The sequence below is a fragment of the Trichomycterus rosablanca genome, chromosome 24, assembly GCF_030014385.1.
Source record: "Trichomycterus rosablanca isolate fTriRos1 chromosome 24, fTriRos1.hap1, whole genome shotgun sequence".
Lineage (NCBI taxonomy): Eukaryota > Metazoa > Chordata > Actinopteri > Siluriformes > Trichomycteridae > Trichomycterus > Trichomycterus rosablanca.
In genome coordinates, this window is record NC_086011.1 from 4,547,972 (window position 1) to 4,691,276 (window position 143,305).

Below are 143,305 nucleotides of genomic sequence, written 5' to 3' on the forward strand. Positions count from 1 at the left end.
GGGACAATATTGGGTGCCAAAGTGGATTTAAATGATTAGTCCAATAAACGGAATTACTCTTTCCACTACCAGCATAATGTATGTGCTGACATTGACCCCACACATTGACACTGACGCAGTCAAGTGACCTCTTCAGTCTAAAACTAAACTAAAATTAAAAGCAGGCCTGATTTTCAAACAATTATTCTTCAAAATGGATTAATTCCAAGTCTGTTTAAAATGTTTGCATTTCCAGTGCCACTGTCATGACAACCCCAATTTTCACAAATGATCAACTCCAATGAAATTATAAAGTCATTACTGTATAAAAGTTCCTACAATAAACGTTGTCCTTATCACACAACATAAAGTAATTACCATTTATAATATCTTGAATACTATAAAACAACACAGCTGGTAGTTGAGCCTGAGCAATATAGTAACACAGGTCAGTTAGTCTAAAGTCGTATTTCATACGCATACAAAACCTCCACAAATAAGACCAGACTAGATTTAACCAGATCCCTCGGCTGCCTTCTCATTTGACAGGCCCTCGTCAAGGGCAAAAAGTTGCAATGACAAAACAGGAAGCAGAACAGGTCTTGTACCTATCAACATGTGTGATTCATGCGTTTGGCACAAGCTGTCCTGTAACACTGATCTGGCCTTAACGCCTCTATCTGAAATCAGACCCTGATCAGTACATCAAAAAACTTTAGATCAGTGGTTTGGCAACACCGTAGTCCATCTTCCTCCTGGCTGGAACGCTGCCAGTAGTAATGAGGCAAAACATGAGCGCGTGGGTGATAAAACAGGCAAAACAGCAACATCTTTGTGTTCCAGAAAGATAGTCCATGTTTCACAGAGAGAAATAAATCGGATTAATACATCAGGACATCAGATTTATAAATAAGTCTGTTTATTTTTTCCTTTAGAGGCTAAACTACACATAGTACTATTCAGTGTAGCTAGGACTGTGTTAAATACTTTTACACATAACAATATACTGCTCTCTCAGTGCATTTTGCTTGTTCTATACCACAGCAGAGAACATCTAATATTTCTTCTTGAACTTGCCTTCATTTTTAGATAGGACACAGAAAACAGGTCAAAGATTAAATAGTACAATGTAAACATTTCTGATAAATGTAAAATAAAATAATAAAAAAAACAAGAACAATACAATATGAAAACAAAGTGGCATCACTTCCCTGTGTGATCTACAAAACTTTGATGACATACTGACTCCAGAGTTTTATGATTTTCAGGCCAACCATGATGCACTTGCTACATTTATTGTGTAATCACAATGGTGTATAACATCTTATATATTATATAACAATAAAACTTTTCATTTACTCGCCCAGCAGCCAAAGTTTCTGAGGCCCACACCCACAGCAATCTTGTCTGATAGGTATACATGTACAAGGAACAGGAAAGTCTGTGTTTTAGGTCAACCAATTGTACTAGATGTGAACGTGGCTAGATATACAGGTTTAAATAAACTTTGTGGGAGGTTAAATGTTAGAATTACTGTAACTAGCTAAACAGAATAAAAACAATGAACAATCATTGCAATCAAAATGAAAGAATAATTAGAGTGAATGTTATTTTTGGCCAATGGTAAGAAAATGGCTTCAGATAAAAATGCTTTGTCTACTTATTCGTTATCATTCGTGATAATAGAATATTACAAAAAGGAATGATTTTTTAATTCCTTAAGGGAGGTAGTACTGGGGACTGCCCTATTCACAACAGCATATTAGCAGTTAATCAAAGACTAATGCACTTTAACAGGCTTTAAAATAGCCGTTTTTATTATTACAATTTTTCGCAATGCAGAACTGTGAGGGCTGCACTTCAAAAAGCAATGACAAACACAAAGCATTTGCCATGTTTATTTCATTCATGGGCAATAAGGGGCATCCTAAACAGAAAAGTTCCATGTTATAACCTTATTTATTACTTTACAATCAATACAGTTATCTAACTTTATAGGTCTTATTCAGTTCAATAGGTCAGTAAAAATATCAGCCACCCACAAAGTCTCAGAATTCATGTTAGAGGTAGTCAAACACAAGGAAGGAGTCCCTGTTTATCCAAGCCAAGTTAGTATGTTATCGCTGCTGGCTTGTGTCCGTAAGGAAAGATCGAATCAAATAGTGTTTGCTTAAAATGCTTGAGCAAAAACAGGCGTGTGTTATGGGTGCATTTCCAGAATAGAACGCTTTTACATTGCAGATATTGTCCACACACAATAATGAACACAAATGCTACATTCAGGCCATTCCTATGTAACATGCACATTGTGAGCAGAACTGACTGCCATTTTTACAATCATAATCAGATGAATACAATAAGACAGGACACACACACGCACACACACTAGGGCTAGCATGGTTTTGATTTTAATTACCACGTAGAAATTAAATGTATGAATTACTGGATTTTTTAAATTAAATTGCATTGCATTGTTGGCATTTTTCCCACCAGTGTTTTAACAAATCCAACATTATGCGCTGGAAGTTGCTTGAAGTTTTTATTACAAATAGTCCGTATCAGCAGAGCAACGTAAACCAGCCAATTTTTTATTGCACCCATATTCATCCTAAATATTTATCTTTTCTTATTGGTTTATGAAATAGTTTAACATTTGCAGGTGTTTTTAATCTTATTGTTCTTTATGTTCTGCCTTGTGTATATATAATTGTGTATGTATGTATGTGTGTATGCAGGACATTACAGCAGAGCCATGCATGACTATCTGAAGACTACAGTAGAACACGTTTGTTAAAACAATCAAAGCAATTGCATCATATTAATTTATTCAATCATATTAGGTAACTTCTTTATCCTAAACTGGGTGAAATCAGGGAACCCACACATACACCTAGAACATCTAAATTCCTCACAAACAGTGACTGGAAACAGGGACTGACCCCTGGTTCCCAGGATCCTGATGCTGTGCAGCACTCGCACTACCAGTTGTACCACCATGCCACCAAGTGCATCAAATGCTCAAGTCAGAATACAGATTCAACTTGTCTTGTATACATCCATGCTGTCATTTATTTTATGAACAGTCCCCCAAGGGCTACCATTCACACACCCGTTGTCCCCATATTTACTGCACACAAAGGCAAACATGGCAGATTCTTGTGCAAACCCCTTCCAACTACTGTTACAGTAATAAAGAGGGAACAAAAAGATGGACACCAAGTTAGGTAAAAAATTAAATCTTTCAGTGGCTTCTCTACTCATAAGCACTACAAAAATTTTACTCATTGCAGCTTTTAAAGTCATTTTACATTGTGTTTGAAATGGCTGTGAGTTTGTAATCAGTGTTAACAAATTCCTAGTTCAGTTATAGCAAATTATATGTTACTGCAGTAATGATTCTTTGTTTGATAAAAACTAATAAAATCAAGTAAAATAAATAAAAACTGACCATTATTATAGTGTTTCAGAAACTTTGGAGTTACCATGACAGCCCTAACACACACACACACACACACACACACACACACACACACAATTTGCAGACAACATTTAAGAGCATTAGTAATCCAGGAGGCTAAACAGCATAAATTTTCAACTTCATGCCTATTTATTCACAATGGAATAGTCAGATTTCAATGGAATATCCTTCACTAACAATAAGGCTAAAACACTTGGCCTTGTCATACTTCATATTTCATGTTCAACACAACACAAATGCTCTACTGACTCACTGTCCCAATAACTTTACCCAAAAGCTCTGCAGCATGCTATTGGCACAGAAGCAGGTCACAGAAGCAGCTTTAAAGCCATACCTGACTTAAAACACAGTTTGTATAAAAAAAAACACTGAATAAAACGAGGTATCAGACCAGCTCATACCAATTAACTGCACCATAGCATCACTTAAAACACTTTCACAAAACAAGAAACTAAAAATAAAACATTATTTCTAAGACTTTACTGTCCAGAGGAACCAGTGCCTTCAAAGCAGCACTTTCACTCCAGAATTGTGCTTTCATTTTGAGAACAAAACACATACAAATATCAGTAACTGACTTATGTAACTTACCCTACTTAAAAAAAAAACTAGGGTAAAACTAAAATAACTGCTTAAAAACAGCAGAAAGGTCTTTTAGGTTTCCAGGCAGTAACTGCGGGGATAATGGTTCTCTTGTTAAATGAAGCACTGTCTATGTCCTTTACACTTCACCTTATACAAGATCTAAGTGCGTTTTCTTCTTGCTGTCATCTGACCAGTCTAGGCTAGAGCTGGAAGCCTCAGTCTTTCGACTGGTTTCACTGTCCACAAACTCTGGATAAATGGTCTTTGTGGGCCGCTGTGGAAGCAGGAAGTAATGAGTTGTGCTTGCCTTTTTACCATTTTCCATTATAGGTAAAATGCAAGGTGAGCCTTCACTGTTCTGCCTCTGTAGACTCCGTCTTACGTATTTGGGGTCTGGGGCAAAACTCTGAGTGGGTGGCATAATCCCGTTGAGGTAAATAGGTAAGGTTTTTTGACTAGGAGCTTGAGATATACTGCTGCACAAAGGTTCTCTTGGAGGTACTTTTGGAGGTCTGTCATCGTCACTACCAGTTCTTGCTGAAACCTCAGCTGACCAGCGGCGGTAATCACCAGTCTTAGCTGGCCTCGGGGGAATGGGGGCTCGGGGAGGGATTTCAGGTTTATCCTGGTCATGTGTTTCCCGCTGGTGACAGGATAGGCGAAGTAAGGCAGAGTGTTTGTTGTAGGAGCCTGCGGGGCCTGAATGTGAGCGGCGAAGCTTGCGCTGGGCACGGTCCTGCTGCTGTTGACACGCCAATCTCTGCTGCTGCTGCTGCTGTTCTTGTAGTTCCTGCTCCCTCTGCTCCTGAAGAAGGTTTTCTTGAGACTCGTGTTCCTGCTTTTTCTTTGACTGCTGCAGTTGCTTCTTCTGAGGGGGCACTGGTCCTTCAAAATAGGCATAATTGATCTGTCCACAATCCCGAAGACTCTTTCGGCTGTGCATACCATAGCGAAAGGGGGAAGGTTTTGGACAAGAATCAGAAACCAAACAACGACTATCATCTCCATTATAAAACTCAACATCGCTGTCAACAGTCTGGTCAGAAGATAGCTCTGCAGAGGAAGGGAGTGGGGGAAGAGGCTTAGCTGCCCGGCCTGGTGTCTGAGGTGGGTCTGATACAGAGAGACGATGGAAGCCAGGGGCAATCTGGTCATCTTTAACAGTGCTAGTGGCGTGAGGGTCAAGTTTGGAGGATAAAGTGAGCAGTGTGGGTCGAGACTTTTCAGGCAGTAATGGCTGGGCTGCAGGACTGTGGATGGGATGGGAATGGAGTTTCTGTTCTGTACAAAAAAAGATAGAACAGTAGGTAAGAGCAGAATGTATACCATATTGGTTCTAGTTTAAAGTACCTCTTTAGCATTTTACATCTTTTTTTACATTTTCATTTAGTACAATCTGCACTAAAATGTTTTATTACCAAAGACACTTGAAGTGCATAAGAATGAGGGTTTGGCTTACTGTTTGCTGAGAAAAATGAAGGCAGCGGTTGGCGGGATTGGACATTGCAATTCACAGAAGGTTCAAGGGTGAAGTAGAAGCTAAAAACAAAAAAAACAAAAGAACGTTTTACATTTGTGCTTGTAGACAGGGTTTATGAAGTGTTTCAGTTAACCACCCCTATTTGTCTGAGATTACTATGCAAACTTCAGAGTCACACAACACCGATCCATCTTCAAATCTCACCTCACAATAACATGTCAACAGGCCATTGTATCAGTTCTGAAGCACTCACTTGTCAAGATCATGGTCGCATTTCCAGGAGGGCTTGGCTCTGGACATGCTATGACATTGGCTGCTACGCAGGAAAAGGCTTTGTGGGGGTAAACAAATCTCCTGGGCAGACAAGCCTGCTATGGACATGCTCCAGCTGCAATCGAGTCGCATTCACGCCAGAAAACGCTCACTTAACTAGCAGTTGTTGTGCTGTACCTGAAACACAGTCAAGGGGAAAGAGCATGACTTATTTTTCATTTGTAAATAAATAGGCCACTAACAGAATTAAACTTTCATTTGGACAAAGCACAAGGTGATGCATCTTTTTCCCTTTCCTTTTTTTAAGAGTTTTTGAAAAATCATTCCAACATTTTTGTGCAGATATTCCCTTCAAAAAAGAAACCTAGCCTGATCTCTCAGCTAAATGTTTAATTATTGAAGCAGGACAATCAGTGAGAAAAGCAAAGTAGCCCTGCTGCTTTTCTTTTTCTTTTTTTCATTGTACTGCTTCCAGCCTTATCTGTCACTAATTAAAGCACTGTTGTTGCCTTGTGCAGCAGGCCCTCTACTCGAGGTCTTTCTGAAAAAAAAAAGAAGCACATTGAGCAACCACCAGCTCAGGAATGACAAGCACTCAGTCGTACTAGACTTGAAGATACTTGATGAAAGGCATCCAAATGAACACTCTTGTAGTTGACACCAAAGAAACAGACGATTTAGGAGTCTCGTTTTATCTCTTTCTGAGGGTGGAGTTTTTTCTGCACCACCAAATGTGAAATTTAGTGTTTTAAACACAATACTTCAATAAAAACAGTTTCAGTTAAAACCTAATTATTGTCTCTTGATTTGCTTCTACATTAACCTGATAAGGAGATTAGCATTTCAGAGGTATTTTCACCCTTGGCCCAAAAACTTGTGTCTGTACCCAGGATTAATTATGGGTTTGTTTGAGGTAGACGTCATCACTGCAGGCTTGTCTTTATATAGTCAAGTACCTTTCTAACTGGGCTTGTGCAATTTTTACTTTGTTTTTACATTTTAGTCATTTGGCAAAAATCTTTGCCTTAGTTAAAAGTCCCTATTGGTAGAGTCCAATACAAGCAGTTTAGAATTAATGTTTACGTGGCAGCTTGGCAATAAAGGGGATTGAACCTCAATTGATAGTCCAGTAAGTTAACCACTAAGCCATGTACATGCAACAGATACACCCCTTTATTGATCTTGTTAATGATTATTTAATTCATGCATCATTTGTTTACTTGTTACTAATGTTAATGATTTTTAAAGCTACTTGCTTTTAGTAAACCACATATGATGGCCTTATTCTGTTTAAAGGTTGAAAACACATTGAATTTTATCTGCAGGTCACCCACATGTGTACCTTAAGTAACCATTTTCAGGGCTTTCAGATAATTATGCAAAATAGTTACATTTGCTTTGCACAATAGTATTTATTTGGTTATTTTAATATCTTTATCCAGGTCGGAGTTGCCTAGAAACAATTTCAGGTAACACATTCAGATTTTGGCATGTAGAAGGAAACCAGAGAACCAAAAGGAAACCTTGTCTGCATGAGCTGTGTGGTACCAACACTACCTGCTGTTCCACTGTGCTGCATTCACACATAGTTTGTTATGTTAAAGTATCAACTTCACACTCCAAGGCAACCTATAGGGTGGCCTTATATAATACACCTTCTGTTATATAACAAACCAGGTTTCAACTCACAAGGCATCAATTGAGCGTTTAGGCAGTTCTACCTGGGTTTTTTAACAAGCCTTTTTTTATTCCTGCAAATTATCTGGACTTCTTATGCACAGTTCTCAGCAAACATGTTACACACATGCTTTTACACTGCATAAACTATTAAGCTTCTGAGAAAACACTGAACCCAAGTGATTTTAGCAGGTTTAGCAGGTGATTTTAGTGATTAAGATATACAAAGAAGTGAAAGCATGAGAAACAAAACCCCTCATTTTATCCTGCACGCTGTTAACCTTGCACACAGTCACTCCACATAGAGCAACCTGATCCATGATAATGAACCCCACGGAGTGAGTGCTTCCTCTCAGAACAGGTGCAAGGCGTACCAAGCGTGCAGTGGTCAGTAGAGACATTCACACTGGTGTATTTATGGGCAGCGGAAGCCAGTGAAAATATGTTCTTCTGTTATTATGAAACAATGATATGGTGTGATGCAACACAGACTTGGCACAAGCTAAGGACAAGGCTGGAGGTTCCATGTGGGACGCAAAGAGCAAAGATGCAGTTACGAACTGCAGTTAGCTTATAAAGAAATTCTTAAGATGAGGATTGTAGACAATTAGTTATTGTTTATTACATACATTTGTAATGCATACAGGTGGAATTTTAAAGGAAAGCACAAAACAAAGACTGATAATTCTTAATTCTGTTAAAGTCCAGGACTGACAAGTGAATTTAGTAAAGTGACTAAACTTTAAACTGTGTTAAAATGAATGAACAGTTATACTTTTCCCAGTCTCTTAAATTTAGGAGTGATTCCAAAAATGTTACAGGTAGTCACTTCAAATATCGTGTACTAGATTTAGCGCTCTGAACTAGAGTCTAAAAAATATCATAGTTAGCTACTGTATAAACATAGCAAAAATATTTTAGTAAGGTGTTGGGTCACCCCAGAATGCCAGAACAGCTCGGCTGGCACAGCCTAGCACATCTTCTACAATACACTGGAACTGTATTGGATTAATGAAACACCATTCTTTTAACAGACGTTCCTTCAGTTGGTGAAAGAGACCACTGTTGGTTTTAAATCTCCCATGTACGATTGACTGGGTTCAGTTCTGGTGGCTAGAAAGGACATAGAATACAACTTACATCCAGCTATTTGTGACCTCTTGTTCCAAGACATTGATTAGGTTAAAAATTAGTTTTGCTTTGATTTGTTTTGCAGTAACCATTTACAGTACGAGGACAAGTATGATTTGTGCTAAAACTAAGAATTAAGCGAGGCTCTTATTATCATTATATGCTTCACCATTATACTGACATATGTTCATGATTTCAGCTCTTTATTTACTGTACTGGACTGTAGTAACAATTAGCTGATACAAAAAATACAACGTTATTACCAGTTACTTAATTTTATAGTAAGACCGTGGCACAACAAATAGTGTTTATGCTGCACAGTTCCAGGGACCTAGGTTTGGTTTTTGCTTGCTGTTACTGTTTCCTTTTATGTCCCAAAAACATACCCACAGTTTGACTGGCTACTCTAAATCACCCTTAAATTGTAAGCAAATGGGTTAATATGTGGTGCTGGACAGGCACTCTGTCTATCTTTTAAACAAATACTTGCTCCAGGTTCATTTAATTATAATCAAGTTAAAGCAACCACATATATTTAATAATTCATTTTTCATTTATCTCTGTTTTTTCTTACCTAATACATTACATTGACGTTCCATTGTACGACTGTTTACTGTAACATAGTACAATGAAACCTGAGCAAATAAGTTAAATTATAATATTAGCTAGTGTGCAGTAGGGCCACCATTTTCCTGCAGAACAACTTTAACCCTTGGAATGCTGTCATTCAAGTCTTGGGTGGTTTGTGGTGGGATGTTGAAGTGTTCTTTAAGAATCTTCCAGTTCTATTAAGGATAAAGGAGATGGACATCTACAGTCTGCTTCCAGAACTTCCTACTGTGCTTTATTGGTGTTTTAATTTGGTTACATGCTTAACTTAATTGTAGTATTATCAGAAGGACTGCACCACAAAGTTACACTTGGTCCTGTTCAATTGCTTTATGCAATGGCTGTAATATGAACATGCAGAGTAATCACTAGACTTAATTATTTTTTTACAAGATGGCTACAAAACCATTATCTTCCCACCAACTGTGCTGAACAGTTGGCAGAAGAATGGTCAGTTATCATGACAGATGACTTTTCAGAACCTATTACCTTTTGTCTATTGGTTGGGTTCTTGGTTTTATCTTTCTGATACCAGGTTTTGCCTTTTTTGCATTAGCCTTTCTGAATAGTGACCCTGTCATGGATTTCAGCTTTATTAAACTCACAAGGTAAAGTCTGTGTTTAGACTGGCTCATGGCTATTGTTGTGGCTGATAATTTGATTGATAGTTTCACTGATGCTGTTAATCTATGTTTGACATATCGCTGTCATGACTTTTGGGACTGCTCGACTTTAAATAATAAATTGGTTTGTAACCTGCAGTAAATATAAGGTGACAGTTTATATAGTTTATATATAGTTATACTATATTTTATATATAGTCAAATACTAGCCAAAAACCTGTATTATTTGCATAAAAGTTGTTTTTTAATAAATGTATTGTGAGTTTTCTGAAAACCACAATAAATAGTATGATTGGTAACTATAGCTAGTAACTTCTCTGTGCCAGTATAAATAGGGCTGTGTTCTACTGTTAACCAACCATCAAGAACTAATGTAGATAGCATGACCAGAGCTAGTGTTTATAATGTACATTTGTTTGTTTGTTTCATTTGTAGCTGACAACGTTGTTATTTAACACAGCTGCTGGTTGAATAAAATCGAGAGCAAAGCTTTAAATATCACAAATGGACTCTTTTGACCATCCGTCCATAATAACTAATTAAGTAATTCATATTAATTCATCAGTTAATCATCCCTAGCCAGAAGTAATCCAAGAACAACCAAAAGCAGGTCTGCCATTAATATTAAGCTGCTAGAACACACACATCACTATCTCTAGTCAAGTGAACTTTGTATCACCATGAGCTTAAAGGATGCTGTGCAAAAAAAAAACTGCTTCAGAAATGGTACCTTAGAGCCCAGCTGAAGTTTACTGCTAATCACATGGCCCAAAACAAACCAGGAGCAGGCAGGGACCCACTGATGGGGGCCTATCAAGCCCATGGCAATGTAAAGCTTGGTTGACTGTGAACAACGTCATTTGTTTCAGCAGCTTCTTATTCATGATAGTTTTTGGCTGAACTATCCGAACAAATTTGAGCAGTGAACTAGTCCTTTGTTTATGGACACTGGTTGTAGTTATTTATGATTACTAAAGAAAAGATTATAAGGCCAAGTTAAACTCAAACTCAAAAGAAGCTTTATTGGCATGAAAAATAAGGACATTCGTATTGCCAAAGCAAGTTAGAGAGAAATAATAAAAATAACAATAAAAAAGTACAAATATATACAAAACAGTTACATGTGCAAAAAATATAAAATAGAATAAAATATTAATAAAAACAGTGCAAAATAATAACAATAAAAATGATAATATTTACAGTAATGTGGTAACACACACACACACACACACACACACACACACTTTCTCTCTTTACAACTCGCGGTTTCCGAGCAACCAGACCCGCTCTACTCGCGCGGCAGGGCGGCAGCAGCGTGCCCGCGTGAAAGCTTCCGCAACGGCCTGGTGACTCATCTGCGGGTGCGCGCGCCTGTCATTGCAACCAGACCGGGTCCTAATTAACTGTGTAACCCGTATGTAGTGCACTATAGTGCGTTCATGGGCCATACGCTTTAATATTGAGTAGGACACCTATGTAGTGGTGAAGAAGGTATTTGGAATTTGCTTGCTGTTAAAGGCACGATGATCGTGAAGTGGGTGCGTTTCTACAGCTTGAAATAGTTTGAAATGGCACAATGCTTATAGTAAAATATTGTTATTTATTAATAATTTTGATTTGTATAAATGTATTAATAAATATATAAATTGAATTAATCACGTTTAAGTGCCCTGAATAAGAATAAACACGCTATAATAATGTATACATACTTGGTTGGCAAGTGTAGTTCTCATTATTCATATTGTATAAGCATTATATAAGGATTTAAAAGTTAAAAGACGTGTAATGCAACAGACGTATGTGAATTTGCAGATGAAATGTAACCTTATAACCCTACAAATCTAGTTTTTAAACTGAAATGTGTAGGCATACACATATACTAGGTAATATTTAAAATGTACATTCATTTAAAGTATAGACAATGTATTGCTTGGACAAAAGTGATATGAATCTCATCTTGCAATCTAGTCATTAAATCGAAACGAAAATAATAACATACTAATCTTTTAGGAGAATAAGCTAAACAAATGTAATGCAGCAGGTTTATGTTAGTTTATACAAAACGAAAACTTGTGGCCTCCACACAGTGCAAACTTATGTTCTAATATTTATATAAAATTTAAAGTTATAAAAATGTGTAGACATTCAAGTAAAATAATTATAGAATTTAAAATGCAGACTTGAATAAAGTGCATGAAATTTATGTTTTGACCAAAAACGTCATGCTTTTGACAAATATGGGTCCTCAAAACATGCCTTATCATACAATCTGATAAAGCCCTTGCTGTCGTCACCAGCATACCATAGAATTAAATTTAGCAAAATAACACAAGATAACATAAGAGATGTGATCAAACTCACCTATAGGCTGCACTCCTCTCCCTATTCCCAAATCACGTCCACACATGTAAATGCATGTTGCTGGTAAATATCCCGTGGTGTGAATCAGTGAGCTTGAGTTAGTTGTGGTACATGAGTGATATAGTGAATGGATTCAGTATTCAGTAGCTTGTCTTACACAGGACTCAGTACAAGGCTTCCTCTGTGCACTGCTCTTTATCTCTCAGTACTGAAGCCACTTCAGCTCCACCCACAGCTGCCTCTTAAAGAGAAAGTGCACACCACACAGCGAGCATTTACATAGTTTAAAGCATTATAGTTATTGAGTTACTCCCTGACTAGGGTCGCAGTGTGTCCAGCGCCATTTGGATTTACAGTGACATTTGAAGACACGGAGTGAGAAGGGCCTTCCCCAAACTATTTTCACTCTTTTCACAAAATTGAAAGCAAATCATTCATTTGATATAATTGATTTTATACACCTGTAAGCAATCAGTGTTGCCGAAACACCTACATTTAATAATTGTGAAGGGTGTCCGTAAACTTTTGCCACATAATGCAGATTATTTTTGTTTTTGCAGTAACCTATAGAGTCTACCTTTGTCTTTTACAGCTGACTTTGTTGTTTGTTGTTCTGGGGGTATCAGTTATTTGGGACATGTTAGGTGTCCATTCTTATAATGGACATTCTTAAAATGTTGCCTTTTGTTTTCCCTTGACATGTCCAGAGAGAGGTGTCTCTTTTTGTGAGTAATTAGCTTAAAAACAAGCATTTATATTTATATATATATATACAGGTATAGGTAAAGGCTATATTCACTGTATTCACTATATTCACAAAGTATTCTGATTCTGATTCTGTACTGTTATGTTTACTGAAGCTGGGCTATTAATATTTTGCTGTTTTAAAGTGGAACTAATTCTGTCTCTCTTTATGGGTTTGTGCTTTGCCACTAAAGGTAATCTTCTATGTCCCATGAGGTTTTTCAAATAAAAAGAAATTTTTGTTAAAACTGAGTGGTTCATAGCGTGAGGAAAAGCTGTAGGGACAATGGGAGTGGGAAGCAGACATGTAGATGGCTCCAGGACTGATAAGTGAGTTTACCCAGCAAACATACACAGGCGCACTATCAGTACTCTGTTTGTTATATAAAACCCACAGCATCTGCTTACGTTTTCGTCAGATCTGCGTACGTGATGTGACCCTAACAGGGCGTTTGTAAGAGAGGCTCAGATGTTGCATAAAACATGTTTGCAGCTTGGAGTTTGATCAAATCTTCTCGGAACATATAAAAAGATTGTAGAGAGATAAAAAGCAAGTCCAAACAGCAGTATATACATGAACACAAATTTCAAAATTTTGACTTATGTTGGAGACAATATCATGGCCCAAATCCATAGTTTTTATTAATAAAATTATTAAATAAATACAACAATTTTCATCCCAAGTCTGACCAGATATTATGGTGCAGTTTGGAACAAGAAAGAATCTCAAAATGATTGAAATTCACTTTAACATTCTAACAGGGAGGGAAACAAATAAAAGTATGAGACATACATTTAGCTGGCATTCATTTATTTATTTTTACTAACCACTTCATCCTGGTGAAAGGAATGGCATGAATGATATGAAGCAAGGCAGGAAAACAGCCTGGACAGGGTGCCAATCAATCACAGGGCATCACACACATAATTTACTGGAGAGTAGCCAGTCCTCATTCGGCTTACTTTTGGAAGGTGGGAGGAAACTGGAGGGCCTGAAGGATCAAGCTCAGTTCCCCAGGACCATATTGCTATATAGCACAGACAGCAGTGCAGCTGGTAATGTTGGGAATAATGTAATGAAGTGGAAATGAAAAGGTTATGGTCCTCTGCTGTCATCATTCATGTCATCACTATTCCATCATTACACCCAGTGTCTGTGTGGGTTTCCTCTGGGAGCTTTGGTTTCCTCCCACAGACCAAAGACATGCAAGTGAGGTGAATTGGAGATAGAAAATTGGCCGTGACGTTGTTTGATAATTAGGATTTTAACGTCATGTTTTAGACAGGACAGGTAGTTACAAATTACACATGATTCATCAGTTCAAGTTCAATGTCAAACAGTTGTCATTATTACAAAAAAAGAGATTTAACTAAATGCATTTGCATGACGCGATGGAAAGATTAAGTATGATCTTCTCAAGGACTGACATTTTCTCTCCATGTCCATGTGAGTTTCCTCCCACCTCTGCTTGAAGGTACAACATTTAACAATCAAGCCAAAATTCTAATGAAAATATTCTACCAAAAGAATAATTTTTCACATTCTTGACATTAATGCTTACAAAATCATTAGCTTTTCCTAAAAACAATCTGAACTTCCTGTAACCAGGCTGTACGAGAGTTAACAAGTTACAGAGTCCCACAAAATCAAATGAACCAGAGACATGAGGGGAGCGCTGAACAAGCACGCAGCCACAATGGCCCACATAAAAGCCATAAGACAAAAAGCTAAAGCAAACATAGGCTATGAAAGGAATGACTATAGTACATTTTGTTCTCTCTGTGTTACAAATGTGAATGCTCTGCCTTGTCCTAAAATCTGACAGGACTATGGATTGTAAGATATTTGGCTGCAGATAGGTTAGACTTCTAAATAACTTTTATCATTTTCAGCAGATTTTTAGCCTTACATTAGGCCAGCAGTGTCCAGGACAATAAAGGCGTGTGGATTTCTGGCTGTTAGCTGTAAGAAGTATATGTGTGTATTTAATTGTTTACTTAAAATATAGGGCATTTATGGGGCAAGTTTTGTAGAGAATGAATGCACGTGCGTGCATAAGGTCCAGCATGAGCATGTGTGTTTTTGTACATATTTTCGCGTGCACTTCACATGCCATGTTTGCAGAAGGATGATAAGGTCCATAAACATAAGGGACAAAATAAAAATCAATATGCAATAAACACTCGGTCACAGTTTGTGTTCTTTAATTCTACGTTACACATTGAACGAAAATACGAGCGGGCTGATGCAAGCACAGATTGGCTTGTGTTGAAAGAAGCCCAGTCATGAACTTTTCTCTTGTGTTAAATCCCTCCCTTTTTCTCTCAGGGCTCCTGCCTCATACACTCTCCACGACTGATGTGATGTCAGCGCACACACACACACACACACACACACACACACACACTAAAGGAAGTGCCTTATAAAGTCAGACAGGCAGCTTATACAAAATTAAGAGGGAAGCATGAAGGCACCAGACCTGAGGAAATCCTTGCTAGGAACAATTAAACAGTACACCAGAGTAAAACCTTCCATTTAGCACTGATGGTCAACCAATATAATGGACTGATGTATTATTTTTGTTTATTATTTGTTTATTATATATTTTTATTCGCATTGCAGAGACGTTGATGACAAGACCCTTCAAGACAACTTAAAACTAAAATTTGGACTTCCACAACATTAAACAATTTTGAGTAAACCAACATTGTGCAGGAGTACCAGAAATCGGGTGTGTGTTGCTAGGAGCTGAGAGCTGATTGACCAACCAGCAACACCATTAGTGTCTGTCCAATAAGTCATGCAATGCTGGCCAATTCCAGTCGCCTGTGAGATCAAGTGATAAGAAGTGGCCAGCAAGTTCCATAATCAGAGCATGTTGACCTGTTGGCTGTGAATCTCATTGCTAATACATGATCTCTGGTGCAAGTACAGTATTTACATCTATGCCATAAATGTACAATGAAAGCAAATAGAGGCTAAGGGCCTTGCTAAGGGGCCCAACAGTGGCAACCTGGCAGTGGTGGGACCTTTCAAAACCAGCAACCTTCACTAGTTCAGCACCTTAACCACTTGGCTACCAATTTCATTAGCACTCCAGCTCAAAGGCAAGCTCCGGTTAAAGCAGATATAACATATAACATCCATATCTAGTACTTACTAATCATGTAAGTAACTTTGAAATGTAGAATAAAGTTAAATAAAATAAAAAAAATGTGTGCAATTTATTTTTTGTTTGTTTGGACATTTTGCAACTTTTAGCGATATGTATAATTGACAGTGGAGTATAATGTGTGTCTTTTAAGTTTTAAAATCTTCTTATTTCAGTTATCTGCCTTACTGCTCTCTATAAAATGTTTGACCTTTACTACTAGTTGTTTGTGTTTGTGGCTCATGTCACCCAAGCAATTATGTTTTTTTAATTGTGGTTTTACTAATAAGCATGAAAAGTATCAGATATTGTAAATAATCACAACACAATTACAACTGAGATACACTTGGTTTCAAAAAGAAAAAAAAAAGTTTCAACCAATCTTTTACTAAATGTAAACACACACACTGCAGCACATAATTGAGTTGACCCTTCCACTATTTAAGAGTGTGACTGTTTCTTAGAGTCTCAACCCGAGATGAATTCCTGTACATGAGGTGCGCTTGAAAAAAAATGCTTCACAATAAGTGCGACACCTTGGCATAACATGGCAAGTCTCCAGGAGAGAGGGTGTGTCCATGCTGAGGAAATAGTGTGAATTACCACTTGCAAAGGTCACCAGGTTGCACACCTCCACCTGCTGATGTAATCTCACTCGAGCCAGTCCTAACAGTGGGTACAAAGTTCTAAAATTGAAATAACACCATTCAGATTCAGTTATTTCCTGGTCCAAAGAGGCTGAAAACGTTGTTAACTATCAGTCAAGGAAGAGGAAGTTTCAATTTACAATGAGATGAAATAAAAAGATGAAATATCCAAATGGGTGACAAATTCAGAAAGCATAATGCTTTTAGATGCTGTTAGACATCTCTGTTCCACTTGTTCACTTAGAAGGAAGGTCCATTGTGAATCATTATTCACTGTATTGGAGAAAAATGTCATCTTATTTTTTTATTATATACTGCATACAGATAACAACGTTATGCCTAGAAAAAAAGTTTTAAAATGTTTGGAGCCATTTGTGGCTGAGTAAAAGAGGACAACATGTGTCCCATGTTCGCATTGTGGCACTAACAAAACTTTGTGTCTTTTTTGTCTTTGGTCGCAAGAGCACTGAATCATCTGTCGGAGACATGCCACATTGTGTAATCCAAGACCACAAGTTCTTACTTCATCTAAAGAAAATCTTTTCTGTTGAGTGATCAGTGACAGCAAAATCAGGCCAATTATTACTATTGTTTTTTTGTTTTTTTTTATAGCGATACATTTTATGGGGAAAGCATCTTATAATGCAATATATTTCTTGCTATGCAGTATGCTTTGTGCTGAATTGTACCTAGATACAATTTCTGGCTCTGAGAACAATAATTAGTCATTTTTAGCTGGACTATCACATATTTAGGTACCGGTAGTGCTAATATTAAAAATAAAACTGGTAGTGCTAAATACATTTGCAAATAATATCAGCATTTTAACATGAATTTTCTGAATTATTTTATACTACATTTGAGTTTTTAAAAGAATCTGGAGAACATTTTAAACAGTGCTGAGAATTTTATTATTTCAATTTAACCTCATGGAAATGTCATGAAAACGTAATAATTCTACATTCTATGTAGATCTTAACAGCATTAAAAGGCTTGTATGAATTTGAATCAGTATCTATTCTTGGTATGCATAGACTGCATCCTCAAGTATGATTACATTCGTCTCTCCAGCGGTTTAGTCTGGTGTTCTGCATGTGGCCAGTACTAACAGCTGTGGTAAGAATGATGACGAATCAGTTCAATAAACCAGGCGGCTCATATTCCTGTGTTTAGTCAATACTGCGGGGGAATGAAAATGTCTCAGAATCAGCCAGATGGTTTAAAGCGCCACACAGACACACACACAGTCAAACATGTCCACACACATTTTGTTTCTCTGTCTCAGCCAAACAGACATGAGACAAATTAAAAAACCACAGCCTGTCATCTCTCACTGAAATGTAAATATTACCATATTACAACATTGGAAATCATTAAACAAACTTACTCAGCTTCTTGTTATTATTAATCATTTCCTCATTTGCTATAACCGGGTTGATTTCCTGGAAATTATTGGAAATTCAATGCTACCTGTATGTGGATTAGTCAGCAGAGACTGAGTGGGGGGATGAAGAGTACGGGAGGCATCAGTGCTCCTTCAAGTGTTAACATGAAGGAAAGGGAATTCATAACTGACCTGTGATAGCTTAAACCCAGAACAATGAGAGTGGGTTATACTCAGCACTTTGTCTGCACAATTTATAACAATTGATCTTCAGACTATACTAAATTTATCATGACCCTGATAAGCATGATAATATGTAATACAAATTATTCAATAACAAATTTCAGTATATTCGCACTGAAGAGGCAAACGTCTGAAATATGCTAGCCTTTTACTCTGAAGACCCAGGTTTGAGTCTTGGCAGTGCCACCAGCCTGGTTGACTGCTGTACAGACACACTAAAGGAAAGGAAATGCCAGATTTACATTTTCGACATTCAACAGACGATATCCAGAGAGATATCCTTCTTTTCTCTACCATAAACTCATATGTTCAAAAAACAGCCTTAAGGGTTCGAGTTCCATCTAAGGGAATGCAGGGAGTGTGATGACTAATTTTGTAATTTAGTTTTGTTGTTAATTAATGTCACACAAGACAAGTTAACCAATTAATATTCATATTTCTATAAAACGTATTAGTAAATAATAAATATATTGAAAAGTTTTTAAAAAAAGGAAAACTTCTGAGTTTATGAGTTTACAGCAAATAAACTGAAGTAAATAAAAGTAATCTGAAAACAGATACTAGCCATTTATTGCCTGCATGTAGTTGGTACTGAAACAGTTAATGTCAAGCATCCTTGCATGCCTTAGATTACTATCCCAGGTTTTTTGTTGTTTTCAAGCATAGCTTTCTAAATGCAAGGTCAATGTTTTCTCAATGTGGCAATCAATTTGTCAAAACTGTGAACTGATAGCTGGGGGACTAGCTTCTCTCCTGGTTTCCTGTTGCAGGAATTGCTCAGGGACTGACTACCGAAGCGTTCAGACTCAGACTCCCTATATATTTAGCTAATAAACATTTCAGCTGCTTCCAACCAGAACTGATTTGTGTAGCAGTGGCAGCATACTTATCCGAGCTAACTTCAACTATAAGCACTTTTTTTTAAATGAGTTTTGAATAAATTGGAGCTTGATCACTGAACTGTGCTGTTTTTCTAGCATTAGGTTCCTATGCCTTTAGGTATTTTAATAAACTGCTGTTCTTGTACTGCACTTCCATTTAATGGACCATACATTAACCAAAGAGGTTACAACCTGTAGACTTGAATCACTGCAGGACAGTTTAATTAATTCTTAACATCGCTCTCCACACTGTAGGACTTAATGCTCCCCAGCAACAGGCATGCCAAATTTAGTTTTTCCGTCGTTTAAGTGTAGAGTCCATGTGGACGCATTTATCCAAGATTAAACGACATGCTACTAAGTACTTTATATAAGTGGGTGTGAATGCATGGTCTTGATCTGAACCTTATCCTGAGGATATGCTGACCGGAAAGCCAGGGTTGAATGCATCACCAAAAAACTGACAACCACAGTGGCTTTTGTCAACACACTGTTTTAAAAGAGACTCTAGACAAAAGCTATTAAGCATTGTGAAGTAAACATCATGGTTTGGGGCTGCTTTCCTGCCCCAGGACCTGACAAGCTGGCAGTCAATAAGGGAACAATTAATTTAAAATTCTATTGAGATATGTTACATATTTAATATTTTGCTGGTACATTGACCACATCATTAAGAATGTGTTTCCTCTGCTCCAGATTCTATTGGTATTGTCACAAGCTTTATAAATTGGATTTCAAAGGCTAAACTGTTACACTCTATCTTAGGTTTGGAGTGGTGTAAAGCACAAACAGCTGTTGTACTGAAGTTAAACAGTAAAGGTTAAAACTAAGGACAGACAATTTTTCTTTGCTATTCATTTGCTGTTTCCTTTGCAGGGCTTCATATTTGTAACAGGTAACTACTGGTTGTAAATGTTTTAGCTTAAACAAGCTTCAGATGAGTATAGATCAAGTTCAGCTAAGTGTATGAGCATGAGCTTTAATGGAAAGGATAAGACTCTTTAGTACTTAAGTAAACTTGCTCTATAGACAAAATGTTTTTAAAACATATATATGACTTTACATACATCAAAAGTGAAACAAACACATATCCAAACTGGATATAAAACTAACACAGACTGTGTTTTGTTCTCTAAATTAGAAATGAAAAGCTTTAGCTGCAATTCTCTGCATTGTAATGTTATGTAACACTGTCCTTAATTGGAGCTGTTATAAAACCTGCCCTACAACACAACTAGGCACATTCAGTACTTTGTGAATGAATGCTAAGCAACACAGACCTCATAAAATCTCAGCTTTTATGATCATTGGTCCTGCAGTGAGTTAAACTTGTTTATAAATAAAAGCATGCGTAAATTAGCTATCAGATTCTGGTGTTGTGGCACTGCACATTCTTTAACCATAATACAGCATTAACAGACATGTAGGTGTGAACAAGAGACATCTGTTTTTTCACTGAAGGTAAACTGAAGGTGATTCTCAGTGGACAAGAGTTTTTAAAAAAAATGATGCGAGTTAAGGGACTCATAAATATAACCGACACAAAGTTTATTTAAGCTAGCCTTATGGGCCTCCCTAAAGCCGAGGATGTATTAAACATCCAAGCGCCCAGTAGTCTCCAGGAGGATGTACAGTCAGGGGAGGGCGCGCCCAGATTTCGAGTCTTTAATGTAAACACACGCTGTGGTTGGTTGAAGGTGTGGGCATGTGGGAGGTTTAAGTGCACTGTGGATAGAGCTCACTAACCCTGAGATTAAAGCTTAAAAGGCAAACAGAAATGGAGAAGGAAAAGGTAAAAACTTGTCATTCTGCAAAGGTGTAGCCATGAGCCATCTTTTTGCGCGCTTGATCATATTAATGTTTGTAAAATACCCCAATGGTAAATACCTCTGTGGTTCCTGAAGCAGAAATCATTACCACATCATCACTGAACCAATTCCTTGCTTGACTGTGGGGGGAGTATTTTTCTGGTCATAACCCTCACCTTTTTGGTGCCAGATAAACTGCTGATCAATTTGGCCAAAAAGTTCCATTTTTTTATTCAGAGAAAGCAGTTGCAGCATAAAAAACATTAAAGCCTTAATGAGCTGAAAGCTTTTGCACAAGAAAAATGGGAGAGGTGTCAAAAAGCATGTTAGCAAGTTCCACCACTAAGGCTGGTGAAGAATACTACACCAGGTCTATTGATCAGGAGGCTCATTGTTTGCATTTACATTTACATTTTCAGCATTTAGCAGACGCTTTTTTCCAAAGCGACTTACACAATGAGCGGAACATGATGAGCAATTGAGGGTTAAGGGCCTTGCTCAGGGACCCAACAGTGGCAACTTGGTGGTGGTGGGGCTTGAACCGGCAACCTTCTGTTTACTAGTCCAGTACCTTAACCACTGAGCTATCACTGACCCCCTGTTTGGATTGTGTTATAATCTGTCTCTGTTATAAGTCACATGTATCATGTACAGTATGTTCTATGTAAAATTACTCTATTACTTTTCTCATGATAGGTTTTGCTTACATTAGATACATTAGACACTGCTTACATTCTGTATGAACTTTTTCCCAATGATGACTTGCTAATAAATATTCTACTACCATTATGCTCATGTCATCCAGCTACTAAAAATTATTACCTAATGATATTTACATTTAAAAATACTGCTACAGAATTAAGGCTGATTTAGAAAGAGAAACATGTTCTGCTCCAACACTTGTCATTCAAAATCTGAATCATCTGATTCCGCCAAGAGTCAAAATTCAGAACAGGCTGTTTGTGGATCCACAAGGTATACTAAAATCATTCCTTTTCATTCAGGTTCTCTTGCTGATAAGGCCACTGATGTTTAAAATAAGTGACCAATCACTTTTTAACTACTGCTTAAGTAAGTAAAAAAAAAAAGCATTCTGCACTTAAGTTATGCTTTAAAATGCTTTTAATTAGCATACCAGCTATTTTATATTCTCACAGAGTCCACAATTATTTGCTCTAAAGACCTATCTGCATTTTAAAATGTGAAAAAGTATCCAGCTGAACTAATGTTGTGATAATATGAAGGAACCACACATTTCTAACAAAGTCTTTTACACAAAAGAGCCTTTTGTAATCTGACAATTGACTGTATTGATTGATGTTGCTGACAGCTGTAATCTGCATTTCCTTCTTGGCACGATGATTCATGTGGCACATCGTGTTTGTTTTCTCGTTGTCTCTATAGTGATGTCCCCAGAAGAATTGTACATTTCAAAGTTAATTTTGTCTTCATCAAAGTGTATATTGAGATAAAATAGATTCAGTTCAATGGCCTCATCTGCATTATTCCATTTCAATGTATGTCTCTGCAGTATGTTTATTACAATTCCTGAAAAATGATCAAAACATTTCATTTCAAATTGCTTGTAAAATAATATTTCTAAGCAATTTTTGTGAAATAAGATCCACTTCAGGTTAATCCAAACCAACAGATATGCTGTCATTAGGTGAGGAAGTAATTAAACAGTTGAGAGAGATTTTCCTTACACACTGACAAAATGTATTTTACATTATTTAACTTTAGGTTTATACTATGTTTTGCTTAAACCTCCTATTATAGCTTTAATTAAAAAATTTTATTACAAAACAATACTTTACTGGATCCTTTCTTTTCTAAATTTTTAAAACATTAAGTGCAACTTAGCTTCTTTCTAATAGTAAAAACAATGCATACCCCATCATTACATTTTGCAAACCTTTCCTCCAAAATACCCAGCAGACCACTCACTGATTCCAGCATGCAGTTATGCCTTAAAGTCAGTGATAAATGGGGTGCAGTGGGTGCAGCTGTACACCCACAAAGTTCATCTGGAAAAATTATCAATGTATGTAGGGACCAGATAGGTGGACCTAATATAGTACTCACTGAGTGTATATACAGAATTCTCTGTATTAGAGTTAGTCATTATTTGGAGAGAATATGAGCTGGTTTGATATATTCAATCTTCAAACTTATTGTATTGCCAACATGTACTATGATGAAGTCATCTAATAGTGAACAGGAAATCTCCAAAACAGAACTGTAAAATGACTATAAGGGTGTTCTTCTCTATTCCAGCTATTTAATTAAATGGCTAGTCTAAATCCCAGCAAGAGACAAAGTGTGTGGGATGACATTAAACAGTCATAAAAAAGGCTCCCGACTGCTCTGTCTAGACGTTATGAAGCTGTTAAATAAAGATGATTCTAAAAGAAGAACACAAAAGCAGTAATTATGTTGTCCCAGGTCCTGTGTAATTACTTTCCCATTTTCTCTGATACTTTTTTTCTTGTGTCTGCAATTAGAAATAGAAGTGAAACATTTTTTTCACCCCACATATTAAAACACCTCTTATGTGTATTTTCCATAGTAAAATGAGAAGAAGACTTTTAATTTTTTCCCTAGCCTGAGGCATTCAGTTTCAGGTTTTAGTCATCTCAGTCTTCATGTACCTTCTTGCATCTTTCTTTAGAAGTTGGTACGGGTAAGTATTTTAACCATAAGCATTTTCAGCAGCTAGAGATCTTCATCTACACAAACAAACACTGGCAGAAGAAAGCAGTTGTAATGAGAAGTTTAGTGCCTGACTCTAGCAGAGCAGACATTTGCCAATTTACAACCTAGTTGAAATGTGCTTCACTATACCATAGTGGCTAAATGTAAAGCTCTAATGTTTTTATTATAGAGTGGAAAAAAGTGGCCTCGCAGACCAAGCGTAGAGTAGAGTTTGTGAATGTTACTTACCCCAACAATCACAAACTTTTATTACAAGAAACATCAGCACTTGATAAAAGGAGTATACAGTAGATGACAGTTTGGGATTCTTTTTCATTATTGGGCTAGACGTCTGAGATTTAGTGAAATACTGCTATTAAGAAATAATATTCTGACCTCAGCCCTATTCAACACTTTTGGGGTAAACTGGAACATCTATTGCAAGCAGATATTATCCTTCATCATACTTGTTATTTAGTGAAAGGCTTATTTCCACAATAATGAACAGTGGAATTGTAACAGCAGGGGGGTGAAGCAACAGCATATTAATGCTCCTGATTTTGGATCATTTCAAGTGACTGGAATGTGAACTTGCAGTCATGCAGCAGAATAGTCGGCAAAGTTATTGTCCTTTCTGCATTTTCAGAGGAGCTCAGTGGGAAGGGCTAACAGCTCTAATCCCCTTTCACACATTCTGCTGTTGGCTGAGCGGACACATACCAATCTCTGGCCAGATAAGATTGGGACCCACTGAGAGCAGCCCAAGCACTAAGCTTCCCCCGTCAGTGTGAACTGCTCCATAGAGGGCTATCTGCAGCTGGCCATATCGGTACAGGAAGCACCCAGCCTGGGCTAAGAGAACGCTCTGCTTCCTATCCATCAGCAAACAAAATTCTGATGAACTGGGAAGCTGGGGAAGTCAGCAAGTGAGTGGGAATGTAGAAAAGTAAAAAATAAAAAAAAGATTTTTATAGGATGTCCTGGCAATTTCATTATTCCCACCAATTTACCAACCTCGTAACTACGTACATATTCCCTGCTACATCGTTCTTTGGTTGAATGCCAAATTGTACTTTATATGTTCTTTATAAAATTATGTGATGATTTATTCATTATTTTGTAAAATGCAGACAAAATGAGTTTATGATTTGTTGTTTCTCTTAGACTTATTCAAACAGTATTTTATATTTTTAAACAAATTTTAATTTTATTTCTCAGGTTAGGACAAAGGTATATTTACCACTGCTATCCCTTTTCCTATTAATTGCACTTTTAATGTAATTACACTTTTAGTTTCAGTTTGAAAACTGAGGACACTAATTGTTACAGCTTGGTGAATGTAATTTTGGCCTATTCTCGCTTGATATGAGACATGAGCTGCTCAGTCTGTGGTCACTGTTGTGGGATTCTCCTCTGCACATTCTGTGTCTATGAAGCCACAAGGTTGTGACACATGCAGAATGAGGATTGGCTTTGTCTCAACCATGGATTCCCAGGACAGGACATTGCCTTGATAGAAGCTTAGGTCTTTCTAAAGCCCATAATATAAGGAGCATCCACTCAATCCAGCTCAATCATGATTCCGTCACCTGTTACCATCTCACCTGCTTATTGTATATATTTTTGAGATACTTTTCTTACTTATTTTGCCCATTATTTTACTCACAACTTATTCAAAATTCATGGTTCAGATTAAAAAAATACAATCAAGTTGATCAGAAAAAACATTACATCATTTCTATGTACTATTGCCAGTTAAATAAGGATTTAGAAGAATTAACAATTTTTATTGCATTTTACAAAACGTCCCAACTTTTACAAAAAAATAGGTTTTTAAAATCTAGACACAATTTAACGTAATCCATGTCCATTAATTAGAACTAGTAGTTCTGACTAGGACAACACAAGAAAACCCCAGGATGGTAATGTACACTCAGGCTGTATCCACTCTTCGTATTTCCTGTTGCATATGTAAAAAAGAGGAAAGCTAGGAACGTACAGGAAAGCTAAGAAATTGCTTAGGAATTTGTTACAGCTAGAAGAATAAAATACCTGCAGACAGCACACAGTACACAGTAAGTACACAGTACTGTTATGTGATTTTATGATTTGAAGTTGTGGGAAAACACTTTTTACAATAATTACCTGTTTAACATAGATATAACTACCTTCCAATGTTATATATCGTTTTTTCTTTCATTTTTATACTATTTTCGATTGCCTGCACTCAAACAAATACTTACATGACACAATTTAACTAAACTTACAAAAAGCACTGCGTTTTATTGTATTTTTCTTGAACTGTCATTATGTCATTATTCTTTTGTTCTAATATTTGCTGACAGATCACATTAATGTTTACTCTGACTACAAAGTGGTGCCCGCTTTTCAAGTGACTCACTGGGTGACATTGTGTGGCTGGAGGGATGGAGGGTAAAAAAGCTTCCTCCGCCAACCACACTGCTGCTGATGAGTCATACAACAAAAACAGTAAACTGGCAGCATTTCCCAAATACAGTCAAGAACTTTCGACCCTCAGGGACGATCAGCCCTTTAAGGATAAAAGAGGTAGAGCATGAAGTCAGTTGGCATCTGAGGTTAGGAAAAGCTGATTCATCTCGTTGTCAGTGACTGTTGTATCCGTTATTAGACAATCTGTCATTAAATCAGATTCCATCTGGTGTTGCGTGCGATTTTATGAATATATTGTGGGAGTGGTGGAGGTTTTTCTCTTTTCAACAGTTAAGAATGACAGTGAACTAGGGCTTTTTTTAACCACTACTTCTAATTAAGACTTACAATTTCAGTTGGTATGTAAAGCGCCTGGTATTAAGTTTAATCCCTGGTTTGTTTATTTGAGGGGGAGGAGGGTTTTTTCAATGTGCCAGTTGTGCATTACAATAGGAAAGAAAAGCACATTTAAACAGCTCCACATTCATTAACCCTTAATTACACAAATGTTTTGTTTACTGTAAACATTTTAGATTGTTATGAGCTTGGCTTTTGTATTTAGAACTGATCTGCATAACGACAAATTATTTTTAATGTTACGAAAATACATAAATACACAAAATTAATGCATTATAAATGTGTTATCCTGGACAGGGATCAGCAGTAACCCTAATAGGTGTATTCCTGCCTATTCTTAACATTTATAAGCATTTCTTGACAAATGCTCAATTTAGGACTTCTATTAGAGCATTTAGAGAAGGTAAAGGTTCAATGTCCGTCACTTGTATGTACTCAAAAGGGCAGCAATCCTATATTAATACTCAAGGTTTTACAGTTTTATGTGGTTGGCCATATAGTGTATTTAAATTTAAGCACTAAATATTTAACAATACTGATAGTATTATTTATAGCTATGCTATAAATATAGGTGATATGTATTTTTAAAATGTTACTGATCTTTCTGCTGAATAGCGATGGCGAGAGGACAGCACAGTACACTCTGTAGCTGCAGCTTAGCAGAATTTGGACAATGTGTGTATTATTGCCAGTGTGCAGTACTTGATGTTGGCAGGCCAGCAGGATCTGGCACAATGTGTGCTTGTTGTGAAGGTCTCCCCCTGGTCTTGTATTAGTTGGGTTATATAATATGGACCATTTTAGTCTTTCTAAAGGAACTAGTCATGTTGTAAGATGTAATATTGTTTTAATGTGCAGTTTGGCTAACAAAACAAAACAGAGCTAATCCAAAAAGATAGAAATAGAACTTTTTATCTCCCAGCATCTGTCAACCCCCGTTACCTACAAAAATGTTTACTGTAGCTGCTAACCTGACTTGTGAGGAGGAATTCAGCTTGACACCTGATTTATTTGTGTTTTGCTTATTTTCTTGTCCACCTTCTATAAAACGTCGTGACACATTGCCATCCAGACATTTTCTCTTAAAATTCTCAACACAACTTTTACATTCATTGTTAATTCTGTAATTTCAAGCTGTCCAATCCCCTTCATCATGCTTCACAGTTTGGTTTAGGTTTTAGTATTGATGTACAGGTTTTTTCCCCAAACAATGCACTATGCAGTTCTGCAATAATGTCCTTATAAGCCACACTAATCCACATACCGTTATTCCAGAAACATTGTGGAATCTTGTTTCAACTTGAGATGTGCAGCAGTGATGTCCTGCCATTTTAATTTAGTCTTTATCTGTTAGTGGATCCACAATCAAAGCAAGTTCCAACATTTCTGCAGGTCTTTTAGTTTTTACTTTGTTTTATTACCTTAAGTTGTTAGCTTTTTTAGACTTAATGTATACTGTATCATTGTTTTAATCCGGACATGGTTAATATATACAGGTGTTTCTTGAGAACGTACTCAAACCTAGTGCATTATTAAAACATCTGGAGAAGCTGGAGAAGCAGTTTGAGACTCAGACATTTGTATAGGTTCCTCAAAGAGATAAAAATTACAAGTGATTCTGTTTTATTACATTTGAATAATGTCTAAAAATGTGACTTAGATGAAGATCAGATTACATGAATTCAGCGATCCTCTTAATTCCAAATGATTTGAAACCTTTATCTTCCAACTGTTATGACAGTTTGTGTAACACATTTCTTCATTTAAACCAACAAAACGACTTGTGTTGTAATTTTTTTTAAACATGTTTAAAACCAGGTTAGTCAGAAGACCACTTGTACGCTTGTACTGCATGTCAGGAATGTGTGCTGCAGTCGTTGGGCCCCTGAGAGTTGCTAAGTTTTGTAGCAGGACGTTTTTGCTGTCAGGACTGTCCTTTATTTTCCATTTATGCCTCTCACAGTGGTCCCTTCAGAGTTTCTTGTATGTAGTGTTTTACTGTTTTCCTTCTTGCTCTACCTGATGTGTTTACCTTTCCCCTGGTCACCATATACCTCAAATACACCCACACTAGCGTTATCTCTTTCCAGCAAGCGCACGCCAGTTTTGATAAACTGCCTTATATTGGGATAGTGTGATAAGTCTGATTGATTTTATTCAGAAGGCTGTATAGATCAAAATATTGACCTAGGTGTGCTGACTCAGTTTTCTGCACTAGGTGACTCAAATGTACCTTAAACACTGAATGAGTAAAAACATCAAAGCTTAAAAAACATTAATGCACACGTGCACACAGAGTGTCTAAATTAGCTCGAGTAGATCCCATACAATTGACCCTCCTTAAAGCAAATTAACTGTATTACCATCAGAATCTTAATATCAGTGTTTTTAGTTATATTTTCGTACTCTACATTTGAAACTTTAGACAATTCTGTGGAAATCAGTAACTGAACAATAATTAAAAATTAAAATCCTATTTAAAGGCAACACAAAATGTAAAATATATTTAAAGATCACATTATTTACTTTTACATTTATAGCATATAGCAGATACATTTTCTACTGGAAACCTAAATTTTATTAGTCCTTATAAAGATCTAACCTATTTTAAAAGAATTCTTCTGTATAGACGTCTGTCTGTCTGCTAAGCATCCAATAAATGTTTCAAAAAATGTCTTGCTCTATTTACAAAATGTAACATTTGGTAAACATTAAAAGAGCCGTTTGTTTAAATTCCAATCAGTCATTACCAAGCCGTCGCAGCCACATGCTCATGTGAGATTAGCGGATTTGTTTAGGAGTGCGATGACTATCCTTGAGCGAGTTGCTACTCCAACATCTCAATGGCATTCTGAAAGTCAATTGTGGTTCTACTGTTTCATCAAACCCACGCATTGTTTGTTTATCTGGTTGCTATTGCGACCGTGTCACTTATCGGTGACGGAACCAAATCTCCCAACCTGTGGCAATAAAACATTATTAAAAATATTCATCTTCACAAAAGGAGTGTTACTCAATCATTTTAAAGCGCTGAATCACTTGCTTTTTGTCTTTTTCTTTTCAATTGTAATCTTACCGGTGATGTCAGGACGCAGACATGCATTTGCAGCATGTCTGTATGCATGTGCATTGTTTAACATGTTGCATTTAATCAGGTTTTATATGTTAAATGATCATGAAAGTATTGTTTACAGATGAAGCAGTTTTTTTAAACTGAACTTCTCCTGAGCCACCAAAGCTTTCATTTCTAGTTTTTTTTTTAATAAAGATATGAATCAGAAAGCTGCAGAGGGTTACTGAAGTAGAGTGTCAAAAGCTGACAGCAATCATAAAGGTTTGTCCTCTCTAACTTGCTAAACCAGCTCTGTGAGATGTGTCAGTGTCCTTTCTACAGTCACTGTGGGTGAGGTTTGACACCAGGCTTGACTGTTATTGCAAAAATGGTTTACACAGTAGATTAGGTGTTTATATGATCACATGCATGTGCAACTGCTTAAATCAACGATTTCCCAAGAAAATATATTTGCCTAAAAGAAAGTGCATGCATTTAATAGAGATTATTAAAAATAAAAATGTGTCTTAACTTAACTTGCAACCTGTAATCTAAACAACAATGTAAGTTTGCATAATGCATGCAAATATATAAGCTAACACAATTCAGGCTTAGTTAGGAGCTTTCCTAAATAATTTTGCAAAATTTATTTCTTGTCTGTTTACAATTCTGTATTTTCCAACACCCCCTGTGAGCACCTACTCGTAACAAATATGCAACACTAACAAGACCAATGTATTGTGTAACAGGTTGGCATTGTGCTAACCACTGATCAGTGTGTATCGCATGCATAATGAAATCTATTGTCCAGGGTGTTTGGGTGAGGGGAGCATACCCTCTACACACCTTATCTAGTTAGGATTTTGTAATTTTCAAGCCTAATGCCTTTAATGCATGACATGTGTTTGAGTTACAAGAAGAGAAAAAAGAAAAGAGTCAAACTGGAAAGACAGGCTTCATGAAGACAGAAAAAATGTGTGACTGCAAGGATCTGATGAAAGACGTTGAAGACATACCCTTCGTGTGTTCTGAAAAATGTTCTAGCTCATTTAAAAAAGGTACATTCAATGTAAATTGTTAATAAAATTCTGATTAAAGCTGCAGTATGAATTTTTCACAAAACAGCTGATCTGCACTCACATCCTGATAGCTATTAGTACAATAGATGCTCAGATAGAATTAAATGTCTTTGTGACTTTTGCAGGTTCAGTAAAATAAACATAGGGGAGTTGATATTTAGGGACTGTTACATTAAACAGACCAGAGCTCTTTGATACTGTTCCAGAATTATACAGTAGCCGTAGGTTTTAACAGGCAGCACACTAAGCCACAAATATAATACATTCTGTGACAAATGAGAAAGTTACTGAAATATATTTGTCTGATAAAAGTTAGATATAATATGTAAGGTTTTGGGTCTAGTATGGCAGAAGTTAGCAATAACTGCTAATATTGCTTATAGCAGTGAAACTCTCCAGGATGAGGTCAAGAAATTACATTCTAACAAAGGCTAAGTGCAGGGTTTGCATCTGTATTGTGGGTGTTTTCCACAGCTTTATTGTGCATGTATCAGTGTACAAGAGGCAGGGATGGTACACATTATGTAAAAGTCAGCTTCTGTGTGGATGGATGTCTGTTTTAAAAAAGGAAAATTGCATGGTTGTTTAAAAATAACAAAGCTTTAGTATATACCAGTGAGCCATAACATTAGGAAAAGTGTATCTATTACATTGTAAAATACGCATGATGCACGTGTTTGTCATTAATTAATGCAACAGAAAAAAATGCTGGCAAGCAACAATTTAGCATCCTAGCTAGAAAAACGATGAAAAGAATTTAATTATAATAATAGATTTTTACAAAATTAGACAACATGATTTGGTGAGTTTTACTAAATGAGACATTGTCAAGTAACACCACATACATTAAATGTTTAACTGTGTTTATTGACCCAACCAAGCAGTTGTGCATCGTACTAATTCTACAAACTATGTAGACAAAGCTCACTTTATTGGTGCAGAATCAGGTGTGTAACTGCTAGATAGTCAAAACGTCGCCAATCACTTCTAGAATCAGTTTGGGTCATTAAAATTTATAAATGCATGTATTTGGAGGAAGGGACACTAATAAATAATTCCCAGTAAGGTAATTTAATCCTTTAAAGTCTATGTCTGCAAGAAATCTGCTGTGAGGTCAAGTGCTTACAATTAAGCAACGGTTAGTACCAGGTTTGCATGTTTTGCATATTTTTGCATACAAAATCTGGTGTCTGTAAGGATGAATGACTGTTTTTGCATTTGAACGTTGACCAACATTAGTGTTTTTAAACAACATTTCTGCAGGGTACTGTGAGTTAGAAGTACCACATACAGGCAGCTACCTGCTCCTATATGCACTCAACACAGCAGTCAAGCACACGTGGGCGTGTCCCCACAATTCATGGACTATAGAGATCTATCTGAGCACCTGTCAAACTGGGTTTAAAGTGAAGCTTAAAAAGAATTTAACTGGCAATACAGGTGGAGTATGTGAAAATCGAGTAGAAGTTAAATTTGTATGTAATTACATCTTTTGCTTTGCTGTCTCCAATTTCCTCTAATTAGGTCAGCATTATTCCATCAACTATTCAACATGTATTGTTTCCTTACAATGCTAGACAAATATACTCACCCACCACATTAAAATGTCACACTTGATGTCTTGATGCTTGATATTTATCAGCATGCGGTAGCAAGAGCATTGATTTTACATACTTAATAGTAATAGTAATAGTAAAATAATATAATAGTTCTATATACGCTGCAAGGCATCACACACACACACAAAAATACTGGAATCACCTGGATATCAGCATGAATTACTAATAAACTGCAGTCCAATATTCATCCAGGCCATCATAACACACAAACACATATTTTATGAAATTCTAATTAATCTAATTACACACATATTTTACCAAGTGTGTGTTACACTGAGCAAATCATTTTCAGTTAGATAATCAAAAAAATATTTCCAACACAATTGTAATTATCAGCAATATAATTAAATCTTAAAAATTTAAATTTAATTAAGAATTAAAAGTTTTTTTAATTTTGCAGACCAGGAACTTTATTAGCTTAATAGCCTTATTAGATTTTAATATTAGACTGTGATGGTATAAATTGTGACAAGTCTAAAATCAAGTACACAATAATGTCAAATTAGCAACTCTAGAAGATTTAACTGCTTAAACTATGGTCAGTATCTTGCCAACTATTGGCTCTGAGTGGTTTGGGGCTGTGTAATGTTTTGTGTGATTATTCAGTTTTGTATAAATTCCTATAAAAACTTTCATGGTATCATCAACATTTATAAAATAAAAAAAAAGCTATAAAAGTGCACAAACTATCTAGGTTCCTTTTCTCTTGTGTCAGAACCGTGTCTTGAGCTGACATTATTTAATTCCCAATGACATGAGGACATTTTTTTATGTCAGTTCTGTGGCTTACTGCCTTGCATACAGTTTTTTATAACAACTGTTTTTGGGTTTATTATTTCTGCTTACCTGGCCACACCTGCAATAATTAGGTATGGTTTTATATAAATGAGAATTATGTGATTATGCAAATGATATATAAATTAAATGTGAGTCAGAGGTGTTTCAGTGTCTCTTCTTGATTAAGCGTCACCTTCACTATGATACCAAACTGTGCTTTAAGTGGGCTGCCACACAGAGAATTATGACAGAAAACAGCAGGTGAAGAAAGCAAAGCTCTTATTTTAATGATGTTCCCATGCATAGCGATGAGACGTTAGTTTATCGTACGATAAACACAGTGAATAGGGGGCAGTATGTGAGACAGTCAGACCTTAAATTTCATGAGTCATGATGCAGAAATGTAAGTGGTGTCCCAAAAGAAAAGGTGGTTCAAAGGAATGTAAAGTTCTTTTTTCCAGGAATTCCAAAAGTGTTTTCCGGAAATCCGACATGAGGCAGCAGGCTTTTTCTGCAAAAGAAAAAAAAAAGGGAGTGTGTGTGTGTGTGTGTGCGTGGTTGTGCTTGGAGTGAATATGTGCCGCCGCCACACACACTGACAGACACACTGAGTCAGCAGCACATTCCAGTGGAGTCAAGCCTTACACCCATAGACACACACGCATGCATGCACGCACACACTCACACACACACACTCACAATTAACCTAGATGCTGCTTTTGTACGAGTTTGTATATAATGAATGAGTCCCTTATCTGCTATCGTTCGGTATCTGGATGTGTTTAAGTTCCTCAACGGGCATTGTCATTAATCATTACCACTTAGTGGCACGTTTTACAATTGTAGAAGCGAATACATCAGTGTGACTGACAATTTAGCCTTATAGACTAAAATAAAGGACAAAGAAAGAACACAAACCTCCTTTTAACAGCTTTTGAACCTACAAAAAAGCTTGTCCCTGCTTTTCCTCATCTTGCTCCTTCCCTGTAATCTTGCTAATCCTCCTGTCAACAGCATAATCTATGTAGTGCATAATAACCATCCTGCTGTACTGAAGGAAATGCCCATTGCTCACACAGTACAAAATAATGACTGCCAGGAAAGACCATCCCCACTAATAGTAACCATGTGATTATGGCCAATCAGCCACAAGCCAGGCTTTTTGAAAACCAATCAGGGGCCAGCAAAGGGAACGGAGAACCCTGTGAGTCATATCTGTGCATGCCAGCACTGAAGTATGTTGGAAGTGATGGATTAAACCACTGTCATGCTAACACAGACCAAATGGAGGACGAGGGGTGAGGGTGCACTCCAGGACAAGTGGTTTCCTGCAGATTTTCCGTACTCATCATGGGGAGAGGAGGCGCAGTAAAGTGGCCCACTCAGAGAGCGTAGTTTTAAACATACGCACTCTTGGCTGGTGTACACTCAGTCTACTCAATGTATTATCACAATAACTGTGACCTCCTCAGACCTGTTGCTGTGAGTTGTTGTGAACACTGAAACTTTGGAGCTTTTATAGAGTGAACATTGGGTTCAGTTTGGGTACCAAGGATCTATATTGGTAAGGCTTTCCACAAGATGGGTCCAGATGATTCAATTTTGCAGTAATTCCAACAGACACACTTCTATCACAGTCAACAGAGCATTTGTTAGGTCAGACACTAATGTCAGCCCAAAGGACTGGCTAGTGGTAAATTAAGCCCAAAGGAGTTAAATGGGGTTGAGGTCAGTTCTTCATCCAAGCCACAGGAGTTACTCCAGCCCAAAATTGTCAAAACATGTCATTATAAACCTGATTTTGTGCAAATGTAGTCAAGCAGTAATGCCCTTTTATTACTTTAACATTTCATGTTTGAAGATTTTGAAGCACTAATCATGTATTTTAATTATGTTTATCTATTTCTGTTTGCAATTTTATTGTTTAAATATATTTCCCTCCTCCCTCTGGGTGGATTATTTTCTCCTCTGAGGGTTTTTTTATTTATTTAATTTTACTTTTAAGTTTAAAAGGATTTTTACTGGATACCTGAGTTTATATTATGCCTGACTTGGCATAGTAGTCAACGTTACATAAATGTAATCTTTTTAATTAGACCTTAACATTTCTTTCAGTACAAATGAAACTAGGTATTAGTTCACATTAACCCTGGATTAACCTTCCTCCTCCTTTGATTCTCTTCCTTTCTCAACCAAAACACACTCCCCCTTCTAAGAGTGTGTCTGAGGCTATAGTGTTGCTCAGCACTGTAGGCTTGGCACTGGTGGAAGTATGATTAACCCCGAAGCAGGTATTTTGAAAGTGGAGGGATGCACCTGAACCACATCCTCCTGCTTATTGTAGCTTTACCGCTACAAACCAGCCTGGCTCTTCACACGCAACCCTCTGCTGTACTCACATGACTGTCACACACAGGAACAGGTAGATCCTCACCTGGCCAGCTGCTAGGCCATCCCAAATTACTGACAGGTGAGTGTTAGATTTTAGCAGTGGAAGATAAAGTTACAGCCTACACAGGTTTTATTCATATCATTCACTCCTTTAGTGGTATCTTTCTATCATTACAAGAGATGGATGGCTTTAAAGCGTGACAGAGGCATTGGCTGCCATTGTCATCTTCAGTTGTCAAGCAATGCAATGTGGAATTTCCTGTCAGATGGCCATTGTGGCATAAAGAACCTCAAGTGTCAAAAGAAGCATCCTGACTTATCCTTTAATTAGCCATAAAAGGTATACTAGCATGAAACATCTTTTGTTTTGGAAGTGTGCCAGGCTGTATTTCATTTCTAAGTCTTATCATTGGTGAGGGAACAAAAAATACAAGTAACTTATATATTTATTTATATATTTAGATGATTGTAAATTCATCAGGTTCTTTAAATATACAGTGCATTCAGAAATTATTCAGACCCCTTAATTTTGTGGATTTGATTGAGTGAATTTATCTGCCATTTTTAACAATATACACCCTAATACATATAATCCATAATAAAAAAATTATGCATTAAAATCAAAACCCGAAATGCCTCACAGTAATAAGGGGCCTGCAATAAGTAAAGATTTAAAAATGAAAGAAGATCTAAAACGGTAAATACATTCAGCAGAAAAGCTAGATAAAATCAGAGATGTTTCACACCATCATCACTATTAGGATGTACACTGGACTAAATGCTAGGTTTTTTTTTGTGGATTTTACATGACATATGACCAAAGATGTGTGGAGTAAAAACAAGCTGGTTGGACAACCCATTTCCAACCATTGGCATTAATTACATCCCTTTCCACTGAGGTTAACAGCCTCCACTGTTAAAGGCTTTCAACTAAATTTTAGGCAGTCAGTATTACAGTCGTGTTCGGTGGAATTAAGGACACGGTTCTGCGCAGACAACTTAAGTTCCTTCACACCAGTCTTATCAAACTATGTCTTTGTGCAGTCACAGAGTCATGTCAAAAAAGTGGTCCATGTGCTAAAAAAGTGTGCTATAGCTTTGAAAGCTGACCCTTTCCCTTTCAGAAGGGGAAGATCTAGTTTCATCCATCAGCATCATTTCTTTACATTTTCCCTCCTGTCATTTTCTTCCCTGTCCTACTCTCAGGTTTCTTTCCTCTTGCTTTCTCATTCCATCTCTCTGCCTTCACCCACACAGCTGCCCCTGAGCCGCCAATGTTAAAACTAATGATAAATAGGAGAAACGTTCCTAGTGCAGCTACTGTTTTGTTAATTAAAGGGGTTAAAGGGTTCTCTGAACAGCCAAGAATATTCAGTCTTCATTACAGAGTCTGTAAAATTCGGTTGCTCCTGTTCCGTCTCTGGTTGAGCGCATCGGTGCCAAACACCTCCCATGGTAATACACCTAAAGCAAAAGAAAACATTATCATAGAATACAATGTACTGCCAAAAGTATATGGACATCCATCATAATTGGACAAAAATCATTACTGCATTTTCTAATTAGTCACACATAAAAAATCTGATTTATCTGACAAACTCAAATCAAACTCATGTTTTGTCTGACAGATGTGCAGACTCACACCCACTGTACTTGTACATAATGTCCAGTGTAAAAGACGTGAATGTGCATGTCATGACCAGTGCGTAATCTCACACCTGGAAATGAGATAACTGCCTACACATTGTTCCTGGAGGGCTGAGGATCAGACTGTCCACAATAAGTGCTGTTTGTTGGGTTAAACAGAATCAAACCTGCACAATAGTGCAAAGATAGCCTGAGGTTAAGATTGTGCTTCTGTTTACAAAACCTCATTTTATCTTGTTCTTTAACCCACATACAATCTCAGATGTTAATTAAAGCAGTTAGATTAAACGGTTTAGCTACTGTTCTTAATGGTCACCAAAACCTTGGTTTTAATTATATATATTTGCACAAAATTAAGGGTGACTGAAAACTAAATCATTTTGGAAATGGTCCAGATTTAAATCCATGGATGACACTGGCAGAACTTGGCCACTGGAGGCTAGAGACCTTGATAGCCTGCCAGCCTCATCTTAGCCTACTCATTCTCTTATATAAGCCTGGCCTGGTAAATTTCCACCCCCAAACACACACACACACACGTATGCACAACACATCCACTGGCTTCACCCTACGTCGTCAACAATTTGTTACTGTTCATGAGCACCCGCCCACACTGTGGATGTTTGTCCAGCTGCTTACCCATAGGCTACGCCAGTATACATGAGCCTTATACGACAGGGGGTGGGTTAACTTTGTGTGTGTGTGTGTGTGTGGGTTACAAGTTACACATTTCCAAATATGACCACCTGCTGAGGTTAATGACATGGTCTAAAACATTGCCCCAAGCCTGCAGCGTCAGCCTCATTGCTCTTTTACCCTTTTTATGACTCCACAGTTCCGGTTGAACTTTGAGAACACTTCAAATGCTAATTGCAACATCAAAAACTAATTGCAACTTTTTTTTAAAGCAAAAACAATAGCATTATTTTACACAAAACAACAAAGCCCCCATTATCAGTGTATTATTGTTCAATGTGAATGGATGCACCTGAACAAATACATCATAAAATTGGATGGTCAGTTATCAGTCAGACTCTGAAGTGTACACAGCATGGTTCTTTTCATCATTCTCTTTTCAGGGAACTTGATTGTTGTGGTGCCATTTGGCCGCCACAGCGGTCATTTCAGAGAACCCAGTTGTCACAGGCTGGTGGACTAAGTAGCTGGCCCAGTTTTGACTGCTTTTCTGATTCCTTTTCTGTTCACTCTCTCTGCTACAGGATGCAAATGTTTTTAGTTTGAATTTCTTTTGATATTTATTAGTTTCTGTAATTTTGGCCACCCATTATTTTCTGGCATTATTTTAAATACTTCAACAGGTCTATGAACTAATGCTCACCATCCAAATCAACATGAAGCCACAAAAGTTACTTTGACCAAAAGACAGTGCTTATTTCCAGGTCCAGTTGTCACATTTTATGCTTAGTGGATGAAAACCTTTTCTGAAAAAGACTAATTTTTAAAGTGCATATCTAACATTTGGAGTGTATTTGCTTAGAATTTGCTTTTATTAAAACCTGTATGCTAAATAATATAACTACACTGGGCTGAGTTCTTCATTTCTGTACTGTAAATGGTTGAAAAAGTGTAAAGACTTCAGAGGAGTTGTGGTTTTCTTTAATTATCCAGGTTGATGGGCCTATAAAAAGCATAATAAAGTATTTAATTCTAATTCCTATACAAGACATTAAAAATAATTAAGTATTTGTGTTAGTGTATTGTTTGTTTATCCTAAATAATTGGAATTATCTGATTTAATAAGTAATCCTTAAACTCAGTTCTACATATTTGACCAATATGCCAGAATATGTAATCTTAATCAGCTAACCAAGAACAACCAAAAACGTTTACATGAATATGGACTCAGATAAAGCTAGGTTTCATTTAAAGGGCTTTGCATAAAGTTACATAAACTAAAGTACATCACTTCCAGTCCACAGATGCAACTTTGGCCTTAAGGTTTAAACACGATTTGCTACATTAGTTTCAGTACAGTTTGTTCCGGTAATTTGTGTATTAATTCTACACACACACGCCTCATGGTCAGTGTTTCTGTGTATTTGTTAATTTTTTATGCTACTGGTTCTATCCCCTCCCAGTGCTCCCAGGAGTCTTCTGTCACCCAGTGTTACAGTACTAGCTAAATTACAGAGGTCATATTTTAAAATAAGTGACAGCTCAAGTCGATGTCTGATTGAGAGAAAATAAAATCCTGTGCCAAGAACATTTCCTAGACTGAAAAGTGTGCGAGTGGGTGCGTGCAAACTACATCCACCCATGGTTACACACAGTCCTCGTCAACCAGAAAAACAGGTTGAACGGCTGGAGATAAAGGGGGTGAGCAGGAAGCCAGGATGAATCGTGTGTTTAACCTTATGCGGCAGGCTAAGCTAATACACACAGCCATCAATAACACTCCCTTGTCTTTCCCTTATATACATAAACACACATTTACCACTTAAACTTACATGATTTAACATTTTTGGTCAGAAGTTGCATAAGCAAATGTAATGGCTTCCTTATCTTACAGTGAAGCATGTAAATAATTTAATCCTGCAGAATTTCAAACTGACTCACCACACACCACACAAGATGTGAACTGCAAAAACTAAATTTATTGCACAAAACGCATGAGGGATAAAATTGCCAATTACACATCATTCTACACTTATTCACCAATAATAAAGTGAAGGAGATGTATTCAGAGTTTTTTAAAAATGTATTAAAAATCAAAAACTGAAATTTTTATTCACAAAAAATAATAAGAATCTACAAGCTTTGCACACCTGGATTTGGGCAGGATTTGGAACCAGTAAACACACTGGATTTCCATTCTTTGGTGCAAATTATTAATAACTGTGAAAATTTGGGGTTTGATGAACACAGGATAAAGTCAGGAATCTTCCACAGCCTCCACAATCACCAGTTCTGTTAACCCTTACGAAAAATTTCTAGAGCATGAAATTCAAGGTAAATCTTCACTTCCTGCATTCCTTAAAGAACTAGAAGACCTTCCTATTGAAGGAAGCTCCAAAATCCAACCACAAACAATTCAAGACTTGCATAAGAGCATTTCAAGATTGTCTTTTTATTATTAAGAAAAAACAGTATTTGAGCCTTCATGGTACCATGTGTTTTCAACCACTTAACAATCCACTTTCTGATCGTTTTAATGGTAATAATATAAATATGAATGTTAGAGTGTCCTGTGGAGCTGTAAATCCAGATTGCACTAACTATGTTAATCAAGCTGTGCACTTTGCCAGACTTCATATTTGCAGAACACCCACTTTCCCACGTGCAGGAGAAGACAGATGGTAATATGTGGCAAGAAGATTTGAAGAAATGGAACGAGGGAGCGAGGGAGGGAGGGAGGGAGGCTAGTTAATAATTTGTCAGTGGCTGTAGTAAGCCCAGCCAGCACACTAACAAGAGGCCTTGTGTTCTTGGGGTTTGATGGAGATTAGAGAGGGGCTGATCCAGTCATGGAGAACAACATCGGGGAGAGAGGGAACTGCACTGTGCAAAACATTAATGGATCTTTAACAGCAGGCATGATGAAAGATTCTGCTGCAGCCATTTGCACAGGCTTGGCCGACACATTGATAGGTTTACAGTAGGCATGCTTAAGTTTTCATGCTCTGAACTGAAAAAATGTGGCAGTGCAACCTGCACTCGATCTCATGAAGAAATACCATGTCATGAGTCACTAGCATGAGCCAAAAGCAGCAAAAGCTGACTATTTATCTGTTGATAGAGCGAGCACACTAACATCTGCGATCTTAACATTCTGTGAAAACAGGTCCACTCATTGCATTATCAGCTGTCCAAACATGACCGGGCCACATTGTGTACCCAGCGAATGACCTGAAGGCCGTTCACCCATGTACTGATCTGCCAGTTCACGGCATTACAGTAAAGATTTTAGAATTTTAAGCGAATAAATCATTAATCTTAATATAAACACTGGTGGTAGTTGGGTGTATAATGTATGGACTTAAAAAATGCAAAAAGCATCCTTTTGTGACACGAGGTTGAGAATTCATTCTAAAACTAAAATCTGCCATCTAGTGGTTGCCATGAAGGGAAAAATTGATCGCAAAGCTGGAATATCCTAAAAGTAAGAAATACAGGGTGTGCAGTGTGTGTACATGTTGGACACAATCCGTACTGTTGGGATATCAGAGTGTCAGCATTAATTACTTATTATAAATGTAGCATGTATGAGGTATTATCCTAATCCAGGTCCCAATCTTAGATAAACAGTATGCATTAAACTGTAATGTACAGTCTGTAAAATGTAGTATTTATAGCAAGAACCTTATGAGGCAGCAATTACATTTTCTACAGATGATAATAAGACTGCACAGCTGTAATGATACATTTTCTTGCATTAACCGCCCTGACTTGGCAACACTTATTTCCTTAATAGTTGCAATTGCAAAAGCAAAACAGCCCTAATTGTTGATGCACCTATTACGAGGTCTTAAAGATGGTGTGAGGTTTAGTCTGCAGTTACTTTAGGTTTTTGCCTACAGACATGACATCATTACATTATGCATTTAACCCAGATTCATCCACAGAGCACTAAACCTGAATGGTTTGCAACACTGTGTGGAGATTCTGCTGATATATGAGGAGACAATTGAACTTTCAAAATCTCATCTCAACTGTGAAGCTTGGTGGAGGAAGCTTAATGGTCTAGACTGTTTGCAAATATTGGGAAAACAATGAATCTGCACTTGCATTAGGCTAATGTCTTAACAAAATGCTGTGACTTAAAGAGCACTGTTCATGCAAGAAATAAAAAACGGTTGTAAATTTTTCACTGAGGTCCTATACCAGTTATCAAATACTGTTGTTTAAATATGATTTTTAGCCTTGACTGTAAATGATTATTTGAAATGTATAGTACAGTTTCATGTACCATGAGCTCTAAGGTTAAGAGTCACTAATCCAGCAGAGTCTACGTTATCAGTTGAAAACATTGTAGTATTTATAATGTGATAAATTTCCGGCTACTGGATCTTTATCTCATGAAGCATTGCATCAATCGAGTCCTAGCACACTGCCTTTATGAACTTTCTACTGGTGAAAACAAGATCATAATCTAAATCATAACATGAACCCAGCTGTAAGTTGCAATGCCACTTTCAGAGAAAAAAGGGAACATGAGCTTGCTCAGGTCTACGCCACGCCACCACCCTCCCACACACATACACACACACAGACAGAAATCAATGCATGGAGTCAGGACAGATTTGCTTTACTTGTACGCCCACACACTATCCAACACTGCAGTTGGGCAGTGCTGTGTTTAACGTCACAAGAACTGCATTGAATTTCTGTCAAATTGAGATGAAAAAAAACCCAGAATGTACAGTTGACATCAATAGTTCACACACACTTTTGAGAGTCCAACTGTTCCATGCACTTTAAAATGGGGTGCATTAAAACTAGTACTTTTAATATGGGCACAGAGGAGGCTATACCACAAACTAAAATTACATTGAATTTTCAACTCACAACTCAATTCAACTAACTTGTGAGGCACTATACTAACAAAAATATTTAGGGAATAGAGTGAGAGATTCTCAGAGCTGAAACTCTTTACGTGACTTTTTTTAATGTTTGCTGAGTGTTTAGGCCTATTGAGTCGCCTCGTGGGTTGTGAACTTTTCTTTGAAAGATGACTACAGTGAAACAGGTGATGTCAGCTCAATTTCATTTAAGAAACACAATGAGAATAAGGCTCAGGCCTACACCCAAACACACATGTGGTCACAAGGCAGTTGACTTCTCCACCCACACACAGATGCATCATATTCAATTCAGATCAGTTTTATTTTGCATAGTACATCTAACAATGCAATTTCAAACAGCTGCTTTACAACAATTTAAGTACAGACCCGAAATGAGCAGGTCAGTAAGGCCACAGTGACATGAAAAAGAAACAAAAATTTGATTGATTCTATTATCTGAATTATTTTAAATCTATAAACACAACATGATGAAACAAAACAAATAAAACATGACAACTGGCTTTTAATGCAAATTTGTAAATTGTACCACTTGAACCTGAAGCATCGTTATGTAACAAACACTGAAGTAATTACCAGTAATGCTACAAACAGTAAGAAATACAAGGATTACAGACACACTAACAGTATTGTTAATCGGACCTGGTGGAAAAACAATCAAGTGCCTACATTTTTCATGAGGAGGCCGAAAGAGCAAAAGCAAATTTAGAACCAGTGTCAGCAGGTGGGTTTCCAAATCTTCAACCGCTATTTTACATGATTATGCATATATAATTGTATATTTTTATACTGTCAATACATGTTAAAGAGGAACGGTCACACACTAAAATTCACTAAATGGCCAAAAGTATATAGACACCAGTCTAACAGCTTAATATACATTTCATTCCTAAATTAATTACATAAAGAAAATTATATGCCCTCATCCTTGCAGCAACCGTTTAAAGAAGGCCATTTTATTCACTTGTTTACACTTTTATTTGCTTATTCAGACATTTGTTCACCTATTCACGTGTAGTAAGTAATGACGGCACTACAGTAGATCCTCTACAGCAGCAGCGGTTCTAAATGATCGTCCTGATGATGCCATCTAGCGGTCAGAACTACTCACTACACGCCCTAATAATAGCACTGTTACTGATGTACACAAACTAGGGGACAGTTGTTCTTCTGCCTGACTAACGTACACTCACTGTGTTTCCTACAAGATTGTACTCATCAGTTTGACCACCCAGCTGATCTTTGGCTCTGGACCCACCAGACCAGGATAAAGCAGAAACTAAATATGAAAAATTGTGCCAGTGCCTGATAAAATATATGCACCAGCAGAATCATGTTTTATACTTTTTAGCATAAAAAGTCTTAGATAAGTGATATTGTATATGTATGATCTGTTTTTAGTAACAGGAATTTAGTATTAAAGTTATTATATTAATATTATATAAGTATATTTTTATTTATACATGATCAAACATGTCAACATTTCATTATATTGATAAGATTTTTCAGGCATACAGCTTACAGGGTATTAAAAAAGAAAGTAGATTGCATTTGTATATTGTTATGACTTGGATTAAGATCAGACAGAATATTATGAGTAGTTATTGTGAAATACAAAAAGGTTCACAAAAGTTTCATATTGAACAATAAATTAGTTTAATAACTTTATATTTTTATAGATTTCTGACCTTAGAAAAGCTGAAATAAAAAGCAGAGGGGTGTTTTTAATAGTACTTCTACGCTAAGCCATGCAAAACATTTGAAAATTTGTGGAAGAAAATCTGAACAAACAAAGCAGTATGCAAACATTTCACTAATACTGGTATAATGTGTCGAGTTCCTACACAAACACATGCAAATTCTCTACCACCAAATTACAGCTTGGAAAACAAGTGATAGACGTAGCTGTAACATTGAGATAGAGGGCATGCCCAGCAATGAGGCAGAATGCACCAAATAACAGGTAGATGTCCTTTATTTGGGTGATTTAGGGTGAACTGGTGCATTACAATACTCTACTGGTCTCCATCTTCCTGGACATCTACCTTTCACCTTATTACCTGCATCAGGATTTACAAATCACTACATAACCCTGCTGAATAAAACCAAAAACAAACTATGCTGTGTAAGGCAAATTACATACTTAATAATTAAATAATTAAATACTGTTTCCAAATAAGCATCTATCCTTTATTATTCCCGACACTTTACTGTGTGTGTATGAGAGTTTCAAATGAAACCCATAAGCAAATGTATGGAAATGGGCTGCAAGAGCCTGAAATATGAGATCGTGCAGCTGGATACATTTCCATTTTTTATTTATGCAAGATACGCATGTGGACACCTGACCATACAGTGGTTGGACATTACTTTTTAAAACTATGGACATTAATATAAAGTTAGCTCAAAGCTTTGCAACAACTACATGAAATTAGTTCTAATTGTCATGAACTTTCCTGTTTTTATTTACTTATTCACTCATATTGTTATGCTGTGTGTATATGTGTAATGAAAAACATTTTATTGAATTAAAAAAATTTAATAAAAGCATGGTCACCAGTGATCTCACTTTATTTATATGATGGAACATAGTAAGCTGTGTTTTCTACATTATAAAGCCAGAAGTTTGTTCTCATTTGTCCACAAGCTTACTGGACATCCTATAATCCCAAAATCAGAGAGATTTATATGAGCGTGTCTTTGAGAACCTTTACACATTCAGTCAAAAGAGCATCTGTTAGGTCAGGCACTGATGTTGTATTCACAAGTACACATGGCGCTCAGTTCCACAAAGTTGAAAGTATATAATTTATTTTATATAACGGTTGTGTCTAAACCACCTGAAGGTGGTGTCTACTCACTTTTGACCATTTAGTGTTTCTGAAACAGCAAAAAACAGCTCTAACCAAACAACCAAAATAACTTAAGACAGGTTACAAAAAGGTGAAGGTGCTTGCATGGATTGGACGGTTATTTTGAGTCTAACTGGACAAGGTTTTTCAAGCCAATAAGCTTGATGAAAATTATTTAAAAAAATATATAAGGGTCTGGAATTTAAGAACTTTACATCTGCAACATAGTGAAGTTTTTAATATAGTACACAGTTTTGTGGCTGTTACAGATAGAGTTGACAAATTTAAACATATTTTTAGAATTGTTTGAACTATTTGTTGCTATGAACAGATTTAAATTGAGTAAACTGCTTAAGTAGTGCTGCATTGTTAACATTACATTGTTGTTTTTATCAAAAATGCTAATATGAAGATTTTGGTGGTATTATATTACATTTGTACAAAGCAAGAACAAATCCCCCATATCACAAGATCAGTTTGTGATGATTAAAATTTTATTTTTGCTACATATTTACTAAATACATCTCTGCTATAAGATAATCTCAGACTATCTGAGCACTCATTGTTCCGTACCATAATATTTTCATAAACTTGCATCATGGATCAGATGGCAAGTACACACAAGCCACTTATTTAAATAAACATCCGGCGGTGTATGCAGATATAACTAGAAAACCAGGACAGAGTATTCGGACACAAACACTTCTGCCCCTTGGCCAGTGGGACACTTAAGCTAGGGAAAACAATCCAATCAAAGTTATGAGCACCTACTAATGAAATGAACTCAAACTTTTCTTACAGAATGGCAGGGCAGTGGATGCTGGTGATTCTAGGATGCTTGCTTAACTCTGGCCATGGAGCGAATCCACCATGGTTCCAAAACATCACCACAGATCTTTTTAAGTCGACTGGAGATATTTTACTGGGAGGACTTTTTCCCATCAACCAGCTGACCAGCAACCTCACAGAGAGAGTGGAACCAGATGATATTCGCTGCTCCAGGTAAACTGTTTAGTGACTTTTAGCCTTGTTCACTGGTATTAAATGGAAAACTCTTGCAGTATAAGTTCTAAGTCTAAGTGAACTGCTAGTGATTAGTTTTCTTATTCTGGGGATAATTTGAACCTACAGAAGTTACTGTAATAAAATCACTTGGGATACTGACCATATTATAATCTGTAACTGAAATCCTCTTTTGCTTTTTTTTATCAAAGGATTGATCAGTATGGTCTTGCACTGGCACTGGTGATGAAGTACACGGTAGATGAGATCAATGCCGATCCCAGGCTCCTTCCTGGTGTGAAGCTGGGCTTTGAGAACTATGATGATTGTGGACAGTCTGCGATCATCATGAGGCCCACCCTGCGTTTCCTTACCACCGCCACTTCAGAGGATGTAGAGGTTATGTGTAACTACACGGAGTACATGACCCGGGTACATGCAGTCATTGGTCCATATAGCTCTCAGATGACTACTGTTATTGGCAAGCTGCTGAGCTTTTTCTTGATTCCGCAGGTAAAAATGATTCTTTTTTTAAATAGTGATGGGTAATGTCTATGGGTTTAACAAAAATAAATAATATAAAAGTTTCTGTTTGTTCCTTCAACCTAATTAACTCCTGCTCTTTTTCCTTTCAGGTCAGCTATAGAGCCACTAGTGATGAGTTTAGCGACAAACTGACGTACCCTTCATTCATGCGAACTGCACCCAGTGACAGCTGGCAGGCAGAAGCCATGGTGCAGCTGCTGCAGGAGTTTGACTGGAACTGGGTGGCAGTGATAGGCAGTGATGAGACCTATGGCAAACAGGGTCAGCAGCAGGTGTCCCGAAATGCTGCAGATGGTGGCATTTGTGTGGCCTATGAAGGGCTGATACCAGTTTACGATGACCCGGTGCCCATGATAAGGGAGATCCTGGATCGCATAGTGGAAGCTAAAGTGGGTGTGGTGGTGGTGTTTGCATCCTCGTCAGCTACCACCACTTTTTTTAAAGAGGTAGGCCAGAATCTCACTGTGGGCTGAGACTAAACTGTTTAACAGTTTCAGTCCTGTTAGAGTCACATGTATTGAAGAAAGCCAACTTATCTGTGTAGCCAACTATCACAAAGTGAATCAAGTGATCAAGATGTGACATTATGTCTAAACACATAAATATAATGACACGCACAAACAGACTAGTGAATTCTTACATGTGTTCCAGGTAATCAGGAGGAACATGACAGGAGTCTGGGTTGCCAGCACAGCGTGGGCTGTACACAGCAGCATCATCACACTGCCTGGAATCGAAACTGCAGGCACTGTTCTGGGCTTCACCGACATGACCCAGCCCGTCAGTCTGCTTACCCCGTACACACAGGAGCTTTTCACCAAGATAGAAACAGAGAGGCTGCAAAAGCAACCTCCACAACCCAACATTTCCCCTCTGGATAATCCATGCCCAGGCTGCTGGAATCTCTCAACGGCTGATGTGAGCATAGTGGACACAGAGCTGGTACAGCGCACAGCGTTCAGTGTGTACTCTGCCATCTACAGTGTAGCCCAGGCCTTACACAACATGCTCGGCTGCAGTGATACCAAGTGCTCCCGACACCCCAGGAACACCAAAATCTATCCATGGCAGGTAGGTTTTTAGTGTTAAAAACACATAACTAAATAAATTCACCTATACTTGACATGTTGATCAAAATATTACAACAAATAAAGGTCTTTTCATTCTCGTCCACAGTTGCTGCCATGGATACAAAATGTTTCTCTGAGCCTAAACGGATCAAAGATAACGTTTGATGAAAATGGTAATCCTAACATAGGCTATGATTTGTTGTTCTGGGTTTTTCAGAACAACACTGTAAGTTTTAAAAACGTTGGAACCTACATGAAGAACATCACGATAAAGAAACAGCTTATAAAATGGCACACTGTGAATTCTACGGTAATAAAAAACACTTGTGATGTTTTACTTTAATTGTTTTGTAAAATTGGTTGATATGGTAGTCTCTTTGTCTACAATTATTACAAAATAAACTGTATTGAGACCCTCCACATATATTTCTGCTATAAACAGCAGAAAGCTACATTGTAAGTCAAATTAAGTGCATTTTACTGGTGTTGTTAGCAGAGGTCCTTTTATTTTATTATAGGTCCCTACATCTAAATGCTCCTCCGACTGTCTCCCAGGACAAGTGCGCATAGTTAAAGGATTTTACTCCTGCTGTTTTGACTGCAGTGACTGCTTAGAGGGAACCTACCAGAACAGGACAGGTGAGCCAACCTTGCTGTCAATATTTTGGTAATAATTATTGTAATAATAATATTACTGATTTTTAAACACATCCCAAGTTACATTCATTGGCATATTTAAAAGGATTTAATCATATCAGAACCACTTTCATATCCATTGACATAAGTTTCCCATATTTTTTCATAGATGATATCCAGTGCACTAAATGTCCACCACGGCAGTGGTCCACTTTCCGCAGCACTGGCTGTGTCTTCCCTACCTACGAGTACCTTTATTGGACATCTTTTGACACAATAGCCTTGGTGCTTGCTGGGCTCCTCCTTCTGTCCTTCCAGGCAGTGATGGGATTCCTGTTGTTTCAAAATAGAGGGACTCCACTACTCAGAGCTTTAGGAGGCCCTTTGTGTGGTCTGGGCCTGATGTGTCTAATGGGAGGTTGTGTCAGTCTGGTCCTGTTCCTGGGCAAGCCAGATAATGTCATCTGTCGTTTTCAACTACCTCTGAATGTCCTGTTTCCAACTGTGGTTCTGTCCACTATCCTGGCTATCTCCATGCAGGTGATTTTAGTCACATTTACCATGAATAATTTAAACAACATTTGAAAAAGTCTACTGTAATCATAGTGTAACTGTGCTATGGTTTATTTACTTTGTTTTTTATTTTGGCAGATCGTCTATGTTAGTGAGTTTCCAGAAAATGCTCCAGCTAACATTGCGAACCTGCAAGGACTAGGTAGCTGGACAATAGTGCTGGCCTGCTGTGGGGTTCAGTCAGGCTTCATTGGTTGGTTTGTTCGTGAAGGACCCTCACTCAGTCAGTTTGTAGACAAATTGGAGGTGAATTTTGTAAAGCGGTTCCTGCCCTGCCCTGTCGAGCCCATACTGAACTTCAGCCTGATGCTGGGATTTAATGGTTTGCTAGCTCTGGTCTCGTTTATGTGCACATTCATGGCACCAAAGCCAGTCAGGCAGTACAACTTTGCTAGAGATATTACCATTGCTAGCCTTGTCTACTGTGTGATCTGGGTGATATTTATCCCCATTTATGCTGGACTTGATGATAAAGAAAAGACTATAGCTCAAGTCATATTCAGCTTGTTTAGTAATACAGCATTGACGGTAGCTTATTATCTTCCAAAGTGCCATCTGCTTGTTAAAGATTCAGACCTCAACAAAGATGAATATTTTCGCTCAATTCTGGAGGGAACTCCACCGATACCACCTGAGAACCCTCCAGAAAATAAGCAGGACAGTAAACAAGATAATAAACAGGAGAATAAGGAGGGGAATAAGGATGAGAATAAGGATGAGAATAAAGAGGAAAATAAGGAGGAAAATAAGGAGGAGAACAAGTAGACAGATTGTTTGATGTTAAATGATGCACATCACAGATTTAAAAGCAAACCTTAAAGTACATATATTTTAAATAAAAAGGACAAATGATTGTGCTGCTATAATCAATTACCAAAAAATCTGAGGTGTCAGATGTCCTGTGTTTGAGATTTATACATTTACAGATTGATGCTTGTACCATAGACCTTCTTAACCATTTATCTGTACAGTTGTGCAGGACAAACCTAAAAACATTTATATAATACATTTTTGTAACATCAGTCAGTCAAGTGTATTTGTAAAGGAAGTTTTAATCTTGTGTTTTTTGTGTTAATTGATTTATCTGTTATGTAGACTAGTGGGTTTGATTGTTCTTAATTACAGGATAGAATTAATACGTATATTATAAACACACTGCTTGTTTGTCAGTTCTAAATGTACTACAAAGCATCAACTGTTTAATATTTAAAAATATATATACAATAGAAATCTTAGGATTGTTGGAGCATAAGGGAAATGTTTTTATGGTTTTTAATCATTTAAAGAAATATTTTATTAAATGCATCTGTACATTAAGCTATAACATTTCTTGTGGGAGGATTTATTGGCTTTGCATTACATTAGCCATGTCTGTCGTATTGTTGGATACAACAGAACCTCATTATTAGGAAAGGCCTTGTTAAACAGTAACCACCTAGTTAATCCTATGACCATTTGTTAAATATATTTCCATTGCAACAAAATGGAATACAATGTACACATGAACAGAATTCATGGATATGCATTAACATTAGCAGCTCTAATTTGTAGCTTCTAATTTTGTATCTATTATCTCTTAGTAATAAAGTTACATTAAAACAGAAATGTGTTTTAGCTGAATTTACTACTAAATGAAAAATGCTTAGGGTATGATGAAGTGCTAATTTACTTAAAACTAAAAGTCTGAAAACTGTTGTTGGCCATTTAATATGTAACACCTTAAATAATTTTACAGTCCATTGTAATTTTAAATGTTTTTTTATCCTAAATTACATTCTTGAGATGGGACTGCTATTACATTGAGTGTGTGGGTTTGATCACAAAGTTATAAAATCTTAATATTAATGTACTGTAGATTCGGTTTATAAACTAAGATGTAAAATAAGTTGTATACAAAAAACATTGTTTATTTAACAAGATTTCAGTGCATGTTTATTTTGATTTATGCACTCAATGTGAATATACTGTGCTTATATGAACAAAGGTACTTTTTCATAGCATTAAAACGAACATTGCCTATTGTATGTTTTATTCATACTTACGTTTGTTTGTTTATTTTATTGCTTAACGCCATGTTAACACATTGGTTACATTCATGGCAGGAACATTGAAGTTTTTTATTTATTTATTTTTCCAAGTCAGTCTTTCTTGTTTCATTTTTGTTTTATTTATCTTCGTATGCGAGTCCTCAGTTTTATATTCGTGAATTATTGGTTCATACTTATGTAGTTTTACTTTTAGTTGGCATTAATTACAATAACATTTAAATTTACTGTAATGTCAAGCATTAAACACTTGAACTTTGGCGCTACCAGTAGAAGCAAATTTAAGTTGCATACTTTCGTACTAAATAGTGTGCTGAAACCACAGGGCTCAGGTCATTTCTTACATACTAGTTAGTGCGCTAGTATGCAGTACGGGTACTAACAGGCGCCTGGAGACGGTTGCTAACAACTTTTCCTCTGGGGAATCCGGGTAGCTGAAGTAAGCGAAAGTTCAGCAGGACAGGAGCTTCGGCGGAGGAATTAAGGTAAGTAAACATTTATGCATCAAACTATTGTACTTATTTGTACAATATTTAGTTTGATTTGTTTTCTATCAAAAGCAGTATGTGCCCTTTATGGAAATAACGTAAGGTCACAGTGTTCCGTACGTCACATACAGGTCAGCTGGTGCTACACAGTTAATTTGGTCAGTTTTAAATTTAATTAAATTAAAAATTAGAATAATGGCCTTATATATTTCCTAATAATTTTATTCCCCACCACTGGGTTTGGACCCAGAGAGCAGATAAAAACAGAAACCGACCTGTGTGTGAGTGCTTTGGTGGTAGAAGTTGGAAACTAAGGTAAAACTAATAACTCAAGGGAAAGTGCGGTCAGGATGGCTGGAGAAATAAGCGAGCAGGCTTTGGGAAAATCCGACAACATTGAGCTCGAGAAAAGCCTTAATCAGACCCAACATTTAGTTTTAAATTTCCCCCAGTCTTAGTAAACGTAAGCAGCCTCAGCAGCCCTTTTTATTTATCTTTCCTCCTTTTTCCTTTCTCCTTTTCCTTCCTCCTTTTCCTTCCTCCTTTTCCCTTCCTCCTTTTTCCTTTCTCCTTTTCCTTCCTCCTTATTCCTTTCTCCTTTTCCTTCCTCCTTTTTCCTTCCTCCTTATTCCTTCCTCCTTTTCCCTTCCTCCTTTTTTTTTCTCCTTTTCCCTTCCTCCTTTTTTTTTCTCCTTATTCCTTCCTGCTTTTTCCTTCCTCCTTTTTCTTTCTCCTTATTCCTTCCTCCTTTTTCCTTTCTCCTTTTCCTTCCTCCTTTTTCCTTTCTCCTTTTCCTTCCTCCTTATTCCTTCCTCCTTTTCCCTTCCTCCTTTTCCCTTCCTCCTTTTTCTTTCTCCTTATTCCTTCCTCCTTTTCCTTTCTCCTTTTTCTTTCTCCTTATTCCTTCCTCCTTATTCCTTCCTCCTTTTTCTTTCTCCTTATTCCTTTCTCCTTTTTCTTTCTCCTTTTTCTTTCTCCTTATTCTTTCTCCTTATTCCTTCCTCCTTTTCTTTCCTCCTTTTTCTTTCTTCTTATTCCTTCCTCCTTTTTCCTTTCTCCTTTTCCTTCCTCCTTTTCCTTCCTCCTTTTCCCTTCCTCCTTTTTCCTTTCTCCTTTTCCTTCCTCCTTATTCCTTTCTCCTTTTCCTTCCTCCTTTTTCCTTCCTCCTTATTCCTTCCTCCTTTTCCCTTCCTCCTTTTTTTTTCTCCTTTTCCCTTCCTCCTTTTTTTTTCTCCTTATTCCTTCCTGCTTTTTCCTTCCTCCTTTTTCTTTCTCCTTATTCCTTCCTCCTTTTTCCTTTCTCCTTTTCCTTCCTCCTTTTTCCTTTCTCCTTTTCCTTCCTCCTTATTCCTTCCTCCTTTTCCCTTCCTCCTTTTCCCTTCCTCCTTTTTCTTTCTCCTTATTCCTTTCTCCTTTTTCTTTCTCCTTATTCCTTCCTCCTTATTCCTTCCTCCTTTTTCTTTCTCCTTATTCCTTTCTCCTTTTTCTTTCTCCTTTTTCTTTCTCCTTATTCTTTCTCCTTATTCCTTCCTCCTTTTCTTTCCTCCTTTTTCTTTCTTCTTATTCCTTCCTCCTTTTTCTTTCTCCTTTTTCTTTCTCCTTATTCCTTTCTAATTTTCCCTTCCTCCTTATTCCTTCCTCCTTTTCCTTCCTCCTTTTTCTTTCTTCTTATTCCTTCCTCCTTTTTCTTTCTCCTTTTTCTTTCTCCTTATTCCTTTCTCATTTTCCCTTCCTCATTTTCCCTTCCTCCTTTTTCTTTCTCCTTTACCATACCATACCATACCATACCATACCATACCATACCATACCATACCATACCATACCATACCGGCTCAGTCAATGACAATTAAAGACTGAGCACTGCGTTGTTGTGAACTCACGCTAATATAGTGCTACATCCAGGTGTAGCTAATATTCATTGATTAGCGCGGTGCTTTGTGGGAAATGTTGAGAAAAGCATGGCGCTTTCTATTTTGTACGAAAGTGGCGGAAGCCACTCTCCTCATGACCATATATGGTATGTAACCATGCAACAGGGAAAGAAAAAGAAACCTGTTTGCATCTCTTGGTGCATGCTCAATAATCCAGGTACACAAATCCACAAAGTTGAATCAGTTCATCTGGACACAAGTTTGTTGTAGAGATACAGTTTGCAACTATTACAGTCACAACCACAGAACATGACTAATGCAAGTTGTTTGTGTTATTTGGTGAACCAAAATGCTTGTTTATTATAAAGACTTGTAATGTTTATTATAAGCTTAGACTACATTATTTATGAGTATGAAACCCTGGTAATTTCAAAGGCTTGACAAACAGTTTCCTGCAACTATAGCAAGCTGCCAAAAAGCAAACTGTTAAGACAATCATTAATGTTGTTTAATGTTTCTTTCCCTACATACAGTATGTTGTATTGTGGCAACTCTTCATCTTCACAGTGGCTTTAACTTCAGTTTATTTTCCAGTCAATATGCCCCGAGGAAGATCAGCAGTTAGCGTTCACTCTGACGCCAGTGACTTGGACATTGATGCACTGGGTATGCACCTACAAACTGCGACTCCAATATTGTAAAGAATTAGTAGGTAATGTTTTTAGCATTAGATTTGTATATTTAGAAATGTTTTGTATGTGTTGATCACAGCAGAGACAGAGATGCGCAAACTTCAGAGACAGTTTCGCATTATGGAAGGTGACCGGCAGGCTCACAGCATCCAATCTCAGGAGCTTATTCGCAAACAGCGGTCAGTCCTGAGTTACACACAACTATGGCATATAGAACAGGCCCTGGTGCAAATGCTATGTCAAATTTATGTCTGAACAGGACCCATGTATACAGAACTAAATGCGAGGGGCTCATCAGGGTATTATTTTTGTCAAACATACTTTAGTCTTTATGTTCCTTTTGGTTTGTACATTTCCCACCAGTGGCAGGTTGGTTGGTGTTTAGTTTAAGACCTGGACATAACTTGTCTGTTGATCTGTGTGCTGGTCCTCAGTTTAGAGATAGAGAAGCTGCGAGAGGAGCAGGAGGAGCTGCAGAAGAAATTAAATGCCTCGGAAAGCCACGCACGTAAGATAAGTGACAGTCATGATGCCCAGCAGCTCCGGACCCTTCTGAGTCGGTTTGATCAGCTCAAGGAAGAGCTGGAGAGAGAGAGAATCAGTCAGGCAGAGCTCAAGCAAGAGGTAATTTCCTACCTGCAAAACACTGCAGACATTGCACGCACACTGTAGACACGCACAAAGTCTACCCAGTCATTCTTACCAGCACAAGCTATTTACAATTCAAAGCACATGCAATACATATGCAGCATATCAATATATGAATATCCTTCTCACTCAGAGCTGAAGGACAAACCCTTTAAACCTCCTTTTTTGCTCATTATGTTAGGTTTATGTTGCATGTGGCAGAATACATGAAAAATATGTATATAACTATAAGTTAAGAGTGGATAATATAATATACCAATAATCCAAATATGTTAATAAAATCATCCACCATCTATTTTTAAGTACTGTGAGAATTGAGAAAGCTGTTTGGTGTAATTACTTTCATAACATTATTACTCACGTTTGTGGTACAAGAAAAAGTTTTATTTTTACTACCAGGAGAGTAAATGGATTATTAAGACAAGCAGCACCATTTAGATCTATTAAATGTGTCTGTAAATGTATTTCCAGATCCAGGATTTTAAGAAAAATCTGTCTGAACAGAAAAAAGGAGAGGTCAGTGCCTTTGATAGCCAGAAGTATCAGTCACAGCTCACGCAAAAGGCCTCTCGCACCTTGGAAAATAAGTTGGATCGGGTAAGGACAAGCTGCATGTATAACATTGTTTACAGTAGAATAAATGCATTATTACTGGCACAGCAAGTAGTGTGGGTTTCAAACATCGTCTAGGGCAAGCCGTAGCCTAGTGGTTAAGGCACAGGAATAGTAATCCAAAGGTTGCTGGTTCAAGCCTTACCACTGCTAGGTTGCTGCTATTGGGCCCTTGAGCAAGGCCCTTAACCCTCAGTTGCTCAGACTGTATACTGTAACTGTAATGTAAGTCGCTTTGGATAAATGCTGAAAATGTAAATGTAAAATAATTACCATAAGTGTAAAGCAGTTACTAAAAATGAATCATTTTACTTATGGTTAACGAATTCAGTGTCATGCATTCAGTTAGTAAAAATGTAAGAATGAATTCTAGTTGTTTTTGTGTCTGGGTTTTCTGATGCAGTGCATATGAATAAACAATTTATGATGCAGTGCATTGAAACATAGGAATGGAAAACCCACAGCTTAGTAATGCAGATTAATATTTACACAAGGAAATACAGATGGTAAACATACACAAATTACAAAGCTAATTAAGCAACAGATGGAAACAATCTATTAAGAAACCTATCATAAGTTTTATTACAGTAATAGATCACTTTTAAAAAATTGGTCAGTGCTGACCAAGTATTGGTTATCCATATTAGCATTTTTGGTAGATGTTTTTATTTTACAAACATAACATCTTTGTTTGTCCCGTGCAGGCCTTGGTTTGCTTTAATGAGCAGATGGCAAAAAACAGTCAGCTGAGAGAGGAACTTGAGATGCTGCGAATTGAGCGTGTTCGTTTCCAACAACTGTACAGCAAGCTGGACAAGGTTGGAAGTCAATAAAGGATCAGGGTTTAGTGATGTACCAGAGAAGGAGTGTTGATAGAGGGGTTCATTTAAAATAATCCTTATCTCTTAGGAGCTCCAGGAAATCCGGCGGAAGATTGGTGATGTTATCAGTATATCCACAGCAGCTTATGATGCCAGGTAAAATTAATGAATGATCTTTTATGTATAGATATTTTTGTATAAGCAGATGAAAATGATTCTTAGGTTTAATGTCATTTGGTGTATACCACGTATAAAATGCAATATGCCCACTCTAGGTAGGCAAATAATATCTGATGAGAACCTTTTCCGGAACCAGGTCAGTTCTGATGGGTGTGAATATGGTAGGATAAAGGCAACATCAGGATAAAGATGAGTTTGTTTGGTATTTCACAGATGTTGTGAACTAATTTGATTTGCAATATATTTAGAGGAGCACAAGAAAGAGCTTCCATCCACCGATCCCCATCCCATTCTCTCTTAGATCATGTGGACAGCCAGACACATGTGCATCGTTTACATACACTGTAGGAAAGCGAGCAGATTGTGAAGGATATGTGATGCTTTGGGTAAATTAATCATGTACTGATATATGTGTTTTTAGAGTGGAGGCCCAGGCAAAGATGACAATGATGAAGGAGAAGGCAGTGAAGGATCTGGCTCAGTACAACGCTGAGATGAAAGAGCTGGAAAGAATCATTGCATATGATCTGCGCCTTAAAGACTTCATGACCACCAAATGCAACGAGAGATCAGAACTAGACGATGCTCAGAACCTCAGTTACAGACAAGGTGAAAGAAACAAAAAGAAAATAGGAAATTCATTGATCACATACTTACATCTATTTAATAAAGTAATTGTTTGTAAGTATGTACTTAAGTAATTAAATCTGTAATGATGTTGATGGCAGAAATGAGAGAGCAGCGGAGGACAGATTCTGGAGAAGAAACTGTAGAGACTCTTGAGGAAGTTTTCCAAATGATTCAGAAGGAGACAGGCGAGGATGATTTGGAAATTCTAGTTACCAGATTTATTCAGGGTGAGTTCTGGGTAAAAATGTCTACTGATTAAATCAAGCCTTTAAAAAAATAGGCATTGAAATTTGGTCTAAATTTGTATTATTCAAACTAAATGTAACATGTTTTTCTGTGCAGTTGAGGACAAGAACTTTGCTTTATTTAATTATGTGAATGAGCAAAACACACAAGCTGAGGCTTTACAAGATGAAATCAAACAGGTCAGTTTAACTTTAATAAAGGCCAGAAATTTTCTTAAAATTTACCACATTAAAGGTAAATATTTATTTATAGATTTAATATATACTAAACTTTTCTAAGACACTGCTACTAATAGAGAGCTTTTAAATGTTAATCCAGATCAAAGAGGACATAGAGAAATTCCGGTTGGATGGATTGCAGCAAGAACAGGAGCACAAGGCCACCCTCAGGCATGTGGAAGAACAGCAGAAAGAAGCTGAAGCTCAGGCTCTAGAGTATGAGGCCCAGACCGAGGAAATAAACAAGATCCTGGATCAAATTAAGACAGGTGGGACATGCATTGATAAACATGTTACACTGTTACACAACCTTAAAATCACTTTCCAGTTTAAACTAGCTGGTAGAGGATAGCCAGGTACTATACTAACAAGTGAGCTATAGGGACAATAATTATAATATTTTTTGTCATAGTGATAATAATGGGCCTGTAATAGCATAACTAAAATAAAATATTTTTTAAACTTGATGATCTTAAGGATAAAATTTTTAAAAATTGCTGTCAGTGCCAAACACATTAACTAAAAAAATCTGTAATTTTGCTTATGCCGAACAGCGCTGTGCAGAATCAAGAAAATAAAGGATTTTTATGTGAAATTTCATATGCTCTAGTCTAGTTAATAAGAGTACGACCTACATTTACATCCCCAAATGCAGATGAAAAACCTAAAAATAGACTTGATCTATTTCTAGCAACAGCTGGCAACAACATCTGTTAACCTAATAAGTAACTGGAGGTGACAGCATGAGGTTTGATTGTGATAACTCTGGCACATTTGTGCTGCTCATACACTGCTGTTAAATTTCCTCCTGTATAACAAAGACCAAGTCATGGGAGACTCATATATAATATAAACATTTTTCTGGAAAGAATGCTAACCACATATTACCATATTAAAGTCATGGCATGGAAATTATCAACTATATATAATACTAACTAATCCGTTTAATTTAATTAAAAGCACATTTGGCAAGCATCAGAAATATGTGAATATAATTCTTGATATTTTTTGTCAGAAATTATTTATTAACCACACACCTTTATATTCTCACATTCATCAACTTAAAGGCACGTTTTCTATAGAAATGCTCACATTTGAGCACAAATGCCAGACAACTGCTTTGGGAAAGGCCTAGAAGTCATCATATGTCTAAAAGGGTTGTGTTTTGTGTTTCAGGAGTGAGCAGCTTATTTAACAAGATTTATTATGAACGTGCGGTAGTGGAAGATTTGCTGGGATCTTCATCTGGGATCAGGGACACCAACATTATGACATATCTCAGTCTGGTGGAGCAGAAGACCAATAGCCTGCTCACCATGCAGGCTATTATCAACTCCAAGGTACAATTATGATTTTTAATATGTTCCCCATGTTGAACATGCTCTATATAAACAATGACATTTTTATTGGCTTTGAAGCTTTTTCATTTCTTTATATCACAAGTTTGTAAATACATGTAAATCAGAGAATTGTCAATACTGTCACTGCCAATGTAAGTCAGCTCTGGGTGTTGCTAGTGTATAAAACTAAATCTAAAAGGGTCTTCTCCTCTTTGCCCTTTTAATGATGGCATTAATGTTAATCCTACAGGATACAGTTGTAAAACTAAAGTTTAGGATGTTTGTGTAGTTTTATTTATTTCTTGGATGCTATAGGAAATTGGGCCAACTTGGTGGTAAGGGCCCTAGAGAGTTTTATGAAGCTCAACCATTTTTTTTTACTTTACTGTACCCTAATAGAATCTGGAGAAGGACTGTGATCCGAAGTTGGTGGCTCAGTTTTTGCTTGGGCAAAGTCCAGATTTGCAAAATCAATCTCCTGTAATTCAGCTTCCTGTTACTGTGTAAGTACATCAACATCTGGTTTTAACTGTACAGTATATGACTGTATTAAACTAAAATGAAGGTAAGTGTGCATGATTACTTTCTAGTTAAAATGCACCACAGAACAGCTCAGTGCTCAGTTTTGTGATGAATAATGGTCAGTAAATAAATTTTTATCGGTAAATTCAACACTGATGCATGTCGAAAATGATGTAAGACAATGATATACTGTTTTGTTTATGTGTTTGATTATATTTATACAATATTCCAGGGATGACTATGATCCTGAGGAGTTGCTCCCAGATGAAGAAGACCGTCCTTTAACCCAGGAGGAACTGCGCCTGCGCATTATGAATGGGGTAAGTGACACACTGGAGCCCCCTCTATTGTTAACATGTAATGCTTTACTGCGATTTCAGTGTTAATGTGTGTCTTTCTGCAGGTTCTGCGTAAAGAGGAGGCATTACATGCTGAGATGGCCAGAGAGGCCAGGTTTACTAAGCTCAGTGCTCTGTCCAGCCACAGACAGCATCCACTAGAAGCCACCCTCTAAAAAGAAATAAACTCATTTAACATAAACAGTAATAAGTAGTACTAATTAGTAGTCAAATATATAATTTGATGGTTTCCCTTATAAACATATTCGTGAACTGTCGATGTGTACCCCAGTCACCCTTGCTAAATAAAAACCTGAAAAGCCTTTCCTGTTAAAATATCACCTTTCAGAACTGACTTTGCAATTCAGAAACACAACTGTAGAGGGCAGCATGTACCTTGGTGTCATGTACAGTAAATGTTCGGGTGTTGAGAGTATTATGTTTGGAAAAGTTTTGCATATTATGTTTCTGACCTTTAACAGTATTTAAAAAATAAATACTGTACATAAACTAGAGTAATTAAAATGTTCGAGCTTAATATTTCTGGTGTTGTGTTTTCCCAATTGCGTTAACCAAACATGTTTTGTAATGTATTAGAGGAGTAAGCACGATTTTTAAACATTCTGACTAATAAATATTTAAGCATTTAATTTTAAAAAATTTGTCAGTCAGAAAGACTATGGACATGAAAAAAATATGTTTTTCCTGGGCTTATAAAAATTAGCCAGTGGTCCTGCCTAAGCAAAGCTATCTTAATGTTGTATCAATGTATTTAAACACTTAAATAAATTATCTAAATCTTTTAAAAATATTCTGATAGTTAACTGTGCATGTAATAGATGAATTTACAGTACATATACAGTAACAATATGATCACACTAAACTAATGTGTGACACTATGGTTCACCTGTGCAATATAATAATAATAATAATGCAAGCATTTAATTATGTGTAAATAGCTTTTTAACTTCTATTTGCAAATTTTTCTTCTTTTTTTCTTTGTTTTAAGTTAGCAGAGTGTTTATTCTTTCCACTTAAATAGGTGCTACTGTAAAAACTGCAATTTCCCTCTGGGATCAATAAAGTATTCTGATTCTGATAACCTGTGAAAGCAGTTATGTACAGAATATTAATAGGAAATTATTAGTGCCCAATTATTACACTTCCCTTTCTTAGTGTAATATGTTTATTTACATCCTTTAAGTTCCTAAAGAAGTTAATGAAGGAGAGATTTGTTTGCTTGCTTTGAAATTTGACCCTTCTCCTAACCCCACCACTTCCATTACAACCTGTGCACACGGCCCATCTCGTTACCACGACAACCTTTCCTTTCATCACAGCATAGGCTCATTTCCTTATCCAAGGGCCAAGTCCACCCACTCGGTGAGACCACCCACATCGGTGAAGCTCTACCAATCAGAGGCAGCACGAGTCTGGAGTGACATCAAACATCTAACTCTGACCACCATCACAGTCACCATGTGTTATCTTCATGTCTTCCTTCTCTCTATCTCTCTCTTTCCTTCCTTTCTCTCTGTCGTTGGTACATGAGGGTATGCCTTCTTCTTTAAGAGACTCCATCTTTTCTTTCACCCCTCTCCTCTCCTTTTTAAAAGCATGCAGGCCATGTTTTTCTGACTGCCTCCGGCACCATTTAATTCATTACATTTTCTAACACAAAGACGAAATGATTTTCAGTTCAGCTACAAGAGTATTTTTACCATCAGACACTAAAACATGTTAAATGGCAGATTTAACATTTTCGTCTTACTTATTTAAATATGTTATTTATGTTTGCTGAAGGAAGTGTGAAACATCATTTGACCAGGACATCTGTACACCGTGTTATGTGTTATTATGTGATCAACCAGTGATGTGACATCGGAGCAGTGAATGAAAGATACAGACACAGGTTAAGAGCTTCAGTGTATGTTCACATCAAACCACACAATAGGGAGAATGTGATTTTGTCCATGGCAGGTTAGTCTGTAGTCTAGCTTAATTAAGTCAAGTACTGCTCATGGTATTTTCATACACCATCTCTAAAGTTCACACAATATTATGTAAAAACAAATATATTCAGGAAGTTCTGTATGGGGATGTGCCTTGTTGATGAGAAAGGTTAAAGGACACTATATTAGAAAAATGTTGCCTGGTCTGATGAAGCTGCATTTTGCAGAGGCTCCATCATTTCAACAAAAAATATTGTCTAAATGCCACATTCTAACTGAGAAGTGTTGCTGACCCCTGTGCATCCCTTTACTGCCACAATTAGTCTTATAATGGCTGCTTCCTGCATGAAACACAAAGCACTAGTCATCTTAAACTGGTTACGTAAACATGACAATACATTTAGAGTACTTCAGCTGCCTCCCCAGTCACTGGATCTGACTCCCATAGAACCAAAAGGGATGTTGTTGAATGGGATATTATAGTAATACCTTTTTGTAACTATTACATTAAAAGAAAAACTCACACAGTGTTACTTAAACATCTGCTACCATGCTTCACAAAACACACACCCACACCCACACACACACACACACATACTGCCTTATCTCGGCTTTTCAAACAGCTCTATATCCTGCTTGTTTGTTTTCTGTCTCTCTTAACTGCTCAGAAACATTCTGTTTGGCTTTTATCAGACTTTATAACATTTAGTTTTTCTTAAGTCCTATATTTTGACCTTTTCATTGCATTGAAGCACAACAATTTATATGACACGGTAATACTACCACAAGTCATTAGTTTAATTTACATCCAACCATATTTAACTGTTCCACTCTTAGCTATATTTCATCTTTCAGTAGAACCCTTGTCTATACACTATGCTTTTCAGCAACCTCACAAGCCCTCTGTCCTATACTTCCCTCCTCTATCCCTCATTCTAGCCCTTGCCTGTTTATTTTTACTGGCTGTGTGCCAAGTATTTCTTACGCCTCCCAATTCCACTGTAAAATACTCCCTCTGGGCCTTTACCACAAACTTTAATGTGTCTTTAAGACACATGATACCCCAGTTGCAAGTGCCAACAGCTCAAACCAATCAGGTTAGATTTTTTTATGGACAGGTGACCATGGTGTTATCTAATCTCATCAAAGTTAAACATTAGTTTTGACAGATTACGGGCAGTGAATGGTTAATTATCCATTGTTACCACTGTTACCTTCACTTTCTGCTTACCAATAAGTTAGATTCAAATATCAACAAAATAGATGTTATTTAGGAACAAAAAACAATGTGCCCTTATACTTTATTAAAGGTTTTTAAACTGTCATTTTTATTCATTCCTGTAACAGTGCTGTATTTGTGCCACAATAAAAAGTGATCACTGTCCAATAGCAATCCTCTAGCAAAGTTGTGGTTAATGGTGTTGTACAGACACAATCAATACTAATCGATCACAGATTACTTAAACACAGTGCAAGCAAAGTTCAACTGCAATGAGGTGCCCATTCTTTAGCTGCTTTATCATGCAGATAAGATAGAGAAATATAAAACAAAGGCTGGCTGGCAGCTTTGCAGCAAGAAGCTCCTAATGGTCTTGAAGAAACAGAAGGCACATCATCTATTGTAACATCGGCAGCAAAATTACAGCTACAAGTGAATACTTCTATGTGGTACCTCATTCATGCCCCAAATTCAATTGAGGATTGCAATTGGACAGTCAAACAATGTAAACAGGGGTAATAGTGATTAAGATTTTTATTTTTATTTTGGCAGATATTCTGCATGTTACAATGGAAAAGCAATGACATTTTATTGCATTTTTCATTTTTACACTGTAGTAATTGCATTTCAGTTTGGCGCTGATTTCTCTACACAGTTGGGTCTGGACATGAGATTTGTTTGAGTTTGGAGGTAACAAATTAAAAGTCTTCTTTTCACTGATGCCTACATCTAAATTCTATAAAACACATTTTTGACTGGATATGTGCAAAGAATAATGATGAAGTTAATTTAGTAAATGTGCACTGGTAGTTATTTTTGTTGTTTTTACTATTACAAAAAAGTACTTGTTGATTTATGCAAATACAAAGAACATAATTCCTCATGTTTTGTTATAATCACAGAAAACACACTTTAATGTGGAAACATGCTGTTGGTGTGACACTGGATTTTACATTGTTCGCCCACTAGGGGAAACTGACCAGCCGAGGCCTCCACAGCTGACCAGTTTTCATTGATACTTTCTCTTTTATAGAATTGTACTTCCGGCTGTCCAATTCTGTCTTCAATTCTATCTTCACACATCTCTACAATTCTTCTAAAAATGCTGTGAATTGTTATAAGGTACATAAGCTCTATGTGCTATTTATAAGACAGGCCACATCTATAACCCACACATAAAATTTCATCTCATTATTATGAGGTTGTTAGATTGTTAGAAGTTTGTCTGGTATTACAATCTACATAAAGATAAGACTACACATTTTTAAATATTTTATGCTGAAATCTGTAAAATAATTTGAATGTATATTGTAGATGTGAACTAGCACATTAAATGTTTAACGGAAACTTTCTGGCCATCATCACAAGATTTTCACATACACTAAAATTTTCAAAATGTGCACATTTTAAAGCATAAGCCTTTATTTATGTGTTTGTCTTGCATTTGGGTTGCTATTTAACAACAGACAAATTTTTAATTATACACCCAGACTACAGTGCCTACTAAAAGTGCCCTCCCAACACTCTTTCTCCCCTAGTCAGTGCCCTCTCTCTCTCTCTCTCTCTCTCTCTCTCTCTCTTTTTCTCTTAGCCCCACTTGCAAGGCAGATGGCTCTTTGTTTTGCCTTTACAATAGGACTAAGGTTGGTGTGGCCACACATGCTTCAGGTCAACTATCTTTGTTCTGTCTGCTGCTTTAATCTCGCTCCAACAAGATGTTATGCATTTACTATGCACAAACCATGGCCAATACAATTCAGCTTTTTATCTACAGCCTCTAAACTTGCACATGTAACTTGTACATGTAATCAGATAAAGCATTCACATTTAAACTGGTTACTTGTGCATAATGGATAAATCTGTGGTACAATTCAAAAAGAAAACGTCACATGGAGCTGATGAGGAAAAAAATGCTAATTTGCTGTCTGAAATGTTTAAAGCAGTTTCTTATTTACAACCAGACTGTAAACAACTAAAACTCTTGCAAAAGAATTCTGACTGAGATTAATACATGCAACTTTACTGGAGACAACATTAAAGCATTGAAGTGTACTTTGTGGTACAGTAAAATAAAGTGGAATGCTGGACTTGAAACTGTAAAAATGAATCTCTACATGTTTGAACAACGCCACTGGAATGGAAAGCTAAGTGCAAGCAAAGACCTGCAGAGCCTTAAAGTTGAGAAAGAAACTTAGATCATTAGCTAAGCTGTGAGGGTTTGGAAAAAAAAAAGAAAGAAGTCAGACAGTCTGGGGGATGAATGCAGGTAAAGGGAGGGCTAGTGGGAGGGCATAGCTGAGAAGACCTTCCTGACTCTGAATAAACGGAAATTTCCACTGGAAGGCGGTTTGAGTTGTAGTAAACTTCTACACTACTTTACAGCTTTCATTGTACATCTGAGACTTGTACATATCAATGTTAATGTTTAAGCTCGGCACGTATGTCTCATGTATATAAAGAATAAATTATACATTGTATTCACTTCAATAATAATTAAATCATGTAATTAAAATAGCAGTTAAACAACAATTATTACAAAGTGCTTTAAGATCATTCAGATTTATGCTCTACCTCCTAGACACAGAGTAAAATCAATCATTTTATTTACTTTATCCATTCAAATTAAGTAGTGTTGAGAGACCCATTAATAAGCATATGGTCTTAAGAAAGGCAGGCATAAAATAAGTTAAACAAAAGAACACAGTTTCCCCTCAGTGGAGCACCTCTCGTTTTTTCCCAATTATTCTGATTGTGTTCCCTCCAAAACCTGACCTCTGACTCCGGAAATAACCCCTACAACCCCCCCCCCCCCCTCCTCCTTCTGCCCTCAAGCCCCAACATTCCAGGTGTCAGGTTTTAGCCCTTTGTCTCCAAATTTAGGTGTAATGCTAATTACAATTCTGAGTGACCAGACACACACAATGTCTAAAAATGATATGCAGGATTGAGATGAATAATTAGATGAGGACAGTTATTGATCTAGAGACAATTTGTTGCAATAGCTTAGATCTTTTAATCTTTAATAGTTTAATAGCTAAATAGTTTATTTCTGAACAAGGGAAAATAATTTTCAGGACTTTTTTAATGAAGAATGCCTATGCAGCATAACAAACTCCACAGTTTATTAGATTTTGCTATTTGTTTTACACAGTCTTATGACCCATAGTGTTTAATAGAATATTCAAAAATTAATTTGTTATATTTAGATAGGAACCAAACAATTGATTATTACAATTATTACAGTTATACCCATAAGCTCAGCCACATTTCACAGCACATTTAAATTAAATGGAAGACTCTGTCAGAGACATACAATTTTTCCTTTCCTAATTTTAATAAAAGACGTACTAATGTTGAGTACTAAGTCAACCAGATATACAGTAAGTTAGTCTAATATTTCCATATAACATATTTAGGACTGCATATTATCATTTGAGAAACACCAAAATTTAAGTTATCTCTAATTAACACTGATAAACTAGGACATGCCAGGGCATGAAATTGAACTAAATGGGCATTAGATAGTATACACTGCTGCAGCAAGTGTCCTTACAATAAAAAAACTTATTCAGTTTACACTGGCTGATGTATAAAGCTTATGAGCTTTAAAGCCATTCATTTCAAATGAATAGTGCCATATGAATAAAGATTTGGAGCAGTTAAAGCACTTGTTTAAAAGGGGGGAGTAAACTTAAATACCCAAAATAAACCCATGTGACAGAGTGACAGGAGGGGAGATTTAAATCCAGGCTTTCAGAACCCGGGTGCTGTGTGGCACCCACAATTCCAGCTGTGCTACCCAAATACCTGCCATATAATCCAACCATTCAGCCAACACTCCAAAAGGCTAAAATGTATAAAAGTAGAAATATTCTACAGTATATTTATTACATTTCACTAATTATGATCATTGGCTTGTAAAATCTTTGAGTTTCTTTTTAACTTCCTGCCTGTTTCGGCAAACCATATGCTCCTCCCTCTTTAATAATAATAATAAAAAACGCTTGCTGAACTCCTCCCTTATAAAAGGCACTGAGGAGCAGCAGGGATTTTTTGGATGTGATCCAGTATCCATGGAAACTAATGGAGCTGGTAGGCAGGCTGTGGGTATATGAAGGGGGAAAAGCGCTACAGGAAATGACCTAACAAAACCTCCGTCCTTTACCATTGCTCCCATTTTCCAGTGGCAGAGAATGAGTAATGCTTGGACCTGAGTACAGATTTTTCTTCTTCTAACTTACTGCTACTTGTCTGAATCTGTACAGCAGACAGACCATGGCTTTAGCACTCCAGACGGCTGTCTCTGTCTACACATGGACCTCATTTGCTAAATGAAAGAGCCTCTATGTATAACATGGCTTGAGTTCCACTCTTTTGTCTAAAGACAAGCACAAGGCCTATGTGATTTAATTAAACTCTTCCAACAGTCTTGAACACTGTCCTCTACTTATTAAGATTAAGAGCAGCATCCAGCCACAAAGTGTGGAGCCTGTGTGGTTTTGGAGTCAGGATTACAACCACTGACTTACCGGCCATAATTATATTCTCATCTTTGAATGGCAGCTTTCTGATATTGTAATATTTTGCGATTTAAAGCTTAAATCATTTGCAGGAATGTGGTGTTTAAACAGTTCTGTTCTTTTGCATTGGTTGGGGTGAATACATTTTAGGTCATTCTGCTGTTTACATAAAGCTTTGGCCTTATGCCAAAAAGAGGACAAAAAAGCAGAGGGTTCTGGAGGTTATATTTGTCCCACTTCATTTATTAAAATTAAACTCTGTGCAAAAGGTAAGGATACAACAAGGAGTAAAACAATATGCCATTTTGTCAAAGAGCATCCACTTGCTTTCTTACCTACTAATAGTTGAGTTAGAGTAGGTAGTCAAACTACTGGCATGTTTTGGGAGAAAACAACCCAGAGTAAACTTTCATGGACACAGAGAAAACAGTTTGAATCCTACATCCACAGTAACTGGAGATAAGGATCGAACCCAGGTCATAACCCTGGAGCTGTGCAACACCAACATTATACTTGCTGCACAACTATGTCCCCCATATACATATTTACAAGGACTGTGATGCACCATGGCATCACTCTATTGAGAGTAGTTACTCAACCTACTGTCATGCGTGGAGAAAACAAAGTACTCAAAGATAATTCACACAGTAAATATGTTGAAATAATGGTAAATATAATGAAACTGCTAATGAAAAAAATATATTTATTTTACTTATAGCAGGACATAATTTAAGAGCACACAGTCGTCAGTTTGCTTCATTTGCAGACACAAAACTATGTCAAAAAATCAAATTGTTTCAAATACTTATAAATCCAAAAAGAGGGTGATTTGTGGATTTTGGTAAAGTGGGTGAAGAAGGAGTTAGCATGTCAAAGTCTTGCTTCTAGCTAGAACAAAACAACCACATGGTGCATCTCCATCAGGGCCACAATGGCCTTTACTCACAACATGCTAATGAAACACTGGCTGTAAACAAAGACACCACAGCCATTTGGGCCTGTGTGTGTGGATTTACATGGGGATGTGCATATAGGATCACCACCAAGCCATTATGGCAGAGAAACAAAGACTAGCAGCTGCATGAAAAAAGCAGTGGATTATTTAAATCTTCTTTAAAAGGAGAAAAACATAATATATATAATATATATTATATATTAACTTTAATATTAAAAACAATGAATTATTTCACCATACTCTTTTCAAAATAATGTGGATATTAGCAGTAGTACGTGTATGTAAAGCTTATATGTAAACTTAATTAGTATTCACAGCTGCAAATAATTAGATATAAATGCTTCCTTCCATTTTATAACCTAAACTATTGTTTTAGGAGACCATTTATATGTCTGTTTGATTTCCAAATGCCTCGCAATGCCCTGACAAACAGCAACCCGGCAGTAATACAAGATATAAGCACATAACTTGTAATACACAACAAATATGTGGTACAAATCACACAGAAAGGAAAAATCTCTTTGCTCACAGTTACTGGTGTAAATAAGTTAAGTAACACATTCCAAAAATCTGGTCACTGTGTGAAAGGAGTTTGGTATGTTCTTCTCATGTTTGTGTGGGTTTTCTGTCATAACCGAGAAACATTGAAGGATGGGTTGTTTAATCCAACCTGCCCCTAGAAGTTAGTAAGTATGCTGATTTGCAATATTATGCCGCCCTGTTTAGGATGTGTACCTGAGGTTTTGTGATGTTACAGACCTTCAGGGGCGGCACGGTGGTACTTTTGTAACCCCGACATTTTCCCCAGGTCCTGGGTTCAATCCCCAGGTGGGGGGGGGGGGGGGGGGGGGGGGGGGGGGCATGGAGTTTGCATGTTCTCCCCGTGTCTGCTTGAGTTTGCTTCGGGAGCTCCGGTTTCCTACCACAGTCCAAACCCATGCAGGTGAAGTGAACTGGACATACAAAATTGTCCATGACTGTGTTTGACATTAAAACTTGGACTTGAACTGATGAATCTTGTGTAATAAGTAACTACCGTTCCTGTCATGAATGTAACCAAAGTGTGTAAAACATGACGTTAAAGTCCTAATAAATAAATAAAATAAATTGTAGCTGGTGTATTTTGTAAAAGACCGGGTAATCGCCTGTATGTGCTTCTTCACCAATAACAACACAGACACCCGCTTTTTGAAGGAGGAGCGTGAAGGCGGGGCTTAAAAAGAACAACCTCAATTCGTCCAATTACAGCGTCTTAAACTGTTTTCTCCAGCCAATCATATTCCTCAGCGGTTTGCTCAGTTCTTTCAGTTCTCAGGTTGAAGCGGCTTTTCCTCACTGTTCCTCCCTGCGCCCGACTGTGTTCTACCTCAGTGCTGTAAATCAGGGGGCTTTCCATCAACAGCTTCTCTTCAGTTCTTTTGTGCTATCAGTAACAATGGCCGATACCGCTGTAGATACGACTACGACCACCACCCCCGAGGTTACCGCTAAGGTATGTGAGAAATATGAGCTCGCTGTCGAACAATACGTGTTAATGTTATAAGAAATTAAACAAGCGTTTATTTCAGTTGAGCCTTATATATTGATGTTTGTATTGATATAAAGTGTGAGTAGACTGTTTTATTTGTTAAATTAGATATAAATACCTGTTTTTTTCCTGTGAGGTGTGCATCAGCTGTACGGTTTCATTGCCCGACTGATCTTACCTCAGAAATTCTCTCAGCTGGTCAGAAACGTTAGCCTTGTAGCTAATAAAATGCGCCTTTAGATCCGTGTTGTATATTTGCTTGTATATAAAGTCCAGTTTAAAAGATGAAAGAAGCGCCGTTTTGGATGTTCGAACCGTACCTTTCGGGTGAGAAACATTTCGCTTTAAGTTTTAATCAATAAAACCACAAACTATGCTGTTTTGAGTTTATTTTCAAAGGTAACCGTCGATGTGTTACTGTCTCGCGAGCCCTCATATAAATGGGCGGGAAATGGTCCAGTATTAGCGCGCGCTCATTTGTGCATTGTTCCCTGCGTCCACGCGCTGTTTCTTTGTCTCAGATGCGGGCACGCGCTGCGATGGCTTGAGAGGAAGATGCTTTTAAATTTAATAGCAGTAATTAGTCGGATAAGTTATAAATTACTATTACTTATGATATTTTAGGTATATATTTTTATTATTTATAACTATTTAATTGTTGGCGATGTTTATTTCAACCAATTATTGGGTCGAGTCCAATTTTTGGTCCTTTGAATCGAGGAAGTTGATTCCGACTCAGCGAATCGATTCCTGGAGTCGGTTCGTTTTTTCCCCCCTTCATTATCGTTACATAATTTTAAAGCGGTGCCTTTAGGATTAAATATAAACACTTTGGACTTTAGGCATATTATGTTCACTTTTATGTATTTAATACATTTTAAGGTTATTCGAATAGTTTGCTACTTTTATTTTTGTTGCAAGAATCAAGTCAGGGCTGCAGAAAAGTAGATCAGTGATGAATACAGTTGTATTATTACATGCGGAAACATAACATCATATAAACCTGTTCTAAATTTTTATACAAGGGGTTTAAGTGGATTCACTGCTTAATGGATAATATTTATGTCTCAAAGTGTAAGTTTTTGAATGATGGGAAGGCTATCTATGCATGGCTAGATTTTTTGTGTCAATGCTTTATTGTTTTTTATTGACTCTTTAAATGTTGACTTTATAGGAACTGAAGGAGAAGAAAGAAGAAGTTACTGAGGAGGTGCAGGAGGCTGCAAAGGAGAACGGCAACGGAGAAGCACCTGCCAATGGCACGGTATGTAAAGGGGATTTCCCAGGGGCTTTTGTCCCACAATTGCTTTAATAGTGCAGGTGTTGGGTGACCCACCCCTGCTGCACGTCGTGCTCTTTGTTTAGATTTGAGAACAACCACATTTGTAGTTTAGTAAAATGATATTAGTTTTTGCAGCTTGTCTCTCAAAGAATGACTTGGTGGTGGGTGATTTGCAGAATAACCAAAGCATGTAAATTAACCTTGTTAATTTGTCACATCGAAAGATCCCCTTAATGTTTAAAGTCTTAGAAAGAAGTCAATTGTTAGTTCTGTGTTCAGAAATGTAATTGGGTCGTAATCTATGAAAGTTTGTTCAGTCAGTTGTGCTGTGTTTGATTAAAAAATATTCCATTTACAAGAATATTTGTCAGGGCATGAGAGGAAGAAATAAAACATGTAATATACTTCAATACATGAAAACTTTCTTGTTACTGTGCAAATACCCACATTTCTCAAAAGTTGCAACACTGACTGAGTGGCTGTAAAATAATTTTCCCCAGCATCAGTTAAAGTGCATTTTGTATACATTCATCTATTTTCCAAACAAAATTAAAAGAAAACATTCTTCTCTCATAGACCAACGGTTCTTCTCATGATGAAACCCACAAAGAGGAAGAGGCAGCTGAAAAACGTAAGTCATTAGCATTAAATGAATGTCATGTTGTAATAGTCGTCTCTAAATTCTGGTCAAGAAATTAACTCTGATTTTGCTTGTGGAACAGCTGCAGAGGGGGAGGGTGAAGAAAAAGCTGCAGAAGAGGAAGCAGATGGACAGGCAGTGAAACGTCCTGCAGAGGAGGAGGTGGGTTTCAATAAGATGTTTCGAGCGATGCCGCATCATTAACAGACAACTTTGTCTCATTCACTCATTCATTTAATCTTGTCTTCTGTTTCCCCAGGAGTCAGCCGAAACAAAAAAACAGAAGACTGAGGAAAATGGCGAGTCCACAGAAGCTGAAGCAACAGCTTAAAGCCTTTGCTATCTTTGGTGGTGCTGTCTGCATGGTCAATCTAATGTAGTAGAGGTTTTGCTTTGCTGTATGTTTTATTCTGTTTTCTCCCCCATGAGATTAATTTACACTTTATCCTGTAACAATGTGACCCATTTTTATTTATTGGTATAGGAGCAACCTTTTAGTACACTTTTATACAACTTTTTATTTTATACACATTTGTAAGCACAGCCTCTACTGTCGTTTTTGACCTGCAGATGAACTCGCAAGCTGATAACTTTTTTTTTTAAATTGTGTTTTGGCATTTTCATGGGTAATAACTCTGATTCACTTAAGACCAAAGATGAAGTTTTAAGCAGGGGCTTATTTGATGTTTCATCTTGACTGTTTGTGCTGCTAGTAGTTAATCCCTTGCTTGGCTGCTCTGTTACCACAGCAGATGGCATCTGTTAATGGATTTCGTTATGGCATGTCGTTAAAAAGAAGGTTAATTTGTTAATTCTGTCCAGATTATGGGAATTAACCCCTCTTAAACCTCAATGTTTTTGGTCTTTTGTTTCACATGCATTCCAGAAGATTTGTACCTTTCATATTAATATGTACAGTTTGGGTTTGTTTGGTTTTTGTATTGGGGGGGTACAGGATAGGATGGAAACAGTGCATCAGATAAAACGTTAGCACTGATGTTTTGTGTTTCGGTTCCTTTTGACCACTGCTTTGTATATTCTGGTTCAGAAAAATAATTAAAATCAGTCTTGTCTTTGTAAATTGTTTTTTTTTTTTTTTTTTTTTTTTTTACCAACCATGCAAAGAAGTCTTTCATGTTTACTTTGTCACGCATGTGGGGCAGATATACTTAAAACTTAAGAAAGACTGATGACAATTTTTTTGTTTGTTTCACTAGTCCCAAGTTATAGTATATTAATAGCAGAAATATTCTAATATGCACATTCCATATTATTGCTAGATAAATTGAAAACTTAGATTTGCCTTTATCTCCAGTAGCCTGACCTTTACTCTCAATCATTATAATACAAAATGTTGGCAGATTAAAATATAATAACCATAGAAAATTTTTATGTATATACAATCCAATGTTTACTGATATTGTCAACTTAATGTAATGTTTAATTTACCATGTCTGCAGATCTATTATCTTTTTTTGTTTTTTTAATTAAGTTGCATTTTTGGCCAGTTAAAAATATTTTACATAAGTTTGCTGAAAATATTCCATAATTTTTTTTATTTATTTTTTTCGTTTTTACACACACACACACACATGCTACATTTGTTCAGTATCAAACAAGGTCGATAGAAAAGTGGTTCAGTCCTGTGAAAAATATTTATTTGAATTTGTACCTCATTTTCTATTGCTTGTACAGTTACAGATGTGCAACATGAATATCTCTAAACATGCTTTACTGAGAATCAGAGTGTAGATAGTACTGTAAGCTTTATTCGTTTGTTCAGGTTTCCTGGGGCCGTTCCAGATTAAGTGATCAGAATTTCCTGCAGCACCTGAGACGGTCTGAGCTCAGGACTGAATGTAATACAAAAGAAAAAAGAAAGCTTGGCACCTCAGCACAGTGCAGAACAGTTCGACATTTTGTTTAGCCTGCAGTGAAACGTGTGAAATAGGCCCCCTAGTGGGGGGAAAGCTAATATCCTTTGGATAGTCTCCCAAGTCCCATATTGGAGTGCTCTGAAGAGTCCACTTTAGTTCAGAGAATTTGGCTTGTCTCCTCTGTACCAGGCACCGTACTCCATTACAGCCGAGCTGTAGTCAGTCACACTCCGGTCTCAACGTCCGCTCTGCCTGATAATGACAAGAACCAATGTCATTACAACCAGCACGCCACAACCTACGGCAGCAGGAGGCAGAGTGTGCATCTGCATGGTAAGGTAAACTGGGACTTATGGTGCACGACATGTTTGTGACCAGCTCACAGTGTGAAATTCAGTTCTATGGAGTGAGACTCAACAGGCGCATGCAGTAGAATCAACCACACTGCTTAGTGGAGAAGATCACAATTCAAACCATAATAAATCCATAGTTTATGGGTTTGTTCATGTGTTTATCTGCATAAAGCTGCTGGTTGCGTGCCACAGTGTTAAGCATGCATATGAAGCTGGCTGGAATATGTAAATCTTTGTTTCTACCCAACTTACGGACTACACAGTGATTCTATTCCGAAGCGTACAGAACAAGCGGCTTGATGATGAAAACTGTAGACAAACACTCTGTTCTGCTGTGACAGAGAAACAGTAGCCTACAGTAAAGCAACAGTGCTGATTTCCATGCAAATGTGAACCTCATATTTTTAGTCTGTTGACTTATACAGGGACTCACAGGACAGCTGTGTTTAGATATGTAAGAGTAAGTGTAGGGTATATTACAAAAAACATATAACAATGCCTGACGGCTTGTTTTAAAGGGCTGACTAGGTTGCCATTAAAATATCACTCTTACATAGGGCATTTCTAAATACACACTATCATGCATGGCTATTAATTAACTTTTATAATAAAGCCAAAGCGCCAACACTGAATAAATCCCAAAACATCTTTGAAACACAATATGTATCATCAAAAGTGATTATTTGTCAAATACTTACAAAAAAATTACAAAACATGTTACTCCAAAACCCAAAAATCTGTTTCTGCAGGTAAAATTTAAGCCACTGTTGTAGAAATGCTGAAGTACCATTAATGATCAGAAAGTCTATTGTGATGTAATATTCTGCCATATCATCATATCACCCAGCCCTATGTGAGAGTGGTTTCTGTTAAACAATTTATTATTTAAATTTCATTAATTATTCATAGTTCATCTGAGCATCTTTGGATTCATAATATTGTTCTGGCAGTTCAAGAGAACTAAGTGCACAGATGGACTCACTCTCACATATCTCAACAGGAAATACAGGCCAATAGACTTGGAAATACACTATATGGCCCAAAGTATTTGGACACCTGGCTACGAGCTTGCTGAACATCCCAATTCAACAAGAAATGGTATTAAAAAGAGTCACTCCTCTGAGAAGGCTTCTCACAATACTGTGAATTATGTGTGTGGGATTTTGTGCCTATTTAGTCAAAAGGGTATGTATGGACATTTGTATGGCTGGGCACTGATGTTGGTCAAAAAAGCCTTCATTGATGTTTCAGTTCAGGTTCTGTGCAAACCACTGCAGTTTCTTTAAACCAAGCTTTTCTTCATGTCTTTATAGACAATGCTTTGTGCACAGTGTTACAGTCATGCTGGAACAGGAAAGCCACAACAGCGGTATAATTGATTGATTACACCTGTTACAGCTGTTGTGGCTAAAACTCATGAATTAAAACATTAGAAGGTGTCCCAATACTTTTGTCCATGTAGTGTGTGTGTACATGGGTGTGTATGATTAATACTCAATATTATGACTTCAATGAGTACACTTACATGTCAAAAATACTGTCATAATTGCAAAAACATCTGATTTAGTCAAAACTGGGATAGGGAACAGGCTGATTTACAAAATATATACATGATTAAGGCTTCAGTGATCAAAGAAAACAACTGAAATTTGGGTGGATTACTGGATTACCAGAGTGCATGTTATACTGCAGTATGAACTATTGTGCTATAATTTACAAGATTCACAACATCATGCTGAAGGGCTTGTAATAGTAACGAGACACTACAGCTGCCTGCTAGCTGACAAATCTCATAATACCTGCTGAATAGTATGTTTAAATATGAACCAACATCGTAAGTTGTGTACTAAATTACCAAAGTATATGTATAGTAAGATAGAGGTTTAGGTTACAGGTAATAATTTAGTGTGATTACGTGGACTGTTGCTCATCGCTGAACTTACAGCAGGTCTTTAGTGAGCTTACATTACATAACTGCAAACATGCTCGAAAATGCCATTGCTCTGTGACTGATAGAAGATGTTAACCACTGGTAACAGCATTAAAAACATAATTCCTGACAATAGTTGCTTTGTTGCAAATTACCCATAATGCTCTACTTCTTTTGGCTTCCCCAGAATGTTTACTGATTGAAACAGCTTCTTTTTGTATATGCATACATCAAAATAATCAAGTAACAGTCCTAATCAGATAATGTTTGAATGATTTTTGTGCATGTAAATGCACTCATTGTGTGAAAGATCAAACATGCCATGGTTAAATCCGTGTGTTACTAAATCTTAGTTAATGCAAAATGGACTTTACATAAGTGATTGGTGCTGTAAAAAAATTGTATGTGTATGGCATGTTCATAAATGACTAACATATGTATGTGGTGTGTTTGTGTGTGTATTAAAGTGTGTATACAGCATAAGACAACTGCTTTGTATTTAAATGTGAACTAGCAGTGGTTGGCTTTCACTCTGCGGGTGCTCACCCTCTGGAGGTGGCAGCTGGTACACCACACACAGCGAGGAGTACAGGCAGCCCACAAACGACATCAAGCTCGAAAAGTACATCACGCCTTGAGCCCCACCTACCAGTGAGGTAAGGGGGCCCATTGCTACAGAGACCAAAATTTGGGCTAGAAAATACTGACAGCTGAGCAGAGAGATGTCCACCCCCATGCCCCTCTTGGTGCCATCCTCCGAAGAGCCACAGAACTAGGAAAGGGAATACACACAGAAAAGAAAGGCATATTTGTTGACCATTTCATCAGGCACTCATACCAAATAGACACAAAATGTAGGTATACACTACATAACAATAAGTATGTGGACACTTGACCATTAGCTTGTTGGGACATCCTACTAGCCCCAATTTATCCTTCCCCTTTGAGCTAAGACACGCCACAAGATTTTGATGTCTGCCTGTTGGAATTTGTGCCCATTCAGTCAAACTGCATTTATGAGATCAGCCACTGATGTTGGATGAAAAGGCCTGGCTCACTTTGGACCTTTTTTGTGTGACAGGGTACAAACTGTTGGGGAGAAAGTGCACTAACTATGCACCTGTTAGTAAATGGTGTGGCTGAAATGCCTGAACTTAAAAAGTAGTATGTGTGTTAATGTACATGCATTTTTTGCAATTTTAGACCAACACACATTCAGACTAATCTACCTGCGGACTCTGGTAGTATTCGCACAACAGGGAGTAAGGCAGTGTGCAGAGGGATGAGAAGAGCACTCCGTAAGTGACACACAGAGACAGCACAACGTAGATGTTGGTGGACAGCGTGGCCAGGCCTGTGCCCAAACCAAATGCAAGATATGCAAAGAAATACAGTGAGCGTAGTGAAAAATGCTCTTCCAGCTTCTCCAGGATTGCTGCAAAACACAAACATTTAAAAGATAAAACAGGATAAAATTCACTGTGTATGGATATGTTTTATTAACATATGGCAAAAACAGACCTGAATAAAAAGCAGCACTAAATGCATAGATGCACATGCCCCAGCAGCCCATGCTGACCCCGGCGTTGTAGCGCTGGTAGGCTTCTGAGTCGTGCTGTGCCTTTGGGTCGCCTCCAAACACCACCTCACCCATGAAGTCAGTGTAGAAAAGCAGCATGCCCTCAAAAGACAGCCAGCCTGAGGAAATACACAACTTGTAATTAATACAGAGTAGTAAATACCTACTGTGTTTTGGAATAATACCTCTATATTCCTATATGAATTAAAGAAAATCCTTATATAAATTTATCTGTGCCACCACAAGCTGCCACAACAGCCTTAAAGTGTCTGGAAATATAATAGAGGAAAGCAGTTATTCCAAAATAAATTTGCTTAACCGATTTTGTTTTGACAGAAGTACTGAAGAGAGCTGTCTAATGTTGGTCAAAAGTTTTCCACAGGTATTTCATTTGTTGTTGTTGTTGTAGAGATGTGGTCACAGTATAGTGACTGTAAGTAATGTAAATCATTTTTAATACTCAATTTAGAATGAAACCATTTAATCATATAAATCAGGGAATTTATACTTGCATTGCCTAATGAATTGTAAACTGACACATTTTGAAACACATCATTGTGTTAAATGATTTTGCATAACTAAAAGAGTTTCAGATTATATATTTCCATTCAGTGTGACATAATTGACAATCTGTGTATGAGAATGGATGAGATGGATTGGTGCCCAGTCCAGTTTGTTCGTGCCTTGCGATCAGTGTTTCTGAGTAAACAGAACCATTGCAACCCTGACCAGGATGTATGTAGCACTTGATGAAATTGAAAGCTTTACTCTTACCCAGAAAGTGGTTGGTGCAAAGGCTGCGAAGGGATGGGGGCATCCTATAGATGGCAATACAAAGCAGCTTTAATGACATTTGTGTATCTACAGTCTCTGTGCTTTCACTGAGGTTACTCTCATATCGCACCCCATTTAGGAGAATGTTGGCCACCTAGGGAAGTAAAAAACAGGAATTTAGTCTATTGCTCCAATTTCAATACTTTAGATGTATTTATAGGTCTTTATATGTCTTTTATATGTCTTTATAACACATGGTTTAATCATTTACACTCTAGCCTGGAACAGTTAGGTTTTACCCCTGGACTTATTCATTGTCACAAAACCCATTTTAGTAGAGAATAATATTCCTGTAGTTGCTCATGTAGCTGTTTTTTTGTGCTGAAACATCGATCTTCAGGTAATTCCACTGCACCTAAAATTGGTTAATAAAATCTTGCTTATTGCAGCAGGTATTTTTCTGTTCCATTTTCAACATTGTACATATTGCTGTTGATGTCACAGCCAATGCTAGGAAGAACAGCAAAAGTACTGAACCCTGAAATGCTGGATTTCCTCTCAGCATAAAGTAGCAGTTAAGGTTTTGTTTCCAACCTTGGCAAGAGACCACTGTTCAACCAATTAACCCTATTTATACTGACACTAAGAAATCTCCAGCTGTAGTCACTAACAATATATTAGGATTATATACCCCCTTGTTGTAGGATTTAGCTGAGCTAACTACCATTTTAATGTGTCTTGCCTAATATTATTCACCCCATGAGTATAGGATGAACAATCCCATAGTTTTACTATTTTCCAGAACTTGAAAGAAACTAAAGACAAGCTAACAACAAAAAACTTACCTGCTGGCTAAAGGTAACAGTGCGTCTGCGCCCATTCTCCAGGCCATTACTGGGGTACATCAGTGGCTCATTTATTAGGGCAAGGCTCTGTGGGCGTTTAAGGATCCCTGAGGTGCTACAGCCTCGCTTTAATCCCCCACCATCCTGTGGAGTCTCACTGAGTTCAGATATTTCACTCGGCTCCAAATGTTCAATAGCTGGAACGGCTTCTATTCTTTCCGTTCCCTGCAGATCTCCATTTGTTTGTGATGGTTCCCCTACCTGTGAACTACTAGCTGGAGAGGCTGCATTGATTGGCTGGGACATCTGGGCATTGGGAGTGTCTAACATAGCGATAGGTGGAGCTATGGACTCAGGCTCCAAAAGTTTGGGCATTTGGTGTCCAGTGTAACAGTCAATTAGTACACTGTCGATGTACGATGTTCCCAAAGATGACGCAAATTCATTAATGTTGGTTAGAGTGTTGTCCCGGCTGATAAAGCTGCCATATTTTGGTGTCAGTGGGCTGAGAGGGGAGATGGGACTGTTCAGACCTGCACAGAGCCTGGCATTAGCACTGCATGAGTGGCCCAAGCAATCCGGGTACCTTTGATTGGAGAACTGGTAGCTGTATAGACCGCCCTCCTCCTCTTCCTCGTCCTGAAGGGCTCCAGCAGGTGGAGGAGGAGAAGCTGGAAGAGGAAGGATAGGGCTCTTTAGGTGTTTGGAGCTCTTGTTCTGAGACTGTAGTAGAGGTCGCTCAGGGATGCTAGTAAGTGTCAAAGCTGTTGTGATTACAAGGGTTATGCTGGTAAATAGATAGATGACCCGAAGCTGACCTCCCATAGACTTGCCAAACTCAGTATTGTCCCAGTTCACCCCGCCAACAATGTAGCCGAATCCGCCACCAAGACCTACACACATTAATACTACGGTTAGAACAACAACATGAAAAAATGTTTTAAAATGGTGTAACTTCAATGTTCTATAAACGTTTTACTTTTATTTTGCCACTATCCCGACTGTTTTGAGTGTGTGGCAGGTATAAAATTCTAAATTATTTACAAAATATAATTAAGTTGGCCAGTGACACTATTGGAAATCTTTTCTTTGTACTTTGTCAGTTAAATAAAGGTCTAAGAAAATTTAAAAAAATAACAGGCTCTTGTTTTTATTGCATTTTACAAAATGTCCTAATTTTTACACACATGTGGTTTGTATATAATGCATTCATATTCTATGAGCTATACAGTATATGGTTACTTGTCAAAGTGGTTGATGTATGACATACAGGTACCAAAAGAATGTCTTTGTCAAATCATAAACAAATACTCTATACTCTAAATAATAACCTAACAGCCTAAAAAATAGGATCTGTGCATCACTTTTCATGAGGTAATTTGTCGAAAAATCTGACCTGCTAGTAGCGCATGGATGTTGAGACCTCTGTCCTGGTCTTCTGGACTGCACAAGTCCATCATGTATGCGTGACTGGGGTTATCAGCCGAGTCAGCACTGAAGTCCATCAGAACCACTCCACACACTGTCAGCACAATGCCCCACTTGTGATTGACAGCAGTGTCTGCCACTGCTGAGCCAATGTCCCTTCCATTTAGTACAAACGTTAGACCAAGCAGAGCCCCTGTAGACATGACAAAAAAAGCTTTGTTTATGATTCTACCCTCACAAAACTCCCTGAAAATTGTCAGTAAAACTGTTTATGTTTCTGTCTTACACTTTCACCAACATGTGGCTGACCATCAGAATGACCAGAATCTAGCCACTAATGTACAGCTAATGTCAGAATGTTATGCTCAATGCAATCAGGAAATGTAACAGTCTCACCAATTGCTAAGGCAAAGATAAAAGGCCTTCTTCGTCCGAAGCGGGATGTACACCGATCACTCCACGCTCCAAGGATTGGTTGAAGAAGGAACCCTGGGAATGAAGAAAAATGTAATGATGGGAAAAGTAAAAGTGCTTTATGCCATTTTGTGTAAAAGAATGCTTAGTAACTACATACAAATTTCCTTCTTTGTTACCTAATATAGGACTGATAAACCACACAAGGCTGTAGAACTCATCGGGCAGGCCCATCTGAAGAAGCACTGGGGTAACATATGCTGTTTCCATGGCATAGCTAAACTCAATGCCAAACAGTATGCAGCCATTGAAGAGTAGTTCAAGAAAAGTTCTACGTGGAGGCAGGTCGCTGAGGTCCAATTGCTCCAGAGGGCATGGTGTATTAGGTGGAGGTGGCGGAGATGGCCGTATTAGCTTTCGCCGTTTCGGGTGCCTTTGAAAGCTGTTGGCTCGATGGCTGAGGTGCCGTGTGGTAGACGTTGGGAAGCTGCATGTTTTTGACAAAGTCGGCTTCCATGTGGCACCCTGGGCTTGCCCAAAGCCGTCTTGGCCAGGACTAGGTAGGAGAGGGTCACTTGGGGTGCCTATACCAGGAGAGGACATCGTGCTCCGGAGTTCTGCACAAACTATTAATACAAAACATAGTATACACAAGAAAAAAACACACTAGATATGGGCTGGATTTAAATTTGAATAATAGGTGACCCCTAAATACAGGAGTGACCAAAAAAGAACAACAAAAAAACTATGTACACACACACAGCTGAAGAGTTTGAGCTCCATAGTTTAAGTATCAGTGATGCTATCAGCCCAAGCAATACAAAATACAACTGTAACTAGTTGAATAGCCACTGCAACTCTCTTTGGCCAGTGTGGGAGTGGGCCAAGCAGCAATAATTGGAATAAAGTATTGAAAATTACTAGACTGGAAGAGAAGTAGAAAAATGCAAGATGTGATTTAATGACATGTATTTATTATGTTTTCTCTCCAAATAAAAATGTAAACAAAGATGAACTGGAATGTATGGACTGTGCAATGACTGAGTAAAAAATTTTTGTCACAGTATATACTGTTTCAGGCTGAACTACACCACAGTCCTAAAAGCTGTATTATGAATTTTAAAAGGTACGTATTTACATGCCAATAACCACCTTTGTATAGTGAGGACACAGTTTGTGTACCTTTTTGTTGACTAAACCTCATACCCTGAGAGGTATTGCTTTGTAGGCCCACGTTCTTTTAGTGTACGTTGAGCTTAAGAACGTGTATAATATAATGTACAAACATATTTAACGACCAAAAGAGAGGCATAACAGGGCAGCAAACACGACCTAGCAGAACCATGAAGGGGAACCAGGACCGCCATTTCTAAACGAAGCTAACGATGAGACACCGTGAACGCGCATTACTGCAGCCAATGCGGAGCCACAGCGGAAGCGCGCCCGGCACGTGCTTACTATCTCCTCTGAGCTAAACATCCTGCTGCACTCAGGTGCGAGTTTCTTTTATTTCATCATTTTATATATTTATATTTTAACTGCATAAACTGCATGCACCAGCATTCTCAATTTACCCATAAGATTTTAATTTCAATTTTAATTTATTCTGCGCAAACGTGAAAACTGTCCTTGAAAATAATATACATCTTATATGTTTGGCATTACTGTAGCTATGAATCATAGACGAGATAATAAACCTCTGTATGGATTACAGATGTGTAAAATAATACATGGTAATGTGAGGGTTAATCTATCACTAACAGGACAAGACGTGCACAGTAAAAACACAAAGAAAGGATTTACCTTTGTGATGTTTATGCTCATTTGCTCAGCGCACAGTGACACCTAGTATGGGCTGCTTTATCATTTTCGCAGGCTTAGATTTAGAATTGAATCTCGTTTCCTTGTATTACGTTTGGTGCAGCCATTGCTCAGCTTCTCTTTATCTGTTCAGTGTCTGGTCCTTCCCGATCTCTTGGCTCCTCTGTTCCCGGTTATCCCCGAGTCTGATGAGATGCAGAAGCACCGCCCACTCAGAGCTGCAGCATCAGCACCAGCTTGTATTACTGTGAAGTTACAGCAAGGATATTCAGCTGTACATCCAGTCCTTCACTGTACTCAGGGTGAATGTGTGCTTATCATGTGCCCTGGGCAAAAAAAACATCCACATGACATGTTAGAGCTGGATTCCACTTTGACGTTTTATCAGTTGAATGACACAGCAAATGAACAAAGAAAATTAATGTAGTGTTCTATAGTATCAGCATATTTTGTTTATACTGACATCTCACACCTACATGTTAAACCCCTACATAATATTGCTGATCTACTTTCAGTCTGTATGACCTAAAGTTGGGTTCCAGCATGATTTGGAACAACCCCTAATTAAAAAAAAAAAACTCTATTTATTAAGAATTTCAAAAACAAATGACATCACTTTTCCACATAGTCACCTTCTGATGCATTTTTCCCAGCGTCGTACCAACTTTTTAATGGAAAAAATGTTTTTGGTTGAGCGAGTAGCCACTGATGCACCGCTGCTTTCACATCATCATCACATGAAAATCTTCTTCCCCTTAAAGTTTCTTTGAGCATCAAAAAAGGTGCGCTAAATCCAGACTATAAGCTCTCTCGCAGTCTCTCAGACACGACCAATTACTACTCCTCCCGCCCTCACCGCTTCCATCGAAATTTTAAAAGTGCAGAAACTTTTTGAAGATCCCTCGTATAAACACCACCAGAGATTAAAGTGTTCAAGAGGTGCTGCAGCCATGGTCAGAACTAAGGAGCAGTTACAAAAGCTGAAAGAGGAGATAGTGTATTTGCACCAAAAGGGCAATGGGTATAAGAAGATTTTCAAGACCATGTACATTCCTTGAACTTGATCAGAGACACCATTAAGAGTCCAGAACTTATGGCACAGCTGCAAACCTGCCTAGATGTGGTAGAAAGCCCAAGATTGTGTCCAAAGACATAAGGAATCTCATCAGAGTAGTGAAATTCTTAACACCTGGTGTTACTGCACCTGACTGCCAGCAGGTAAATTCACTACTTCAAATTGCCCCTGGCGTGAACACACGGGTGAATCCACTCCAAACATTGTAATTTCAAGGAGTTACTAAGGAGTAGGGCCAAACTTTGCCTCCTGAATAGCTTTAATGTTCCTTGGAAGGCTTTTTTACACGTCCCAAATTATTTACAGTTGGATGCTGGAACCCTACCACCACCCAGTTTAGGATGAGGTGGTAAAATTGATTAAGTATTGAGAACACTGCATAACTATTGCTAACTATATCCAAAAACAAATGAGTACCATTAAATGACCTAAATGTACATATAGGGTTATTATAGGCTATATAATAAAAACACATCACGGGTACACGAATTACTGAGTCATTGTAAATTTACGCAATAAAACCCGCCTACATTATTGACGCAGCAAGTTGTGATTGGTTGTTTTGAACGTTATTCAACACATTTGTTACACAAGTGGGCGTAAACACTGTTGCAACTCAGTCTTTCAGACATTCAACTGTAAGTGTGCAGTACAGTAACAGGTTATTTTTGAGTTTGTATCGGTGTGTAAAATGTCTGTGAATTTAGACAAGATAAGTTCTAATTTGCTGAAGAGTTCTACATCCGGTGAGGTAAGAGTTCTGACGTTTTTTCTACCACAGGTTTCGTTTTTGTAATGTTTTTATCCTGACATGTTGCTGCAGTGAGTATAATTAACCGCTAGAGGTCGACAATTACTCATAACAATTACATAAAGATTAGGGATTCACGTAATTTATTTATTTTCCTTTAAACTTATTGATCCTGGTCATGGTCACAGTGGGCCCTGTGTCACCCAGAATCACTGGGCACACTCAAGGAAATTACCATGCCTGGAAAGAGTATGAACCAATGCATGCTTGGAAGCCTATGACTGTGTGGCACCCACTCTATTGTTTATCTTTGATGTACTATTTCATCCTCAGGAATCAAGTCAGTAGGCTAATTGCCAGTCTGGCATGTCTGTGAATGCATGTGAAGAACAGAGGGATGTACAACACCTGTCTTCTCTGCTGTATTTTGAATGTCATGAATCATTTGTCTGTAGATGGATTAATAACAAGACATGCATTTTCGTGCAAGTTTATTATTGGGTCTAATAGCATGGGTCTAATCTTTATGCACTTTATTTTTATTCCTATAATTTAAAGTAGAACAGTCTGATTCATTTAGCAACATTAAGCATCTATTTTGGTATGCTTTAAAAAGTGGACTGGTTATTGCATTGCTATTATTCCTATAAATTAAATGACCTCATTTTATACTACAGTTATTTTTGGTTACCATAAGAAAAAAAGACCTGGATTCAATCCTTGCACTTGGCACCTCATACCTCTGCATGGGCTTCCTCTATTCTTTTTTTCATCTTTCCAGGAAAAAATATTATATACTTTAAATCGCCTCTAGGTTGGAATAAGTGAGTATATGACTGTATTCTAAATGCTGTAATGCATTGTTTCTCTGTACATAACACTGATGTGTATTGATGTGTTTTCTATTAGCAAGTGGAGCTCAGCTCATTATGGAAAGATCAGATGACTGTGTTCTTCTTCCTGCGTCGCTTCGGGTGCCAGATCTGTCGATGGGCCGCAGTGGAGCTCAGCAAACTGGAGAGGGACCTAAAGGCGAACGGAGTGGCCCTTGTTGGTATCGGCCCTGAAGAAACAGGAGTCAAAGAGTTCCAGGAAGGAGGTTTCTTTAAGGGAGGTGAGTTTATTCCACCCAGTATAGACCATAACAAATGAGCTTGCTTTCTGAATTTCACAACTTGTTTTGTAACCAGGGTATTATCACCATGATATTTACATAACCTGGGTTTACCGTCGTCACTGGTGTAATAAAAGGTTTATGATAAGAGCAATGATATATTGGGATTTGCTGGTGGTTTAGCTGTAAAAGTGGGTGTGGTACAGCAACATGGGTCATTGGGTGAACTTTTACCTCCTGGTTACTGTCTGTGAGGAGTTTTACCCCAAATCTGTGCGGGGTGTCTCTTTGTACTCTTTTTTTCTTCAGCCCTACCCAAATATAGATGCTTTATTGGCTTTGCTATATTGCCCCTATAGGTGTTAGGTAATGAGTAAGTGTATAATGGCCTGTAATTAACTGGCACTCTGGCACCAAGTCACTATCAGTGTTGATGTTTTTAAAATCCTGAAATAATCATTGTGTTTTGTTCTTTAGATATATACATTGATGAAAAAAAACAGTGCTACAAAGACCTAGGATTCAAAAGGTATGGAAACAGAAATATAAATCATGTGGAACATACAGTTTCAAGAAAATGTTTGTAAACACTTTGGAATCAACAGGATTTTTGCAGAAATTGGTTAAACTAATAATTATATGATTTTCAGTAATTGTTGATATCCAGTAGGGGACCTTTATTTCTTTTTGTTTTGGCTGTTACTGTATTTAGGGGTCGCAACAGCACATCATTATGGTCCACATACCTAATTCAGAACAGTTTTTTTAACGACGAATGTCCTCGCTGAAGCAACCCTTTTATCCAGGCTTGGGACCAGCACTGAGAACAAACAGACATGTGCACTTAATAGCTAGGCTGTTCAGTCATCCATCCCTTCAGACACAGCCAATCATGTCTGTGTAGAGGCCCGACTGGCCAACAGCACCGCTGATTGATTCCACTAAACCACTATGCTATGTAAAAAAAAAGTCATTGGACTTAATAGGTTTGCTTCCCTTACAGGTATAATGCGCTCAACGTGATTCCTGCTGCTATGGGAAAGAAAGTACGAGACATTGCTTCAAAGGTAGCATTTTTAAGAAAGATCTTTGTTTCTGGTGGCTGATTATCACAAAAATACAGAAATGTGTTAGAAATGTTTTATTTCATACAGGCAAGCGAACAAGGAATTCAGGGCAATTTCACTGGAGACCTGCTACAGAGTGGCGGCATGCTGATAGTAGCCAAAGGTAAAAAAAAATCAGTCTGGTCAGTGAATGATCACAAGCTTAAATCATTTTAACTGCACAACAAAACTAAGTTTACAGAGTAACATCTACAGTTATAAAGCCAGAGCCTTTAGATGCCACTAGATGGCTGTCAAAATTCGTGCATGTGTAATCTCAATCTCGGTTACCTGAGGGTTTGATATTAGTTTATAAACTTTGTAAAATGGATCTTTAATTAAACGCATTACTATTTTTTGAAAGGTGGTGAGAGGGTACTACTGCACTTCATTCAAGATACACCAGGAGACCTTGTGCCACTTGAGGACATCACCAAAGCTCTGGGCATCAGTGCCAATGTGCAGGCTGGGGTGAAACCACAGGTAAACATTCTGCATGTATCGATATCATTAGGGTCCGGGGGGCGGCGCATTTTTTAGGTCCAAAAGACCTAATCAAGTACAGTAACGTAACATTTAAATATCTGTACTTTATTTGCAATTGTAAGTGAACTGATCACAGCACATCTTGTAACAATAAACAGAACAAAACAAGCAAAATAAACAGCATCAACAATACAAACATTTACCACTGTAAGCGGAAACAACTTAACTTACTAATGCTTTTAATAGACGATAATTTATCCAAATAACGGTCCCTGCCATCGATGCTGAGTTTGTCTCGGTATTGTATCCTCACATTTCACTTCTGTCTCTCCAGCTTTTACTGCTACGAAAGAGTATAAAAGTAATGCAGGTGTCTTCTGTTACTTTCACGCAACAGCAATAAACACACGTGACTGACAAAGACCTTGGTGGGTTACAGCTCTACTGAATAGAGGTGGCTAACACCTGAAATGAATAGAGGTGGGTTATGAATACAAATAAAGGTGGGGTATGAATATAGGTGGGTTACAAATAGAGGTGGGTTATGAAAACAGGTGGGCTACCAATAGAGGTAGGTTATGAAAACAGGTGGGTTACGAATAGAAGTGGGTTATGAATACAGGTGGGTTATAAAAATAGGTAAGTTACGAATAGAGGTAGATTATAAAAACAGGTAGGTTACAAATAGAGGTGGGTTTTATAAAACTTTCAGTTTTATAAAACCCACCTCTATTTGTAACCTACCTGTTTTTGCAAGTGTAAGAACCGTCACGAAAGATTTTTGAGTATTTGTTGTTACACCGAGTTTTTACATTTTAGTTTTTACATCTCCGTTAACTTATCGTCGATGCACTTGGAAACAGAAATACACATCATGCACAACACACTGTCCCATCCTGTGGAGTTTCTGAGAAATTGTAACTTGTACATTTTGAAGGTAGAGCTTCCAGTAAGTACATCCTGTTTCAGTCGAATAACTTTTCTCAGACTTGTGATAAATACACTGTGAACTGTGTTTGTTAAAACTGATGAATTGTAACAATCAGAGGATGGTTTTGATTTATTTTTCCACTGGTTGAGGATGTCAGGTTATTTGGGATTTGACAAGATAAAATAAAGCTGTTTACAAAAAAGGGATAATGGACACTTATTGGTATTACAATACACTCAGTTGTTACTTTTTAGCATTCTAGTAAATAAAGTAATTAAAATGCAACCTATGAAAAATGTCACTCTGCAAACGTTACAGATTTTTGGGTTCAGATTGTATGACTACAATTTGGACAAAACTGTTTTTATAAAATGTTTTAAAGATTAAAATTACATTTAAACATTTAAGTTTGAAGTCTTGTTTATTCTCAAGTTTGGCATTATGCAAACTATCAGTTTTTCCAACCTAGTTCATTAATAAAGTACACGTACGTGAGGGTTTACAGGCTACAAATGAGAAAATAAAAAAACAGCACTCCTGTATAAATATATCACTCAAAAAAAACCCTATCAGAGACCAGATCAGCAGTCATGTCTCTGCAACAGGTTTACGCTTTTCCAGCCTGTCCTGCAGGAAGGAAGGGGCCCAGCAGAGCCAGTCTTAGCCAAGCATCAAGTGTTATAATTAAACCACAGCATTTATCACTTCAAACTTTGTCAGGTCTGTTTCCATCACTGTGCGGTTCATGTTGTACTATCTATACTGACATGGTTTTAACCCCGTATTTAAAAAATATGTTTACCTATGTAATAAGTGTAAGAAAGGTTTCTTTTAGATGTTTTTATATTTTTATGCACTCTTATTGTATTGAATAACGTTTTCACATAAGAAAGGTGAACACTGCAGTGGCAATAGTAAAATAATACAATATATAATCGAATAATAATAATAGAAAATGAACTTGTGACATGCTGTAGTTTTCCTCAAATGGCCACTTAATGTGCTTGTTGTAGCCTCCACCCATAATACATAAATAAAAAGTAAAAAGCCATGGTCCTCTTTTTGTTTAATGTTGGAATTTTATTCCTGTCCTCATACCTAATTGTTTATGTGCTTTTTTCACGTTATCAGTTGACAGGTCAGTGCGCCTTAAAGCAGCTGCTCACTTTCTGCACACTTTTCCCTAAATATCTTCATTGTTTCTGTGTTTTAGTGCAATGATGATGTGTGTACAAGATGAAGAACTGATGATTATCAGGCTCTTGGATAAAAGCTAAAGGACCATGAGGAGCATGGCTGGACTGTACGAGATTCGTAAATGTGACACTAATCAATGTGTTATAATTCAACATGCAATTTAACCATTGTTGCATTGCACAAATTTTATAGTGATTTTTAATCTGTTGTACAAATGTTTGTTTGGTTTTGAGTCAGACTGACCAAAACCTGCTCCTGCATGATGAGAAATTACAGCCAGAAAATTCAAAAGGTAAATGAACTATTGATTAGGATCTGTGCATTATTTACCGAAACTTGGACATATGTTTAAAATTAATGAGTCTCAGATAAACAAATAATTTTTTAAAATCTTTAATCTTTATTATTATCTGAAAATAACAGTAATATAATAATGTATTTCTTTTATAATATGTAACTATATTTTTTCCATAGCCATATTCATTTAAATAAACATCAGTAGCAGAACAGAAGATCATTATTATACACAGTTTTAAAGTAAACAAGGTATAGTTCTCAATGAACACACAAAGTAGTTCAAATCCACAAGAGAAAATATATATATTTAGGAGCAGTGCTGCACAGTGTTGACTGGATGAGAAGTATTTACATAGCAGCATCAGAAATTAAATGACTACAGCTGCAAATGCATTCAATTATGAACCGATTCAGTTTCTGATAAATACTTGGCATTTCAAAAGGCTTTTAATGCACTTAGGAGGTTTGCATGATTAAACATGCGACAGTTCATGCAAGTCTTAGTTCACCTGGCAAAATGTAAAACTGTCCTCATTAAAACATATTCAATACTAGATAAGTCATAGAATATATGTAAGACATTTAAAATTCACAAAATGCCATATTGAAGTACACACTTGGCATAATTGTCCACAAATTATCTTTACTCCTACATACAGAAATAGGATAGATAAATATACAATAAAATATAATTCTGAAAGCTGACCGTACAAGCAGCAACAATTACAATAAACAAAAAGTTCAAATACCTTCACAATTACCCAGATTTCTGCATTAAAACCTCATAAATTTGCTTGTGTGGGTTTATGATTTGTCTTAGAGATTAATAAATATTATTTCTGTGTATTTTTGGGTTCTTTTTCACCTCTTTTAGTTTTGCACATTTTGCACTTGGTCTGACCTATGCAGCATGCCGATTCCTAGGAAGAGCAGCAACAATACTGAAGGTCACTGTTATTTTCAGTTTGTGTTACAGTGATCGGTTGAACACAGGCCTTATTTTAAGGTTCTTTGATATTTGGTACTTTTTTTTTTAATTTGGACAAGTTTACATAAACAGAGTTAAATGTCGAAAAGTCTGATTAGCAGCAATAACGATTACTTTAGCTGCTAATTATTAAAGTCAAGGCATTTTCTTTACATAAATAGGACAATATTATATTTGAGTTATTAGTTTAGCCAGTATTTCTTTGTCTATTATTGTGATTTAAATGAAGGCATTTTTTGTAATACAGCAATTTAGGGAAATGATTCGCCCCACTGTCCAGGGGTGTCTAAACTATTGCGTAACTGTATATCTGTTCAATAAATTTTGATGCACATAGTTCTAGTAAGAAATCACCCAACGTCTAAATTATTCTACATACCAAACACTTAAAGCTGTAATATACATATACATATTATAAATTACCATACATATTCTGACCAATAAACATTGTTCTGTCAGTTTTTTTTCATATTTGTACTATGAACCTTTCAGCCAACATCATGTTGTGTAATCAGTAAGCACTTTCAAAACCTAAAAAGTTTTATTTAAGCCAAAGAAACCCTAACACACCTCCCAAACAGGTTTATTTAAACAGTATGTCCAAGAACATCTAAACATGATCCAGAAACCTGTCTTAAGCTTTATTTGAATAACAGAATATATAATGATATGCACTACATAACTAATGTCATCCAGCCATCCTATAATAACAGTCCAACTGGCTAACTATAAATGATAAAAATTACAGAAATTAGCATTTCAGTAACACAATCTTGTTTTTGGTTGTTAGATTTAGAGGTACAGTGTCCAGTACATTTACATTATGTGTGTGTCAAAATCTCTAATCCAGGTCACATACACACCTGCTCAAATAAACCTCAACGTTCACTATGTCCGCTGCTTTCCAACCTCATACAACTGGTACCAAATACTAGATTAATTTAGCTACATACACTATAAACTACAAACTCCAAGTCAACTAGCCAAATGCCAGCTTACTTGTATAATATCACTTTCACATTGGACACAAGGAAATGTGACATTTCAGCATCTAAGCATCTATTACATTATCATATCAATTATATTTTTCAACTGCAGCCAAATTATATCATAACAGGAAATCTTAGAAGACAGTCTGTATCTGGAGATCTGAAATCTCCTGAACACCACCACTTTGCAAAGCAACAACAAGTCTCTGGGGTGACAAAGGCTTGCGTAAATGGTGACGACATTCATAAAGAAAAATTTTACTTTATATATCTTAAAGAACTCTATATTTTTTATCAGCACTAAGCATGAAAGTGAAAGTCTGAGAGTCTAATATAAAGTCCTGGTTTATTTTCTTCAATAATTACAAATCTTTTGACTGTATTTGGCTGTAGTTCATATTTCCAAACATTTTCCCTTGCTGATCATTTTTATTGCAGCTGTCCTATTGTTTCCTGAATGCTCTTATTTCTTTCAGGTTTTGTGTTCTCCAAACACAATAATACTGATATAAAAATAATTGGCTTTTTTATTTTATCAGTCAATTCTTTTTAATGGTTACATTTAAAAATTGCTACAGGTTAAGAAACCACATTTAAAATGTTTCATATGTGACTGGCCTATTGAAGAAATGTGATGAAAAGTGATGAAAGCTTAGTGTAAAATGTCACTCTTAATTATTGTTAAATACTTGAAAGTATAGTTTTAAATTAAACATTTTGACCTTGACTTATTTGACTAAACCGCATACTAAAATATAAAAATCTGATATACATTCAACCATCCAAAATGCTCTTCAAGCTAACTTTAAAATATGCTTGTATAGAACAGCAACCTTTTTCTATATCGAGCCATTTTCTAGTTATCACCCGTCTTCTCCAAACAGTACATGCCATAATAATCCTATAGAAATTGGCAAGCAACAAAGCTTCAAAGGCAGATATAAATGTTCTGTTAATCACAGTATCTGTGATAAGAGATAACAGTCATAATCAGTGGCAGATCCAAGGCAACTGGATTTGTTTTCTCTTTGCTTATTGACTGGATTAAGCTTTCAGAGTGTGTATCTGCTCTAGAATCCATCTGTGTTTCCACACTGCCACTCAAAAGCCTGTTTGATCTTTTCACCGATGCTATTTTTTTCCCTCTCTGTTCTTCTTTTTTCGTTCTGCTGTCATTACTGGTTAATCAAGGTGAATAATAACAGTCGCTGGCCCTGTCCGCTTTTATAATGAGGAGTCGCCTTGATATGTTTCAGCTCACAGCCCACCGCGACTGATCAATTTAGGAGATCAGGAGACATCACTCCTGCCTTTAACTCAACAGTCAAAGAGACCGCTGGAACATTATTTCCCTTCCAGTACTCCTCATGGTGGTGGTACACACTGTACCCTTGGTGATGCAGTGAGCTGCTCTTTCACTAAGATAAGCATTATTAAATGTTAAATAATGTTTCCTGGTTGACCTGGCGTGTTTGTTATGAAATCAAGCATGTGTTTTACATATAGGTGTACAGGTTTTCGGAGCACTAATGCTAAAAAGGTTGTTTTGTTTTCAGAAAGGTTTAACACAATGTTCCTTGATTAACAAAATTATTAACTTAGCAGGCAAAGGCTAAAAGCAGACGTATGAGCAAACACACTTAATTTGGTTTATATGTAATAATCTATCCACTTCTGCTAACAGAGGTTACATACTGTACAACAGCAAGCCCAAGCTAGCACTTTAATTTATGCACTCAGCACACAAATGTGTTTTTATGGAGGTAAAACCTTTTTTTTTTTTTTTTTTTATATTCAACAACCTGATACTTTTTTATATTTTACTTATTTTACCCTTCTTTAAAGGGAACACACAGTTAAACACTAGTGATTATTAGTCCACAACACCAGTCAATCAGAATGTTGAGGGTTTAAATCTAAGCTCCATATACTACTTCAGTAAAGCTGTTTTTTATCCCATATTGTGGTAAAACCTTTCCACATACATATATTACATATCAAATGTAAATCATAAAGCAGTGTGGATTTAACAGTCTTAAAGTCTTAAGGTAATTTAGCTGATAGTTTCTACAGCAGTCACTTAGGTTACATTATACTAAAATCATAAGCCCTATAACTGCTAATCATTTGTACTAAACTATCTGTTACTAGCTTTTACCTTTTTCTTCATCACAGCATAAAACAGCATAGCAATAAATTTAACATTTATTTTCTGTTTCACCTTAACAAGATGCCAGAAGAAACAAAAGATTTGCTGGGTTTTCATTCTTAGCGAAATAATACGTGGGCTTTAAAGCCTTGGCATTTGGCTGGCTTCTCTTGGCAAGATGACTTTTAAAGCATTTTCCATATTAAATACCAACAAAACATGTTAATCTATTTACATAATCTTTAAAAAGGCAAATCTGTTTAAACTTAAAAAAACATTGTGTATTATATCTGCTTCATATTGGGCTGATTCTTTCATTTATACTGTGCATTGTCACTTGACACTTAAAACAAGTGTCTCTTTTACACCTCCACCTTCATTCAAAGTGCTCCGCTTATTCATGTCTACGTTTCTCTTTCACACACATTTATGCCACTATAACAACCTTTGTTTTTAATCTTACTACAGACAAGCGTTATGGCAGCTCAAATACAACACAATGGCTGAATTTTGCAATTGCTGCTTTTAATAAAGCAAAGCAGTAACTGTCACACTAACTACCACACTCTGCACTTCTCTTCCGGATTCATGGGAGTACCTTTTTTGCACTTGAATGCATCGGAAAAGGCTTCAAAATTCTGCAGGGAGCCCAAAACCCTGGTGTGATGACACAGAAGCATGGAAAGGTTTAAGGTTACAGTACAGATTCCATTTATCACCCATAATTCAATGTAAAACTACCTGTATTCCAGAGGACTGTGGGAATCTGTCTTTATTGACTGGATGGCATATTCAGGGCGACAGGCTCCACACCAGACCTGAAAGAGGCAGCATTACTGTGTCATGTTCAACATTGTAGTGAAGAGAATGTTCTCAGTTTTCCTAATTTCACAGCAAGCATGTACTTTAACATTGTACATTATTCATTATATCTCAAAATATTTATTATATAATTATTAATTAAATATTAATTATAGGTGCTTTAGTCAGCTCAATATGCCTGTGATCTATAGGACTAAGCTGTCTATGTGACAGTGAGAGTACTGTGACAGTAGGGCTCCATAATCAATTATATTTTAATAGTGATTACAACGTCCAGTTTTGTCAGTTAATGAAAAACTGGTGCACAGTTGGACGTTCCACCTCGCATCATACAGTTTAAAAATCTACTCGTAATGTCCTTGTAACATACTGCAGGACAGATGATCTGAATGGGTCAGAGCCAGCATATTAAGTGGCTGGTCCTAATGTTTTGGTTCATCAGTGTTTTTTTTCTGTTGGTAGCTATGAACTGTTTTAGTTTTGGCAGCAACCCAGCATGATATGCAGATAATAGAAAGGTCTGTGACTTTTATTTCAGAGCACAATTCCCAGGAGCTAGACCTAATTATCCATTCTGTCAGTCTGAAAGACACTTTAGCACTTGAAGCAATTTGGATTTGGCTAGTTGAATTCAATTGCAAATTCATGTCAAACTAGAAGCAAGAGTCTTTTTCATCTCCAAGTAAGTTGAATTTAAGGCAGCCTCTGACTGTCAAGTAGAGTAAATAGACCATTGTCTGTCACTTACCTGGGCAAAGTTGAGGAAGAAAAGCTGCTTATGGTCCATGTCCAAACCAGGTAGACGAGCCTCCTCGCCTTCCTTCTCCACCCATTTCATGTATGCCTAATAACCAAGGAAAATGTACACACAACTGTGTTTATAACATAGTTATAGAGTAACTGTATTTAATACTCAAGTTTATCAGATTAGTAGATTCAAGATTATTTTCATGCAGCTATCAACAAACTTACCTTGTATGCTTGCCTCACTCCTCCATTATCAGCAATGTTCTCACCCAAGGTGGTAATGCCACTCACCTACAATAAAATGACAGTGAAGTTTTCGGTTACTAAACACTAAAAAGTCATCAGAACAAAATGGATCAGGATAAAGCATCGGTAAAGCAGTCATGAAGATGAATAAATGAATGTGGTCCCATGTAGTGTAAGTTTATATAAAGGTCTTGTGTATCACATACACCAGATAAATCTTAGTAAAAGCAAAACACTGGTTTATTCATATATTTATTTCAAAATTGCATTCAAGGCACCATTACTTACTTTTCATTTTTTACAATTATTTAAACAATATTTGTAATTATTCTAATTATTTAATCTGATAATTACATTTTGTCCTCCGGCAAGCTTCCAGCTGAATTTACCATACTGTTGCACCATGCATTTTGACTGTTCATCAAACTGTTCAGTAGAGTAGTTGCTCCACCAGTTGTACATGTTCCCATCCTTGTCAAAGTTTCGACCTGCAAATTAAGGGGTTAGAAGAAAGTTTAGGAGTTTTGCATCAGTATTACACTTTTGTTCATTATCTGATTACTGTCTGTTATATTTAAAACTTAAAAATTGAAGTTTGATAAATAACATGTTTAAAAACACCCATCTATTTTGTTATTGTTATATGCTTTGTGCTGGCAACATGATCAGACAGCAGCAACATGAATGTGACCACTACTTCAGCCAAATGCATTTATAGAGTGCCTGAGCAGACTGATGGCACTAGTGAGAATAGAACCAGAGTCTCCACGGAGGTAGGCAGAGATTTCATCATCACTGCACTGCTCATCCAATCACCCGAAAATTTTTATTCCAAGGAAAATGACTGTTTACTCACCGTGGTCATCAAAGCCATGAGTGATCTCATGTCCTATAACCATCCCAATGCCTCCAAAGTTTAGGGCTTGATGCTGCCTCTCACTGAAAAATGGGGGCTGTAGAATTCCAGCAGGAAACACTGTGACATAAAAAATAGATTACTACATGATTTTCACAGTTATAAGAAAAAGTGTGTGAACCCTTTGGAAAAGTCTCATTCCATCTGTAAAGCATGGTGGAGGACGAATACTGATTTGGGGCTATTAATACAGGGCATATTAGGGGAGCAATCCATTATCTTTTTACAATAGAACAATCTTGAAAACATCAGCTACAGTGAAACTTCATGCTACTAAATGAGATACCTTTACCTATTATTGATATGGTTTACATACTTTACCAGCTTGGATAGTTAATGTTTATTAGAGCCATAATTGTGTCTATCATCTCTGACATCAGATGAAGATCAGATGACAGTTTGGAGATAATGTATGTAGAAATCCAGGCAGCAGAAACACACTTTACACTATATGAACTATATGAGTTCAAGCTGTATTGAAAAAGGCTAGGAAAGCTACAATTATTTCTCCACACTGCAGAAACCCTGCTTACAGCTGCCTCTCTGTCTGCAGAATAGCAATTTAGCCTGAAGTGTTTCCCAGAATGTCCAGGAACATTAAAATGTGCAATTTAAGAGTAATTATGTGGAAATTACTCCAGCTGAAAATCTGCATAATCACCCGGCTTTTGCAATCTGTGTATTAGCCCAGCTTGAATAGCATGCTTTCTGTGCCCTGAGCGCATCTCTTTTAGCGCCAGCTTTGTGTGCACTGGAGCCTGAAACTAGCTTTATATTATCTACAGGGAAAAGAGCATCACAGGCATTATTTCCACCGAACTAAATAGGCATTCAGACTGAGACTGCTTGTAACTGCAGGGTGACCAGAAACAATTTCTCTCACATTAACTCCGTTTGGAGACTATCGTCCCACAGACCGTTTGAAATTAGAAAGTCATCAAATGCTGAGTTCAGCCCGATTTCGTTTTATTAGTTCACTCTGTTTGTGGTCGGATTAATCATTGCAGTGCAGAAATAGCGTTTATTTAATTTAAATAGGCACTTGCAAGAGCTTACAGCACAAACCTCACAAAACTCAGTGGGACAGAGGTGGGACATTCTTTAGAGACACTTTATTAAAGGTAGCTTTATGTTACCAGTAGACAGGTGTGCAATGCATGTGGATGATTAAAAATGCAATAGTTACATGATGGGTGTTGGTAGAGCTTTAACATGGGGATTAGTGTGTTGGAAGCAGGTACAACTGTACAAGATTCATATACATCCAAATGCACTTTATTTGGAACTGCAAACTGTTTTGGCTCCAGAAAACAATGTTCTCTCCAGTGTGAACTTACCGATCTGGTTTCTGTTGTGAGAGTAGAATGCATTCACAACTGCTGCACCAATAATCCACCTGACAAAACAATCACATTGTGAGGGAGTAAAGCAGAATGACATTACTGTAAATCTCTGCAGTAATGTATGTGCTTGACTATCTATTTTTACACTCTGTGGCCAAAAGTTTGTTGACACCTGAGCATCCAAAATCATAAGAAATCAGAGAAGTTGGTCTACTTTGCTGCTTATTAATAAGCTCTTGACTCACAGTTAATCCCAAATTCAGCATTTCAAATGTGTTGAATAAGGTTGAGCTCAGTGTAATTAAAGCCTCAGCCCAAATAATTACATTCTATCACATACCCACTTTTAGAGTCACTAAGCTCAATGTATGCCCTATTGTACCCATACCAACGTCTGTCTATCAAGACTGTATAAGTGTTTGCTTGATTGCATTTACCTCTTAGCAATGGGTGTGTGTAAACCAGACACACTCAAACAGAATCCACTGTTAAAAAACATGTCGACATCTTTTTGGCCATATAGTGTATTTTTGTTTTTAGTGTGTTTCTAACATACAGGTCAGGGTCGACAGGTTCTCTTAGCTTCTTGTGAGCTTTCTGAGCAGTTGCCTGAAGATTCTCCAAAATATTCTCAAAGTAGCTTTCTTCACTGAACTTTAGCTATGGACAAAAAGAGACAAATTAGGCCACAATTACAAATATAAGTTGTAATTAAAATGTGGAGATATATGTGTATTTAATGATAGATGACTCTTGAAGTTAAATAGTGATTATACAAAATAGATTTTGTTCAGTGTAAATGAATGAGTAAGCTCACATTGAAAAAAGAAAGAGAGCTTTCAAAACTTACATGGGTGTACTCCTCATCCAGTTTATCATTGTCTTCCTTCAGGATATAATCCGGATAGCCAATCTGCTCTGATATAGCCATAGCCTGAAACATTAAACAGCTCTGTGATCAGCAAATATTTTGAGCTTCAAAAGCACCTAGGAACCTACCAATGACCCACTGTAACCCTCACCAAGATAATACAGCGAGTAAAATAAGTTAATAAATCACTTTAGTATCTGTACATCACTTTAATGCAGATGAATTTGTTTATATTTGAGCAACTTTCTGACTGGTGAACTGTCAGTTGTTTTCATGCCTATGAGTCGAACCTCAGTCTAACCTCAACCTAACTCTACAGACTTACTGAAAAAAAACATACATAGATATATGAACACCTAACCATTAACTAGCTAAATATCCCAGTTCCCCTTTTTGTGGCTACAACAGTCTCCACAGCATTTTTTATTGTGTCTGTGGAACTTTGTGATTTGTAATTTGAGTCCAGCATTACCTTCTCTCTTGCTTTCTCTTTGGACTGATCATCCATCCAATTTAGCTCCTCCAGTGTTTCCACATAAGCCTCCTGAATCTTTTTTATCAATTCACCAACCTATAAAAAAGAGTTATTACAAAAAGTATGTTTACGATATTCCTAATATTCCAGCACTTCTAAACCACAAACATGACAGGCTCAAGTGCTTTAATATGTACTGTAATAAACTTAATTTTTTTTTAGAAATTCTACCCAAGACACCTTAAATAAGCATACTAAAATCCTTTATCTGCTTAGAGCTTTAACAACTCTGCTCTGTCATTATTTATTATTAAATGCCGTCAAGTCGATTCTGACTCCTAGCGACCATATGGACAGTGTTCCTCTAGAGCATCCTGAATTCTGTTTGGGTTTAGCTCCTCAAAAAGAGCTAAAAAAAGGGTTATTTCTCCTGTTGTTTCCATCCATTTTGTTGCTGGCCGTCCTCTTTCCTTTTTACGTTCATTTGTCTTTACCAATAGACTGCTGAACCTCGAGTAGTGTCCATCAAGCCTTACCATGCGTTTACTGTCTCCAGCAAAGGTCTCACGGACATACAGTGCCCCCACTGCATTCTCCATATTGCTCTGAACATAACGTACACAGTCTCGCCAGCGAGCTTCCTCAACCGTGGTTCCATGCAAAACCTGAACAAATAAATGTATGCCAGTATGTTATTTTTAACATACTGAGAGCAGCATCCACATCAATGTTATATTAAAATCAATAATGTCTATGTCTATCACTCTGGTTAAGGGTTACAGTGTGAAGTCCTGCTTTAAAGTGGTCACTGACCTTTCTGTAGTGAGCACGCAAGTCTTTGATGCGCCGACTCAGGCTGCTGACCCTCTCAGAAATGAGCATCCAGACCAGGTAATTCTGCACAGTCCTGCACAAACAGCATGTTGTATTTACAAAGTATATGATGATGACAAGCATTTCAAAATTTCATAAGCCAATCCTGTTTGTAAATTCCCAACCAGCCGACAACACAGCTGGGGATTCAAACACTGAAATCCAGTAGTAGGTATTGGGTAATTGCCTAATGTCTGACCTGCGATCGTATCTAGAAAGCACATCATTGAGCTTCTCGAGGTACGGTGTGCAGTAGACCACGATGGGCTCCTCTGGCTGTACTGTAATGGAAACACTCACCATGATGCCCTGGATGTAGCGAGTCCAGTTAAAACCCTGCAGAAAGACAGAGTGTTTAAAGCAATAGCTGTAGAGTTGAAACCAAAGGTTTGCACATGCTTGTAAAGAACGTGGATTTCCCACTTGGACGCACCACTTGTACTATAATTTACTAGTAAAATTCTGAATTTAACATGGCTCTGTGAGACTTACATTGAGGCCATAGGTCTCGTGTACCTCTTGCAGGGTCATCTTGTTGTAGAGGACAGTAATGTCGTTGCGCTCTTCAGCTGCAGATGTGGCCTAAAGACAAAAAGTGAAACCGTGAACAGTTGTGTTTCTGCTGATCACTGACTAACTGTTTTTATTTGTATGACTATAGCTATTGGTTTACTAAAACCCACAAGAAAAGTACACCAGGGCACTTTAACAAATCTGATAGAATTCAATCAAACAGTAAGCCTATTTTGAAAAAAAAAATTTAGAAAATTGAGTTTGAATGCTTAAGTTAAAAACATTATTTGCTTGTGTTGTGGATAAATCACCTGCCATTCAGCTGGAACAGGATTTAGAAGGTCTAATGCTATTGCCAGCAAAGGTTTTCAGCACAATTTATAGTCAACTTTCACAGGATCTCAACAACGATCATGACTGGCCATGCGAAACGGCCCAATTAATAATAGTAAGAACAGTAAAACTGTGTGCAGCTTTAAATTTAAATGCAAACTTAGCTGTTGTTTGAGATGTTACTAACATTACAAATCCTTACAGATACCAGGTAGCATTTTATTGTCTTCCTTCAGACATTACAAGATGTGTGGTCACTCACATTAGCAATGTCTTTCTCCAACTCCATCACTTGCATCATGTCCTCCCACACATGCTCATCGTCCTGGGTCAGGTTCCTGTCCTCTCGTGCTATTTTTGCCATGGAAACCATCAACTGCAGATATGCCTCACGCACCTAGCCATACAGACCAACAGAGATCAGCTGCTAATATCTGTAATTATCACATGGGTGGGAACTGAGGGTGAGAATTACTGAGAATAAGGGAGTGCACCTTTTTGTAGTTACCATCATTAAGGTACAAATCTCTTGAGGGCATTCCTAGAAATGGCTGGTCAATCTGTAAACACACAGGGGGTTACTGGTTTACTTTTACTGGTTTTACTATTTTATGGTTTGCTTTTAGAAACTTTTATTGAAGCATTACATTATAGTGGTGGGCTATTATCTGTATAATAAGTCTTTAAAATGCTTTGATGTGGTGAGTTTGGTTGCCTTACATAAATGATGTGGTTGCTTGAGTCTCTGTCATCGGGCCACACAAACATTTCCAGCAAAACCTTCTTGTTGTAATGGGCATTAAGGGTTGCCAAGGTGTCCTCCAGCCACCATGTTTCATCTGTACAACAAGAAAATATACATTTTAGATGTAGAAAATAATCAGCAACATTTTGATCAATGGGTTTACATGCACACAGATAAGTCAATTTCCAGATCTAAGTACAATCTCCACAGGTAGCATGGGTACATTTTGCGGGGACAAGGTGATAGCATTGATCACTTCCAAAGTCAAGTCAATCAGTTACAGAAAAACAAAATAGCAAAGTAGCACAAATCTTTGAAATCCCAGGACTTCTGCTGTGTATGAGTCTAATTTAAAAAAGAACCACACATCGTTTTTTCTCATCTCTTCCCCCACAGTGCAGTGGTGCTCAATCAATCTGCTCCTTATCAACTCCCTGAGGTGCCAGCCTTACTGCTATTGTTTTATCCTATTTAGCTAAAGCTGAGACACTGCTATCTCCTATTGTAGCTAATCTGGGGCCACCAGTATCTTTGATACCTGCTGTGCTGTTCCAGTCATCAGAGGCTACAGGCCAGTCTCCAATACTGTCGATGAGCTTGAGGAGGGGCTGCGAGTCACGCTGCTCTATCAAATCTGCAGGAAGGAAGCAGTGGTACAATCAATTTAGTCATTGGGAATTAGCAAATGTCACCCTTTAAATTCAGCAAACTGCCAGCAAAAACAGATTTTTCTGAGCTTTATGAATGCTAACATGAAATAATAGAATACAAGGGTGAAGTGTTCGCAGAACACTATTGTCTAGATCTTATCACATCACTTTATGCTCATGTAAACACATCTGGTAACTTCCCACCTTTATATTAATCTTCATAACTGTAAACTGATAAATGTTTTAGACCTGAAGTGAAAATAAAAAAACACAATTTGTACTAATTTAAAAAACTGATATTTCATATCTGTCTTATACCCTGCATCAGTCTATATATAAACTATAACAAATGACCCAACCAGAAACCAATTACCCAGCATCCTACCGTTAAATACCACTTTATACCAGCCCTTTTAAACACTTTTAGCAACTCCATGCTTACTTTGCAATTTACTCAGCTACCGTAATCAATAATCTTTGATTTTCTCCAGTTGGTTTCCTTCTATGAATCTGGCCTCACCCACTGTCCTGCTGTTGTTCAATATTTTCCTAGACATGACCAGAAAGCCTCTGTCTCTGCCAGGTGTCAAAATCTATTTTTCTTTCTAATTTTTTCTCATTTTGTGTTTTTCTATATCACTTTTTCCTAATTTAACTGGTTAGTTGGAGGTTTGGCAGCTTTTAAAATAATCTTTCGCACTCACTTTCATTCATACATGATCTGTAGAGCACTTTGGCTTTCTTGAAAGCTTCCCGATCACTTTTGCTTTCTGTCTCCAGAACCCCTGCATTAAAAAAAAATCACTACAGATTTTAATGCATTAATGTAGACTTACATTCAATAAAACCTTTAATGGTGTAAAAAAGTTATTGTCCACTTTTCCAATGGCCCCAAAATTTACTTTTGAATGAATAACAATAGTCACAAGAAATTCAACCTAGATAAGACAGACTCAAACTCATTTTGGACAGAGTGCTGATTGATTGCAGTGCACAATATACATATATATCTCCTAATTCACAGCAATGTAGTGCAGCCAACTCACCTTCTGTATGTTTTTGAAAGGGGGTAAAAAACGGAGTACTTGATGAAAACCCACAAGGATACTTAGAAAACATGCCACACCACACACAGTGACCAAAGACTAGAACTGAACCCAGGCCTTTATGACCGATATGTGGCTCCAGCTCTACCACCTGCACCATGATGTCACTGTGGTCAGAGCACAGAAGCAGCCATTGTAAGGCACTCCTGGTGCTGAGAGTGTTAAGGACCTTACTCAGGGGCAAGGATTTGGCCCCACAGCCTTCAAGTTGGTAACCCACAGCTTTACCCACTAGGCTGCCATTGTCCCTATTTGTGGATCTTTTGGTGCAATGGCATATTTTGTTTAATGAGCTGAAATTGTTCTTTGTGACAAATTGCTCAGAACAATTACAGGCAACATCAGAGAAGGCAATTACTTTTTTACACCGTCATAAAAGACGACAATGAAACCAGACAGTTGAGTGCAAACATGTATTAAAGTGACACCACTGACCCTTCAGCACTATCTCCAGCTCGTCCCTCAGGATGTTAAAGACGCTGTGAAGTGAGCTGGTCTCTGGGATAACATGCCTCTCCAGCCATCCTCCACATGCATATTGGTAAAAGTTCTGACAGGGGTCCACACTCTGGTCCATGTTTTGTAATAATCTTGCAGCTGTAAGTACAGCGGTAAAGTAAGACTCCATTTGTGATCATTGTGACAATATTAATATCTTGCCCTTTTAATACATTTTATACTCAGTTTTATACACTGTTGATTCTATGTTTTCACTGCAAAACATTCTCAAAGTTGAATTTTAGCAATGCTATTGATGTGACCTGGCATCCGACAGACACAGTTGGTCTTATCTGGGAAAGGAATTAGGAGTTGAAAATGACTTACTAAAAAACAACACGTAATAAAGCTTCTTTGCAAATTCAAATGAGGTTACCTGCAGTGACACAGTCCGGAGTTGTGCAAGTGCTGCTGTCCAAACTGAATTGACACTCTGGGCCTGTAAAACACCAGTGCAGTCTGCTGTGGTAAATGAACATTGACCTTACCCTACCCTTGACCTTACGTACCCTTCATGACAGAATCTACTCAAAAACTAGCTAGCTAGGATGCTCAGGTGGGCACTAGATAAATTAAAGGAAAAAATGACCCTAGCTAAAAAATGACCTTAGCTAATATATTACATTTAGGGTAAGTAAACATGTAAAATGTATTTAGCATAATAGCATAATTTGTTCAAACTGAGAAGCATTTTTTGGCTAGGTTTTGAACTAGCTACTTACTACTGGAGGTCTCAGATAAAATGTATTCACTTTTACTGTACCTTTTGTAGCTCCATTTCTGTATGGATAATCTGGAAAAGAAAAAGAATTTAAGCTTCTATTGACTAATTGGTGGTAACATCTGATTATTAACTGCTTATTAGCTTACTAAACTGGAGGAAGTAACTTTGGTGGCCTTTTTGAGCACCAGCAGACATTCTAATACCTGACCAAGTTGCTCAGTAAGCAACTGCTTTGTAATAAAGTATGTGTTAAAGTATTTCTATTTGTATATAATGTATATAACACACTATTTAAACTAAATCAGTTATTTTTTTAAAGGCACTTTGCATATGTTTAGTTTAATGTTTTTAGTTTTTTACCTTTGAGAGATGAAGCGTAAAGCACCACCAGTCCCCCAAGAGCACAGCTCATCAGCAGTAACATGATGGACAGTCCGATCTCCACTACAGTCCAACGGTGCTTTCTTGAGTTGCTTGTTTTCTCCATTATATCCATCTGGCTCTCAGATTTTCCCATTCTGTGAGATCTGCAATGTCACATGACAACAAAAAACCGATCTAGTGCGTCTAATAATTATTAGTATTAAAGTAAAGTTTGAAGCAACAAGGCATGGTGTATAAATTTACTTTATTTGCTATAAATAGCTTAGAAACTGTAATTGTTTTGGTGTAGACTAATTTGCAAACAATTTGCTACATTCCAGATTCAAATTTATAAAACATATAGAGCCTCCAGTCAGACAAACATGTAATTGTATTTTATCCGGTTTTTGCTATTTGATTGCAGTGATGAGTTGGCCGATGGAATCTTTGGCTCTTTGAATCCGCTCTTGTAACTGAATTTTGAGAGGCAATTTGCGACGAAAAGCCGTTTTCCTCATTCAGTTAACTGGAAAGACAATCATTATAGAGTACTTGTGAAGAAGATGTTCAGCTGTAAAATGCAGCAGGTGGCTTCATACTTGTAATTGGAGGTGTGCGCTTGTCTGCGGCCTTTGTGTGTGCATGTGTGTGTAACAGGAATGTAATAACCTGTATTTTCCAAACTAGACATAATGAAATACAATCCCTTTTTGGTAAGCCCTGGCCAAGCTGTGTTGTGCACTTAAGTTACTTTACAAACCATTAAAACATAAAGTAAAATAAATACTGCAGCATTTAGGTCAATATTTGTCCTATTACAGATTTTTCTGTAAAATTAGATCCAGACATTCCTAGTCAAAACTAATTTTATGATAACAGTTTGACAATACAGACCAATATGAAAGAAGAAAACCAAGAATGTTTTTTCTTGTTTTTGCACTAAAAGTGAGATTTATTTTCTTGTTTTGACATCCTGACATCAACCTGTGGATTAAAGGTATTATATTTTGTGTAAGTGGGTTGAAAAGCAGCGTGCTTAATGCTTGGAGGTGCTGGGTAATAAATCAGGCAATGTGTGCAGTCATCTCCCGTTAATTCATGCTGATGAATACTCATGGGCACGCTTATTCCAGTGTGATGGATGTGTGTGTGTGTGTGTGTGTGTGTGTGCGCTTCTGCTTAAAGATGCCAACACCAGCCAGATGATAAATACAGCAGAAAATTGGTTCAGAGCCAGACTTAGATATCTAGCATTTTGTCTGGTGTATCTCTCCTATTTAAACATCTAGTTTAAAAATGATGCAAGGTGCATTTATGAGGACAGTTACACTGCAGTTTATTCTAATAGAAAAAAAATGTGTGACCCCTAGAAATTCTCATAAACAAAATTAAGCATGCTCGAAGCTCGAAGTTTTTCTTTTACATTTTATTTTAATTTAGGATTGAAGTCAGAAAGGCAGCATGTTCAACAAGGATCTGGATTGCATTTCACAGAAAATTTGGGGTTGCCAAATCATAGTCTCCAAATCTACAATAAAATACCAACTATAACTCTTAGAATGGCATGCCAGAAGAATACAATTATTTCTTCTAACCACAAGCATACGTTCCTGGAGTTTTCTAAACAATACTGGAGCTTTGACTGGAATTGGGCTCTATGCTTATATAACGCTCAAAGAACAAACATGATAATTATGCAGAAAATAACTTAAATATGCAGAAAATAACTTCTATAGTTAGGTTTGAAGTTAAGGATATGTGCTGTCTGGGGATGTCTTTTTTCCTAAAGACCCCATTTTTAAAAAAAATCTAAATTATCTAAAACCTTTGTCCAGACAAACATGGCTCCATGAGCACAGAATCAGTCTTTTGCCATGGTCATCCCAGTCCATTGCTTTAAAGCCTACTGAAAAACTGTGGGGTGATCTAATGTGAAGAGTCCACAAGAAAGGACCTAGCACTGAGAGTTTTAGGGAGATTCTGTATTAAAGAGTGCTGTTAGATTCCTTGCCTGGTTTCTCAAATCTCATCAAGCTTTTTAGGAGATGAGATGAGATGAGAATAGAATAAAATAGAAGAGAATGAAATAGAGGAGAAGAGAAGAGCTTTTATGTTGGCAAAGATAGGTTGTGCAAAGTACTAAATACAGGGGTGTTAATAATTATGACACATGGTTTTGTTAATACAATTTGGATTGTTTTATCCAGAATAAATTCACTTTAAATTAATTTTGGATTTAATTAATCTGTTTACTACAAATGTTTTACATTGTTTTTTCAACATATATTCACCTTAAGTGCCAATAATTCTGAAACTGACTGTAAAAAACAAAAATAATATTATATGGATGACTTATGTGTACATTACAGGCAAATAATTATGCTATGATTCATATTTTATAATGCAATATAATAAATAGCAAACAAAACAACAGAAAATGTCATCTAATTATTTCGTTAAAATGTCAGTATTTTTTTTACAAGTAGAATTAACACTTGCAACATGTTGATTTTTTAAAAGAAACTATCCAAAGCATGCTCACCCTAATTTGTGATGAATTGAATCCCGGAAGCCCCTCTCTGGACGCCTTTCAATTTCTCCAACACCCCTTCTAGGTTTGCACCTAGAGCTGGTGTGTGCAGAAATGAAGCAGCATGCAGACAGCTGGATGCCAGTGGGACTGTGTGTTCCTCTGTGGGCTGAATGAGGGAGTATAATCTGAGGAAAGGATGGAGAGAGAGAGGGGAAGAGAGAGACAGAAGTATAGGCTGAGGGGAGGGTAGAGTTGGAGGGATGGAAGTGGGTGAGATGGTGGTAGAGCCCTAGTGAGATGGTGAAAGCAATACCAGGAGTCAAAAAAACACTTAAGCACCTTTTATGAGTAGCCTTTACCTGATGTTAGACTCAAAACTTGTGTCTGTTAAATTACAACACAAGCAGAAGTCATTCTACTTAATGTGGTACTAATTAAATGATCACTTAAAGCAAGTCTTATTAACAATAAAAGTATAAAAACCACTACTATAGTCATCACTGTCTTCCTGCAATAAGACCAGCTTGAATTAAAAAGTAATTGTTGACCATGTCAAAAGAGCTGAAGAGAAAAGTTTTAAGTGAGGAAAGGAAAGGTTCAGTTCTGGCTTAACTGGTAGAGGGTTAGTGAGCATCAGGTTGCTTCCTTCCATTTTTGGGTTTGTTTCCAGTCAGCCCCAAGACATAAGATCCCTCACAAGTCTTAGACCTGACCTAAAGTCACTCCTTCAGCTTTACAGCCAGCACTATGGCAGTCAACATTAGTGTCCTCCTGGAATCCAGATGGAAGTGTGATTTCCGCTGCTCCAGAGTCCAAACAAGGTATACAGCTTTCAATTAACAGTTAATGCTGTGAGATGGTGATGGCAATAGCAAGATTCAAAAAGCACTCTAACCTTTTACTGGCATCGATCATATGTTAGATGCATGTAACACACTACATTAAGTATGAAAGAAGTTTTACGCCATTCTTACATTAGAGTAAATTAAGGCTCATTAACTCTAAGAATGAAAATCATGTACATTCAGTTGCTGACTTTATTCACCCATCAGCAAGTGTGAAGTGGTGCCAGCTGAAGTGTAAAGGAAACACTAGGTTAATCACTGTTGCCCCCATAAACTGGGCTAAAACAGTCTGGTGGAGATATGATCAATTTACTGCAGGAGGATTGGCAGGAAGACGCCTTGGCGTGTTAGGGTCTAAACCCCTATCCCACCAGTGTCAGAATGAAATGGCATCATCCCCAGGCTCATTAACAGTCTGACTAACCACTGTAATTAACTGATATTAGTGGGAGTCAGAGCCAGTGGTGCACACCATGCCAGGTGATCAGCAGTGATGCATAACTGCCTTTGCTCAGCCCAGCTGTCCACATTGTTTAGTCCATCATAACACTCATCAAAGGGGATAAATGCTACGGACAAAAATAGAAAGGGAACCATAGCGTATGTGGGTCAAGGACTGCTAATTATGCAAGTCATTTAAATTGATTTCAGTAGGTCAACTTATATGATTATGAATAATTTTGAACTGACATTTAAGTTGTACTTTGAATTGAAGTACATAACCAAAAGTATGTGGACACCTTTTCTCATAAGTGAAAATTGGAAACATCTAAATGCAACAAAGGGTCAACAGCATATAACAAGCTCATAAAATGGTACAGCTAAATGATTACAGAAGTAGAGCATGAATATACTTACTGGCAAATATCACTTCAAAGTTCCAAACTGCCTCTGGAGGACACACATACACAATGACTGTCAAGAGCATTATTGGGTTTCTGATGGTTCTTGCAAGGCTCTTGCTTTAAATGAGAGGAAATCATGATGCAATAGCATGAAGTGATATTCCAGAGAACTGCATGCTTTCAAGAACCTTTTATGGTCTATCATGACAATCAATGTATGCACAATTAAGTTCTAAAAGGAAATGGTTCTGGACATCAACCTTATCTAACACCTTTAGATGTAGAACAGAATACTGACTACACTCCAGGCCTTACTGCCCTGAGTGCTTAATCTGACTAATACTAAATAGAAGTGTGTCCCTGCATTCATGTTTGTAAATGTAGAGGAAAGCCTTTCTGGAACAGCAATGATGGATCAACTTCATTTTAATGCCATGGTGATGTTTACCAAGCATATTATAATGTGATCTTTAATAGAGTATAATTCACCAAATCTCTGTACCCTTTACTGCACATAATTAAAAAAAATGCGTTATCTCAAATCAACTTATAAAAAAAGTCACTGTATCTGTAATCATGACCGTATTTCCTTTCTCACACTTAAATTGCATTTTTAACAGAATTGCTCCAGGCCACTTTTACTTATTATTTCCTCCGATGTTTAGTCATGCAAACATGTCTATTAGAATGAGGATAAAGAAGGGGTGAGCATTTGCTTCAAGTGACTAAATGAAGTATTTGAGATTTATTTGCAAGGCTCTGTCTGACCCAATGTGCTTGTTTTATTCAGGCAAAGGCTGTAAAATGCCAACATCAGTATTTTAGCAAAAAAAAAAAGCAAGCTTTAAAAGCTTTTTAAAATGATGCTATTAAGTTTAAATGTGTGTAATTAAAGAGCAAGTCAGATCGTTTTTGCTAAAAGCCCATATTATTAAGATTAAATAAAAAAGAGCCAATAGTCTGAGTGCTTTGTTAACCATTCTGCTTGTAATTAGTTGTGTTTTTCTGTTTGTTTTGACTGCTATTTAATTTTCTCTAGTCTTATGGGTACAAAAAATTCCGCATCCTATTTTTAACTTTCTCTTACGATTTCTATGCCTCTCGCACCACCCACACTCTGGCCAAGGGCAGACTAGAACTAATCAGCTGCTTCTTTACACCAACCTGCAGTGGATTCTTACAGAGAAGCAAACTTACTTGTTGGACTTGTTCATGTAGTCAATCTTATTTATCCTATTTGACCGCCTTGGCTGACACTTTTACATTTCTGTTTGCTTTCTTGATGACATTTATTACCTGTATTAAAGACTACAGCCCCATAACTACCTTGCTCTAATCATTAGTTCTTTTATAATAAGCATTAATAGTAGCAGAATACTTTCATAATTAATGCTAAAACTCCACTGAAGGCACCTTGCACAGGCAGAATAAGTTAAAAGCCCAAAAGGTCACTGTTTAAGTAGAGAGGAAGCTTTTTTTATTCTGTAATGTGTTATTGTCCTGAACAGACATGCTACTATTATGCACCACACACTCACTGCCAAACTAATTCTGTAACTCACAAAAACCCGTTATTATGGGCTTTGTTACCAAGGCAATATAGAAAAAAGCGACTGAATTATCTCCACTGCGTGTTGACCTCACTCCAGCAAATACTTATTAAGAAGACATTTTACTCAGCGCCAAAGTACTGATTAATTCTAATGTTTGCTCATATGATAGACAGTGTTTCCATTAAGCCTAATGCAACAAAATAGGCAAGCTTTTCTCTCAGCTTTAGTATCTACATATGGCAGAAGTATGTGGACACCTTATTGAACACCTTTGGAATTAATCTTAAATTAGTTGCAAGCCAAGCCTTTTGTTTCATCGTCAGTGTGTAATCACAAATGTTCTTTTGTCAGAATTCCCACAGACACACTTCAAACCCAACATTAACAAGCTCCTAATTATGGTTTATGAGTTTAGAATAAAATGTCCAAGAAGCGCATGGTCAAGTGTCCACATACTTTAAGTTAGGTAAATTAGAGATACAAAATTGCCTGTGACTGTGTTTGACATTAAACTTAAACTCATGAATCATGTGAAACCTGTAACTACCGTTTCTGTCATGAATAGAACCAAAGTGTGTAAAACAATGTTAAAATCCTAATAAATAATGGATAATGTAAAGACCTAAACTTTGTAAAGTTTTCTTTTTCTGTTTTCATTTAGGCTTTTTATCCAGCAGCCTAATCCTGCCTATCTTAATAGCATCTCAACCCTATCTGCCACCTTGCAGGAATAATCGACTAAAAGTGTCTCTTTGACACCCTGCTCGATAACAGACTGCCTGCTTCCCTAGCTGCTGCCCCCACTGTCCAAATCCACATTTAAATCAATATATTTGCATTTATGTTGTCATTACTGTTCCTATTTTGTTGTAGTTCAACTATTGTAGTGGAATGCATTTATTTGAAACCTGAATGGGCATGATGATCTAATTGAAAGCTTCTTCATCAAAGCCCTAAAAACTCCTGGTAATTCGATTAAATCAGGTGTACTGGGTGTTTTTGAACAAGAAATGACAAAACTGTGCTGGACTTTGGCCACCCAGGACTAAAGCTGAGCCTTTCATAACCTATGTTGTCAAAAGGATTATTTCGTTCATTTTCTTACTTGAAGTTCAAAACAGTTGGTGCCAGCGGGTCTTGCACTAGTAAATATGGAAGTCAGCAAAGCTGATTCGTTGTTGTTTACGTTGTGTTGGTGTACAGTGAACTGGGCGTTAATTAAACGGTAAAAGGATCAAAACTATATGGCATCTTGCTAAGCTACAAACATACTAAACCGCGCCCTCTGTGGGATGAAAAGAGCATTTTACAAGAAAAACTAAGGTTACAAATCTACAGACATGACCATGTACAGACATGTACCACAAATGTTAAATTACTGTATATATTTGATTTATAATTTTGAGATAAGAGTACAGAAATCAAACTTCAAGCACTGCCAAAGCTGCCGTGTGTCAGTGTTTTTGCTCTGTAAATAAGGCCACCATGTGATCTTCCAATAATGCAATGAAGCATTAAAACAGCAGGAAGTAAATTGCCTAAAGCACAACATGTAGGGGATAGTGGGCTAATAAGGAGTACAGGGAGGATCAGACTTGATACATAGGCCTAATTACACCAGACTTGTTTTGTAGTGTACACTGTGTGCTGAAAAGTGACATTATGTACACAGGAACCCCCCCTGCTTAGACAAGCGTGCATGTGATTACATTTAAACAATGTTATGCATATTGCAATGATTAATGTCTGCAAGGGCGTCCCAGGTTTTATGTAAATTGTTGTTCCTGTTTTGCAGATCGTATAGACTGCCATGTTTAGTTTGTAATGTGTGCTGTATAATTCATTATACATCATTTATAATGAGAAAAACACATCAGATCTGCCTTACTTGTAAAAGTAAATCTACAAGAAGACAAATCCTTGTTTTTTTTCCCAGCTCTTGTTATTCCATTCAATTCTAATGACTAAAGTACAGTACTCATGGTCAGGTTGAGAGCTGGTAAAATTGGACATGGGCCTGATTCTTGTCTCTGGTGACGTTCTGTAAGGAATTTTGCAAGTTTCTCCTGTCAGTGTGGATTGTGAGTTTTTTTCATTACCCTCTAAACCCTGCAGACCGTGGACTTTTAGAAGCCAAGTAAACTAAACCGACACCAATTTGGCTGTGTCCAATACTGCACAAACTGTACTGAACAGCAAGATAATACACTACTGTTGTATTTACTGCTATTCAAATAGACTATTGAGATAAAACAGATGAAAAAACATCTTTATTCATGCCATCCCTTACCCCCATTTAAAGGGCTTAGAATAGGAATATTTGGCACCCATATTAGATGCTGTACCACCATGCAATCTTTAAACAATTATTAATTTATTTATTCATATTTAGTAACTGCTTCAACTGCTTTACTGTCCATGAGGCATGAATACACCCTGGACAGAGCACAAATCCATTGCAGGATATATTGCACATATCATATTTTCCTATTCACATACACTTATTTGCATTAGAGCAGTATATTCAGTTTTTGCCTGTTTTTGGGCTGAGGAAACCTAAGTACCTACAGGAAAACCACATGGACACATAGAAAACTACTCACAGACCCAGGGCTCCATTATGTGCAACCATGTTGGTGTTGCATTCTTTTATCATATAATTATAATAAGATATAATATTATATATATATATATATATATATATATATATATATATATATATATATATATATATATATATATATATATATAATGTATAAGACATATAATTATAATATTACAATTATAAATAATTAAATATATATATTGTGTCTTCTCAGAGAGGGATGTTGGCACAGTTGGTAGAATGGGTGCTAATTGTACCATCTACTCTTAACAGTAACAGATTATCAGAACTGTACAATTTACTGCTTTTATAAAGAGGTACAATTAATATTGAGCAGAATTAAGTTACCCTGTTGATCCGGCCCTCCACAACAGTCCCAGTTTCTTATGTGGCCCCTTGGAAATTTTAATTGCCCACCTCTGCTCTAGAGGAATACAATTACCCTATATCTCCCAAAATCATACAGTATGTGATCTAGCTACTATAACTATCACACAATAACAGGAGTGCAGTGTAGGTGTTCGTACGTGTGTCGTCTACACGTGTATGACTTGTGGTTGCTGTTTCTTTAAATACACGCTTACACAGGTGCATTGTGGGAATTTTGAAAGTTAATCCCTGAGATTTGCTCCGTTTCCTTCATGGAGCCAAATTCAAAGCGAATAGACGTGGCTTTGCTGCTAAATACAGTTTGTTATTTATTTACTGAACTTATGTTTCATTAGATACAATTATTACTTGGTCGACGTGCGACATTTAATTTTGTTATTAAATATTAACTTGAACTCGTTTGATAATTTGCGTCGTTGTTTTAGTTGCTATGGCGACCCAAGGGTAGGTTTCAGTTAGCCGAGGCTGTTAGCTTGTAGAGTTCAATTCCAGATAGGAAGTCGATTCTGATTCAGATTCTTTGGATTTATTTGGATTTTACAAAAATAATCGATTCCTCAACGTGATTTGCTCGTCTCTTGATTTAAAAAGGTAAACACAAGTCTAAATCGAAGTACTACTACTTAAGAAGATAATACCGCGGTTATTATCTATAGTGTTTAATACTGATTTGTTAAGACTCGGAATGTCAAACGTACATGTTTTTCGTTTTATGATTTAAAATAGTGCGAAACTAATAATGTTTGCTTAAAAGAAATTATTGTAGCAACCACAACAGCAACGTATCTACAAATATTTAATTGGAAATTGATTCCAATTCCTCGGAGTCGACTCCTAATTCCTAATGAATGGATTTGTGGAATCGGCTCCAAGTTTTTTTTTTCTCAGTTGTGGTCGATTCCTGCATGCATATATTTAATATTATTCGTAGTATAATTCATATGTGCTATAAATTCACTGGGGAATCGAGACAGATTGAATTGTCACTATCTGCTTATGTGTAGCTTATGTGAAACTTTGTAATTTTCTGTACTACTTATTGTAGAGGTTATAATTAAATATAAATTCTTATCAAAATAAAACACCTTTATATTGCTCCTAATTTTAAAGTTTTAACATTTACTGCTAAATCCATAATTAAATTGTATATAGTATAATCTATCCATATTTAACTGTTGTAAAAGTGAGTGTTAAAACATCGACAAGGAACCGATTCATCCTCAGTCTCGGAATCGCTTTAGTTTTGAGGAATCGTAGAACCGACTCTTTGGTATCGATTCCCAGTCTATTAGCTAGCGGACCTAGCTGGACTTTAAGTGATAAATGGCTTCTTCAGAACACTTAGAAACTTTGCGAAAACGAAACAAGGAACTACTGGAGCAACTAAAGCAGGTAACGGAAGAACTACAGAGTATTAAATTACCCCACACATGCAAAACAGCAGCAAATAAATCACAGGGAAGTCCAGCGTCCGCTTGTACTGAAGATCTTTTATTAGTTAAGAACAAACAAAGATATCAGGTTCCTCTAAACGAGAGAAATGAAAGATTCGTGTCTAATGCCATCAGAGACACTCTTACTGTTTCTGTTGAGACTAACAGTCCAGATGTTGCCCGTCGCTCGTTGTGTAAGGTGGGGACACGGATGCAAACCAGGAAAACATCAAAGCCTGCAGGTAAGAATCAAAATTGTTCAACATCTGTGATGCTGTTTACGTTAAAACTGGAGTTGCATACATATCCTGTACTCAGTAATTAATTTATTATTATCTCTATATAAATACTCTACACTAGTGCAACCTGTACATTTGTTCATTAATGTAACTAACCAGTCATTTGCAGACACAGGTCAGGAGCATTATTAACTGTTCACATCACTATATGGAAGAAATGATCCTAGCTACTATAAGTTTAATGCCTAAAAATTGGCAGTGTGTTCCTGTTTTGGATGGAAAAGTGGGTCAAAGACTATTTTTAAATAACAGAAAGTGCATGTTAAAAGAAACTGCTGCTGAATGTTGCTCAATGAGTTATTCCGTTAACCAACAGAAGACATAACTATGGGAACGCTGTCATCTTCAGAATTTTGAGATTTGATGTTCTAGATAATAACAATTCCAGCCGTATAAATGTCAAATGTCATATTACCTGTACAAGCTTAATGTCATTGACATAGTGTCCTGACCTGTGTCATTGAGACAGTTTGCATGTTGTCATGGAACCTTCCATACAGACCAATGAAGAGTATTTAAACATTAGGTATTGATTTACATAGCACAGATACACAGTGTATCAGCTTTATAGATGTGACATCACAGGGTATTTTTGTGATAGACATGCTGCTTTAGGTCAATGTGCTGTTATCGTTAAGAATCTGGGAGCAATAACAGCTCAGCTCTAAAGCAATAGGCCAAATGAGTTTGCAGAACGTGATCACGAGATGCACACTAGCTTTAAATTACCATACACAATCCTAAGTGTCAGTTAGAATGGGTTAATCTGTTTTGCTTTTGAGCTTTGTGTCAGTTAAAAACAATGTTTTTAATAAAAGCATGTAATATAAATCTTGTTTATTTAGAAACCCAACTAAACTCAAGATGTTCTCATGTTTAGTGCTTCACTCCAGCTGCTTCAAAGCTTTCTTTTCATTTGATTTTTCATAACAGTTAAACGTTTTTGTCCTTAGGAAAGAACTCTTTGAATTTGGCCACCAATAAAAAGTGTAAAGCTTCTACATCAGCTGAACATGTGTGTGAACAGGGCCATGTTCCAACAGACACCACATATGACAACAGCCTCCAAGAACAAGAGAACATCTCCCTACATGGACACTTTAACACTATAGAACAGATTCAGCCCAAGCCCATTCCCTCGCAGAACATGTATCAGGTAGGTTGGAGTTCTGAAAATCTAAAGCACAGATTTGGCAGTAAAAGTTAAAAGTTTTTTGGACTACTTGGACACATTTTTCACATCTTTCTTTTCTCTTTCCAAGACATTTAATCTTAATTATTTTGGAATTTGATAATCTAGTTTCAATACTTGACTTTTATTTATGTGCATCACAGAAAGGCGTGAGACAAGTCACAATTCTGTCTCCTAATCAAGAGCTGGACAGCATCCTGCAGTTGGATAGACAACGGGTACAGCCTTTACTAGGCTATGACTGGATAGCTGGTAAGTTCAGAGAAATAATGTTTATCCTTTTTAATCTGAAGTAAATTGCGAGATATAATATCTTTACTGTGTTATTGTTTCAGGTCTGCTGGATGCAGAGAGCTCCCTGACCGAGCATACCGAGCAGTTCTTCAGTGAGCTTCGCACTTTCCGCCAGGTCAACAAAGAGGAGTGCGTCCACAGCCAGTTGTCTAGGTCAGAAAGGCCATTAGGTCATTTCCACCAATAAGTTGCTGCTGTGCCTTTATGTTTAAATTTGTAAGTGATGTTAAAACCTCCAATGTTTTTTTTTTTCTATACTGTAAACTAATCCACAAAGTTGAATCAGTTCATCTGGACACAAGTTTGTTGTAGAGATGAACTGATTCAACTTTGTGGATTTGTGTGCCTGGATTATTGAGCATGCATCAACAGACTGTAAACTAATACTTTTGCAGGCTACTGTAATAAAGGGGCACCTAACCTTTCCTCAAGTGAAATGAATTAAAATAGTGTTATGTACACAATGTTTTAAATGGTTCTTTGGGTTCCACATGTGGACATTTCAGGTCTTTCACAGGAATTTAATATGAACATTTTACAGCAGGGGCTGTAAACACTGTGTCTATGTTTTGCTTTTATAGGCTGCCTGGTGTAGGAGACCCTTTGAACTTCCCACTAGAAGAAGAAGTGACTGAACAGCAGCATACACCAGATATTCACCAATGTATGATTCATGTTTGTACATAAGTCTTGTTGTATCTGAATTTAAGATGTAGACGTAATTGTCGTTTGGGTTCTCAGGCACCTTCTGCTACCGAATCAACAGTCGCCTGTTCGCCACTCCTCTGGACCCTCAAGCTGTGTGCCCCATATGTAAAATGCCTAAAGCCAAACACCCACACACAGAGAAAGAACCTGCATTCATAAGGTATTACTGTAATCACAGGGCATTGGAAAAATCATTCAGTCTGCTGCACAATAATAAAAATTGGCTACATTCATATAAGACCGTTTAAGATTGACGGGCAAACTTGGTAACCCAAAGTGACCCATTTTGGCAAAACAACACTGACGTGGTTAAATAGGAAAATAATTGTTCTTGAGTGGTGAAGATAGCAAAATCTCAAAATTGCTGTACATCAGTTCTCTCCAATTAGCTTGACGGGGCATTTTAAACTAAATGGTTTCGTTTACCTATTAAACTGATTCGTGTTTTTCTCAGTTCCTAGTCAATTTAATGCAAACCAAAAAGTTGTGAAGACAAATTAATAGTTAATTAATTAGTTACAAAGTTGTGACAGCTGTTTAAGTTTGAAAGGGGTTAAGGGGGAATACTTTTTGAAACCACTGTGTGTAATTTTTGTTTTATTCAACACTTATTTGACAGGGTCAGTATTCCACGTTCAACACTTCTGCCGGCATACCAATACAAAGCCCATCGTCGCTGCAGTTTTGATCCATCGGACAGCCTCGGCTTGCCCTCTGTGAGTGCTTGCAATCAATATCCCCATTAGTTTCAAAGGTGTTTTATGGGGTTGAGGCCAGGGCTTTATGAAGGTCACTGGATTTTCTTTTTAAAAGTCAGGAGGGGTGTCCACATACTTTTGGCCATATAGTGTAGTTTGGGTTAAAATTGCTGGAAAACTTCTTTTAAGTGAAATGCATATTTTACGATTGTTTTTAAGTTAAAATTTTAACAGAAGAAACAATTATCTAAAATTGAATAACACCTCTCTCTTAAATACTTGGTTAAAAGCACAGTTATGATCTCTGTCACAGCACTGTTCATCTGGATGGCTGAACATTACTCAAAAAGCTGGCTCTCAGATGAGCAGTTTAGATCTACGAAGCTGCATGGAGGTGAAGCCAGATTTGGACACAGTCAGCAGTCAGCAGGTAAAAAGAAGATCAAATTACGATGGCACGTATAATTATGTTGTGATTTTGTTGTGTTGTCAGATTTTGTTTGTTTTTCTGTGTGTCTTTTTGTCTGCAGTTGTGTTGGGTTTGGTTTCCCTGGAATCACTAGGCCCAATGCAGAAACACACTCCAGTCAGGATGGCAATTAATCTCTCCCCCCATTCGTCAGACATAGCCGTGTCTGTATGTAGACGCCCAATCGGAGGATAGCCCCGCTGGGGATTTAAACCCTGGATCCCAGCGGTAGTGGGTTAGCACAATTTACTGCTGCGCCACACGAGCACCTTTGCTTTCTATAACAATAATCATAATAATAATGCAGTCTATACCATGTTAAATCTTGAACAGTGTTAAAACCACTAAGCAAAACATTACAATGTTAAAATATGCTTGTGGAATTAATCTTTAGTAGTATAGAATTATTTTTTATTAATTGTAAAAGTCAATCTGTACACTTCTGTTCGTTTTGCAGTTAAAATGAAAAATTGCTTTAATGTAGGATGAGCATTGGCATCAAACTGAAAGAAATTTTATGTGTTCCAGCCTCTCAATCACCAAAAAAAAACTACTGCAGATTTCAAAGGTATCCCAAGTTGCTATAAAATGCTATCGCTTATCAATGTATGTAAACTTTAGATTTGAACTTTATATTTGCATGTGTGTTTGCATACTGTGTTTTTCTCCACTCTTCACTTTTAAATGCTGGAATTTCCTGCAGGTCGGTCAGTACAGGAATGCCATGTTCTCATTTTATTTTGAGGAGGTTTTTTTTCATATGAAAAAATATCCTGAGTGTGTCTGACCTTTTGCTGCTGGAGTTTTTGTGTCAGTTTCATTTTTGCTGTTCTTTTAGATTTATGTGCTCTTTTAAATTCTGTGTTATTGGTAATTTATGATGTGATTTATGCCTTTGTGTAGGATCTCTCTGTGTCAAGGGTGTCTGGAAGTCGGCGTTCTGATCAGCTGTTGGACATCTCTCGCCTGGCACGATATCGTTTCCAGCATCTTAACACTTGGAGGGATAAAACTAATAAGAGATACTAACTGGTTGGGTGTGTGACCATTTTGGAACCACTGTGGTTGTATGTGTGTGTGAGGGGGGGCTTAGGCCATCAGTTTATTGTTTAAACTGCAGTAACTTCTAATGTATTTCATTAATTAGTCATTAATTAGTTGCTGTTACAGATCATTGATGCCACATGGCTAAAATACAATTACTTTTTTGGTTACTGTTCTAGAATAGAATTAATTATCTGATTAGCCAGTAATGTGACAGCAGTGCATAAAATAATAGTGTTTATATTAAACATCAGAATGGCTATAAAAATATGTTCTGAGTGACTTTGTGGCATCTTTGTTGTTGTAAGTTTCTGATTTGAATATGTCACAGCTGAGGTTCACCTGGGACTTTCCTGGACCATCGGCTTTAAAATTTTCTCAGAGTAAGCACCAGTTCTGCTGCCAAAAATACCTTGTTGATAAGAGAGGTCAGAGAAGAATGGCCAGACCTGACCTGAGAGAAAATCTGCAGTGACCATAACAACAGTTCCATGGAAATCTACAGCTACATTGGAAAGTCTAAATTGACTCCAACAACGTTTCCATTCCATGGAAATCTGCAGCTACACTGGAAACAAGCTCACTGAAACTGGACAGTTCAGTTTAGAGTTTTTTCTGTAACCTGCAGATGGAGGTTTCAGAATTTTGGTGTAAACTAGATACATTCAAGGACAAATCTGGCTTGTTTTAACCCCTTTAGCGACAACACCTTTAACCAAATGCTTTTGATAACTCAAGATCAAGTTCTACATTGCTTTTTTTATGCCACTCTTCTTGGCAGAATCAGCCACATTGGAAGTATTTTAAACATGAACTTTCTGTTTCAGGTCACAGTGTCTCAGTGGAATTCAGTTTAGGTAATTGTAAAAAGAAAATGTAGCCTTTTTCAAATGTGTGAAGCTCAAATAATTTCCATATCATTGCTTTTTTCTCATATTGATCACCAAAAAGCACCAAAAAGAAAATTTAAAATTTAAACCTGTTTATTTTGTTTATTTAGTGTTAAATGGCCATGGATGTTAAGTACTGCTCGTAATGTTATTGCAGATTTTTTTTTTACTGCACTTACAGTGGGGCCAAAAAGTATTTAGTCAGCCACTGATGCAAGTTCTCCTATTTAGAAAGATGAGAGAGGTCTGTAATTTTCATCATAGGTACACTTCAACTATGAGAGACAAAATGAGAAAAAAAATCCAGGAAATCACATTGTAGGATTTTTTAAAGAATTTATTTGTAAATTATGGTGGAAAATAAGTATTTGGTCAATAACAAAAGTTCAACTCAATACTCTGTAACATAACCTTTGTTGGCAATGACAGAGGTCAAACGTTTCCTGTAAGTCTTCACCAGGTTTGCACACACTGTAGCTGGTATTTTGGCCCATTCCTCCATGCAGATCTCCTCTAGAGCAGTGATGTTTTGGGGCTGTCGCTGGGCAACACGGACTTTCAACTCCCTCCACAAATTTTCTATGGGGTTGAGGTCTGGAGACTGGCTAGGCCACTCCAGGACCTTGAAATGCTTTTTACGGAGCCACTCCTTCGTTGCCCGAGCGGTGTGTTTGGGATCATTGTCATGCTGGAAGACCCAGCCACGTTCCATCTTCAATGCTCTCACTGATGGAAGGAGGTTTTGGCTTAAAATCTCACGATACATGAGTTCATTCTTCCCTTAACACGGATCAGTCGTCCTGTCCCCTTTGCAGAAAAACAGCCCCAAAGCATGATGTTTCTACCCCCATGCTTCACAGCATTCTTCTTCCTCCAAACACGACGAGTTGAGTTTTTACCAAAAAGTTTCATTTTGGTTTCATCTGACAACATGATATTCTCCCAATCCTCTTCTGGATCATCCATATGCTCTCTGGCAAACTTCAGACAGGCCTGGACATGTACTGGCTTAAGCAGGGGGACACGCCTGGCACTGCAGGATTTGAGTCCCTCTCGGCGTAGTGTGTTACTGATGGTAGCCTTTGTTACTTTGGTCCCAGCTCTCTGCAGGTCATTCATCAGGTCCCTCCGTGTAGTTCTGGGATTTTTGCTCACCATTCTCATGATCATTTTGACCCCACGGGATGAGATCTTCCGTGGGGCCCCAGATCGAGGGAGATTATCAATGGTCTTGTATGTCTTCCATTTTCTTACAATTGCTCCCACAGTTGATTTATTCACACCAACCTGCTTGCCTATTGTAGATTCACTCTTCCCAGCCTGGTGCAGGTCTACAATTTTCTTCCTGGTGTCCTTCGACAGCTCTTTGGTCTTGGCCATGGTTGAGTTTGGAGTCTGACTGTTTGAGGCTGTGGACCGGTGTCTTTTATACAGATAACGAGGTCAAACAGGTGCCATTAATACAGGTAACGAGTGGAGGACAGAAGAGCTTCTTAAAGAAGAAGTTACAGGTCTGTGAGAGCCAGAAATCTTGCTTGTTTGTGGGTGACCAAATACTTATTTTCCACCATAATTTACAAATAAATTCTTTAAAAATCCTACAATGTGACTTCCTGGATTTTTTTTCTCATTTTGTCTCTCATAGTTGAAGTGTACCTATGATGAAAATTACAGACCTCTCTCATCTTTCTAAGTAGGAGAACTTGCACAATCAGTGGCTGACTAAATACTTTTTGGCACCACTGTACATCTTCTTACATGTTGATCAGATCCGTTTGACCTAAAAGATCCGTTTGACCTACAAGAAATAATGTCATACTGTAGTCATCACTACACCAGACTGTGGCTTTATCAGTTAAGATAAAAGCTTAACAGATTTTTAGTCAGTGCAGATGATGTAAAGCATTATGTGTCGTCATTAAGTCAAACCTTAAAAGAGAATCATGAAAACATGCTGTGGGATAATATCACTTTTCAAATTTTATCAGCCATTTTGTAAATCTGTGTACACACTGCATACAGACAACTTCTGTAGCAAACTATTTAAAAAATATATATATTTGTGTCATATATAATGTGCAGTTACTTTATATAGGTCAAAATATATCTGCCATGTGCAAAAGTTAGCCTTTAAGCCTTGAATTGTGTCATAAAAGTATACATATACAGTGTATCACAAAAGTGAGTACACCCCTCACATTTCTGCAGATATTTAAGTATATCTTTTCATGGGACAACACTGACAAAATGACACTTTGACACAATGAAAAGTAGTCTGTGTGCAGCTTATATAACAGTGTAAATTTATTCTTCCCTCAAAATAACTCAATATACAGCCATTAATGTCTAAACCACCGGCAACAAAAGTGAGTACACCCCTAAGAGACTACACCCCTAAATGTCCAAATTGAGCACTGCTTGTCATTTTCCCTCCAAAATGTCATGTGATTTGTTAGTGTTACTAGGTCTCAGGTGTGCATAGGGAGCAGGTGTGTTCAATTTAGTAGTACAGCTCTCACACTCTCTCATACTGGTCACTGAAAGTTCCAACATGGCACCTCATGGCAAAGAACTCTCTGAGGATCTTAAAAGACGAATTGTTGCGCTACATGAAGATGGCCAAGGCTACAATAAGATTGCCAACACCCTGAAACTGAGCTGCAGCACAGTGGCCAAGATCATCCAGCGTTTTTAAAGAGCAGGGTCCACTCAGAACAGACCTCGCATTGGTCATCCAAAGAAGCTGAGTGCACGTGCTCAGCGTCACATCCAACTGCTGTCTTTGAAAGATAGGCGCAGGAGTGCTGTCAGCATTGCTGCAGAGATTGAAAAGGTGGGGGGTCAGCCTGTCAGTGCTCAGACCATACGCCGCACACTACATCAAATTGGTCTGCATGGCTGTCACCCCAGAAGGAAGCTTCTTCTGAAGTTTCTACACAAGAAAGCCCGCAAACAGTTTGCTGAAGACATGTCAACAAAGGACATGGATTACTGGAACCATGTCCTATGGTCTGATGAGACCAAGATTAATTTGTTTGGTTCAGATGGTCTCAAGCATGTGTGGCGGCAATCAGGTGAGGAGTACAAAGATAAGTGTGTCATGCCTACAGTCAAGCATGGTGCTGGGAATGCCATGGTCTGGGGCTGCATGGGTGCAGCAGGTGTTGGGGAGTTACATTTCATTGAGGGACACATGAACTCCAATATGTACTGTGAAATACTGAAGCAGAGCATGATCCCCTCCCTCTGGAAACTGGGTCGCAGGGCAGTGTTCCAGCATGATAATGACCCCAAACACACCTCTAAGACGACCACTGCTTTATTGAAGAGGCTGAGGGTAAAGGTGATGGACTGGCCAAGCATGTCTCCAGACCTAAACCCAATAGAACATCTTTGGGGCATCCTTAAGCGGAAGTTGGAGGAGCGCAAAGTCTCGAATATCAACCAGCTCCGTGATGTCGTCATGGAGGAGTGGAAAAGCATTCCAGTGGCAACCTGTGAAGCTCTGGTAAACTCCATGCCCAGGAGAGTTAAGGCAGTTCTGGGAAATAATGGTGGCCACACAAAATATTGACACTTCAGGAACTTTCACTAAGGGGTGTACTCACTTTTGTTGCCGGTGGTTTAGACATTAATGGCTGTATATTGAGTTATTTTGAGGGAAGAATAAATTTACACTGATATATAAGCTGCACACAGACTACTTTTCCTTGTGTCAAAGTGTCATTTTGTCAGTGTTGTCCCATGAAAAGATATACTTAAATATCTGCAGAAATGTGAGGGGTGTACTCACTTTTGTGATACACTGTATGTTAGATCCTGAGAGTTGTTTCGGTTATTAAGTTTTAGAAAAACAACAGTAGCAGAATTTGTGGATTTGCTGTGGCACTCCGAATTGTCAGGTGCATTCTGTTTGCTTTGATTATTCTTGAGATGTATTTAGATTTTGTTGAAATTTAAATTAATTGGATATAGTTTGGGAAAAGTATACACCCGGATCTAGAAGGACCCACATTTTATACTGCGTTGTCAGGATGAAAACAAGCTGTGTAGTCCTTGGAACTGTCTGTGGATCTTCACAATCAATTTGTGGGCAGGAGTAGACTGAAAATGATATAAAACAACATCAAGCACTATATCGGTCTAAAACAGGCATTGCACCTGTATGTACGGCGAAACATGGTGGTGGCAGCATTATGCTATAGAGTTGTTACTCAGCGGCACAGACAGAGAGCCTGGTAAGAGCTGAGGAAAGAATGAATACAACCAAATACATGAACATCCTTAAAGAAATCGGTTTCCAGACAGACACAAACTCAGACAGAGCTTACATTTGACCCTTCTATGTGACACTGACAGTGATCTGAAGCATACAGCCAATCAACCTATAATTTGCTTTGAGGCAAGTTTCTGAATATCCTTGACTGCCCCAGCCAAAGACTAGACTTAAACCTCGTAGAGACCTGAAGATGGCAGTGGCTTTCAACCAAAACCACTGTTCATTCGTAACATGTTCGGGTCACTGGAGTTCTTTACCAACTCATTAAATGTCTTTATGGACCTTGCATTGTGCCCATGGGCACAGTCATACTAAAAGAGTAAAGGGTCTTTCCCAAACTGTTGCTACAAAATATGAAATATTTATAAAGTATTTAAAAACAGATTATATGAAATTATGAAATAAATAACATGCTCTATATGAAATAAGGTAGCCCATATAGTATATGTATAAATATAAAAATACAATATCACAATCACAATATATAAATTGGGGGGTTAGGATTAATGGTAGGAAACCCCAGCTGCAGAGAGAGAGAAAGAGAGTTGATTGAGAGAGAGAGAGAGAGAGAGAGAGAGTTGGTTGAGAGAGAGAAAGAGAGAGAGAGAGAGAGTTGGTTGAGAGAGAGAGAGAGAGAGAGAGAGAGAGTTGATTGAGAGAGAGAAAATAAAAATTTAAATTCTGGATGCACCTAAAATCCAGTCCCACAACAAGCCTGCAGTTTCAGGCACTCCAATCCCAAGAGCTCTACCCTGAAAAGAGTCCCCTGTGTCAGCTGGTCCAGAGACTGACCAACACACTGACCCCTAACAACCCTAACTCTCTGACCAGCACTGCTTCCCAAACACCAATCAGAATCACCCAAATTATCAAACACCTCAAAAACACTTATCTGGAACATTGGAGAACCCAAACTCAATCCCAAAACAGACTAAATCTGACCCTAAAACATGAATACAACCCGGCCACGTATCTCCTCACTGTCCGAGATACGAAGCAGAGACGGATCCTCACCAAATACAGACTGAGTGACCACAGCCTGGCCATCGAGAGAGGCAGGTTAAAAAAGTCCTGGATCCCCAGAGAGGAGAGACTGTGTGGTCACTGCAGGACAGGTGAGGTTGAGACAGAGGTGCACTTCCTTCTAAGCTGCCCAAAATACACAACAATTAGACACAAATATTTTGATCAGTTTGGAAGAGAGGTGAGCGGCTTCAGAACATTGACAGACAGTGAAAAACTGGCCATTATATTAGGAGAGGGACCATCAGCCTCCACTGCAGCCAGATATGTACAGGAGTGTCACACACTCCGGGACAGTGAGTGAAACACCAAATAAAATCGCCACCCACCCCCCGAACACCCGAACACCCCCCCCCCCCCCCCCCGCACACACACACCCCCGCACACCCACCACACACACACCACACACATCGCACACCCACCACACACACACACACTAATATTTTCTCTCTTTTTGTGTGAACAATTGTTTTACTATAAATTGAATATTTTCTTACCATTTTTTTTTCTATGTATATACTTGTTCTTTTTTCAAATATTTATATATACTAATGTAAGCTTTGACAATACAAATATGTAAATTTGTCATGTCAATAAAGCAAATTGAATTGAATTGAATTGAGAGAGAGAGAGAGAGAGAGAGAGAGAGAGAGAGAGAGTTGGTTGAGAGAGAGAAAGAGAGAGAGAGAGTTGGTTGAGAGAGAGAAAGATAAATGACTCCCCTTTATAGGCGGTAAAATTGGATGAGCGCCGGTTTTCTCTCATCGTTTGTAAGTTTCAGCTGGTGATTGTTCAGTTCTGAACTACAGAGAAAACATGAAGAAAGCATCTTTAACATGGCTGAAACTGCTTCTCTTCTCTTTGGTAAGCACACATTTGGTTGCAGTGATTAGGACGCTGACTGACAGGAGTAATACCGGTTTTTTATTAAACTTTTCATAGTCATTATAATTCATTTTATCACTGTTTCTTCTTAGAATAAAAATAAAACATTTGCAGTTGTACAATTTAAACATTTGGAGCATTATTTATGATGAATGCGTGACTCTCATCTCATGTCAGTTAGTGTAGGACTGCCACAGTCTTCCGTACAGCTGAACTTTATCATCGAGTTTTCTCACGATAAAAAGGCTACAAAAAATGCACTTAACTTTGACCCTTTTTAAGGGAAACATTTTATAGTAGTATTTACTTGTGCTGTGATGTTGCCTGTGGTGTAATTTGATGAAACGCGATTGTTAATTTTAACTGTATGGAACACTGTTATTTGACCAGTAATAATTTTTCTGGCTTTTTACATAATTAAGATGAAATGAAACTTTATTTTAGGGTTCCAGGGTCCGTCTGGACTGCATGTCACAGACAAAAGTTATGTCACATTACATGGTTCACATGTACATATAAACATTTGCATGTTTTTTTTTCTTTAGTAAGCTAAATTCAGCACATGAATTAAAACTGTGAATTAAAATGTGCAAAGTTAGAAAAAAATCTTTACTTTTAGAAATACATTTTCACTTTACATCACCAGTGATTGCTTTACACTTAAAATATTAAAATACAGTATATGGTAAACCAACCAAGGGTGTTTAAAAGCTAGGTACAGAAAAGACTAGGTACAAAACACTTCAATCTTTTATTAACAGTTTAAAACTAACTAAAACTAGTTCATGACTAACCTGAAATATTATGTTGACTCACCATTGACGACCAACATGAATCCCAATCTGATTTTAAACAGGAGGTGATGACCCAGTGTGATTAAATATGTAAATCTGATTAATACTGGCCCAACATTCTGGTTGAGTGATTGTGAAACTGGTTTTGAAAGTTATGGTTAGTCTAGTATTGGGACCACTATTGGTCCTGGAAACTAGCTCTGTATACCCTAACTAATGTCATGATTTAAAGTCTTTTAAAAGGATGTTACCTAATTTTGGTTTAATAAAATGTGCCACTTCAGATATTTGTCATGGACATTTCAGAGTTACATTTGAAAGAATCACATTTGTAGTTTACACAAATTTCTTTAACCTTTCCTCTAATGGACAAAAGTCCAGGATAAGGATTGAGAAACAGTGTCTAATTGTATGCAATATTTATGTCTGAAGGACATTTAAAGTTACCTGGTTTTACATTAACAAATAGATTAAGCCAAGCATTGAATTGCATTAAAAGCAATAATCCAGGAAACCAGATAATGTCCTCCCCTGCAGAACAGTACACCCCAGGCCAGCCCTGTTAGTTACACTGCACAGTGTTTGTCAAAGTACTAACTTTCACAATCATTCAGTAAGATTAAGTTGAGCCATTAAGTCTATACATGCTATGTAGGTAAGCTCAGATCATTAAAGAATTTCCAGGCATTTCAGAAATGATTACAAGTGACAGTAAATTGCAGCAAACACGTAATGACAATGCCAGGGTTTTCCCTGGGTTGTTGAAGGCTTCAATTACTATGCTCCATAAGACTTTAAAAAATAAAGAAAAACACAAATTGGATACTGCTGGCGGAGGTCCTCGGAAAACAAAGTTTAGAAATAATTTGTCGAGTACATTAAGTGTCACTGATCTGAAACAAAAGTGTAAGTTGTCCCAAAATAAAACGTGCTACAGGGCTCCCCTTGTGGATGAAAGGAAGTAAATGTGTGATACAAGGCAAGTCCACCAGATGCTAACCATCTGAAATAGTAGAATTGATAGTGCTGAATGTGTGTTGTTTGCCCTTTACATTGAGCACATAGAAGTGGTGGAAGCTAAATGTCCTGCTTTTTGCCTGGTGCTAAAGAAATGACTGAATTAACACTAAAAAGCTATAACAAATCATTCAATTTAGGAGGATATAAAACAGTGATCCACCCTACAACTTTAAAAGCTGGGAAAACCCAGGTAATTGCCTATAGGCAAAAATTACCTTCTTGTAAGAAAAGGGAAGTTCTTTTATTAATGTTTATCATTTGTTATAATCAAATGTCACCACTTTAAACCTTGCCTCTTTAAGTAAAAAATGAAAAGCACTTTTGTTCTGCACAATTCATTAAAGTGGAATTTTGTTTGCAGTTGGCAAATAAAAGCAATTCATATCATGCCTCAAGCTAGTCAGGGTTTTGCAGATTTCCCGAAAGACAGTTCAGGCTTTGTGGGCGATTTAGTCATAACTTTTAGTGTTATACAGTTAGTGAGTCAAAGCCAACAATACAATAATGCATTGAGATGACCCAACTGACTACTGTTTCTTGCTGCTCTAGCTGCCTCCAGTGATTCCCTTCACCTGTCCATTGAAGTGTAATTCTGGTAAGCTTCTCTTACTGTTCTCCTTCCCTAGAATTTAGTGTTTACTTTAAAGTAATAATCAGAAGATTGTCATGTATTTATCTTCCAAGTATTATTTGTACATTTTGTACATTATTTATTTTGCTTAAGTATTACGGAAATCAATAAATCAGTATTATACAAACAGGAAAACCTCCACAGAATACTTTTGTTTAGTTAGTGCATTAACTGTGTAACTGTGTTTAAGTCGCCGAGTCATTGCTAGACAAACTCACGCCTACTGATGTGTTATTCACCAGAGTCTCCAATCCATTGTGAGAAAGTATTCAGAATACATTTACTTTACAATTTTTAAAATAATTACACGTATAAAACATTCATTCTGGTCAGGGTTTTGAAGGTTCAGGTTCCATGGGGAAACAGTGGGCAGAAATGCCCTGAACAGGGTGCCCCTCCATTACAGGGCTTAGGCCAATCAACACTCCCTTTCCCCCACCCCCCAAAACATAGCCAATCATGTCTGAGTAGGCGGCAGATGGACCAATGGCACTGCTGAGATTCGAACCTGGGTCTCAGTTGTGATGGCCGAGTGTAATAGACAGCTGGGACACTCGAGCGCCTTTTCACAAAACAGGAACATCATTTAAAGAAATGAAGAATTTTGCATATTTGCAACCAGTCCATCACAGGGCAACACTTACTAACACCTGCGGTTAATTAAGAGTGACCAATCCACCTTCTGCATGTTTTTGGGTGGTGAGAAAAAAACAATATCTGGTGGAAGACCACACAGACATGATAAAGAACATACAAAATGCTTCACAGCCAGTAACCAGAAATGAGGATTGATCCCTGCTTCTCAGCAGTGCAAATTGTTTAACAGTTTAAATGTTTTTTCTATGAATAAATTCCAGTATTATGACCTCTGGAGCATGCAAAACTTTGTTTCTTACCAATAAGGATGATATGATGTAATTACACATTTATGCATGTATTAAGATGGGATGAGATAAGATGGGATGATGTTGTGTTTTTGACACACAAGTCATTGCACCCTTACCTCAGACCTCCCAGCACTCCTGTTATTAAGCATGACTAACATAGTGTGATGTGTTATCACACTATGATGTGTTTTACATGTTTTCATTTGCTCTGAACAGGGTTGGGTTGGTCTGGCAGCACCTGAAAAGCACCTGTGTTTATGGCAGGAATACATCCCAGGGCCAGTCAATTCCAGGGCAACACTCACTTAAATATTTACTTAGTTACGAACACCTAAAGGAAACTGAGAGTGACTAGTTACATTTTTGCATGTTTTGGGAGATAAAAGGAAACCACTCTCAGAAATGGAGGTACTAGGATTCACGGTTGGTGCGGTGGTCAAATACAGTAGTCCATCACCAATGAGATCTGAGTTTAATCTCAGCTGTGCAGAAGCCAACCTTGCCTACAAACAAGTCTTTCATTAAAAGAAAGAATAACCCGTTTACCTTTGAAAAGTTTTGGTCATTACACAAACATGACAGTCTAACATTGTCCTTGACCTCTTTTTTGTAATGTGTTGCTGAAATCAAATTGTAATTCATATTTTTACAAAAAATTGAAGGGTAAAACATTAAACATTTTATTGCTGTAAAATTTCATTATTTTGTGGAATAAAGTTTGTTCATTATGAAACCTATTGTTGTGCAAATTAAGACTCTTGATGCTGACAACAGACATGTTTGTATCTGTAGTCAATGTAATGCAATGTTTAACTGTTAGTTTGCTGGATGGCAGCGACGAATTTCTTCTGCAGTTTGATTAGTAATCTGACCCTGAAAAAAACACACCATGTATTCAGCCACTGTAGTGGTTAAAATCATTTAGTTTAGGGGAACTTTTACTGTAATAGGGTATTAACTCTAATTATGTAGCTATTTCAGCTATAACTGACCAGTCATGTAGTACATAGTGGTAATACATATCTTCCCCTTTGACTGACCAAAAGCAGAAAATGAAAACAAACAAGCAGCTGCTGGGTTTTTTTGCTGTTACTGTTCATCAAGCTTTCCCGTTGATCACCAGTGAAGATTTGATTTTACTGTTAACTTTCTTCTCTGAGAGTAAGCATATTTTAGCCAGTCATTTCTAGACTACTTAATGTGCTTTCAGTCATTGTGTTTCACATGGTTGTTTTAGGGCTAGTTGTGTTATGACAGCTCTACCAATGCAGTGAAAATAGCAACTGCCTTTAAAAAGTCTGCAATGCTGTGATGTAAATTCTCGGACTCTGCTGTTTTATCTCTCTATGCAGGTTTTATCCTACTTAACTGCAATTGTGTGCCATGCCCCCCTGAACAATACTGGTACATGAGAAGCGGAGTGGCCAAATGTGAAAAGTGCACATCCAGTTGTAATGAAAAGCGCAACAGCCAGGGTATGTAAAAGAAAACTTTGTATTTCATTTGGTACTGTCTGTTTTTTTAATTAATTACTATTATAGAATTTGGCCTGATCTCCATCAACATCACTGTGTCTAAATGTATATCTGAGCAGTTGTATTTTTCATGACTTCATTAAACACACATAGTAATTGTTTACAATCCAGCTTAAAGAACTAATCTAAACCTCTGGGCTGAACATCTTGCAAAATTAGAGGTTCCAATCAGCAAGATGAGATTAGAGACTGCAGAGGTGCCCTGGCTGATATAAAGTCTATTCCACTTTACAAAAAAATCTGTTGCCAGATGCCACTGATAAATAAAATAAAATAAATACAAATAACTATTAATAAACAGAGGATTGCTGGAAATGGCTACACTATTTTTCTAAAGATGGTTGGCTATTTGACAATTTACAGCCAGACAAACTGTGTTCAAACAGAGAAAAATTGATTGCTACTTTACCTTGGAGTGGATGATCTGCAATGATTAAACCAAGAGCACAATGTACAGTGGTAAGGGATGTATATAAAAAACAACCCAGGGATTACAGCAAAAGTTCCATGGAAATCTTACACTTGATAAATAAATTAGCTTGAGAGAAAAGGAAAAAAAACTAACCTGACTGGTAGGATGGACGAATCATGCAGGAAATCTCAAAATGGTCTGAAATTATCTCCACATTTACACAAACCTGATAAACAAGTACAGAAAGATAGAGTTAATAGAGTTAATAATTAATGCAGAATGTGTTTGTGTATTATTATGACAATGCAGAAATCCAGGTACTGGCAACTGGACAACTATGAAAACTAATAAAATGTCTTGTTTTTTCTGCATGCACAGGGTCAGATATGAATCAGGTTGAAATATCTTCTTGCAATAAGACGAGTAACCGGAAGTGCCAATGCAAACCAGGTTTCTACTGCCCATCTTCAGTAGAATTAAAGTGCAGGAGGCCCTGTTTACCATGCCAAAACGGCTTCTTGAGTAAACCATCACTCAACGGATCCTGCCAGCCTTACACTGAGTAAGTACAAGACACCATCAGACACTTCTAGTCAAAGACAACATAAATATGTGATGATTTTTACAACACTGTGGTATTGTTCACTATGTTTTCAACTTAATAAACTGTAATATATACTTGTTTTTCACTTTTCATTTTTATGTTTTATCACATAGATGTGGATGCATCTCTACACTACAGCCTGTACAGTGTGCTCAAATTCTTATTATATAATGTGCACGCTGATGCTTTGTGATCTTAATGTTTTAAATTACCATTTTCAGTTGATCTCACTCGTTCAACTCATTTTTAGTAGGGGCTGAGAGTCTAACTTTCTTGTTTTAGCATGACATGGTATCCAGGCCTTTTTGCCCAACCTCACTGAAGCTCTTATGGCTGAATGGTGCTGTAATAAAGGCAAAGTGGGAACCAACACAATAATACCCAAGGATTTGAATAGGATGTTTAGGTTGGGCAATATAGTGTACCCCTGTCTAAAAATGATGATGTGTTTTTGTTCCTTTCAGCTGTGCCAGTCTTGGAAAGGTGGTGATTGAAGAAGGATCTGCCACTAAGGACAGAGTGTGTGGCAAACCACCAACCTCATCCCAAATGTCTACAGTAGACTCAAAAGCTGTTACTTCAGCCATTCTGTCCACTTTAACCCTGACTGTTCCTACCACCAATCAAGCCACTGGCCACCAGCACATCAGGATACCACCCACTAGGGCATTTGGGAACCAAACTAATATCACGATTTTGATGCCAGTCCTTTCAAACCCAGAGAGCACAGAAATAATCTCAAGTTTGCCAAGCTACGGTACTGTTAAGCTCTTTATTAGTTGCATTTGTGTCCTTTTTAGTAATTCAAGTGTGATTTCTGTTCACTTGTATGTTGAATTAATGCTTCAGATAAAAGTCAAACCAACACCATTTCTAGTTAGCCCAAACCCAGGTGATTACCTACCACTGACCAAGTTGATACTTGATAAAAAATACAAAACAGCCTGGCTGGGAGTGCAGCAGACACATTTGGCTGAGTCTGAGAGAGGGAAGGTCAGACTGGGGTTCACCTCTTTGATGCTACAACAGCAACTCCTACTATCCAGAAGATTTCAGATTATCATATTTATGTACTAAGTCTCTGTGTAAAAACCCACAGCATTTGGTGTGAAGAAGCAGTTAGCGGCTTCACACATGTCAGAGGTGACACGTGCTAACCTGTGGCTATCCTTAGCCAGCAAGGATAAGGCAAAGGTTGCCAGAGTGCACAGGAAAAAATAACATAAAAACTAGAACATTAAAGACTTGCGATATATTGCTTAGAAGAAACCAGAGCTTACAGCTACTAGTTTAGCATTATGTTTGACACTGTCCACAGTTAAGCAAGCTTTGCATTGCTTTGGGCTTAGAGGTTCCAGTTTAATCAAACCACAGCAAACTTCAACTGAGCTTTAAAGTGCTGATTTGGGTCTTGTTACATCAACATTAATACCATAACAGTTAAACATAGTAATTACAAGAGTCACAAGGGTCTCTCTTATGAACTCCAGATCCAGTTTTGAGTTATTTTTAGCTTTATGTTTGAAATTACCAGATTTATTTTTTGGCTGCTTAAATGATACTTCCCTCTACTTAATAATTCCATTTATGTTTCATTTGATGACAGGTAATGCCTCGGTATTGTTTGCAGAGAAGCAGCCCAATTTGTTGATGCTCCCAACTGTTTCTCCATTAGATGGCTCTGTTTCACCACCTGAGACCCTTTTGAAGACCACTTGGATCTTTCTGCCTCTGTTGGTGTTTATTTTGCTGGTGCTTTTATGTATCTGCATAAAGCGCAAAGGCAAAACTGTAAAGAGAAAACTAGAGTGGGCAGGTATGTATTCAGAATGAACCATCACAATAGCCATTAAATTTAATATCATTTTCACATATAAATATGAGCACACACTGACACGAAAAATATTAAGCATGGCAAATATTTTTAGCAGCTATTATCTGGTCTGCATACCTGAATTGGTACAATTCAGCCTGTTTCACCACCTCCCACTTCTGACATTAGCCAACCATGTCCATGCAGATGCCCAACTGGCCAATAGCACCACTGCGACTGATAGCACCAATAAGGAATCCCTTTGGCCTGTTTTCCCTCTCTCAGACATAGCCAATAATTTCTGTGAAGCGACCGGCCGGCTGATAGCAGAGCTGAGATTTAAACTTGAGAGCTCAAGCTCTTAGTAGTGGTTGGCTAGCATTGTAACACTGCACCACCCGAGCACCTACACCACCAGACACTTTAAACTTGTTTCATCCATGAAAAACAACAATAGACTTAAAAAGAAACATTGCACATCAGTACATTGCGCCCCAAATTAATCTGAATGTAAGCAGCCGCCGGCCTGGAATCAAATGCAGTTAGTCTTTTACTGTAAACCACGTTGCATCCTCATTGCATTTCATGCTCTCATTTTCACAATGTCACACTTTGGTTAGATAATGACAGAGTTTCAGAATTACAGCTTAACCTATAGTTTAGGCAATCAGAGAAACCACTTCAAGTAGTTCGTTTTAAACAGGCGTTCCTATTTTAATTATTCATGACAGTGCATGATTAAAATCACTCTGGCTTTTATGAGAACTGAATATGATGACAAAAATCCCATGCTTTTGTTCTTTTGTCTCTTTAGGTCTTGCATTTGGAAAGTTCGTAAGTACTTTCTACTTAATATTTTGCAAGCATTTAGTATGCAAGTATTTTAGCAACTACATTTTAATCAAAGTAGAATGACAAAGCTTACTGTTGAAGTCTCTTTTGGAAACTGTAAATTTAGCTAGCTCAACATGAGTTTATTAAAAATTTTGCTCAAATGTTTTACGTTTGCCACCTAAAGATAATTATCTTCAGGTAGTGGTAAAACATGCCCTAAAAAAGTCAGGGAAAACCTGACATTGAACTGATGTTTATGCCATGACAGGGCGGCAAACACTAAAGAAAGTCTCTGTTAAGGACAGAATTCTATGTATCAAATAATCAGGACAACACATGCTGTAACTAATACATTTGTGTAGTATCTAGCACGTGTGTATGTGGTTTGAATGCATCCTGCATAATCATGTGTCTGCGTTTTCAGAGACTCTCGAATGAGTAAGCCTACATTTACAGAGTGCACTTTTAATTTTTTGGACAACATTAATAGATTAAAGTTAAGAAACAAATATAAGTAGCAACAATATGTTTTTTGTAGTTTAATATGTAAAGCTGTTATAGTGTACATCAAAAACTTTAATTGCTAAAATACTTCCATACTATTCTAGTTTATTTTAATGAACCATTTTAAGTTAACTGCATCTTAATTAAACTCAGTTTGGCTTTGTGTTTTACAGCAGCCAGTGGATGCTGCTAAAGGTCAAACCCAGCCACAAGGGTCATGTCCAGGGGCCAATCAGCAGGTCACCATGGATATTATTGGAAAAGGGGAAAGCATTAACAACACAGTGGGTGAGAGAAGTTTATGGATTGCTTAAACTTACCCAAACCCCCATGCACTGGGTTGAAGTTAGTATTGTGCCAGTATGGATTTTTAAAGTTAATGTTAAGGTTACCGACATTTAGTGCTTACAGAAGAGTACAACCTTCATTTTATGTTCATTATAATGTTTTTTTTTTTTTTTGGCTGGAGTTAAACATGTTACTGTTATATGGCTTAAATTTCAAACTTTCACATTTTTATTTTATTTACCCCACTTTTATAGAATGCTTTTAAGGTAAAAATAAAAACTTTTTTTAGGAATGTTGACCCATCTACCATCAGAGTTCATTTACTTAACCTTAAATGTTCACCCATCCTCATTTTACACTTGCTCTTGTTTTCTAAGGCTAATTTAACCATGTTCTTTGATTTCGAACTTCCTAAAATTAAATTGTGCCAAGACTATAGTACAGAAACTCAAACATAGGTCACAAACCCAGGAGGACATAAATAATGCTGAGAAAAGAGAAACAAAGCACAGGTTGACCCAAAATCCTGTTTTTGTGATGTGACTCAAAACTAAAAGGTTAAATCACAGAAGTGAAAACCTGTTGCACCCTGTGAACATGATGTGTTTCGGTGGTGTAAGAACATTACACTTTCATTATTCTAATACTTCCTTAACAGTTGCCAGAGAATATAATTTAGTCTTACTTTTAAAGTTGCATGGTGTTAAATCTAAAGTTTACAGCTATAGAGTAAATGCAGAACACATCCAAAACACAATACCTAACACCCAGGTGGCGCCAGATCCACTGTGACCAGGATAAAGCTAGTTAATGAGAATGGTTAAAAAGTGAACGTTACACTCAAAGCTCTGGCTGCTGCACTGAAGGCACTATAAAATGTTTTGGTTATTCAATACTATTTAATCAAATATTTTAAGTTAATTCTATTTTATGTGGGGTGGCACAGTAAAATTGTGTATTCTTATTTTATACCCAGTGTTTAAAGATGGAACCAGACCCAACACGACTCCAAATAGATAACATAGTTACAGAGGATAAATGTATTTTAAATATGAACATTACTATCGAGTGTGATCTGTAATTCACTACAGTGAATGAATACATTATATATATATATATATATATATATATATATATATATATATATATATATATATATATATATATACAGTGTATCACAAAAGTGAGTACACCCCTCACATTTCTGCAGATATTTTATTATATCTTTTCATGGGAAAACACTATAGACATGAAACTTGGATATAACTTAGAGTAGTCAGTGTACAACTTGTATAGCAGTGTAGATTTACTGTCTTCTGAAAATAACTCAACACACAGCCATTAATGTCTAAATGGCTGGCAACATAAGTGAGTACACCCCACAGTGAACATGTCCAAATTGTGCCCAAAGTGTCAATATTTTGTGTGACCACCATTATTATCCAGCACTGCCTTAACCCTCCTGGGCATGGAATTCACCAGAGCTGCACAGGTTGCTACTGGAATCCTCTTCCACTCCTCCATGATGACATCACGGAGCTGGTGGATGTTAGACACCTTGAACTCCTTCACCTTCCACTTGAGGATGCGCCACAGGTGCTCAATTGGGTTTAGTCCATCACCTTTACCTTCAGCTTCCTCAGCAAGGCAGTTGTCATCTTGGAGGTTGTGTTTGGGGTCGTTATCCTGTTGGAAAACTGCCATGAGGCCCAGTTTTTGAAGGGAGGGGATCATGCTCTGTTTCAGAATGTCACAGTACATGTTGGAATTCATGTTTCCCTCAATGAACTGCAGCTCCCCAGTGCCAGCAACACTCATGCAGCCCAAGACCATGATGCTACCACCACCTTGCTTGACTGTAGGCAAGATACAGTTGTCTTGGTACTTCTCACCAGGGCGCCGCCACACATGCTGGACACCATCTGAGCCAAACAAGTTTATCTTGGTCTCGTCAGACCACAGGGCATTCCAGTAATCCATGTTCTTGGACTGCTTGTCTTCAGCAAACTGTTTGCGGGCTTTCTTGTGCGTCAGCTTCCTTCTGGGATGACGACCCTGCAGACCGAGTTGATGCAGTGTGCGGCGTATGGTCTGAGCACTGACAGGCTGACCTCCCACGTCTTCAACCTCTGCAGCAATGCTGGCAGCACTCATGTGTCTATTTTTTAAAGCCAACCTCTGGATATGACGCCGAACACGTGGACTCAACTTCTTTGGTCAACCCTGGCGAAGCCTGTTCCGAGTGGAACCTGTCCTAGAAAACCGCTGTATGACCTTGGCCACCATGCTGTAGCTCAGTTTCAGGGTGTTAGCAATCTTCTTATAGCCCAGGCCATCTTTGTGGAGAGCAACAATACTATTTCTCACATCCTCAGAGAGTTCTTTGCCATGAGGTGCCATGTTGAATATCCAGTGGCCAGTATGAGAGAATTGTACCCAAAACACCAAATTTAACAGCCCTGCTCCCCATTTACACCTGGGACCTTGACACATGACACCAGGGAGGGACAACGACACATTTGGGCACAATTTGGACATGTTCACTGTGGGGTGTACTCACTTATGTTGCCAGCTATTTAGACATTAATGGCTGTGTGTTGAGTTATTTTCAGAAGACAGTAAATCTACACTGCTATACAAGCTGTACACTGACTACTCTAAGTTATATCCAAGTTTCATGTCTATAGTGTTTTCCCATGAAAAGATATAATGAAATATTTGCAGAAATGTGAGGGGTGTACTCACTTTTGTGATACACTGTATACGTATATATACACATAATAAGTTTTCTTTCAATCATGAAGTTTAGGTACTGAGTCTCACTAATGAATACATTTTCTTTATAGGGTCCATTTTCATCTACTCTCCAGGGACGGTGATCTTAGGCTCTAAGTCGAATGAGCGAAAGGAGGATGCTGAGGTGAGCAGCGAGGCGAGTGGTGAACTTGACAGCGATGAGAAGCATCCTATGATCGTGCCCCAGCAGGAGTCCACTTCCCAGGAAGACTTTATCAGCTTGTCTATGCAGGAAGAGTTCGGCAAAGAGCTGTGTTTTCCAGTCCCAGCTACGAGCAAATGACAACTTAATGAAAAAGTCGACTTAAGCAAAGGATCATATGAATCACGACTGGCAGATGAGCCGCAGAATCTGTTTCTAACAGAGGACACAATGTGGAAACCCCAGCCAATCAGGGGAAGTACTGTTTAAAGGCCAAAACTGAACGACAGGACTGATCTGTTGCTATGAAATGCTGTGATCAGGGTGCTTTTTTGTATTCGTGTGACAGAAAGTAAAAGTACACAGTTGATATAGGGATATTCTATATTCTAGAATAAATCAGTTAAACTAGTTCTGTAACTTTACTGATCTATGCTTTGTAATTATTAGAGACTATAAGCACTTAGAGACTGGAAGCACCTTCATGTGTGAATTTGCATCATTTTACTGATCAGGTGTAGGTGTAGAGCAGTATACAAGCAGAGCTGAAAATAGCTCAGCGTGGGCAAAAAAGAACATCAGTGACCTTATTTTACCTAGATATGTTTAAGTCAAATGATAAAAGCAGTCTATTCTTAAACTAATAGTACAGGGAGCTATATCAATTACTGCTATGCAGTTGATATTTGTAAATCAGCAAACTGAATCTGTACAGTTTTTTAGATTCTATTCATTTATTAATTGATTGATTGAAATGTTTTTTATCTATAGCAAAAATGATAAATGGCTTTTGTCGGTCCTGGATGCAAACTCATCTTTTTGTATTTGTAAGCCTTTGTACTGAATTAGAATAATGCTGCTTTGTTTACTTTGAAATTTTACATAATTTTTGTGATCTATTTATTTAAAATAAAAATATGTTAGGCAGTGGCGTTCAAGTTAAAAATATCTAATGGGGGTGGAGTGGGGGGCATAACAAGCATTTGTACCTTACCTCAGAAAGGCTGAAAGACACACTCCAACAGCTTCCCCACAATGGTGGACTCTGTTATAGCCATAAATATAGGGCCAACTCTGATGTTAATGTTCATGGTTGTAGAGTGAGATGTACAACAAGCTCCTGGTTAGGTGTCCACATACTTTTGGCCATATGGTTTATAACACAGCAGTCCCAAATTCAGGAGAGTAAGGACTAACATGTGCTTTCTCCAAGGTGCACAAAGCCAGTTTCACTCCATTTTTCAGACATACACTATGTAAAAAGAATTTATACTGCAGCTGGATAATGACCCAAAACACACATCAAAGCTTTGCAACAAATACTTGAAGATCAAAGAAGATCAAAGCTAACTGTCATGGACATTTCTCTACAGTCAACTGGCACAAACTCCATTAAGCATTTATGGGGTTACTTAAAGACAAAGAAAGCCAAGCATTCAGTATCACAAGATGGTTTTTGATACATGTAATTCATCAAAAAATTAATTACATTAAAAATGTAAAAAACATTCTGGGGTAACAAGGATTATTATGAGGGATCATCAAAAAGTTTCAGCACTTTTATATTTTGGTTGGAAACGGTGAGGGTGGGAGGAGTAGTAATTGATTGTGTCTGAGAGACTGAGAGAGAGCTAATAACCAGATTTAGCGCCATCTAATTTTCACCTTTTTGGGCCCCTCAAAGAAGCTTTAAGGGGAAGAAGATTTTCATGTGATGATGATGATGTAAAAGCAGCGCTGCATCAGTGGCTACGAGCGCAACCAAAAACATTTTTTGCTGATGGCATTAAAAAGTTACATCCATGACAGAAACAAGATTCATCAGTTCACAAGGTTATATCAAACACAGTCATGGACAATTTAGTGTCTCCAATTCATCTCACTTGCACGTCTTTGGACTGTGGGAGGAAACCGGAGCACCTGGAGGAAACCCACGCAGACACAGGGAGAACATGCAAACTCCACACAGAAACGACCTGTACCGCCCCACCTGGGGATCAAACCCAGGACCTTCTTGCTGTGAGGCGACAGTGCTACCCACTTAGCCACTGTACCGCCCAAAAAGTGATGTCATTGTTTTTGAGTTAAAAAGTGTGGAAAAAGTTTTGAAGAACCCACGTAGATTATGGACTTACTTGGAGTAAATGCAAGGAGTAAATGTATTTTTAACATAAATTCATTTATATTTTCACTCAAATGTTATGCTGATTACATGGTTTATATGAGTGTATGCTGATTCATAAACATTTTATTACATTTATTAAAAAATTAATTCTGAATATTTTGTGCTCTTTTACAGCTAGGTTAATTAGCAGCTAAACATTTTCCTTAAGTGTGAGTAAATGTGAAACTGGCGCTTTTGTCAGGGGTGTGGCTTGTAGGTTGTGTTTTCTGTTGGCTCAGGGCAAACTGCGTCCTTGACCATGGCGATGAAGTGAAAGTAAAAATAAATGAATGAACAGTGGTAATCGACCTCATACAGCTCATGTGTAGATGCTTTGTGACTGTCAATCATTTGTTTTAAGGGTTTAACTGGTTCAGCACCTGAGTGTAGTTGGTGTACCTGTTAAACTGGCACCTGAGTGAGTACAGACCAACATTTTTTAACCGAATTACAATCAGAAGATTGTGACAGGCTGTAATTTGCTTTTAAACTCTTCTTTTATTGCTTTGCTTGTTTATAATTTCTTCTTTCTTGGATGGAATTGAGCAAGAGAAAACTGCTGACGGTATTGCGTCCTTGTTTCCTGTTCAAACCAAAATACCCCGCTGCTGCTGCTGCTGTGCATGCGCGTTCACGAAGAGCAGTGAGCGCGCACTGCTGTACAGAAAGCTGAAAAATGAAGCCTGGACTTTGGTTCTTGCTCCTCGGTTTTGTTCAGTTTCTTGGAGAAGTGAAGGTAAGTGATTTTTATCTGTGCTTACGGTAGCTGAGTAATGTTTCGGTTTTAATTTACGGATTCCGACATTCCAGTGGCACCGCCTGGTGTAGCTGTACTCATAACAGACACTTCAGAGAAACCAAGACATTTCAGAAACAGCTTAGATTTAAAGTAAATGAGGTTTGTTTTGTACCAGGAAATTGTTTTGCAATATTCAGCATTTACTGTGTTTAGTATGAAATACTTAAATATCTATTCATTATATAATAAGAACACAATAAATTATTTACATTCACTTATAATGGACATTTATGTCATGGTGAACATTTCTGCACCTGGTCTTTTTCTGTGACTAAATCGTCACAATACATACTTCTTTAAAGTTCTGTGTTATTCTGGGGTGTCTGAAAATATAACAATATTCGATGGCTCAAAAAATACAAAGAGCAACTTAGATAATTGTGTCGTGAGTGTAGAAAGTTCAGAGAGAAAGATGACATTATTGTCAAGTGGAATTCTGTGATCCGCTTTCATCCGAGCTTCCTAGACTTTACCAGTCTGTTCTGTGTTGCTTAGTCTAATTGGTCTAGTCAAAATAGCCCTATAAAACTTTATGAAAACAGACAAACCAGTAAACAGTCATTAGATTTCTGTAAAAACCAAACTTGTGAAAGCGTTTTAATTTCAGATATTTTAATTATTTGTCACATTTGAAGGTTTCAAATCTTTACACAAAATGTAACATCAAACAAGAGAAGCAT

General features: G+C 37.4%; 9 protein-coding genes and 2 long non-coding RNA genes across 14 annotated transcripts; 7 read left to right on the forward strand and 4 right to left on the reverse strand.

The window, feature by feature from the left end:
• Nucleotides 1-881: 881 nt before the first annotated feature.
• Nucleotides 882-12,352, reverse strand: errfi1a (ERBB receptor feedback inhibitor 1a). 2 transcript variants are annotated; one of them, XM_062986399.1, is made up of 4 exons: nt 12,197-12,352; nt 5,776-5,972; nt 5,502-5,581; nt 882-5,323 (listed from the first exon to the last, which is right to left on the reverse strand). In XM_062986399.1, exons 2-4 carry the CDS (start codon nt 5,925-5,927, stop codon nt 4,191-4,193), a joined length of 1,365 nt encoding a protein of 454 aa, XP_062842469.1. In that variant the 5' UTR covers nt 5,928-5,972; nt 12,197-12,352; the 3' UTR covers nt 882-4,190. The 2 variants fall into 2 exon arrangements, with proteins under 2 accessions (XP_062842469.1, XP_062842470.1); XM_062986400.1 differs by lacking the exon at nt 12,197-12,352 and having other exon boundaries at nt 5,776-6,399.
• Nucleotides 12,353-33,346: 20,994 nt separating this feature from the next.
• LOC134301920 (uncharacterized) lies at nt 33,347-34,165 on the reverse strand. The gene is made up of 2 exons (XR_010007492.1): nt 34,003-34,165; nt 33,347-33,595 (listed from the first exon to the last, which is right to left on the reverse strand). It is a non-coding gene; the product is annotated as an uncharacterized LOC134301920 (long non-coding RNA).
• Nucleotides 34,166-45,435: 11,270 nt separating this feature from the next.
• On the forward strand, nt 45,436-50,106 carry LOC134301952 (taste receptor type 1 member 3). The gene is made up of 10 exons (XM_062986891.1): nt 45,436-45,508; nt 46,122-46,233; nt 46,316-46,516; nt 46,729-47,029; nt 47,152-47,508; nt 47,714-48,133; nt 48,239-48,442; nt 48,651-48,771; nt 48,938-49,308; nt 49,420-50,106. Exons 1-10 carry the CDS (start codon nt 45,436-45,438, stop codon nt 50,104-50,106), a joined length of 2,847 nt encoding a protein of 948 aa, XP_062842961.1.
• A 1,690-nt stretch (nt 50,107-51,796) lies between these two features.
• odad1 (outer dynein arm docking complex subunit 1) lies at nt 51,797-60,315 on the forward strand. The gene is made up of 15 exons (XM_062986580.1): nt 51,797-51,871; nt 54,340-54,411; nt 54,517-54,616; nt 54,872-55,061; nt 55,557-55,682; nt 56,402-56,515; nt 56,607-56,674; nt 57,120-57,307; nt 57,427-57,555; nt 57,671-57,753; nt 57,893-58,061; nt 58,969-59,132; nt 59,532-59,635; nt 59,887-59,974; nt 60,058-60,315. Exons 2-15 carry the CDS (start codon nt 54,345-54,347, stop codon nt 60,166-60,168), a joined length of 1,701 nt encoding a protein of 566 aa, XP_062842650.1. The 5' UTR covers nt 51,797-51,871; nt 54,340-54,344; the 3' UTR covers nt 60,169-60,315.
• A 9,633-nt stretch (nt 60,316-69,948) lies between these two features.
• Nucleotides 69,949-73,169, forward strand: si:ch211-222l21.1 (parathymosin). Its single transcript, XM_062986624.1, has 5 exons — nt 69,949-70,130; nt 71,341-71,430; nt 72,025-72,079; nt 72,171-72,250; nt 72,348-73,169. The coding sequence occupies exons 1-5, from the start codon at nt 70,074-70,076 to the stop codon at nt 72,417-72,419; spliced, it is 354 nt and encodes a 117-aa protein (XP_062842694.1). The 5' UTR covers nt 69,949-70,073; the 3' UTR covers nt 72,420-73,169.
• A 562-nt stretch (nt 73,170-73,731) lies between these two features.
• On the reverse strand, nt 73,732-83,105 carry slc45a1 (solute carrier family 45 member 1). The gene is made up of 10 exons (XM_062986488.1): nt 83,092-83,105; nt 81,468-81,914; nt 81,271-81,363; nt 80,843-81,067; nt 79,447-80,339; nt 78,602-78,755; nt 77,770-77,946; nt 77,478-77,683; nt 76,795-77,020; nt 73,732-74,217 (listed from the first exon to the last, which is right to left on the reverse strand). Exons 2-10 carry the CDS (start codon nt 81,889-81,891, stop codon nt 74,189-74,191), a joined length of 2,427 nt encoding a protein of 808 aa, XP_062842558.1. The 5' UTR covers nt 81,892-81,914; nt 83,092-83,105; the 3' UTR covers nt 73,732-74,188.
• LOC134301673 (uncharacterized) lies at nt 74,206-77,712 on the forward strand. The gene is made up of 3 exons (XR_010007465.1): nt 74,206-74,303; nt 76,763-76,904; nt 77,452-77,712. It is a non-coding gene; the product is annotated as an uncharacterized LOC134301673 (long non-coding RNA).
• A 1,730-nt stretch (nt 83,106-84,835) lies between the features above and the next one.
• prxl2b (peroxiredoxin like 2B) lies at nt 84,836-91,407 on the forward strand. The gene is made up of 7 exons (XM_062986598.1): nt 84,836-84,935; nt 85,845-86,049; nt 86,527-86,578; nt 87,053-87,116; nt 87,204-87,279; nt 87,520-87,638; nt 89,786-91,407. Exons 1-7 carry the CDS (start codon nt 84,876-84,878, stop codon nt 89,810-89,812), a joined length of 603 nt encoding a protein of 200 aa, XP_062842668.1. The 5' UTR covers nt 84,836-84,875; the 3' UTR covers nt 89,813-91,407.
• A 3,342-nt stretch (nt 91,408-94,749) lies between these two features.
• On the reverse strand, nt 94,750-108,045 carry mmel1 (membrane metallo-endopeptidase-like 1). The gene is made up of 24 exons (XM_062986829.1): nt 107,960-108,045; nt 105,415-105,581; nt 105,094-105,123; nt 104,707-104,769; nt 104,268-104,429; nt 103,431-103,511; nt 102,615-102,710; nt 102,052-102,170; nt 101,826-101,891; nt 101,594-101,728; nt 100,978-101,067; nt 100,685-100,821; nt 100,426-100,519; nt 100,149-100,277; nt 99,610-99,708; nt 99,117-99,200; nt 98,823-98,926; nt 98,261-98,319; nt 96,864-96,983; nt 96,362-96,495; nt 95,987-96,052; nt 95,763-95,858; nt 94,934-95,010; nt 94,750-94,849 (listed from the first exon to the last, which is right to left on the reverse strand). The coding sequence occupies exons 2-24, from the start codon at nt 105,569-105,571 to the stop codon at nt 94,750-94,752; spliced, it is 2,298 nt and encodes a 765-aa protein (XP_062842899.1). The 5' UTR covers nt 105,572-105,581; nt 107,960-108,045.
• A 6,518-nt stretch (nt 108,046-114,563) lies between these two features.
• miip (migration and invasion inhibitory protein) lies at nt 114,564-120,581 on the forward strand. 3 transcript variants are annotated; one of them, XM_062986752.1, is made up of 10 exons: nt 114,564-114,779; nt 115,757-115,863; nt 116,874-117,076; nt 117,256-117,364; nt 117,448-117,559; nt 117,988-118,070; nt 118,148-118,274; nt 118,734-118,830; nt 119,126-119,242; nt 120,185-120,581. In XM_062986752.1, exons 2-10 carry the CDS (start codon nt 115,833-115,835, stop codon nt 120,308-120,310), a joined length of 1,005 nt encoding a protein of 334 aa, XP_062842822.1. In that variant the 5' UTR covers nt 114,564-114,779; nt 115,757-115,832; the 3' UTR covers nt 120,311-120,581. The 3 variants fall into 3 exon arrangements, with proteins under 3 accessions (XP_062842822.1, XP_062842823.1, XP_062842821.1); XM_062986753.1 differs by having other exon boundaries at nt 115,782-115,863; XM_062986751.1 differs by lacking the exon at nt 114,564-114,779 and having other exon boundaries at nt 115,330-115,863.
• Nucleotides 120,582-127,353: 6,772 nt separating this feature from the next.
• On the forward strand, nt 127,354-139,803 carry si:dkeyp-61b2.1 (tumor necrosis factor receptor superfamily member 1B). The gene is made up of 8 exons (XM_062987176.1): nt 127,354-127,381; nt 132,087-132,209; nt 133,060-133,243; nt 133,750-134,042; nt 134,961-135,101; nt 135,913-135,932; nt 136,610-136,724; nt 139,571-139,803. Exons 1-8 carry the CDS (start codon nt 127,354-127,356, stop codon nt 139,801-139,803), a joined length of 1,137 nt encoding a protein of 378 aa, XP_062843246.1.
• Nucleotides 139,804-143,305: the final 3,502 nt, after the last annotated feature.

Coding starts and splice junctions, on each gene's coding strand:
- errfi1a (XM_062986399.1), bottom strand. CDS start 5,927: ATGCGACTCGATTGCAGCTGGAGCATGTCCATAGCAGGCTTGTCTGCC. Junction 5,582..5,775: donor TGCGACCATGATCTTGACAA/GTGAGTGCTTCA, acceptor TTTTGTTTTTAG/CTTCTACTTCACCCTTGAAC. Junction 5,324..5,501: donor TTCATTTTTCTCAGCAAACA/GTAAGCCAAACC, acceptor TTTTTTGTACAG/AACAGAAACTCCATTCCCAT.
- LOC134301952 (XM_062986891.1), top strand. CDS start 45,436: ATGGCGCTCAGTTCCACAAAGTTGAAAGTATATAATTTATTTTATATA. Junction 45,509..46,121: donor TGTGTCTAAACCACCTGAAG/GTGGTGTCTACT, acceptor ATCATGGATCAG/ATGGCAAGTACACACAAGCC. Junction 47,509..47,713: donor CCACCACTTTTTTTAAAGAG/GTAGGCCAGAAT, acceptor CATGTGTTCCAG/GTAATCAGGAGGAACATGAC.
- odad1 (XM_062986580.1), top strand. CDS start 54,345: ATGCCCCGAGGAAGATCAGCAGTTAGCGTTCACTCTGACGCCAGTGAC. Junction 58,062..58,968: donor CCTGGATCAAATTAAGACAG/GTGGGACATGCA, acceptor TTTGTGTTTCAG/GAGTGAGCAGCTTATTTAAC. Junction 59,133..59,531: donor AGGCTATTATCAACTCCAAG/GTACAATTATGA, acceptor GTACCCTAATAG/AATCTGGAGAAGGACTGTGA.
- si:ch211-222l21.1 (XM_062986624.1), top strand. CDS start 70,074: ATGGCCGATACCGCTGTAGATACGACTACGACCACCACCCCCGAGGTT. Junction 70,131..71,340: donor CCCCCGAGGTTACCGCTAAG/GTATGTGAGAAA, acceptor TTGACTTTATAG/GAACTGAAGGAGAAGAAAGA. Junction 72,251..72,347: donor AACGTCCTGCAGAGGAGGAG/GTGGGTTTCAAT, acceptor CTGTTTCCCCAG/GAGTCAGCCGAAACAAAAAA.
- slc45a1 (XM_062986488.1), bottom strand. CDS start 81,891: ATGTCCTCTCCTGGTATAGGCACCCCAAGTGACCCTCTCCTACCTAGT. Junction 78,756..79,446: donor CTGTTACCTTTAGCCAGCAG/GTAAGTTTTTTG, acceptor TTACTTCCCTAG/GTGGCCAACATTCTCCTAAA. Junction 77,684..77,769: donor TAGTGCTGCTTTTTATTCAG/GTCTGTTTTTGC, acceptor TGTGTTTTGCAG/CAATCCTGGAGAAGCTGGAA.
- prxl2b (XM_062986598.1), top strand. CDS start 84,876: ATGTCTGTGAATTTAGACAAGATAAGTTCTAATTTGCTGAAGAGTTCT. Junction 84,936..85,844: donor AGAGTTCTACATCCGGTGAG/GTAAGAGTTCTG, acceptor GTTTTCTATTAG/CAAGTGGAGCTCAGCTCATT. Junction 87,639..89,785: donor AGGCTGGGGTGAAACCACAG/GTAAACATTCTG, acceptor TCTGTGTTTTAG/TGCAATGATGATGTGTGTAC.
- mmel1 (XM_062986829.1), bottom strand. CDS start 105,571: ATGGGAAAATCTGAGAGCCAGATGGATATAATGGAGAAAACAAGCAAC. Junction 101,068..101,593: donor TGGAGAAAGACATTGCTAAT/GTGAGTGACCAC, acceptor TTTTGTCTTTAG/GCCACATCTGCAGCTGAAGA. Junction 94,850..94,933: donor CACAGTCCTCTGGAATACAG/GTAGTTTTACAT, acceptor TCATCACACCAG/GGTTTTGGGCTCCCTGCAGA.
- miip (XM_062986751.1), top strand. CDS start 115,512: ATGGCTTCTTCAGAACACTTAGAAACTTTGCGAAAACGAAACAAGGAA. Junction 118,071..118,147: donor TACACCAGATATTCACCAAT/GTATGATTCATG, acceptor TTGGGTTCTCAG/GCACCTTCTGCTACCGAATC. Junction 118,831..119,125: donor ACAGCCTCGGCTTGCCCTCT/GTGAGTGCTTGC, acceptor TCTCTGTCACAG/CACTGTTCATCTGGATGGCT.
- si:dkeyp-61b2.1 (XM_062987176.1), top strand. CDS start 127,354: ATGGCTGAAACTGCTTCTCTTCTCTTTG. Junction 135,102..135,912: donor GAGAAAACTAGAGTGGGCAG/GTATGTATTCAG, acceptor TTGTCTCTTTAG/GTCTTGCATTTGGAAAGTTC. Junction 136,725..139,570: donor AAGCATTAACAACACAGTGG/GTGAGAGAAGTT, acceptor TTTTCTTTATAG/GGTCCATTTTCATCTACTCT.